Genomic DNA, 144,179 nt, shown 5'->3' on the forward strand with positions numbered 1-144,179 from the left:
TACCTAGTACTCTTTTTAGCTCTGTGTTTAACATTCCCTAGGAAAAATTTAAAAGCAAGCATATGGCAAATGTCTATAATATTGGGAGGAAGGAATAGAGGCAAAGGCCAAAGCTGCTTTAAAATGAGACAAAAACTTATTAAGCTGAAAAGCCTTCAGAGAATCATATTACAAGATAGAAATACAATCACTGAGATAGTCTCATATTTAGGAATGAGAGATATTGAGACTATTACTAAGCACAAGAGGATGAACAATATAAGAGTTTAAATTCACATCTTCTGTATTATTTAGAAATAATAATGGGAAAGAGAGATGGCCTATTTATTGACAACAAACAAAAGAAAAATTTGGATTAAAATAGTTGAATATTGTCTGGAACATGCCTCTAGCAAAAATAAAGCCAAATGGAACCTTTTCTCCAGATGGAGTTTTTCTCCCTGAATGACATAGTGTCATTTTGTCTTTTGGGGTTACATTTTCTCCCTGAATGACAATAGCAATAACAACAACAAAAAACATAGATATCTTTTAAGGTACCTTGCAACTTTCTCATGGAAAAATAAACTCAAAAGTAAATACTTTTTTGTTATTTTATTGTCTGGAACATGCCTCAAAGAAAAATAGAGCCCAATGGAGCCTCATTTCCAAATGGAGTTTTGCTCCCTCAATGGCATGGGTAGATAATAACAAGGAAGCAGATACCATTTGAGGTGCCTACATCTTTCTTATAGAAAAATAAATTGAAAAGTAAATATTTTTTGTTGTTGTGATGAGCAGTCTTTTCTATTGAACATGAGAAGCTTTCAGTGGATACCATCTGGAAAATATTGTGTTACATGTTATTCAAAATAATATAAGCAAAGATGAGAAGAAACACACAAAAGAGGGTGTTATATAAGGAAAAAGAGATGAAGCCACACCTTGAACTTCCAAACCATACTTCAAAATAAACTAAACCTCAAAGAACTTCTGGCTATTTATCACATATAATACTTAGAAATGCATGTTTTATCTTTCCACTTCTGTTCTCTGGGATCAGTATGAGCCTTTGTAGGAACTGAGCACCTGAAAAACATACTCTAGATGAGTTGCCTTCACAATTAACCTGATTGTATCTTTGGATTTAAAGGGTGTGGTCCAAAGCAACGGAGAAATAAAAGTTCTTTTATTATCTTTACAAGTTTTTACATGGTCCAAGTTGATGTTTAAAGGAATGGAGGATGGGGAAGATAAAATGATATAAATGTTACCATTCATTGGTACTATATCTGCTACAATTTGGTCACCTGTAAGATAGGGAAACTACCTACCACTGTGGATAGAATACTGGAACTGAATTCAGAAAGATTCGTCCTATTTGCCTCAGTTTTCTCATCTGTAAAATGAGTTGGAAAAAGAAATGGAAAAGCACTCCACTGTTTTTGCCAAGAAAACCCCAAATGGGATTCCAAAGAATATAACAGAAATAACTGAACAACAAAAATAGGGATAATAATACTTAACTGTATTTAGCTGAGAAGTTATTGTGAAGCTTCCAGAGGTGTGAAAAGCACCCTTAGGAAAATTAATGCAACAAACACATTTCAGTTATTATTTAATGATTATTTATTCCTCACTATCATTTATACTACTACCCCCACCATCATCATTCTTATCTGGGCATATGAAACCCTTCAAGACACACCAAATTTTAAAAGATACATGGTATTAGACATTGCCAGGTTTAGTAAAAATCAGTAAGTATACTACATTTGTTTTACTACCCTGTTTCCCTACTGTCCCCCACTTCTCTCATGCATCCATGATCTGTCCACAATAGAAAGTTCTCTAAAATTTTCCTTCATATTGTAAAATTATTCCTATCCATATACATTCTACCACATTGCAATTCCCACCTCAATTTCTGTTCAAATACAATTTTCATTTCCTTAGTTCCTTGATTTTGGCTAGCTATTTAATGAAAATCAATCTGTTTATATTATTTTATCTATCCTTGAAATACAGTCATATTTTAAAAGAGCATTCTTGGAGAAGAATTAACACACCTCAAAGGAATGAATTTTTAATAATCAAACTGAAGGAACTGTCAGACAAGTGGTGGTGGTGGTAGTAGTGGTATTTGGGAAGAACTCCTTATAGTGCTTCATAAATTATACATGATAGGCATATGCCACTTAATCTCCTAATTAGTTTTCTGACCTTCAAGTTTTACTCAGCATTCCAACAGCCTCTTCACCCCCAACCAATGCATCCTGATAGATAAAGCTTTTTAAAGCACTGGTTTGATTTATTTCAGGTCCATAATCAATTTTTCTTAGTCCTCTTCACTTATATGACACATTCCTTATAGTGATATTTAAAGTCATTCATCGACTTACCTTAACCTACCTTTCTGATTTTATCTTCTTTTCCCACCCACATGAATCCTCAACTCTAAGCAAACTGCTTTATTAGATATCTCCTGACCACACTAGAGCATGTTTTCTTTTAAGAGCAAAGTTGAGGGGTCGGTCTTTGCATGCTCTCAAGTAGAACAAGTTTAAGAATCATTATATATAATTTCAACTTATTCAAGAAATACACTGCCAAATAGTCACATATAAAAGATAGCTGAGAGCTATGAAAATATAAACTTATTTATAAAAAAGTACTAAAGCAAATAGGATTGTTCTTAAATTAATGAATAATTTCCCAAAGAAAATTTCCCACCTCCACCCATTTCATTCAAAAAAAAGAAACGCCCAAAAGCTCCTTTATGCTTCAAATGAGGTTTAAAAGTCTGCTATATAAACTATACCCATTGAAATGGAAAGACATACTTATTCTACATTTGTAAGAGGGAATACTGTAACTTCAGGAGTGTTGCTTTTATTTTGGTTTATTTTCCAGAGGACATGGATTTCAGAGAGCATGGATGCATCAGTCAACCCAGTAAGTAGAAGTCACATGAAATGCATTGTGCTTGTTCACTTTTCATTTGTAGATTTCAACATTAAAATAGTGGGGTAGGGGTTGAGAGGAGGGGAGGGGTTGGTGTGATAAGGTAAGACATCAGAGTGTGTTTGTATAATGTATTACAATTTCCAACTTCATTCAGACAAAGAAGTAGAGAAAAATAATCATTTTCTACTTTGTGCAATTTGTTATTAATTGAAACCTAAAAAGAAAGTATATTTTTCATTATGATTTAGATGTATTGCTTAACTAGTAATGTGTGTATAAGGTTTTTTTTGTGTGTCTATATATGTGTAGGTGTGTTTGTTTATGTGTGTATGCATATATATAAAACTGAGAGTTTTCTGTATATATGTACATATACATATGCACATATATGCATACATGTGTGTATGTGTATAGATGAATGACAGTATGACAGAATGAATGAAAAATGATTCAGTAAATATCTGAAGCCAGAACATTTCTCACACACACAGATACACACACACATGTGTATGTGTATATGGATATAAGAACTTTTCTCAGCTATCTATCATCTATGTGAGAACTTTTCTCATTCACATATATATGTGTGTGTATATATATATGTATATGTATGTATGTATGTGTGTGTATACAGATGAAAAGTTCTGCCTACAAATATTTCCTGAATAAGTTGTCATTCATTCTATTTTCCCTGTCAAGCAAAATAGTAGCTAAAGAAGAAAAATATCTCCTTAAAGAAAAGAAAACAAAACAAAACTTTTTTCCTAGAATGTTACCATCCACCAATTTAAAAAAATTGCTTACCTTTAAGGATGAGTCATTTTATTCATTTTTTTCTAGTTGTGAAACCCAAGAAAACCAATTTTGTTTCTAAAAGACTTACTGAATGTCACGTAAGCATGAGAAATTTATCAACCAGCTCAAAAGGTAAGGCAAATTTTTTAAAAATACTTTTTACTCTAAATTTGGCCATCTTTGTCATTTTCATTTTTATCAGTTAAACATATTTAATTAAGAATAAAAGCACTTTTAGTTTTTAAAGGTTTTTTTTTTTTTTTGCGGGGCAATGGGGGTTAAGTGACTTGCCTAGGGTCACACAGCTAGTAAGTGTCAAGTGTATGAGGCCGGATTTGAACTCAGGTACTTCTAAATCCAGGGCCAGTACTTTATCCACTGTGCCACCTAGCTGCCCCCACCCCCTCAGTTTTTAAAGATTGTTAAAGACTAATAAAAAAGCACTACTTTTTTTTTATCCTGACTCATAGTATGGGAGTTAAACTCCATAAACGGGATCAAATATTCAATCATTTTGATAGTAGAACAAAATGACTGTTACTGAGAATCAAATAATTATAAATATGACAAAATAAAGAAAGAGAAGACCTTATAGCATTATAATGAAGATATATAAAAATTAGAGCAGATCAAGTTCAGTAAAACAAAAGGCAAATCAAGTATTAATTGCCATGAGAAGTGATTATTTCATTCCATTATTTGACAAATCAATGAACTGTGATTGTAGTAGAACTTTTATATCACTTGACTTTGATAAAATGTTTCAGTTATGGACAAATAATGGATTCCAAAATCAGGAATGATAATTATTGCATATAGTATTACATTATAAAATATTTGATTAACATACATATAACAAATACCCTGCTACTATGTTATATAGTTTAGGTTAATTTAAATCTCTTCATTTAACTGAAAAGGGAGATGTTCATTCAAAATATACTTTATTAACAGAAAAATGAATCTTCCAATTCTTAGTGAACTGGCACCTGAAATGAGTCCCCTATACATGTTAGAATTAAAATGGAAGGATCAGGGTAATTATGGTAATTAATTCTAATGGAAATATTAATAACATGATTATATGATAATTAAAGGACTACAATTTTTTCCTTATAAATCCACAGTGACATAGGCAATGGAAGTCTTGTTAACTATTTTGTATATGAAGAAATGGAGATTTTGAGAAGTTTGATAGTTCTGAGGTCCCACAAATTGTAAGTGTGAACACTGGGGCATATTAAAAAATAACAAGTTTTTCCCTAAATGATAAAAATCATAGAATCATGTCATGCCAGCATTCAGTATTAAAAAGGATTCAGGAAGCTCTTAGTATATTGCTAAAAGGAGTTCCTACTATAGAATATCCAAAAAGTAAGAGAGACCCTCATGGAACAGCTTGCTTCATATTTGGATAGTTCTAAATGTTTGGAAGTTTTCATTTATGCTGCTGAAATCTTGTCCCCTTCAACGTTTACTCTTTACTCCTAGATTTCTATCCAAAGGCAAGCTCAAATAAAATACAACATGGAAAGTGTTTTGCAAACCAGATAGCTTAGGATAAGTGGTAGGAGGAAAGGGAAATTCTCAAGAATCAAATTATGAATGTGCAGGGAGAAACAATTCTGCTCATTTTGAAAGATAGTTACAGAAGATATCCAGATACTTCAAATTCCTTATCACTATTCTATGCTAAACTTCTGATCTGTTTTCCAATTTCCTCATCTATTTTCTTTATTTTTTTCCATAAGGAGTATATTCTGATCATGATTATTTCTGTCTCTGTCTCCAATGCTTATTCTTCAAATGTTTTCCACCATGATTTTCTCACAGAAATATATCTTCTTAATATGTAATTCTATTCTATCTCTTTTTTTGTTTTGCTTGTGAATATGATATGTCCTTCCTCACTGGGATTTCTTTCCAATAATGAAATCACAGTTGTTGGTCAAAACAAGTAAATTAATCAAACAACAAAAAAATAAAACACCTCTTCTAGAACTAGAGTCATATTCAAGTCCCAAGAGTCAGTTCAACAAGTTGTACTTTTTTTGTTGTTGTTGTTGTTTTGTTTTGTTTTGGTGAGGCAATTGGAGTTAAGTGACTTGCCCAGGGTTACACAGCTAGTAAGTGTCAAGTGTCTGAGGCTGGATTTGAACTCAGGTATTCCTGACTGCAGGGCTAGTGCTCTATCCACTGTGCCTTCTAGCTGCCCCTCAAGAAGTTTTAATAATATTTAACAGGTTAAATTCACATCTTTGCATTAGTCACTATAATCCACCTTTGTTGTTACTTGATCTTACATAATCTTGATTGAAATTGAGACTTTGAAATGGAAGGGACCTTGATGGTCATCTAGTACAACTCTTTTATTTTTTAGATTAAGACACTGAGTCCCAGAGAAGTGACTTGTCCATGATTATACAGTTAGCAAATGGTAGAGCCAAGATTGAAACCAGATCCTTTGAAGCCAAATTCAGGACTATTTCCACTGCACATTCTGCTTCAATTCTCTGGCTATAGGTTCTATTACCAGTGCATTTCTAGGTTGTTGTTCCTTAAAATTTTCCATATATATATATATATATATATATATATATATATATATATATATATATATATATATATCCCTCCTCTTCCTACATGCTAGCTGTTGTCTATGGTTATTAGCTTGGTGCTACACATAGACTGTATTCTCCTCCTCCCTTCTTCATCTGTTGATATTTCTCTCTGTTACACTAAGGATAATAATTTTGATACTACAGATATTAGTATTAATAAATTCAACTTAAACATTTTAAGCTCCTGAGAAAAGATTTCTTTTATCATCCTCATATATAATCTCATTGATTCTTTTTAATTAAGAGAAAGTTGATATCACTTGGTCTATATATATATGAAGGTGAACATGATAAAGCAAACTCAGGTCAAAGTACAGGATTTTAAGGATCAATTTAAATTTGTCTTGTAGTTATGAAATTTTAACTAAAAATCCCCACAAACACCTTTTTGTTTAGACAGGAAGCATTGTTACAGTGAAAAGATTGCTAGACCAGCAGTCCAGAATTACCTTAATTCAACCTAACATGTTGGATCGGTGTGATTCAGAATGAGAGATAATAAACACCATTAAGAAGAATGTTAATTTGGGGTATCTAGGTGGCACAGTGGATAAAGCACCGGTCCTGAAGTCAGGAGGACCTGAGTTCAAATCTGGCCTCAGAGACTTTACTCTTACTAGTTGTGTGACCCCGGGGCAAGTCACTTAACCCCAATTGCACTGAGAGGAAGAAGAAGAGGAAGAAGAGGAAGAGGAAGAGGAAGAAGAGGAAGAGGAAGAGGAAGAAGAAGAGGAAGAAAAGGAAGAAGAAGAAAGAAGAAGGAAGAAGAAGAAAGAAGCTTAATTTAAATTCACCATCATATTATAGGAAGTTCCTAGATTATCCCTACAGATGGATAATTCTAAAATTGCACTGGAAATTCATGAGATGAAGAGGCTGCAGAACATTAAATTATAAAAGTATGAAGTGGTATGATTAGTGGCAAGTCTCTGAATCTACTGGAGCCTCAGTTTCATTGTCTCAAAAATACATATGATGATGACGTTGGGTATTATGGTTGTGCTGGAGGTCACTTATAATTACCTAGTGCTTTACATTTTACTCAGCACTTTACCTTTCCAGTATGCTTACTTCTTCCCATTTCTACCACTATACCCAGGTCTGTATGTACTCTTTCATCCAGTAACACTTGCTTCCTTTTTGTTCCTCCCACATGAGACTCCATCTCCCAACTCAGAGCATTTTCAGTGGCTGTCCCCCATGCCTGGAATGTTCTTTCCTCTCATCTCTGCCTCTTGACCTGCCTGGCTTCCTTCAAGTCCCAGCTAAAATTACACATTCTCTAGGGAACCCTTCCCAAGCCCTCTTAGTTCCATTGCATGTGCATTGTTGATTTCCTACTTATTTTTTACATAGATGGTTTGTTACATGTTGTCTACCCCATTAGTTTGTGAACTCCTGGAAGGAATACCTTTTGCCTTTCTGGAGTGCTTAGCATAGTGTCTGGTGCATAGTAAACATATGATGAATGTGTAATGACATTTACAATGGACGTAACATGTCAAATGAGCCAGTTTGCTTTTTAGACTTTAGAGTTAGTGTTTATGATTAAGATTTTTAGTTATCATTTAGTCAGAGATTACAGATTAGTAAGTATAATATATAGAATATAAATGAAATCATCACTGACTTAAGAAATATCCAAGGGAAGTGGAGCTTTGAGTATTTTCTAGGTTGAGGTGACCCAAGCTTCATGTCAGATCTCACTGGCTCTAAAAAAAATCCCATTCACAGATAGATGATCAGCTTTGTACAGATGACGGCAAAATGATTATATCTTTGAGTTAATAGAGCATAAATACTCCACTTGAAGAAGCCCCAATTTCTGAGTCCACACAAATTCCTTAAACTTCACACTTTTGTAATTTAATGTTTTGCAGCCTCTTCATTTCACGAATTTGCAGTGCAATTTTAGAATCATCACTGTGTAGGGATAATCTAGGAGCTTCCTATAATATGGCGGTGAATTTAAATCAAGATTCTTCTTAATGGTACTTATTATCTCTGATTCTGAATCACTTTTCTCATCGTCAAGACTCTTTCCCTGTGTACTTAGATGTTCGTCTGTTATCTCTTTCCCAGGAGAATATAAGCTTCTTAAAGTACAATGGCTCTTTTTCTTTTTTTCTTTTTATAGTTATATTTCAAGTACAGGGCCCTACACATAAATTTTTGCTCCCCGCTCCTTGATTAGTATTGAAAGAGTGGCAGCCTGGTACAGTAGTTAGAGAGCTGGCCTTAAAGCCAGAAGGCCTTGAAGCCAAGTCTTTCTTCTAACACAAACTAGCTCTTCTGCCTTGAGCAAATTGCTTAACTTCTTTTTGCCTTAGGCAACTCTCTAAGGCTGTTAAATTACAGACTGGCTGCTGACCTGCATTGATAGAGGAAGTTTTTTTTCAAAGAATTCCTTATACCAATGAAATGACAAGTCAAACTCCTATCCCTAACCCTTGTAAAACTAAAAGCTAAGATTAAATATGGAATTGAAAGGCATAGAACATTGTAAAGAATTGTTATTTGAGGTTTTTATGCCTCTGCGAGCACTGGCCTGGGGCTCTGCAAACTGCACGGTGCTCCACCCACTGGTTGTAACCGTTGCCATGGAGTTGCCACCTCACATCATCACCACTCCCCGACACCTACATGGGCCTGGCAAAATTATAATGATTGGAAGCCTAGTGAGGGTAGTCATGTGACTTTCAGATCAGCCAGACAATTGGTTCAGGGCTGTGTGGGGTTTCTGGGAACGGGGAGGAGAATTGAGCATTCTAGCTGGAAACTGGAAGGCAACAGGAGTGCTTCTGTGTATTCTCAGCTGATTCCTGGGTGGTGGTGTTTTTTCCGGTTGTATAATTTCCCTTTCCCCATTTTCCTTTCCCTTGATCCTAGTGATCCTGTTTGTGTGTGTGTGTGTTTTTTTTAAGTTCGTTCTTGTTAAAATAAATCCTGTTCTGTTTTGAGGGAGGCTGCCGGTCTCCTTCCTTGCTCCAATATTGCAGCGAGCCGCTTAGCTAACACTCCCCAATTAAAAATTGGTCCCCACAATATAAAACACTGAAAAGTTTCTTATTACTAAAAGGTTTCCATTTTATGTAATACTTGGAAACTTGAATACAATAGGATGGAAAGAAAAACTACATGTGTTTATATTTATATGTGTACTACATAATATTCATATACATAAGTATATTTAAATGTTATATATTAATATAAATTAATTAAAATATTACATACTATTATTTTATATTTTATACATTCATTCTTGGTTTTTGATAAGTAGAACTAATAAGAACAGACATCAAGGTTTGGAAAATACTTTATATTATGTTCTCAAGTGTAAGAATTTGCACCTCATCTCACCCTGAGAAGTAGGTGCTACTATTATTCCCATTTTATAGATAAGGAAACTGAGGCTGAGAGGAGTTAAGGGATTTTCTAGGATTATACAACTAGTAAGCATCTTAGGCAAGATTTGAATTTAGGTCTTCCTGATTCCAAGGCAAACACTCCAATGAACCATCTACTTACCTAGCTCTTTTTTGCTATGGACTTTATGACTTAAGTCCTATGTTCCATATAATTTCAAATTATTTAAAATTCAACTTAGTCAAATCCACAGTATTATGATTTACTTGGCCTTTTATAACAAGGGTAAAACATCTCACACCATATACTAAAATACAGTCAAAATGGGTACCTGATTTACACATAAAAGGTGATACCATAAGCAAATTAAGAGAGCATGGAATAGTTTATCTGTCAGATTTGTGAACATGGGAAGAATATAAGACTAAAGAAGATATAGAGCACACTACAAAATGTAAAATAGATAATTTTGATTATATAACATTAGAAAGCTGTTGCACAAACAAAACCAATGCAACAAAATTTATAAGGAAAGCAAAAAACTGGAAAAGCATTTTTGCAAAAGAGTATCTCTGATAAAGGCTTCATTTCTCAAATATATAGAGAACTGAGTCAAATTTACAAAAATACAAGTCATTTCCCAATTGGTAAATGGTCAAAGGATATGAACAGGCTGTTTTCATACAAAGAAATCAAAGCTATCTATAAATATAAGAAAAAATGCTCTAGAGGCAGCTGCGTGGCACAGTGGATAAAGCACTGGCCCTGGATGCAGGAAGACCTGAGTTCAAATCCAGCCTCAAACACTTGACACTTAATAGCTGTGTGATCCTGGGCAAGTCCCTTAACCCTTATTGCCCCCCACAAAAAAAAATCTCTAAATCACTATTTCTCAGAGAATTGCTAATTAAGACAACTCTGAGGTACCACCTCACACCTGCCAGATGGGCAAATATGACAAAAAAAGGAAAATGTTGGATATTGGAGGGGATGTGGGAAAACTTGGACACCATTCTACTGGTGGAATTGTGAACTGATCCAACCATGCTGGAAAGCAATTTGGAACTATGCCCAAAGGACTACAACTCTGTACATATCCTTTGATACAACAACACCACTGCTAAGTTTATATCCCAAAAACATCCAAAGAAGAGTGTTAATATGAATATATGAGTCACCTGGATTTGATGGAAGAACCTTATTATCCAAAAAGTATTTTTTTATGAAACCCTGGGTTAATAGGAGCAAAATGTCCTTCAACTGAAATCCAAATTGAACACAGATAGCTAGCAGATAAAAGAACCTAATGTCTTCTTTTCCCTTAGGATATTAAGTCCCTATCTTATGGTGACATCTGGGAATCATCTTTCTTGCCAACCCCTCCTTTTTTGAATCCTGTAATCTTATCATGATACTTCAGTATTTCCTCCATACTTGTTATCACTGAAATTGTTAAACTGCCTTTGCTTCTGTATCATAGTATTGAAATTGACACTACCCTGTAATCAGTGGACAAAAAACACACCATATATACCCTCAGAAATGGGGAATCCCTGAGTTCTCTTCTTAGGAGGGGAATTTCCACATAATCATGTTATATATTTCTCCTTGGGACAAAATATTAAATTGATATTATGGTTTTTTTTCCTTCTGTCTGATTTGTTTTGTAGGAGGACAGGTATGGATATCATGTTCTCTGATCTGGTTTATAGGAGATTAATTCTCTGATCTGGCTTTGTAGGAGATATTATAAGATATTATAATTTCTCTGATCTTTTTATTAATTTTGTAGGAGAGATTAAAGATTATTTCTCTGATCTGTTTGTAGGATACAGGCAGATACCAAAACATTACTTAATATTCAACAAGACAAAAGGGCCTATTTGTACAAAAATATCTATAGCAGCTCTTTTTGTGGTGTCTAAGAATTGGAAATCAAAGGGATACCCACTAAATGGGGAATGGATAAATAAGGCATGGCATATGATTGTAATGAAATATTATTGTGCTATAAGAAATGATAAGTAGGATGGTTTCAGAAAAACCTGGAAATACTTACATGAACTGATGTATAGTGAAGTGAACAGAACCAGATGTACATTGTACACAATAACGGCAATAGTGTTTGATGAAGAAGTATGAATGAGTTAGATCTTAGCAATACAATGATCCAAGGCAGTCCCAAAAGACTAATAATGAAGCATACTGTCCACTTCCAGAGAAAGAACTGATATTGATTAAACACGGGCTGAAGCATTCTATTTTTCACTTTATTTTTTTTTCTTTTCTTCACATCTTTTTATACAAAATGTCTACTATGGACATTTTTTACATAATTGTACATGGATAACCTATATCTGATTGTTTACTGCCTTAGGGAGGGAAGTATGGAGTAAGGGATAGAATTTGAACTCAAAACTTTAAATAAAAATAAATACACACATATATAATTTTATTTAAATAAAATTTATTAAAATAAAAAAATTAATTAATAGAAAGTAAAAAGAAACAGGCATAAGCATGGTGAAATGATAGGAAAAATAGTAAGGTATTTTTGGTGTTTCAAATAAAAGAAATGGAAAATTTACTAACAGTTTATTTGTGAGATGAATGAAAAATCCAAGAGAAAGAATTTCTGGGCAATTAATAATCAATTGTTTAATTAGGCTAGCTAATAATGAACAAATTGATGCTCAGCTCTTTCTCTTAGTAACAAATGGAGTAACCTAATGGAGACACTGAATGACTTCAATATTTTTTAAAAGGAATGCCCCTGACAGGAGAAATCAACCCTAAATGGTGAACAATTAATGAGAAGATGGGCATATTAATGAGGAGGTAGACTAAAAGTTTTCAGCTCCTCCTGCTGAGAACTTGGCTTGATCATGAGACTGCCTCTGGCAAACTGGACAAAGGAATCCATCTCTACCTAGACCACTCTGGTTGTTTTTCTCCTTCATGAGCTAGGTTAACCTAAACTCCAATGGAGGGGTACAAGGACATGGGTTTAATGCTGTGAGAAAATAATTATTAATAAAAGGTTTTGAGGAGACACAGGAACCCGGCCCCCAGCCACTTTAGGGTTTAGCTCAGGAACTCTGGCTGGTTTCTCAGAGCCAGCCCCAAACTTACATTAGAGATCAGATTAACTCAGTAGAGACAATAGAAACTACACCTACCTGAAAGCCTTTGCCCTAAGAACAAAGCTCATACCTTGAGCTCAGCCCAGTACTGCTCATTTTGATATGGACCACTGTGAGGAATTAATTGGGATTTGGGATTTTCATAACCCTATATTTGCTTCATTATGGTCAGACTGAAAAAAATGTAAGCTTGGGTGTGTACTTTGGGAGCTAATTGAAGAAACAAGAGGAACTCTGACCACAGGGAACATTTATTGAAACTAACTAGCCTTTCTCTAATAGCTTTCCCATGCCCACCTGGGTCTGGATAGATTATAATGAGGACAGCCCATGTGGATGTGCTGAGCCAATCACAGACTCAGCATGGGTAAGAACTACCCCTCCCCTTCTTATGGGGAAGGCAGTTAAGATACAGTTAGAGGGGCAGCTAGGTGGCACAGTGGATAGAGCACTGGCGCTAGAGTCAGGAGTACCTGAGTTCAAATCCAGCCTCAGACACTTAACACTTACTAGCTGTGTGACCCTAGGCATATTTTGTCCCAATAATTGCCCAGAAACTCGTTCTCTAGGCAAGTTACTTAACCCCAATTGGCTCACAAAAAAAAAAAAGGAAAAAAAGAGATACAGTTAGAGATACAGTTGAGGGTCAGTTGGAGGGAATTAGGGGGAGGGAGAAGAAGTTAAAAGGCAGTTAGAGAGTGTTGGGAGGGAAACAGGGAAGGAAGATAAGGACATTTAGAGGAGCTGTTGGTGTTTGACCTTTGGACAGAAACAGAAGAGACTGCACAGCTGATTCTCCTTAAAGCTACAGATTTTGGGTGTGGTGAGTTTGTTTTTTTTAGGCAAAGCTCTTTGGAGCTAGCTGGGTTGGAGGCAGGTTCAGGGTCCCTGGGACTTTTTTACCTCAGAGATTTATACATTGTTTATATATTGTTTCTGGTTCTATTAATCTCACTTGTGTGATTCAGACAATGTTTTTTTTTTTGTTTTTTTTTTTGGTGAGGCAATTGGGGTTAAGTGACTTGCCCAGGGTCACACAGCTAGGAAGTGTTAAGTGTCTGAGGCCGGATTTGAACTCAGGTACTCCTGACTCCAGGGCTGGTGCTCTATCCACTGCGCCATCTAGCTGCCCCCAGACAGTGTTTTAAACTTGTTACCATTAATAAACTTGTGTTTTGTTTTTGAAAGAGGCTATTTCTTTTCTTACCCAATATTAAAGTGAGCTGCCCAATTAACTCTTTCCATTATTAAATTTGGCCCTTACACCACCCTCAGGTCCTGTCAACCAAAAGAATTGAATGTTGCTAGCCAATTAGCTTTGAGCAGTGTGTAAGAGCCACCTCTCTTCTGGGCTTCAGGAAGCTTACTGTCTCTTGGCCTGGGATGCTGAAGGAGGCAACCATGAGTCCCCTCTCCTCTCTTCTCTCTCTAGCTCTAGGTAATGTAGGACTTCTTAACTCTGGAGCCATGTGCTCTATCTCTATGATGCTGGGGGTTTTCAGCTTGTGTTAAATGTGGTTAACTCTTCATTAACATTTAACATGATTTAAAAAATGCTTGATACCAAAACTGGTGCAAGAGCCTCCAATTTGTAAGTAGCAATATATTAGAAACACCAGCTAAGTTCCCTAATAACTTAGAAAAGAGACAGGCTTCCCCCCAATATTTTCAAGTGACACAATGCTTTGGGGCTTGAATTAATTTAGATTTGATTCTGTTTACACTCTTTTTTTAATTTTTTTTTTTAGTGAAGCAATTGGAGTGAAGTGACTTGCCCAGGGTCACACAGCTAGTAAGTGTTAAGTGTCTGAGGCTGGATTTGAAATCAGGTACTCCTAACTCCAGGGCCAGTGCTCTATCCACTGAGCCACCTAGCTGCCCCTGTTTACACTCTTAACAGTAGTAATATCACCTAGTTGGGCAGGGTAAAAATCAAGATCAAGGACTATGTTCCAGGAGGATTTGGGCAATTTCATCTATCAACCTTCTCCTTCAGAGACTGGCTAACTGATCACAGGGGATATTCCCTGAATGAGGAAATAAAATGTCTGGATCTTAATTAATATAGGGTTATTAATATAATAGAAAATACTTTCTCTTATTTGAAATATTCAAAGGGTATAGATTATTCAAAATACTAAATAAAAGTCAACATACTCAAAATATTCAACAAAGTCCCTGAAATTTGAATGGAAATATAGTGAAACATTAGAAATGTAAGTCTGATTCCAAATTTCATATAGCAAACTCCTGAAAGAATGAATGTATCTCTAAGATAAGCCCTAATGACAACACTTTGAAGGTAGTGGGGACAGCTAGGTGGCTCAGTGGATAAAGCACAGGCCCTGGATACAGGAGGACCTGAGTTCAAATCCGGCCTCAGACACTTGACACTTACTAGCTGTGTGACCCTGGTCAAGTCACTTAACCCTCATTGCCCCCCCCAAAAAAACAAAACCCAAACAATTGGAAAGTAGGATTTGTTTCTTACTCTCCTATCTTAAAGTCAAAGAAGACCTACATTCTACTCTTCTAAAACTTTTCATTTCCTAGCTATATTCATTATTCTTATAGTGGCAGAATGTTAAAGTAGCCCAAATCTTAGAACTCACCTATTTCATCCACGTCCTTTTATAGATGAACGAATTTTGACCCAGTGAGTTCAAGTTACTTAGTATTCAGGAGATCAAGATTTATCTTTCTTTAAACAAAAATAGAAGAGAAAAAAAGTTATCTGTGGCAGTGCTGACAATTTAAATTATAATAAAAGTTTAATTATAACTTTAAGTATGCAATAACAATGCAACACCAAGCTTCTTTATAAGCACAGGAAATCATATCAATTTTTTTCCAAAGTCGGACCTGGTTAGTACTCATTGTACTTAGAAATGAGCACATTCTAGAAAGCTCATCTGCCCATGCCTAGGGCTTATTGTCAGAGAAAGGAGTGGGAAAGAGATTGATTTATTTTTTACCTCATATAACATTCATGAAGTCCCAGACTGAGTCAAGGTAATGTCTCCTTTTTCACAGATAAGGAAACCGAGTCTTCAAGAGGTTAAATTCAAACTGCTAGTCATCATCAGAACCTGAACTCAGGTCCCAGTCTTCTTACTCCAAATGTTCTTTCCACCATATCATGGTGCCCTCTGAAACCATTTATTAATATAGATCACCATATTCTGTCCCTTGTCTGAACACCACAGTTTAGTACTTAATTGTTCTCTAATCACATTACATATATTAATTTAGTCTTCCCACCTGACTTATCAAGAAGGAATCTACACATTTGTTTCTTGGTGAGCAAGAACAACATGGTATACATCTTCCTCACCCTATATAGTACTCAGTACTGCTAGAGAACACTAGGATGGAGAGGGGGTAGAGGAAGAGGCAGAAAGAGGAGGGGAAGAAACTGAAAGACAGAGAAAGACATAGACACATAAAAAGAGATACAGAGACTGAAAGTGACAGAATTTAATAAAGAGACAGAGAGACACACAAAAACACAAGAGTTGTAGAGATACAGAGACAAAAAGAGAAAGGATGGTTTATTGTTTAGGGGGTGCCTTGAGGCCACAAAGATACTGGGTTAAGTGCTGCATTTGAGATAAGCTGGTTGTGTGACCCTAGACAAATCATTTAACCTATGTGTTCTAGGTAAGTAAATTAGAACTGTAAGTTACAGAGAAGGCATCAACTGTCACTGGTAGAGGGAGCCTTCTTAACATGGAAGTTCCCTATCAGAATGATGTAACAGCTCTAGTTTCTAATACTAAGTTCAAATATGTCCACAAATTCTCAATTAAGGTTAATTGACTTGACACCAAAATGTGTTCAGACGTCAGTGATTGTTTATTAGTTGATGCTATTAAAAAAACAGATGGGATTTTTTTCTTTAAATAATGAGGGGTAAATTCACATAAGGTGAACACTTTCATAGTCTTTATTGTTATATTATTGTGTATGTACTGTTTTATGCAGATAGTTCATATGTATTATGCAATACTTTGTCTTTTTGTTACATACCAATTATACAGATAGATGCCATAGGGAGGGGTATGGGTACAGGGCATAATCTTGCCTTAAAGGAGCTTCCAATTTAGTTGGAAGGACAAAAGACAGGCATGGAAAGTTAAATCATAGTGAAGAGCTAAATAATAGGTCAAGATAAACATACATACAACTTCACAAGATACTGTGTAACAAATTGATAGGTGGATTTTACTGAAAATAATGCGATAAGGGTTTAGAGGGATTATGACTATGATTATTTTCATTCAGTTATGAGATTTCAAAAAGAACTACACAGAATTTACACATCTCAAATCTCTTCACAATCATAGAACTATTTTCTCTCAAAATGTTTTTGTCCAGATATGCAGGTGCATGAAGTATGGAGAAGAAAAAAATCAATTTCTGGCATTCAAGGTGGTGAAGACAAAACAAAAGATGATAATATTGAAAGTTTCATGACTGATTTTTCAAATGTTTATGCCTCAGGTAATAATGAAAGGATCAAATACCTTTCCTATTTGTCACTTTTTTGTGGTATAAAAGAATTTCAATGTTTTGATGTATACTGATGTGAAAAAAATATATATTTCAAGTAAAATCACAGGGTGTTCCATCTATTCCTTGCAGAAGGGTGGGAGAACTATGGGTACAGAATATTTCATTATGCAGTTGGATTAAATTGCTATGTTGTTTTTTCCTCTTTTCTCTCTCTCCTTTTTCTTTCTCATTTTCTTTCTCTCTTTCCTACCTTCTTTCTACCCTCCCTCTCTCCTTCCTTCCTTCCTTCCTCTTGTTTGTTTCTTTCTAATAAGAAATGGCTCCCTGGATAGGGATGGAGGTATCAATATATTTGGAAACTGAGGCAATTGAAAAACAAAGTTATCCATAAATATTTTTAAATTTAAAATAATATTGTGTAAATTATTTTAAAAGAAAAGTCAGCAAAAGTTTCTTGGAAAGTGGATGCCGAGATAATCTGGTTCCATCTTGATTTCTTCCCATGTTGATCATGGAGAGCCAATAAGGCATGAATCATATCCAATTAATCAATAAATATCTATTAAGTATCTATCATGTGCTAGGCACTTGGGTGGGGAAGTTTTTGCAACTGCATGGAATAGACAGTGCACAATGGATGGGCGGGCTGCTTGAATGTTGACCTAAGACTAATATGAGAATAGTTCACTGAATTATAGAATAGACCAAAGTGAATCAATGAATGTCAAAGTTCAGAATTTGCCTAAAGTTTTGGTCTTTATTTGATAGTTCATCTGCCACATTATCCTAAATAATGTTTACTGGATCAATTGCAAGGAATAACTGATAGATTTTCTTGGAAACTAGTGTTAATTCTGAAATAAGACCCTGATATTTCTTTGAGTTCTTTCTAGACTTATTACCATCTAAACATGGAGGTGAATTTACAGAACGCTTTTTGCTAGAGGTGGTCGACATTCTCCTGCATTATATCAGAAAAACCTTTGATGAGAAAAGTAAAATACTAGACTTTCATCACCCTCACCAACTTCTTGAAGGTTTGGATGGCTTCAACTTAGAGCTGTCTGAAGAGCCTGAACCACTGGAACAGCTACTTGTTGATTGCAGAGATACCTTAAAATATGGAGTTAAAACAGGTGATATGCAAAACAGGAAGGTACATTTTCATGTCCAGAAGTACTTTTGAGAGTAGAGTATACCTAAAATGGCATACTATCACTATTAAGTATATTTCCAAATGTAAATTTTCAGGAAATGTGAATATTTTAATCTCATTTAGGACTCCCATTTACATATTATTCTCATTTGGGACTCCCTGGGAAGAAGGGATCTTCTTAATACTTTCTAAACCTTGTCAATTGTACAGTGTTATTGTTAAAAGTCTAAATAACCTTATATTATCTGTGAGATAGCACCTTCCAAAAATATATAATTTTTTTCAATTAATGTTTTTACTTTTTCTCCTTCCTGCCTCCTGCCCTCCTATCTTCCTCCCCCTCAATGGGAAAGAAAAATAAACATAAAATCTTTATAACATATGCATAAAACACATAAAATATATTAATAATCAATTAAAAATCACCATGTTATCCACATTTAAAAATGTGTGTTTTATTTTGCATCTTGAGTCCATTACCTCTCTCTTAGTGGGTGCCACACTTTGAATCTTTTATATTTAAATTTAAACTTTTTAAATCTGTTGGTTTAATTTGAATTGTTATATCAATTTTTTCACTGAATTTGTCTACACTCATCCTTGCTTCTTTACCCCTTCTTCATTATATTTAATTTAAAATTTCTCCTCCTGGAGCAGCTAGGTGGCACAGTGGATAAAGCACTGGACTCAGATTCAGGAGGACCTGAGTTCAAATCCGGCCTCAGACACTTGACACTTGCTAGCTGTGTGACTCTGGGCAAGTCACTTAAGCCCCATTGCCCCGCAAAAACAAAAAACAGAACAAAACAAAACAAAAAACAAAACGAAACATATTTATTTACCCTTTGCCCTCTTTGAATCTCTTGTGGAATTGAAGTTCTCTCTTCTAATAACAATATTATCTTTTATATCTTACCCACCTATTTATTCATTTATTCATGCATATTTATTTATTCATCTAGCTATTCATTCATTCATTCATTTATTTGTTTGTTTATTTATTTTTACAAGGAAATGAGGGTTAAGTGACTTGTCCAGGGTCACACAGCTAGTAAGTGTCAAGTGCCTGAGGCCGAATTTGAATTCATGTCCTCCTGAATCTAAGGCAGGTGCTTTATCCACTGTGCCATCTAGCTGGCCCACATTTATTCTTTATTTTCCTTTCTTATCTCAATCTTAGAAATAGCAATAAATGAGAAAGGTATTCAGGATAGAAGCGTTGTCTAATGGTTAAAATCTCCACGTATTCTGAATAGTGAAGTCCAAATCTACTGTCTGACCTCCTCATAATTATTTTCTTTCCCATTTGCCATGCAATTTCCTCTCTTGGATCCATGCCCTCCCATACTTCTGGATGTTAGTTTCTCCCAAAGTGTTCTGATTTCCCATCTTCTGAGGCAGAATGTTATCCATAGAGACCAACACTCTCAGAGAAATTTGTCTTCCTGTTCACCAACTCCCTGAAAATAATACCCAATAAAATCCCCCTCTATTATTACAAATTATGTATTTCCTAACTGGGATGTTTTTCAGTGGAAACCCCTTTGTGCAATGGTTTATGATTTCCACTGTTCTTTCCCCTTTTAATATTATTTATAATATATTATACAATAATATATTATATAATATATTATACAATAATATATAATATATCAATATATCAATATTAACAATGTATTAATGTATTATATTAATATTATTTATAATATATTATTAATATTTAATAGTACCTCCCTTTTTTACCTCACCCATTTTCTTCTTACCTGTCTTCTTACCAAGAGACTGCAGGAATTATCTTCCCTTCATTGTTTACCATGGACTTGATTAGATTAGGGAGGTAGATATCAGTGGATAGACCTGTGGGCCTTAAGTCAGGAAAACCAGTGGTCAAACTAAAACTAATTTATTAGCTGTGTGACCATGTGCAAGCAATTTTATTTCTATTTGCCTCAGTTTCCTCAACTGTAATATGGAGGTAAAAATTATATCTCCTTCCCAAGGAGTTCCCTTTTAATTGGGCTCTGTCTGATTTATTTCTATGGAATATTGTACTTTCTTTGTTGTCTGGATATTCTGTAATTATACTATCCTGCAAAGCACTTCATGTCCTGGCTCCTTGCTACTTTTCTAATCTCACACTTGACTCACTTTCATATTGTGCAATCCAACTGCAGTGGCCTGTTTACTACTGATACTACAGGAGTTTTAGATTTCTTGGAGGGTTTTTTTTTTTTGGTTTTATTTTTTTGGTTTTGGTTTTGGTTTTGGTTTGTGTCAGACCCTTTGGTCATAGTCTGGTCAGAATAATCTTTTTAAATGCATAAAATAAGATGCATAGAATTAGAAAGGAAATACATATTTTGAAGCACAATTAAAATACCTTAACCTCCACCCCCCCCAAAACAAAGTTCATTAGGTGAAGATAAAGGTTAAGAACCCCTGATCTAAAACCACATTCTAACCTCTATCTTCATGTCTTTTCACTGGCTGTCCTTCAATAGTCTCCCATTTTGCCTTTACCTCTTAGTTTCCCAGGCTTCATTCAAGGCTCAGATCAAATCCCAACTTCTACAGGAGGGATTTTTTTCTACAGGGAGGATAGTTCCCATATCCCCAGATGCTGTACTCTTCTTACTCAGATTACCTTCCAACTGCTCTGTTTATATCTTGTATGTGTCTAATTTTAACATGTCTTCTTAGTTAGAATGGAAAATCCTTACGTTCAGGGAGTATCTTTGTCTTTCTTTGTATACCTAGCACTTATCCTAGCATATATTGAAAATTTAATAAATTCTTTGGTCTGACTGACTTTTTTGTTGTTGTTTTGTTTTGTTTTGTTTTGTTTTGTTTTCAGGGCAATGAGGGTTAAGTGACTTGCCCAGGGTCACACAACTAGTAAGTGTCAAGTGTCTGAGCCAGGATTTGAACTCAGGTCCTCCTGAATCCAGGGCTAGTGCTCTATCCACTGCACCACCTAGCTGCCCCCTGACTGACTGAGTTTTTAAGCCTTGTCACCTGATAACATGTGTGATTTCTTTGTTCTGTTTCTTCCTAGGGCACCCTCGCTTTTTTAACCAGCTCTCCAGTGGGCTTGATATGATTGGACTAGCTGCTGAGTGGTTGACAGCTACTGCAAATACTAACATGTAAGTGGGTTTTCCCTACCCTCAGATACCTTAGTGATGACATCATCAGGTAAACTTATTTCTTTTGAGGCAATACTTTGCTTTGCCCAAACTAGCTGCAAATTCTGAGAGCCCCATCCTTTAGTGTTCTTGAGGATATCTTGTATCACTGTTTGGATACTTGAGACACTGAAGCCCAGGAAACAGGCCTCACTCTGTTTTTTATTGTGGTATCATTAGAGCCACCCTATAGCCTACAAATTCTCATCATCTATGAGCCCACTGATATCCTAATATGCCTTTTCCAAAGTTTGTACAATCTATCCAGATACCTGAAAAATTCATATGAAGTCACTGAGCCATCTCTGATCACAGAGTACATCTCGAGAATCATTTAACTTGAACTTCAGTACACAACCCCAGTGCAAGGTAGTAAATCAATTTATCTTCTGTTACCCAACAATGCATAATGTCTAGAAGACAGGCAGTCAGTGTATGCTTGTCTAATGAAGACTTGCTGAGAGAGTGAATGCATGACTGACTATATAGGATCATACCAAAGAATATGAATACCTTGTAATTTTGTCATTTTACACAATCAACAGTGATTATAAATCTCATTTGGCTCTGAAAACCATCATTGCTGTGATTCTCCAAAAAGTTCAGGCTAATTTTCTGCCTAAGGGGGAAAGAGTGAATAAGTAATTCTTTGTGAATAAAACCATTTCTAAACATTGATAGTTGGACGAGCTACCTGAAGAGCAAATTCATCCCTATGTACATATGAAAAATACTACACATGGACAGGGACATGGGTACAGGACTGAGCAGAAGGAATAAAGTAAAATGGATTGCCTCTCTCTCTTCCTTTCTTCCTTCTCTCTTTCCTCCTCCCCTTTTATAATATATTGATTTAATCATCTTGCTAGTATTTTCTTCATATTATGTAACCAAATTTGAGAGTTCTCAGGTCAGGAAGAAAGTTTTTATTTTATTTTATTTTAATCGTTTCTCACTTCTCCCTGAAATAAAGACCAATTTTCTTAACATAATTGGAGATGGTGTATTTCTTCAAGTCATAAAAGTCATAAAATACAACAGTCTCCAAAAATTTAATGTTGAGATTTAGCCAAAAGACAATGGCGAGTTATAAATATACTAGGAGTGAGTATAATGCTATAGAATTACCAAGGAAGAAATGTATAAGAAAAGCAGTATAGGGGCAGCTAGGTGGTGCAGTGGATAAATCAGTGTGGCCCTGGATTGAGGAGGACCTGAGTTCAAATCTGGACTAAGAAACTTGACATGGACTAGCTGTGTGACCCTGGGCAAGTCACTTAACCCTCATTACTCTGCCCCCCCCCCAAAAAAAAAACGCAGTGTAAAGAGTATCAACGGAGAGATATATGTCTAGAAAAAAAATTAGGCTAGTCATGTAGCAAGAGCAAATTAAAATCAATTGAAAAAACTGAAAGCTCCATTGGTATTAAATATTAAGAGGCCTAGAAGAAGTTCCCTATAATAATGAATAGACTTCTTCTGGAATGTAAGAGAGAATTGACAAAAATCACATGGAATGCGAAAGAAGGGATGGGTTGTGACTTGCATTGCTGGAGAGAATGTCCTCAGAGACTTCTTTTTTTCCCCACACTCTAACAGAGCTTCCTTTTGTACCTCTTTTATGTGAAATAATTTCCCCCATTCTTCTTTCCCCTTCCCCCTTCTCCCATTTCATCCCTCTTTATCACTCTTTTCTTTTCTTTTATTTTGGAAATAATCCTATCATAGTCAACTCATATCCATGTGAGTCTATGCAGACTCCTTCTAACTTCCCAAATAATGAGAAGGAATACATCCAATTTAACTTTATTTAATCCCTTATGACTAATCTTTTCTGTCTACTGCCTTATATTTCACTTTAATCTTTTATTTGAAGGTCAAGTTTTCTAATCAGCTTTGGTCTTTTCGTCATGAATGCTTGAAAGCCCTCTATTTCATTAAATGATTGTTTTTCCCCTGAAGGATTATACTCAGTTTTGCCGGGTACATCATTCTTGGTTGTACTCCTATCTTCTTTGACTTCCATCATATCATATTCCAAACCCCCTGATTAATATAGAAGCTGCCAAATTGTTTATGATCCTGACTGTGGCTCCACAGTATTTGAATTGTTTCTTTCTGGCTGCTTGAAATATTTTCTCTTTGACATGGGAGCTCTGGAATTTGGCTATAATATTCATGGGAGTTTTCATTTTAGTATTTTTTCAAGGAACTGATCATTGGATTCTTTGAATTTCTACTTTGCTCTTTGGTTTTAGGATATCCGAGCATTTTTCCTTGATAATTTTTTGGAATATTATGTCCAGGATTTTATTGTACCCTTCAGGTAATCCAACAATTTTTCTCTCTGCTCAAACTATTTTCCAACTCAGTTTTTCAAGTGAAATATATGCCTCCACTGATACATTGCCTGCAGAGCCTGCTCTTGGTTTGCTGGTCTGGTCTGTGATTCATTATACTCTAGGCCTAACCACCATTCCAGTAAAGCAGACTTTTTCTGCTGATATCCTAAGTTGTCTTAGGTTGGATAATTATTTCACCCGGACCTTTTGTTTGGTCCTGCCATTCCACAAATTAAATTGGGGGGTTATTTTAAAGTTGTTTGGAGATGAATTTGTGAGAGTTCAGGTGGATTCCTGCCTTTACTCCACCATCTTGGCTTTGCTTCTGTTCAGCAACTTCTGAGTAAAGAAAGGCACCCCTGGGGTAGAGTACATTTGGGGCTACTAAGACTGCTCTCTAGAGGTTTCTTCTATCTTTGTTTTAATGTTGTATCTTGTGAATACCATAATGGGATCTCCTGTGATATTATAATGTGGCACTTTTCAATTAGGTGGTCATCATTCTGAGGCAGCCTATTATGGCTAATGGTTATCATCCATAGTTGAAGTAAAATTTATATATTGCTGAGACCAGGGAAAGACCTTAGCTTAAAAAGACCAAGGAATCTCACTGGATCTGGGGCCCTGTCCAGTCATCTTGATGAATATCTTGTCACTGGACCCAGATGGTTCTGGAGGATAGAGTGAGTCTGTTTACTTTGCATAGCCCTCCCTCACTTAAATACATTTCACTCTAAGTCATGACATTACTTTCTGATGTCATGTTCTTCTTCAAGAGTTAAGGAAAAATCACCAACACCCTGTGAGTAAGACATACCCACTGGCAACTGGAAAACTCTAGTTAACAATAGAGATTCCTTTCCCTCTCCCTCTACATCTTCTACTCTCTCTCCTTCCTCTGTCCATATAGGGAATCATAACCTTAATTGTGGGTGCTCTGCCCAAAGGAATATAAGCTCTGCTGAAACTTTGCAGGATGACTTGGGTGTCACAACCTCAATTATTTTTATTGTTAATGTATTTATTTATTTAGAAATTTTCCCCACCTTACATGTAAAAACAAATTGTAGCATTGCTTTTTAAAACTTTGTGTTCCAAATTTTCTTATTCCCTCTCTACCTCATTAAGAACTCAAGCAATTCAATATAAGTTATACATGTGCAGTCATGCAAAAAATCTTTAGAAAAAGGAACAACAAAATATACTTCCATCTGTATTCAGATACCATCAGTTCTTTCTCTGTAGATGGATTGTATTTTTCATAGGTACTTCAGAGTTCTCTTGGATCATTGTATTACTGAAAATAACTAAGTCATTTGCAGCACATCTTCTTACAATATTCCTGTTATTTTGTATATAGTACATTTCACTTTGCATTGGCTCATGTAAGTCTTTCCAGCCACCTCAATTTTTTTGAGGACCCCAAGTCACTCTGACTCTCATAGATTAGCTAACAATTGGGCCCAGCCCAAGCCTGATTGGCTGTTTGGCTTCTTAATGAGTGGTCTTAATGAGTGATTACAAATAGCAACTGTTTCTTTTTCAGCCAGAAATTGAGGGCCTTCCCCTCCCAGACTTCCTTCCTTCTCTCCTTCCTTTTTTCCTTTCCTCCCTTCCTCCCTCCTTCCTTCCTTCTTTCTCTGTCTCTCTCTTCCATGTATTTATTTGCTCATTCATTCATTCATTCTTTATTCACTCATTTAATATATCATTCATTCATTCATTTATTCATCCATTTATTTTATTTGTTTGTTTGCTTATCTGCTTCCTTATTTATTTATTGCTAAGACCTGGAAAAGACCTTCGCTTAAAAAGGCCAAGGTCTCCCACTGGACCAGGGCCATCTCCAGTCATCCTAAAGAATATCTTGCCGTTGGACCCAGAGGGCTCTGTAGGAATGAGTGAGATTGGTGACTTTGTACAGGCTTCCCTCACTTAAATCCAATTCACTGAATGTTATAACATCACCTCCTGATGTCATGGTCCTCTTTGAGAATTAAGGACAAACAACAACAACAATAATGAGACACTTCTCAATTAGGTGGTCATCATTCTGAGATAGCCTGTCATGACTAATGGTTATCCTCCATAGCTGAAATGCAAAAAAGGACTTGAAATAAATCTATTCATTTCCTTCCTCTGCCAAGAATTTTATATTTTGCTTGATCTTTACATATTTAGTGATAAAGACCACTCACTTCTTTGATTTGTTTCTTTTTGTTGTTATTTAGTCATTTTAGCCATGACTTCTTGACCCCATTTGGAATTTTCTTTGCAAAGATACTAGATGGGGCCACTTCTTTCTCAAGCTCATTTTACAGCTAAAGATACTGAGGCAAACAGGCTTAAATGACTTGCCTAGGGTCATACAACTAGTAATTGTTTAAGGGCATATTGAAACAAAGGAAGATGAGTCTTCCTGGCTCCAGGCCCAGAGCAATCTATGAACTGTACCACCTAATTGCCTGCTATATAGTCTGGGTTACAACTTGAGGAATTTCTTCTTCCTTATTTGCTAATATAATGAGAAGAAGGAGCATATTAAGGGCAGTTGGTGCAGTTGATAGAATTCTGCAGTTGGATTTAGGAATATTGAGTTCAATTCTTGCTTCAGGCAGGTATTAGTTTTGAACATGGTATTAAAACCTAGCCTCAGTGGTCTTATCTGTAAAATGGTGGCAATCATAGCATCTACTTCTTAGGCTTGTTCTGAGGACCAAATAAGGTAGCCTATATATAAAAAACGCTTTGTAAAACATAAATGTTATAGTGCTATCTTTTTTAAATGCTGAATTCATCTTCATTGTGAATTTCTTTCACTATGTCCCTTTGTCAAAACAAAACTTTTGATAATCAGAAAATTGATCTTCTGACTTATGGGCTCTGCTGCCAAGTTGTTTTGAAGCAAATCATATTTTTAGAACAGTGCCCTTGGCAATTAGAGAACAGGAGATGAAGAGTTAGACAAAAATGAAGGTAATATCCTCTGTCAGAGGTCAGGAATATATGTGTAGCAATCAAAAGTAATATCTCATAGAAACGAATCCTAAAAATTAAACTGAAACAAGTAATCTAGATACTCATTTAAAAAAAAATCCTGGGCAGCTGGGTGGTGCAGTAGATAAAGCACTGGCCTTGGATTCAGGAGGACCTGAGTTCAAATCCAGCCTCAGACACTTGACACTATCTGTGTCACCCTGGGCAAGTCACTTAACCCTCATTGCCCCACAAAATAAATAAATAAATAAAACAATTCTCCAGAGGAAAACAAAATATGTTTCTCTTTTTCTTTTGAATATTATTAATACCTTTAGTAAGCAAGCTTATTTTTCTACTTGGTATTCCATAAGCAATTAGCTAACAAGTAGTACTAAAGCTTTCATAAATTAAAAAAAAATGACTACAAATCAACTAGACTTATGACTGCTCCTTATTTTTTTTTTCCTCTTGAGGGGGTAGTGTGGTATTGTGGAAATAACAGTGAATTTAGCATCAGGAGATCTATTGTGAATTTTCCTTCTACTACTCCCTTTGTGAGAATCAGCAATTATAAAAAAAAAAAAGATAACAACAACAACAACAACAACAACAACAACAATTTAAATCTTTACTTCCTTATCTATAAAAGGGGAGTGTGATAATGCCTATAGAGATTACCTCACATAGCTGCCATGAGCTTCAAGTGGGGTGATGTATTTAAAATACTTTGTAAAACTTAAAGTACCCTATAAACAAGGCATTATTACTACTTAGTCATTGCTAATTTTGTTGTGTTTCTTCTTTGTTTATTTTAAAGCCTCTTTTAAGAAAGTAGGAAGCATTTTTTTTTTTGCAGGGCAATGGGGGTTAAGTGACTTGCCCAGGGTCACACAGCTAGTAAGTGTCAAGTGCCTGAGGCCAGATTTGAACTCAGGTACTCCTGAATCCAGGGCCGGTGCTTATCCACTGCGCCACCTAGCCGCCCCAAGTAGGAAGCATTTTAAGATCAAGACAAAAGAAATTCGTCAGGGCTAATTCTGTAATTATACTCATAAATCTGGTTTATGAAGCATATTTGGTAATTTACAGAATTACTGTTCTTAAAACCAGCAATTTTGCTTACACATATAGTGGAAAATGAGAAGTGACTTCATTGGCTGATGCAGTAGTGATATAACTTTTACATTTAAAGAAGCTTCATAGCCTTTTAAATATAAGAAAGATACAATGTAATATTATTATTTTATTGTTATTGATTGTCATCATCATCATTGTCATCGTCATTGTCATCATCATGTATGTCAGACCTAGCATTGTGCAATCCTGCACAGCCAATATAGGAGGCCACGTGGTATAGTGTAAAGAATATTGGAGTCAGGGAGACTAGGTTCAAATCTTTTCTCAGACACTCATTAGATGTCTGACCCTAGGCAAATCACTTCACCTCTTTCTGCCTCAGTTTCTTCATCTGTAAAATCAGCTTAATAATAAGACCAGTTATACACATTATTGTCAGTTGATTAAGATGATTTATGTAAAATACTTTGCCAGTGTTTAAGTATTATATAAACATTAGCCATTAGTACAGATGATGTTCATTTTATGCATGCATACCTTTTAATGAAATCAGCAATTCAATTTATATTACATACAGGTTTACGTATGAAATATCCCCAGTGTTTATTGTAATGGAAATAATGCTCCTCAAGAAAATGTATGAAATAATTGGCTGGGGAGAAATAGAAGCTGATGGAATATTTTCTCCTGGTAAGCAGAATTTTTAAGGTTCCGATTAGATGTGTAATGGGATATAAAAGAACAATGATTTTTATTTTTAAAGAGAGAAATTTAGTCATGTCTGTCTTTTAATGTTAGTGGTTGTTATATTTTGATTTATTTCACTTGCTTGTTTTTTCTCCTTACTTTTCTCTCTTTTCCTTAAACTGGAAAAATAGGAAAACCACAATTAAGTTGTATTGATTCCAATATATTAACTGATTTTTATCTTTTTATTTAAAAAATAAATCATCACCAAAATAATGGTTCTCTGGGAAAGGAGAAAGGCAAACATGCAGGTGAAATTTTAGGCAATAGAAAGGCATAAGGTATAAATAAAAATTACTTTCAAAAAGAGTAAAGTAAATACTTAGCTGTTCTAAAAAGTTCAAATCTCTAGATTTGGACAATTATGTTCCACAATACCAACTCTAAATCTACGATCCTACTTAGAAACCTATGAACTTTGGTAGAGGAGATTTTTGAGCTTCTTGATAATCTCTGGTATTATGGTTAGTAGCTGGGAAACTGGAGTTAGGAAAATGTGTTGATTCCCCCCGCCAAAAAAAAATGAGGAAAGAATAGATTTTGAGAATTGTTACCCAGAAAATTTTTCATGAATCTTTTGAAATATTCTAGAGTTGGTTATTATACTGATGGCTCGTGGGCATTCTTATTCAGGTACCATTTAGCAGATATGGACTCTGAGATCTTTTCTGATAAATTAAATAATTCCATGAAAGTAGATAGCATTGTAATAAATTTATATTTCCCCTACAGAACCTTGCTTATATTTCATATAATTTTTTGTTTCATTCTAGAAAGAGAATTAAAAACAACAACAACAAAAAGTAACATGTTATGAAGGCTTTATCTTAATACTATCTATGAGAATACTTTCAAAATAATATCAATGACAATTATTGACTTTAATTTCAGCTGGGTGGGTTTCTCAATTTAACATTATTTCTTTGTTTCAATTTTTTTGGAAATTGGATTATTAGTGTGCTCTTTCTCTCTGTTGCATAGGTGGGAGCATATCAAATCTTTACAGCATATTGGTAGCTCGTTACAAAACATTTCCAGAGATTAAAACCAAAGGCATGGCTGTACTTCCAAAGATTGTATTATTTGTTTCTGAACATGTAAGTTAAATTTCAAATAAATAAACTGTCCTAAACCATATAAATTTAAAAGAACAAGAACCCCTTATGATACCTAAAAAGAATGAAGTGCTACTCATTGTAGTAGACAGATTCACTTTTTTTTTTTTCTGGAGCACTATCTATGTGGCTATATCATAAAGTGCCATATATTTGTGGGAACATAAAAGTTTCTAGTGACTTTGGACAGTGAAGATAGCCAATACAAATAATTCAGTATACAAAATACCCATTTTAGGGACAACTAGGTAGCTCAGTGGATAAAGCACCGGCCCTGGATTCAGGAGGCCCTGAGTTCAAATCCGGCCTCAAACACTTGATACTTATTAGCTGTGCGACCCTCATTGCCCCACCAAAAAGAAAAGAAAAGAAAAGAAAAGAAAAGAAAAGAAAAGAAAAGAAAAGAAAAGAAAATACCCATTTTAGTAGATTGGATAGAAAGATATAGTATTCCCTTAAAAAAAAAAAAAGAAAAAGAGGGGCCAGCCAGGTGGCGCAGTGAATAAAACACTAGCCTTGGATTCAGGAAGATATGAGTTCTAATCCAGCCTCAGACACTTGACACTTAGTAGCTGTGTGATCCTGGGCAAGTCACTTAACCCTCATTGCCCTGCCCTCCCAAAAAAAAAGAAAAGAAAAGAAAAAGAAAATGGAGATGTGGCATTATTATGGCTAGAAAAAAATCCCTTAAAAGGATACTATAATTTGGGGGACATTGTGTATGTGTCCGCATAAAGATATGAGATGATAACATGATAAGACATGACAAGACATGACATGACATGATATGTTATGATATGACATGATTAATTTTGTTGTTGTTCAGTCATTTCATTCATGTCTGAATCTTTGTGACCCTATATGGGGTTTTCTTGGCAAAGATACTGGAACAGTTTACCATTTCCTCTCCAGATCATTTTATAGATGAAGAAACTGAGGCAAACAGGGTGAAGGGATTTGCACAGGGTCATATAAGTTGTAAATGTCCAGATCAGATTTAAACTCTTCCTGACTCTACATCCTGCATTCTATCTACTGCACCACCAAGGTGCCAATGTGATTAATATAATTTATATGTATGCATGTTCACATGCATGGATGTATATATGTATGTAAAAGAACCATATCTATAGGTATATGATATATATGTATGTATGCATATATACATACATATATACACACATAAATAAAAATGTCTTACTTTCCTGAATACATGATATTACTTTCACTTTCTACTTTTGTTATCTTTCTTTCATTTAAAGAAATAAATGTAATCTTCTAATTGGCTTGGTATTTCCACGCCTTTTTTTTTTTTTTTTGCATGGCAATGAGGGTTAAATGACTTGCCCAGGGTCACACAGCTAGTGTCAAGTGTCCAAGGCTGGATTTGAATTCAGGTCCTCATGAATCCAGGGCCTGTGCTTTATCCACTGTGCCACCTAGCTGCCCCTCCTCCATTTCTACTGCTATATTATTTAAAGTCAAGTACCCTCCTATTGCTGACTTTCAAAGTATGTTTTCTTTGGGAGACCCAGTTTGTGGAATGGCTGATATTCAGTGAAGCTGGAGAGCTCAATTGAATGGGTTAGAGTTTGTTGATTTAAATGGACATTTTACTATAATACTTTAACTGGCGTATGTTGTATGCAATTATTCTATTTAATTTACTTTCCCCAAATGCTTAATATTCCATGTTATCCTTCCATCTAGATGCAATTTTATCACCAAATGTGTAATGTAAAAATGTTAAATAAATGATAATTCTATTACTCTTATTGACTAGACATCCCTTGCCATTTAATCTCATTATAAGAATGAATTTTATTTTATTCTTTCTCTTTCTAGCATGGGAAGGGAAGTTCCCCAACCTTTGGGAAATACCATGTTGGTGGAATAAAGCCTGTGCTAACAGTTAAAATAGAACTTAGGCTAGTAGGTTTTCAATATTGCCTGTTGCTGTAAGCTTGGTGATATGTAGGATGGGAATTTTGGACATCTGTATTCTAGTCATGACTCTCTTCTGATTTATTTTACTTTAAATCAATCACTTATTCTCATTCTCTCATGTATAACATGATGAGAGGTTGAGAACAATCTTAGTAAGGGTATGAGTTTCATAGCATGGGCATATCAGGACCACCATCTTACCATTATAACCAGTGTTGGAGAAATGAAAATGGAGGGCACCAATGTAAATACAGAGCGTTATCCATAGTCCTAGAAAAACAGCTATGTAGGTAATACATATAATATTTTAATATGTTATATGTTATATATAAACATAACTAGAAACATGTATTATCAATGCATCCTATGTATATACATATACACATGTGGCTGTGTATATGTATGCCTATTTCTTTTTTTTCCCTTTTATTCAAACCACTGAAATCATCAGTACAGGGAAGACCCCTTCACTGCTGATGATCTGAAATTACTCTATAATTAACAGTGTTAAGGAAATTCCAGGAGGACAGAGAAGTTATGTGGATTTTCTAGGGTCACGTATAGCCAGTTATGTCTGAGTCAAGACTTGAACACAGAACTTCATGGCTTCTCTAATCACTGCACCATTCTCTCTCTCTCTCTGTTTCTTTATTACCACACTAACCATGACCACCATTCTCTCTGTCTCTCTGTGTCTGTGTCTCCCTCTTCTCTCCTCACAAAGTTTTCAAGCAGTGTGGAGCAGTATACAGATCACTAAAAGAGTAAAAGACAGCATTCTTGTTCTAAAGGAAACAATTGTGTAAATCCCTTCCTGACACTCTATTAAGCTGCACTACATCTTATATAGCAATATTTTTATCTTTTTTTCCAAGAGTCATTATTCCATAAAGAAAACAGCAGCTGTACTTGGCATTGGAACTGATAATGTGATTGAGGTAAAATGTGATGAAAGGTAAGATATAAGTATCTTCTTATAAATATATAATAAACATGATTTCTAAAACTCCATTGTGACTTAGTTTCACTCAGGGTTCTTATGAAGACTTCTGATTCAAATCAGCTTATCAATTTCTTTCTTTTTTATGAATTGTTTATGAACAATGAAAGACTTAGGAACTCTGATCAATACAGTGACCAACCACAATTCCTTTTTTTTTTTTTTTTTTTTTGCATGGCAATGAGGGTTAAGTAACTTGTTCAAAGTTACACAGCTAGTAAGTGTAAAAGTATCTGAGGCCAGATTTGAATTCAGGTCCTCCTGAATCCAGAGCTAGTGCTTTATGCACTGTGCCACCTAGCTGCCCCCATCAATTTCTTTCCCCATTGTCTCCCATATCCTTAAAAAAAAAATCCTTCGCTAGAACCTACCATTCATTGTCCTACTATTGTCCTATATTCCGCCTTCCTTTCCCAGCTCTTTACAAAGTCACTCATTGTCTCTGTTTCTTTTCACTCTTCACCTATTTGCAAACTGCTTACTCCTTATTCATCTGTGCCTTCTATTAAAACTTAGATGACATAGTCACTATGGTAGTGACTTTTTTTTTTTTGGGAGGGGGGGTTTGGTGAGGCAATTGGGGTTAAGTGACTTGCCCAGGGTCACACAACTAATAAGTGTTAAGTGTCTGAGGCCAGATTTGAACTCAGGGCCTCCTGAATCCAGGGCTGGTGCTCTATCCACTGCACCACCTAGCTGCCCCACTATGTTAGTGACTTAATATACTAATGGTTCGAATCCATAAGGAGTTTATATTTTCCAGAGGAAAAAGTGACAAAATTACTGCACGAAAAAGTATTTCAAAGAAAACTGTTCTCAACTTTTCTCAAAGCATTCTATGTTATGGAGCTATAGATTTGTGACACTGGGTATGTCATGGACCCTCTATTGGCCTCAGTTTCCTCAACTGTAAAATAAGGGAATTTGAATAGATGTCTTCTGAGATCCCATTCAGCACAGTATCTATTATTCTATAGTCACAGACTAGAAAATTGGGTTGTTTACACTTCAAGGGAATGCAAAATTACATTTGTTTGCCCTAATTTTCCTTTGCCTTCACTGTTTTTTTGTTTGGGGTTTTTTTGAGGCAATTGGGGTTAAGTGACTTGCCCAGAGTCACACAGCTAATAAGTGTCAATTGTCTGAGACCAGATTTGAACTCAGGTCCTTCTGAATCCAGGGCCGGTGCTCTATCCACTGTGCCACCTAGCTGCCCCCCTGTTTTCACTGTTGTAGCAATTCTGGTATATCTGATTGTGTAAAAAGGCAGCATCTGAATAGTTAAAGAGGCATGTAATGTGTAAGACTGGGAGTGAGGAAGACATTGGGTTTAAATCCTGCCTCATATGTTTCCTAACTGAGTGACTGAATAAGTAACTGAAAACTCCCTGGAGCCTCATATTTCTTATCTGTGAAAGGGGATAATGATAATACCAATGCCATGAGGTTTTCCCAAGGATGAAATGAGATAATTTATGTAAAGTACTTTATAAACATCAAAACACTATTTGAATGTAAGATGTTAGAATGATTATGAAAGAAAAGCAATGCCATTAACTAAGAAATGCTAAATATTTCCAAATATGTGTATGCGTAATGCAGTTGATTAAAAAGACCAACTGATAATCAGAAAAACAATTTTGAGCACCTATTGCACATAGGTCAATTTGATAGTTACTTAAGATATTGTTATTAAAGTAGATGTCCTTTGCAAAAGGCCATACAACGAATCTGACCTTCAAAACTTATATGAAATTTGTATCCTTCATATGTTCCCAAAACTGAAAAGCTAAGAAAGTATGCATGTGCATTTTGTCTGACAATCTGCATTTTTAAGGGGGAAGATGATTCCATTAGAATTAGAGGAAAATATACTACGAGCCAAGAGAATGGTATGTTTTAAAATTTCTTTGTATGGACTAGTAAGTGATAAAAGGGTATGGAACTGTCACCACTGTATAATTGAAAACAAAACTTATAAGAAGTAAAAATATCCCCAAAAGACCACCGTAAAGAGAGCCGCACGAGTTCTACTACAATAAGATAAGTTGTGTAACTTCTCTAGTGGTTTTGCTTCTGGCAAAGGTGAAAAGGACAATCAGAGAACCATCAACCTATATGCTATCCTCTGGTAATCTTTGGTCATATGGTAGCAGTTATTTTCTACCATGTGGATGGAATGTAATAATAATTTTTAAAATCTTGACATCTTAAGGGACACATATGACACTATGGGAGATTATTTTCCAATAAGACAAGTTTATCTAAATATTTAATAATTATATGAAAATCTTGAGGGTTAAAGAACTGATTGGGAAGGATTGTCAATAAAGTTAATGCTTGACTTTGGAACATGTAAGAATCTTGCCTCCTCACAAATGCACCAGTGACCTTATGTTCTTGACAGGGACTTACTCCCTTCTACGTCAGTGCCACAGCAGGGACAACAGTGTATGGTGCCTTCGATCCTCTGGACAACATTGCTGATGTTTGTGAGCGGCACAGCCTCTGGATGCATGTGGATGTAAGGCATGCACTTCAGTCTGACTTATAAATTTCCTTGAAGAAAAGAAAATTGAATATGAGAAAGAAGCATCAATGATTCTTTGTATGCCTTGAAGGCAAGACAAACAATTTTCTTCAAACCTCATTTACTCAAATGAATGGATGTGTGCATAGTATTAAATTGCCCTACACTACACAAAAACAGATGAAACTGCAATTTTGAAAAATAGTTTCAAAATGATAATGTATATAGCTTCTATTTTATTGATCAATAGATGTCACTTTGAATTCTTCTAAGTCCAAATTCAAATCCAAAGTATTCATGATATGTGTATCTGTCTGCTTGGTTGACCATATCATTAATAATATCAAGAAATAGCTTACTCCTTTAATTCAAAATAGTGAAGTAATCAAGAGTTATTTATGAGGATATAAACACTTGGAAACTAATAATTCAGAAAGTTGTTCTTTGGCAGTGTTCCTCCAGTCTTTCAATGAGAATCTTGCTGAAGCAAAAAACTAATAGACTGGAATTTGGGTTGTTGGGTATTATTGCCAAATTTGATGGCAAAATAATTATTTCATCTATCTCTATTCATTGTCCTTGAGAATTTTTCTCACATTAAAAAATAATGAATTTAATTGGTCATACAATAGAAGAATATTTAGAGAGCTATATAGTAGGAATTAGGGTTATGCTTTTGAAAAAGGGGATTATTATAGCCCAATTGAAAATTGACATACTAGATAAAGATAATGAATAAGATACAGGATTTAAAAAACTAATGAAATATACTTTCCCACCTTTGTCTTAGGCAGCATGGGGAGGTGGATTGTTGATGTCCAAAAAGCATTCTTATAAGCTTCATGGCATTGAAAGGTGAATAAATTCTATTACTTTATTTTAAAGAGATTTTGGCCCTGGAAGAGGAGTGGGTATCAAACAACAACAAAGTAATTGCTTTTATTATATATAAGGCATGGTATTAAACCTTGGATATATAATAAAACATAAAAATGTAAGATAAATTAAACAACATATACATCTATAGAGATATAAAAGATATATACACAGTTGAATGAAGGTAATCAGGGGAAGGTGAAGAATATAGTATCTAGTTCAACTGGTAGAAAAACTTGCTGAAGGAAGTAGTATTTGGGCTGGATCTAGCAGGAAGATAGGGCTTTTAAGAGATGATGGTGGGGCAGCTAGGTGGAGCAGTGGATAGAACACTGGCCCTGGAGTCAGGAGGACCTGAGTTCAAATCCGGCCTTAGACGCTTGATACTTACTAGCCGTGTGACCTTGGGCAACTCACTTAACCCCAATTGCCTCACTAAAAGAGAGAGAGAAAGAGAGAGAGAGAGAGAGAGAGAGAGAGAGAGAGAGAGGGGGGGGGGGATGGTGAGGAAGGAAAGTGATCCAGACATGGTGTATATCAACTGCAAAAGCATGTTGATGGGAGACAATGCTTAATATGTGATAATCAGCAAGCAAGCCACTATTTTCATTGCTACCATCATCATCAACAAGCAATTATTAATTTAGTTACTATGTGTCAGGCATTGTGTTAAGTTCTGGTAATACAAAGAAAAGCAAAAATTGATCCTTCTTTCAAGGATCTTACATTCTGTTGGATGAAATGACCTAGAGATACATTGGTACACAAAAGATACATATAGATATAAGATAATTTTAAAGGAGAAAGTATTAGCAACTTTGGTGGTGGGATGAGAAAGGCCTCCTACAGAAACTAGCACTAGAGCGGAAATCTTGAAATAAACCAAAGTTTCTACAAGGTAGCAGTGAGAAAGAACAATATTCCAGATATGAGAAATAGCTAGTGGAAAGGTATAGAGATAAGAGATGTAGCATCATATGTTTGGTACAAGTCATGCATTATGACTAGACATGTAAGGAAGAAAAGTGAAGGAAGACTGAAATGTCAAGAAGGAGTTTCATATTATGAAGAACTATAAATGCTAAAGAGGAGGGAGAGTTTATATTTTAATCTAAAGGTAATAATGGGCTACTGGAGCTTACCAAGTAACGGGTATGGGGTGTGTGAGACATGGTCACATATGTGCTAATGTTTTTTTTTCCTGGCTTAATGTGAGTTCTATCTAATTAATAAATGATTTGTCATGTAGGGCCAACTCTGTGACCTGGAATCCACACAAATTGATGGGAGTCCCTCTTCAGTGTTCTGTTATCCTGATCCGAGAAAAGGTAAGTCGTAAACATTCCTACATCATAAACTTCTTTACATCATGGCACAAGGTTCTCTTAATGTGTAGTAAATTTCATGGATATGAAAGTATAGATACAAAATCAGAATCTTTATTTACCTTGTTTTGATTATCTACAACAAAATGATGAAAAAAGACACAAAATTAGCTCCTTATAAGTGAATGATTCCCATACATGCACTTAGCCTAGTTGCTAACCAAGGAAGAGTAGTGCTATAGCTCTAAAGGGAGGTACTATTTTAGGTACAGATTACTGACAATGCTAGAAATATAAACAATCTGCTTATTCAAAATACCAAGAATTATTCTTACTTGCATTGGTAAGGGAATTTCAGAAATCATGGATTTTTATATCAATGTAACCACCAGACTTATCCTAATTCCTATAAAATTATTACTTATATTATTTATATGATTTAATATTTGTGATATATCATATCATATATCATTTATTATACATAGTTTGATGCTTTCTTCATTCTTCCACCTTAATTCCTTCCTTCTTATTCTGTGAAAATGAAATATACAGCGCAATTTTACTTCCTCTTGTTGTTTCTCAAAGAAATTGAGACAACTTTCTCTCAAGATAATTATTCTAAAAGACAAGAATAGAGAGATCATGTGTTCCATAAGTGTTTAAGAGGAGTGAACAAAGACTCTGGAAAGTATGAGATAGATACCCATTGATAGAAGTCATTGGGATTTTTAAGCTATTTGTATTGGCTATCTCTGATAGCCTTTAACTTCTGAAACTAGAAGGAGGCTTAGAAAAGCCTTATGGATCCATTGTTCAGTTCCCTTAGTCCTCAAAGTACTGAGATTTTCCGTATGGTTTTAAGGTCATCTATCAAAAATATGTATACATTGATAATATAAGGTCATCTATCAAAAATATGTATACATTGATAATATATCGATAACATTATGTGATATATAATAATATATAAGGTCCTTTACAAATCTTAAGGTACTATATGAATATTACCCATTATTACCATTAATATCATTATAGACCATTATTAAGGAGATATTATGTCTCTATTATCTTAGTGTGGGTGACATATAACTGGAATATTGTAACTATGTAGATAATTTATAAGATATTATAGTCATATTATGAGCATAGTCATTAAAGAGCAAATATATACACTTTGCCCTCTTGGTTTTGAAGATGAATTTTTCAATGATCCTTTTTATTTTTATTCTAGAAAATAGTGGAAGATCCAATTCAGAAAATAGTTACATTTAAGAGTACGTTTTTATCATATCTTTCAAATGGTTTTAGATAATTATCAGACCATAGGTTATGATTCAACCATTTAATACTAGATGTATTTGTAAATTTTGGGGAAAAAACATGGATGATGATTATTCAGCACTAAGGGAAAACAGCTTATAAGGCTGAACACCAGAGCAAAAATTTCTCCTATGTCAAAAAGCAAATAGAAGATAAGGATAAAAAGGAGGAAAGGTAAAAGGGAAGGAAGTGATTCTTCATTTCTCATGACTCCTTCCCATATGATTGTCTTCTGAGATCTTTCCTGTCACAGAACTTAAAGTTGCCATTGGAAGTGGTGGTCCTCACTAGAGAATATAGTCTTTCTTTGTATATGTTTCCTTGCCATTTTATGAAGATAGAACTCAGTAGATGGGCCTTGGGTAAAAGTCTCTCCACTCTGTTGATGGGGGAATATGCAAGATACCGTTTAAAAATATTTGCCTGAGCCATCATGAGCTGACTCACTCATTGACCTTTCAGTGTGGATAGGAATGTTCTCAGTAATCTTTTAGATGGGAAGCATAAGTTTGAATTTTTATGAAATGGCTGGGCAAGAAAGAAATAGAGAACCAAAATGTTTTATCAGTGGAGGAGGTCTTATTGACCTTGTCTATGTGTACCAGTTTATATGATTGGTATTTATACTGATTCATTTTTGTTTTCATAAATCACAGGAACAAATATTGAAAATGCCATTAAATATATTCTAAATATATATTTCTTTCTATATTCTCAACTAATTTTAAAGAAATAATCATTTTCTGGTGCTTTTAAATTTGAAGTAGCTAATTTTTTAAAAAAAATCATTAGTATTTTCTCAGCAAAACCATCTGCTAAATTCTTCAAGTTCCATCTACTTATTTCACATTTTTCTTAATGAATTAGATTTCCTTGAATTCCAAAGTCAAAATTATTTAAATTACATATTTACTGCAATTGTTTAAGTATACAAAATAAATGACATTAATGATAGGGACCAGGAATAGGACTGGACCTGTGATTTCATTGGTACGTCCTGGTGAGCAAATTCTATACCAATGCAAGTTGTCACCTTCTGTACATCTAATAGTGTTAAAGAGTTGTCTAGAACAGTGAAGTGAAGTGGGTTGTCCAGAGTTCTATAGGCTTTAGGGATGACAGTAAGATACTTTATGATCTAAAAAGGAAGAGGGTCTGTCAGTTATCAAGAGCAAATGATAACACACAGACAATTTAAATGCTTCCTGAATACTTATGAAAAGGTAAACAATATAGAGGAACATTAGTTTTGTCCTCCATGGAGGATTTTGAGAAAATGACATCACCCACCCCATGCTTTAGCTTTGGATGATGCTCTCCTGATTTCTTTTAAGTACCTCCTCATCTTAAAAAGACTTGAAGTATATCTCAGATACTACTTTCTACAGTCACTCCAATTACTCCAGTTATTAACACTCACTACTTTCTGAAATTTCTATGGATATAGAGTTGATTCTTATAATTTACAGTAGTTATGTTCTATAAAGTCACCATATACACTGAATTAATGAATCATGAACCATTGATCCTAGTGGAAATGCTGGGTTAGTTTCATGGGAGCCTCTGGTCACAGCATTTACTATATGCAGATCAGCAAATTTTCTCTCCCTTTTTCTAGATGCATGGTATTATTCCTTCATTCACAATGAATTCAGAGCCAACAGCACAATATAACATGTCAGAATGAAACTTATCTACCAGAAAAATTATCTAATGGAACTAATTTTTCCATAAGTTCTTACATTAGAAGCACTAGACAGAATGTTAGCATTACATTTGGAGGATATTTTAAATAGCAAAATCACCCCAAAAAGTACACAAAATTTTTAAAGTGTACCAAATAGAAGGGGAAGTGGACATTTGTTTACAACAGGAGAGCTAAAACTAGGAGGTAGTCCACTACCTTGTTTGACCTCAGCTGAGTCATGTTGAGTGACTCAGATTTCTTGGAACTTTGCATATGTCTGTGAATGACTGCAAAAGTTCCACAAGTATTGATTTTAGTGTTACAAATAAGTTTTGGACAAATTTACAAATATTGACTACATGAATAGTGAAGATAAAATATGTTTTATGTCTCATGTATGTTTTATATTTATCTGTGATGGCATAAATCACTAATGATCTATACTAGTAGACATACTCACACCAGTAAAACAGTTCATTGAAATAGCAAACTATTTAGTGTAAAAGTCAAATCGATAGAAAACAATAGTTACAATTTTAAATTAGATACAGTTTATTCACTAAATATATAATTCTGTTCTAGGGTCTTCTTGAATCATGTAATCAGATGTGTGCTGGGTATCTATTCCAGCCTGATAAACACTATGATATAGTGTATGACACTGGGGACAAGACTATTCAATGTGGCCGACATGTTGATATCTTCAAACTCTGGCTAATGTGGAAAGCAAAGGTAGGATCTCATAAACTACACTGTTTTGGCTTTGATTTATTTGGGAAAAATAGTTATGCAAGCTTATCATAAATTCTTTGGTACCACCCTCACTTGTAGAATCCCAGAAAACCTATTCTCTAAAAGGTGCTCCATGGATCAGCACCCAAAGAAATCAATGCTTATGAGTTATCACTAATGTTTTTACTTTTACTAGCCAACCAAAAGAATCATTCATTTAAATAAATGATACTCCATTAAATAGTATAACACATAAAATGATAACTAAAATTATTCCTTGTACATATTGGATTTATTCTACCATTAGTTAACATATTACCAATAAGAAAGGGAATATAATCAGAGAACAAGTATATCCAAAGAACATGCATGTAAGGGACACATGAATATAAGGAACATGCCAGTAACCCATGTGGCCAGGGAACATATATGGTGAGCACCCATGGTGGGTGGTATAAAGAGGGCACATTCATGGCCAGGGAAGCTTATATCTCTGATGTTGCAGGGAAGCCAATGGTAATTCCACCACACTGTTATTTACTAATATATGGCTGGAATACTGTGTTTGCTGGACATGTCATTTCTGTTCTTGATAGTTCATGGTGCTGTGATATTATCTCTAGTAAACATCCTTTTTTACTCCAAGCAATATCCTGCCATCAAATATTTTAGCTTTAAGGCCCATGTAATGCTATTTTTACTCACATCTTCTATGATGTGGTGAAAAGAAAACCCTTTTTATTTATTTTTTTTTTTTGCGGGACAATGGGGGTTAGGTGACTTGCCCAGGGTCACACAGCTAGTAAGTGTCAAGTGTCTGAGGCTGGATTTGAACTCAGGTACTCCTGAATCCAGGGCCAGTGCTTTATCCACTGTGCCACCTAGAAAACCCTTTTTCAACAAGGGTAGACTGAAATCTTTTTGTGTGCCTAGCCACTAGGACAATTGGACAACACACTTACCAGTTAGCTAACAAAAGTGAACCACCATACTATTAGCTTATAGAATACCTGTTCTTTTTGGCTACCCACAGTTTATAATCTGAGGTAACTATCTGATTTAAACTTTGAAATCCCTTACAGCTCACCACTCCAGTCCATTTTTCCTTCAATTCCCATGTGACACACTCCTCACCTCTTATCCATTCCCCCATAGACTCAAGTAACTCACTATCTTTCCAAAATCAAGTAAAAAGTTATTTTTTGGCATTTAAAGTTTTTCCTATCCTGCCCCCTCCCTATATTTCCAGCCCTCCTACACTTTATTTCCCTTCACTATATAATCCAAGAATAATAGCCTGTTGGGAGTTCCTAGCACACAACTTATATTCAGATTCTATACCTATGGACCGGATAAATCTGTTACCTACAATGCTCTCTATTCTCTCTTCTTCCTTGATTTCCTTCATTTCAGTTCAAATTCTACCTTTTGCTAGGGGCTTTTGCTGATCCTTGGGGATGCTAGACCTTTCCCTCTAAAATAACCTTCCATCTATTTTCTCTGTGTGTGTGTTTATGTGTATGGGTATGTGTATGTGTAAGTGCATGTGTATATGTATAGTCTATGCAATAATTTCAATGTTGTCTTTGCCATTAGAATTTGTACTTCTTGAGAAAATGCTCCTTTTTGGCCCTTCTTTATATCCTCCCATTCAATACAGTGTAAATATTTGGCACATAGTAAATATTTCATAAGTCCTTGTTGATTAATGTACTGTTATTTAATCATTTGTAGGTGTTCTATATGCTAAACTCAATGTGACTGCTGGAAAAAAAGAGTTATGTAGAGGTTGGGGCTATAAAACCAATGACTATTTGGGGGGGGCAATGAGGGTAAAGTGACTTGCCCAGTTTCACACAGCTATGAAAAATGCAATTCATCAACAGAGAAAGAACTGATGGTATATGGATACAGATTGAAGTTTTTTTTTTTGTTCTAATGTGGGGATGTTTTGCATGACTGCACATGTATAACATATTGAATTGCTTGAGTTCTTAAGGAGGGGTGGGGAGGGAGGGAGGAAGAGAGTTTGGAACACAAAGTTTTAAAAAATCAATAATCAATATGAAAATTTGATTTTACATGTAACTTGGGGAGAATTCTAAATAGATAAAAAATTATAATATACTCCTTACTTTTTTACTATTCAAATTCCTTTCCAAGGGGCATTTACCTCCATATATGGCACCCGCCTTAGCTCTAGAGCAATGAACCAAGTCCAATTCAATTTTGCCATTGTTTCTGAATGAGGCATGTCAATTTGCTCTTTTTGACTCCATTCACTATACAAATATGATCCAAAGTTTCCCAGCCTCCCTTCAAATTTTATGTTGTCTTCCCCACTAGAAGATAAGGTTTTTTTGAGGCAGAGGCTGGTTTTACTCTTGTGTTCATAACCCCAGTGCATAATGCATAGTAGATACATAAATGCTTTAAAAGAAGTTCATTCATTTATTTCCAAGTTCTTAACAGCATAAAGTTGATCAAAAACTAAATCAAAGTTGGAAAGGTCCTTAGCCTCTAACCTCCTACTCGGTAGCAGCCTTTATGTTGAATTTTCACATTAGGGAAAAAACAAATAAAAACCTTGGTGTTTTTATAGCATTCTTGGTCAGTGAAAAGCCTCTAGTCTCCTTGTATATGTATTCCAAAGGTGAAAGGAACTACAGAAGTTTGTAAACTAGACAAAATGAACTGGAGAAAAAGAACTGGAAATTCCACTTAAATATAAGCACTAGTTCAATTTTATAGTTCAACCTTTCCTGGTGTTGTTTGAGATGGTCCCAGCTTTTGAAACATTCATATTGGGTGATCCTCTGCATCTTCATAGCACATGATTATTCCATTTACAGCTTGATAATCACATTAATTTACCCTACTTTGTCCCTATGAAGTCAAAATTACATATTCAGATCCTAATGTATGGGGCCATTTAAAGTAGTGGAATAATGTGAAAATTAAAGTAAGTTATATAGAACAAAATTAGAATTTGTGAAGGAAAATATGGACTCTTTCAGATTTCATAAAATAAGTACTATAAAAACCTATGCAATGAAATCTTGGAGCTCTTTAATTAAAGTAAAAATCCCCTATGAAACCCCATATACTTATCTGTTTTACATATGTAAATGTTTCCCTTGGTTTCTATTTTAAGATATCCCATGGATTACATACTTTTATTTTTTAAGGTTACTATGTCATTGCACACAACTATAATCTTTTTGAATAATAGTTTACTTTTCTCTTTAGTGTTAGATTATTTCAAGGATAGATATAGTTACTGAACATATGTTTCAGAAGTATAAAGAACCCTATGGTGAGGAAATTTCCTCCTTCTACCATCTCAGGTTATCACTTTCATCACCTAGATATTTTTGGAGGGGGGAAGGGCCTCTAAAATGTTAAATAATTTGCTGGGGCACAGAGCCATAGTGTATCAGAGGTGAGATTTGAACCTAGTTCTGGATTTGAAACTACCAACTATCCTACTGCTACCTCTCTTATTTCAAATCAAAATGAAATATAATTAGCATGTAGAATTTGAGGAATACTTATATAAAATATGTTTGAAAATAACATCATTTTGTTATAATTTGATGAAACTATCATCTCATTTATGTTTCTATTCCCTGAAGTAATGCAAATTTCAACCATCCATGGCTTCTCCTTCTGTAATACTTGTCTACATTCTTGCATTCAGGGACTACTCAATGTCCTGGTGCTCTTCATCTGAATTTTTTTAGTATTGATAGTACTATTAAATAGTCTTGGAGTGGCCATCTATCATTCCTAACTTTTGCAGCATAATCAGCCCACTGCTTTGTCTGGTCAGACACTTGTATTATGACCATATCTTGTTTACCAATAATAGTTAGTATTTACATAGCACCTTAAGATTTGCAAAATGCTTTACAAATGTTATATTATTTACAACAACCCTGGGCAGAAGATATTATAATTAGACCTACTTTACAGGAAACTGAAGTAGATAGTGGATGTACCTTGTCTAAGGTCACAGAGCTCTAAAATGAGATCAGATTTAAACCGAGAACTTCCTGACTTCATATCCAGAGGTAGCTGCTATGAAAAGTCATCATTTGCAATGTGCTATAGCCTTATACTATCTATGCATATTTCTTTTCCCTTTTGCCAATCCTTGACACCTTGATTTTTTCAAAAGTGAGAACATATGGTGATATAAGAAATTGAGCATGGGCACTTTTAATTCATACTGACATAATTACTTCACAAAGGAATGCTATTCAAAATATTACCACATGATTCTTTACTGTTTTTTTTTTCCTCAATTGTCTAGAATATATTTTTTATTACTACAAAGTGTGGTAAAAATTATTTGTGGTAAAGATTAATATTCCCATTTTTAGCTAACTCATTTGGCAGGGGCCACACCTGGCCTACTCCAAGGTTACATATGTTACTGAGCTCAGAAAGGCTATTTTTGAAGGACCTCCCCTTTTGGGGGAGGAGAGATTGAACGCTTGCTGAAGGGAGGCAGGCTGCTTCCAGAATGCTAGGCATTTTCCGGAACTCAGCCTTTTCCATCTGGGCCCTTGAGCTGGCGCGTGTTCATGCTCTCACTGTGGCGACTGTGGTCTGGGTGGTGTGTGAGCAAACCTAGACTGGCGGGCTGTTCAGGTGTTTGGTGAGTTCAATTACAGAAAACCCTAATAGGCTAAGTTTAGAGTTAAGAGCATTTCTCTGTATTTCTATTTTCCTATTTCCTTATCTTTGATTTTTATTAGTTTCACCTTTGTTGTTAAATTAATTCCCAAGTAATAAAATCTGATCCTTTTGTGAACTAAAGCCTAGAGGCTCCTTTCTTATTGGCCTGGGAGAAATAGCTAAAAAGGGCAGTTCAGAGGGGAGGTTAAGCCTAAAAAGGTCCCTCATATTTCTGGGACCCCAATATTGCGGCGAGTCACCCAAATAATGCTCCATATATCAAATTTTGGCCCTCACAAAAGTCATGAGTTTATGGTAAATTTTCAGTACAGAAAGCTTCTTCCATGGTCACAAACTCTACCCTTAATCTACTTTTTGAAAACCTATTATTAGCCAAAAGAGAACCTAGAAAGAGTAAGAAAGTTTTGTTCTACTTCCAGAAAAAAAAAAATGTATGTAGAAGGAAAAAGTCTAGACAGAGAGCTACTTTTCCTTGTGAGAGTGTAAATTTCAAGAGCTTGAACAGTTAAGAGGTTCTTCATTTGTGTAGAATGAGCTAAAAGAAGAAAATAATTTAAATTGTCTAAGTCTTATAAAACGTGTCCACAGAAAAATTGAATGAAGGATTGGATTTCTGAGTGGAAGAAAAAACCATATCCCAGTGCTCTTCATATAGTACTATCTATTATGGAGCAACATATATCACCACAAATATTGACACCAAAAGGAGGCTAGATAGATGTGTCACTCATCTTTTTGAATTATTCTAGTTCTATCTTGGGCAGAATTCCAGGGTTGACAAGGAAGAATCACAGAGACATTCATACCTTAAAGTGTCCAGTTAATATCACCTTCAATGTGAGCATCTAAAAAAACCTTACAGACATCAAATATTTGACTTCTTTCACTTGTATCAAAAGAAATAAAGAGAGATAAGATTAGGTGGGATAAATTAATTTTTTTTGGTGAGGAAGTTGGGGTTAAATGACTTGCCCAGGGTCACACAGCTAGTAAGTATCAAGTGTCTGAGGATGGATTTGAACTCAGGGTCTCCTGAATCCAGGGATGGTGCTCTATCCACTGCACCACCTAGCTGCCCCTGGATAAATTAAATTTTTAAAAATCAATCAATCAATGTGCATTTATCAAAAGGCACTGAGTTAAGCACTGTAGATACAAAGAAAGACAAAAATCATGTTCTATACCCTTATGGAGTTCTCATTTTAATAGGGGAGACAATATGTAAACAATTTGATATGCAAAATATATACAGACTAGAAGGAAGATAACCTCAGAAGAAAGACAGGTCTATCCCCTGGGGATAGGGACAGGAAAAAAACAAAACAAAACAACTTCCTACAACAGGGGATTTGAATTGAGTTTAGAAGGAAGTGAGGAAAGGCAAGAGGCAAAAGTAAGGAAAGAATATTCCAAGTATGAGAGAGTCAGAGGAATGGTGGTGACAATATTTCATGTGATACATGTGTGGGAAGGCAAATAGACCAGCATATGTACATTGTACAATATGTAGAGGGGAATAAAGTATAAAAGGCTAGAAATAATTGAACAGGCCAAGTTGTGAAGAAATTGGAATGACAAACAACATTTGATATTTTAGCCTAGAGATAATGGCAGGGGGTAACTAGACTTTACTTAGTAACAGAGTTAGATCTGCATTTCAGGAAAAGCTTTAGTAAGTAAGTGGATGGATTGGATTGTCAAGAGATTTGATATAGTGACACCAACTAGAAGGCTATTGTAATAGTTCATGTGAAGAGTTTGTATTAGTTTGGTAGGTGTGTGAGAAGGGGATGTATGAGAGATGTAGTGAATATAGAAATATGATATTTCACAACAAAATGGATATATAGAGTGAATGAGAATGAAGAATCAAGGATGATGCTAAGAGTGAGAGACTGCATGACTGGAAGAATTCTAGTGTCCTTGCTAGTCATAAAACATCTTGGAAGGGAAGTGGATTTGGGGGCAAAGAAAATCAGAGCTCTTTTTGATCTGCAGAATTTGAGATGCCTGCTGGATATCAAGTTCAAGATGTCCAAATGTCATTGGTTGTATGAGATTGCACCTCAGATATTTTCTCAAAGAGGACATAGTGATTAACTTATTAGAGTTTGAAACTACACTGAGATTCTTGGGACACTTTGCATATGTATAACTTGGAATCATGTCCATAGAGATGATCATTGAAGACATGGAAACTGATAAACTCACAAAACGAGATAATTTAGAATAGTGGTGTCAAATTCAAATATATAATGATTCCTGTGGGCCATATATTGAATTAGTTAATCATGTAATGTTTTCTATATTTTATAAATATTTCCCACATTTTAATCCAGTTTAGCACTGCACTCACAAGTGTTAGGTACCACATGAGGCCAGTGAATGATGTATTTGCCATCTCTGGCATACAGAAGTGCTGCTTAACCTTTTATGTGTCATGTATCCCTTTGAAATTTTATAGAAACTATGGATTTCTCAGAATTATTTTTAATAAATTGAGGGAATATTTGTAAAGCCATAGGTATAATATTTGGCACATAGTTATTTGTTCTTCATATTCAAAGTAGACCAATGATGTTATGTGTGATGTACTGACTTGTCCATGAATTAGATTTGAGTGAGGCAAAGCTGCACAAAGTCATCAAACTCACTCTGAGTCTTTGAAGTCAAGTGACATGAGAAAAGTCAAGGAGACTGTGATGGCCTGGGGTGCAATGGATGACCGTGGTGGCTTTGAAACTTAACTAAGCTCTAAGTACCCCACAGGGCCTTTTTCAGCCACCTTCGTGGATGTTGAAACCAATTGTTCTCAGTCACCCACTCTTCTAGGGAAAGTCTTCACATGCTTGGGGTAGAAATCCCATTAATTCACTGATTAGTTTGAGGTTTTTTGATTGCCATAAACCTGGTTTAACCTACCTACCAAGATGTTATGCCAGGGTATGTGTCTATTGCACATACTACAGCTTCTTGGAGCCACCACTGAAACATGGGTGAATCAGATGGACACAAAAGGTTGATGAACAGCCCTGAAAAGGGCTGAGCAAGCTTCCACACTAGAAGTGCCAGTACTCCTGAACACTCCATAAAGTGGAACATAGTAAACACTATATAAATGTTTATTCTTTCTCATACTCTCATAGGCATAAAATAAAATAGGTTTTCCAAAAGGAAGCAATAATGTCAAAATAAAAATATCAAACAACTTAAAGAAACATTTTAATAGAGCTCTGCATAAAGGGAGAATAGAAAATGGTTTAAAAAAGTCTGGGGGTATACCAGGGCTTAGTGGCTGTAGCCTATGTGAAGTGAAAGAAAATTAGAAAAAGCCTCAGATAGGAGAAAGAGGACAGAGCAGTTTTGAAAACCTAGAGATAATGATCAATACTATCAAAGACTATAGAAATTTCAAGAAGGATGAAAATTGAGAAAAGGCTGTTGGATTTGTCAATTAAGAGAAGACTGGCAACTTTGAAGAGGGCAATTGCAGTTGAATGATCAGGTTAGAAGCCAGTCTGCAGGGAATTTAGAAGTTAGAGTATATGAAGTGGAAAGACTCCTTTCTTAAGGAGTTTGTTTGAAAAGAAGAAAAAACAGGATGAGAGATGGGGGAGGATGGTCAAATCAAGTACAGGTTGATTTTTAAGGGTGGGAAGACATAGGATTGTTTGTAGACAGAAGGAAAGCTTCTAGTAGACAGTAAGAGTTTGAAGTTTAGAGAAAGAATGAGGGTAACTTTTGTAGAAGATGCGGGGGGGCAGTGAGAGATAATATGTGAATGCTTAAAGGTGAATTCTCCAAGAGAACTGCCACAGCATCATTAGAGACAGGAGTAGTAGAGATGATAGGAAGAAAGATGCCTGACTTATTGAAGAAGAGAACAGAAAAGGAAGTTGACCTTTTGGTAAAATTCATTCTTTAAAAAATTAAACACCAAATGAAGTGAGTCCTTCAGTTAAGAAGGGATAGAGTGCAAAGGGAGAAAGGGGTAGAGAGAAAAACTTTAAAAGACATTAAAAATATCTTTATTACTATGTAGAACGCAGTGATCTTAGTTTAGATTTTCAGGACTTGAATGAACTCAAGGCAAGACACTGAATAGATTGGAGATGTTCAATTAGGCCTTTCATAACTGACCTTCAGAAAGCCTAGAAACAATAAATGCATTAGAATTTCTCCTGATCTAAATTTCATACCTAAACAAAGCAATTTAATCTTACAAAAGGAATAACTCAGCACAGGAAATATAGAGTTTCCATCTATAGTCTGTTTTTTTTTTCCTACTGATAATTCCATTTATTTATCTTTGCATGGTATTCACTTTTATGTAAGATCATAGGAAGTGACCTAGGAGGACTTCTGATCCACCTCATGCCCTCCCTCCCCATATTGTAACTGAGGAAATAAAGGTTCAGCAACTTAAAAGGGCTTTTGTTCTATTTAATATGTGTGGGCCTTTCTTTGACACACATATAGGCAGTCCCTGTTTTTTGAACTGTTTGTTTCAAGCATTTTAACTCATCATGTTTGCCAGGCAGAGTTCTATAGAACTATAGAAATTAACCACCATGTATTAATAGATGAAATTTCAGAAATGAAAAAATAAACAGAGTCAATATTCTTTACAGGGCACCTCTGGCTTTGAAGTTCAGATAAACACATTTATGGAGTTGGCAGATTATCTTTACAAGATTCTGAAGAAAAAAGAAAATTTTGAGCTTGTATTTGATGCAGAAGTAAGTTCCTAAGTGGTTCTTTCCTTTCCTTTCCTTTCCTTTCCTTTCCTTTCCTTTCCTTTCCTTTCCTTTCCTTTCCTTTCCTTTCCTTTCCTTTCCTTTCCTTTCCTTTCCTTTCCTTTCCTTTCCTTTCCTTTCCTTTCCTTTCCTTTCCTTTCCTTTCCTTTCCTTTCCTTTCCTTTCCTTTCCTTTCCTTTCCTTTCCTTTCCTTTCCTTTCCTTTCCTTTCCTTTCCAACTTAACTTTTCTTTCTTTTTATTTTTTATTTGGCATCATCTTCCCTTCCATATAAACCCCAACCTTTCTCCTCTGTTCTCTCTCTCTCTCTCTCTCTCTCTCTCTCTCTCTCTCTCTCTCTCTCTCTCTCTCTCTCTGATGATCCTATAAAATCAATGTAAAATGTTTTCTTTCCCAATCTATCCCCTTTCCTGTTTGTTCATATAATTAAAATAGATGCTTCTTGTATGACATAGATTTTCAGGTTAACTAAGTTCACTTAAATGAAAAAGTTATGGGAATTGGAATAATGGTTCTTAATGAACTAAGTTTCAAAAACAAGCTAAAGACTGTATTTAATTACTTTTTATTCTATAGTTACTTATATGAAAATATTATATTGAGTTTTCTAGCACCAACTCCAGAGTATTTAATATTTCTGTTTTTTTGTATGTTATATAAAATGTTATCTTTTTTCTGGATAGTATAGAAAATGAACATTGTGGGTAGTAAATGAGGTTATGTAATATTTCTGTAGCAAAGATAAATTAATAAATCAAGAACACTGGAGGAGTTATAATAATCATTCTTCACTATCCATTCTATCATCCTTCTTTGGTTGACAGTAAATTTTATTCATGAAAAATAGTAGTAAAATGAATAATAGTCATCCTGTAAAGAGTTTTATTTTAAAAACTAAAACTGTTGGGTTTCTGAGCAACCATGATTCCAGTTTTTCCCCATTCACCAACAGATTGCAAAGGAAAACTAGAAATGAAGGATTTTATAGACTGAATAAGTTAATTTGTATGAAACATTTTCATTTTTAAAGTGCTATTTGAATGTGAGCAATTGTTATTTTAAGAAATTAGAAGAACTCTGTTGGCTTTTTCTAAAATCAAGATCAACTTTGAAACAATGTATCTAAAAATCTAGAACTTTAACAAATTTTTATTATATTATTTATATTTTGCCCTTGCTTTCAAGCCTGAACTCACTAATGTTTGTTTCTGGTATATCCCACCAAGACTTAAAAGTATTTCAAATGAATATGAGAGGCAACAAGAACTTCAAAAGGTCAGTTTTGTTTTGTTTTTTTTGATGCTGTTATTTTATATTGTATGTCTGGTTTGCTTTTATATTTAGAGGGTAGTGCTAATGAAATCTAAATCCTATGGGTGCAATCTATGGAGGGTACCTACTGAATTCCAAAATGGAGCCAATCATCCTTCTAGGTCCTTTTTCCCTCTAGGATTGGGCAATGTAGCATAGATTGATGAGCAGTTATATCTCCTCTACTGAAAGAAAACTAAAATGGGGGACAGATAGGTGGCGCAGTGGATAAAGCACTGGCCCTGAATTCAGGAGTTCCTGAGTTCAAATCCGGCCTCAGACACTTGACACTTACTAGCTGTGTGACCCTGGGCAAGTCACTTAATCCCCATTGCCCCACCAAAAAAAAAAAAAAAAGAAAACTAAAATTAATACTACAGTGAAGCTTCTATCCTCCATATGGCAGGGAAACTAGGTGGTACCTGAGTTCAAATCTCACCACTGAAACTTACTAGACATGTGACCCTGGGCAAATCACTGAACTTTAATTACCTTAAAAATCCTTGGACATACTTTATGAATGCAATTACAAAACACATTTCACACAAATCAAATCATATGTAAATTATTGGAAAAATATAATTTGCTCAAGGATAGGCCGAGCTAATATAATAAAAACTACAATTGTACCTAAATTAATTTACTTATTCAGTGCCATACTAAACAGACTACCCAAAAATTATTTTATAGAGGTAAAATAAATAATAACACCATTCATCTGGAAAAACAAAAGGTCAAGAATATCAAGGGAACTAATGGAAAAAATGCACAGGAAAGGTGGCTAGCTGTACCAAATATGAAACTTTACGATAAAGCAGCAGTGATCAAAACTATTTTGGACTGGCTAAGAAATATAGTGGCAGATGAGTAGAATAAGTTAGGCACAGGAGACACAGTAGTAAATGACTTTAGTAATGTACTGTTTCATAAACCCAAATACTCCTGCTTCTGGGATAGGAACTCAGTATTTGACAAGACCTGCTGGGAAAAGTGAAAGACAGTATGGCAGAAACTAGGCATAGACCAAAATATTACACCTTATACTAAAATAAGGTGAAATTGGGTACATGATTTAGACATAAATGGTGGTACCATAGGTAAATTAGGAGAAGGAATAGTTTACCTCTCAGATCTTTGGAAAGGAGAACAGTTTATGACCAAACAAGAGAGAGAGAATATTATGAAATTCAAATTGTATGGTTTTGATTACATTAAATTAAAAAGGTTTTGTACAAACAGAAACAATGCACCCAGAATTAGAAGGGAGGCAGAAAGCTGGGAAACAGTACTTTTGATAAAGACCTCATTTCAAAAATGTATTGGAAACTAAATCAAATTTATAAGAATCCAAGTCATTCCCCAATTGAGAAATGGTCAAAGGATATGAACAGGCAGTTTTCTGATGAAGAAATCAAAACTATCAATTCCATATGGAAAAATGCAATAAATCACTATTGATTAGAGAAATGCAAATTAAAACAACTCAAGTACCACCTGACACCTATCAGATTGGCTAATATGACAAAAAAGGAAAATAATAAATGTTGGAGAAGTTGTGGAAAAATTGGAACCCTAATGCATTGTTGGTGGAGCTGTGAACTGATCCAATCATTCTGGAGAGCAATTTGGAAGTATGCCCAAAGGACTACAAAGCTGTGCATACCCTTTGACCCAGCAATACCACTATTTTAGGTCTTTTTCCCAAAGAGATCATAAAAAAGGTAAAAGGACCTACATGTACAAAAATATTTATAGCTGCTCTTTTTGTGGTAGCAAGGAATTGGAAATTGAGGGGATGCCCATCCATTGGGGAATGGCTGAACAAGTCGTGGTATATGAATGTGATGGAATACTATTGTACTATAAGAAACAATGAGCAGGCAGATTTCAGAGAAACCTGGCAGGACTTACATGAACTGATGCTGAGAGAGATGAGCAGAAACAGGAGAACATTGTTCACAGTATCAACAACATTGTGTGTTGATCAACTATGATAGACTTGACTCTTCTCAGCAATACAATGGTCCAAGATAATTCCAAAGGACTCATGATGGAAAATGCTTTCCAAATCCAGAAAAAAGAACTATATGAAATCTAGATGCAGATTGAACCATGCTATTTCAAGTTTTTGTTTTTCTTTTTTGAGGTTTTTCCTTTTTGCTCTGATTCTTCTTTCACAGCATGACTAATGCAGACATATGTTTAATGTGATTATACATACATAACCTATATGAGATTGCTTGCTGTCTTGAGGAGTGGGGAGGGACAGGAGGGAGGGAGAAAAATTTGAAACTAGAAATCTTATAAAAACAAATGTTGAAAACTATCTCTACATGTAACTGGAAAATAATAAAATACTTTTATGAAAAACATTCTTGGCCATCTCCAGTCATCCTGATGTATATCTTGCCATTGGACCCAGATGCCTCTGGAGGAGAGAGTAAGGTTGGGGACCTTACACAGCCCTCTTGCCCTTAAATACAATTCAGTAAAAGTCATAATATCACCCTGATGCCCTTTGAGAGCAAACAACAACAATAACATCATCATAATCACCAACAACAAAAACAACAATCCTTCCATATAGGAATGATGACATTTACGTTTGGTGAATTGTAATTGGCAAATTTTGTTTATTAGGTGACCACATCAATTTTGGATTCATTGTGTTATAGGGATCAAAGGCATATTTCACTTGTCTTTAAGATTCCAAGGAATTACATCTCCACAATAGATATTTCTACTGTTAGAAATCAGAAAGAATATTGCTTGATGTTTTGATCACCTATAATACTGTTTCACAGTATACTTGAGGTTCCTTTTAACAAATTTCAATAAGACTTTTAAATTATTCTTTGAAGTTGAACTTTGTCACATTTCAGTTTATTGTGATCAAATGAGGAACATTATTTGTAATGCTGCTTTAGTCTGGCTCTTCAGGCAGGTAGAAATAAATGGATGGTGTCTGGTTATTAACACAAAATAGTAATGGCCTTTAATTTTAACAGTTTTACCAGGCACTGAGCCAAATACTGGGAATACAAATAAAAATAGAAAGTAGTCACTGGCCTCAAGAAATTTTCATTCGTAGAGGAATAGGACAAATGCAGAGGACACATCTTAAAGCAACTTCTAAGCTCGGGTATTACTGGATCCATCATTTAAACTATGAGTGCCCTTGATCCACTGATGCAGATAAAATCCTCATTTGTGTCTTTTATGTTTGTGATTTTTTCAAGGTTTTCCATAAGTATTTCACGGACTAGTTTTTCAATTAACTGAAAGCCTTTCTATTTTGGGGGGGTAGGGTGGGGATGTATCTTAGAAGTAATAATGTACTACTCTACTTGGCTATCTTCTTTTCTCGCTCATATGTTCATTGTTGTTCACAATGTCTTTCTTGCTGTTTCTTGTGGTAAAAGAACAAATCACTGGTGTCATGTTGTAATCTGCCTACCACTCAATTTTATCTTTCTCTTTCTGTTAAAATTATAGTTCTTCTGAGAACTGACATATATATCTAGAAGGGATTCCATAGGTCATCTGGTCCATTGAGCTTATTTTATGATTGAGGAAACCGAGACTCCTAGAGTTTAAGTGATTTGACATAAGTTATATTGGTAGTCTATATATATGACTGAAGGTTTTGGCCCCTGGTCTTCTGACTCCAATTCCACTGTATGATGCTCTCTTATGTTTTGTAGTCATATTAAATTATGGAAGATTTGGAATAAAAGGTGGTTATTGGCTTTAAAGAAAACTACTACATGGTTAATGTGAGATTTAAAATTGATTGTAATAGCATTAAACTCCCCCTTTAACTTTTTCCCTTATATATTTCCCAGACCAGTAAGAAAAGAAGCCTCTGAGCTTTAATCAGAGAGGGATTAGCTTTTATTGTTTGGGCAATAAACAGGTGATACTGATTAAGGAAATAGGAAAGTAGAAATACACATGAATAGTCTTAGATCTAAGCTTAGACTGTATTCTTTTATAAAACTCACTGAATCCCAAAACTGCCTGCCAGACCAAGAACCAGAGTCGATCACCTGAACGTGCCATCAAGCCAGAGAGTGAGAGTGAGCCTCCACTTCTGTTCTACTCTGCAATTTTAAGGTTGGCATCCCAGAAGTACTGTGTGCTTGGCCACGCTCTCCCGGGCAGCAGCAGGCACACGGCTGTTTGTCACAGTCTCCTCCCCAAAAGGGGCGATCCTTCAAAAGTCACTTTACCACATTCCCCCCTTTGTTTCATTTGAAAAACAAATGAGTTTGCTCAATGAAAGAGCTAAAAATAATATCCTATGCTAGCTAATAATATGTTAATATCAATATAGAAAAAGAGAGAGAAAATTTTTGTCCAGAGGGGCGGTCCTTCATGAACGCAATGCTTTGACATTGGTCTTGTAGAGGGAGGGCCTCTGCAGAAAGTACATGTTACAGATGGTATATAATAACAGAAGGAGATAACAAAAGCTAATGAAACAAAACTGTTCATATAAAGTCTCTGAGTTCTCTCGTCCTCTTGAAGTGGTAAGATGTCATCAGGAGGAAGCGGGATTCTGGTCTGGAAAGCTGGATTCTGGACTCTGGTCTGGAAAGCTGGATTCTCTTCTTTAACTGTTTGAATTGCTGGATTTTTACTAAACTTTAGCATAGCATTGTCAATAATCAAATTAATAAATTCCATTACATTCCCTCCTTTATATGATAGAGGGTTGAGGTAGTTATGCAATCTATAACACTTTTTACCACCATGTGTCTGGATCAAAGCCAAATTTAGTATGTGTTCATGATACCTGAAAAATATTATGGAAAGATTATCATACCATATCTCATGGTTTCGAGACAGCCAGTGATTGTGCTAGGCCACAGGTGAGTTCGACTGAGTGAGACAAAAAGAAAAACAAGTTCAGTTAAGTTAGGTTATATTAGGAGGGAGAGAGGACAAAACTGGACTGTGTCTAGCAATTGTGCTCTACATAGTCACCATCATAAGCAAACCATGGACTTACGTATACCTGTCTCTCCTCTTGTTGCACACATATTTTCTCCAGGGCCTGCATTAAAGTTCACAGCAAGTTAGTCTCTGAAATGATAAGTTTCCATACTTCCTAAATCTCATATTAATTTTGCCAAAGTCAGTATGATGGTAAAAATGCATGCTATGCTGCATAACTGAGGATATACTAGTGATATATACAATAATTCCAAACCATACCCGAGTATAATGACATATAAATGATAAATGAATGTAAATAGCTGATTATATTAGACAGTATTACATAATCTTCTTTTGGCAAGTAAACCACATCATCTTATATATGAATTTTCTAGTATAACAGTAGCAGATACTTAAAGTGGTGATGTAACAATTGAAATGATGCCACCTGCTGGAGACTTACTGTAGAAAAGCTTGGCCTTGAAGTGAAGGTCTTTGAGGGCAAGACCAGGAGTCTTTTCTTTGGTGTCAGGAAGTGACATTTGCTGGTGGGAGGAAGAAGGGAGGAACCTGGCACTCTGACTGGCTCTCTTTCCTGAGGATGCTGGTGGAGAAGGGAGTGAGAAATGTGCTCTCCCTTTAATAGATAGATGAATGTAGGCCTTTGTCTCTCTCTTTACCAAATTCTTATTCTCCTTAATAAATGCTTAAAAGTCTAACTCTTGCTAAAGCTTATAATTTATTGCTGACCACTCATTAGATTTTAGACAGGCTAGCTAGAATTTTAGCCTTAACAATAACTTATCTATTTCTTACATATAAAGGCCCTTGAAGCAAGGCACATATAGTAAATTAAATAACTAAGTGCCCTGCAATGTCTCATGAGTAAGGAAATGGAGAAAAATAACAGGAATTAGGGATTCTTTTATGTCAATTGACATTTTCCTTATTCTGAATTTTCCCTAATGACAGTAACACTTATTGTCCCAATGTTATCTGCCTGAGGCCCGCACTTTAACCTAACTTTACCTTGCATAGTACTGTTCTAAGCAACTATCCAAAGGAAATTTTGGTTCCCTTTTTCTTGATGTGAATAGATAAAATGTTTTACTATCTCAAAAAGTAACTTTGTTAAATAAATCTGCTTATATTGCAGTATACATGAGGTATCCATGTTGCAATAAAATAAACACTAAAATCTCATATTATCATCTCTGCTGGAAAGTCTAATATGTCATACAGTATTTTATTTTAGCCATTTTCCAGGTGTTTCAGTTATTTTATTTGGCAAATACATAAACTCTTTTACAGTGTAAATGTGACACATTTTATTTTGATGCATCCTAGCTGTTTTACACCTTCCTATGAAAGTTCACAACGGTATTTTATGGACATAAAGATGCAAACACTATGAGCTTAGATCATAGCTCTCTCTTCCTCCCTCTGTTGAGTTAAATACATCTTTCTTAAAAATATGTTTCATAACTTGTGGTTGTCATAGTTTAGATCAAACTAAATGCATGATTTTAAAGATCTAAAGTTAAAAAAATGTTCAATTGTAAGGGGAAAATAATTATTTTTCTGTTTATTCTTTTTACACAGATTGCACCCAAGATTAAAGCACTGATGATAGAAGAAGGCACAACCATGGTCAGCTACCAGCCACTTGGAGACAAAGTCAATTTTTTTCGAATGGTCTTCTCCAACCCTGCTACCAAACAAACAGATGTTGATTTTCTTATTGATGAAATAGAAAGGCTTGGAAAGACTTTATGATGTCTGTACTTACACTTGTCAAAATGCCCCACTTTATGAACTAGAAAATATCATTGGAAGCCATTATTTTGAGCCTTTCTCCTGTCTCAATTTTTTTTTCTTTTTTGCTATGCCTGAATGATTTAATGAAAGGAAAATCTTACCAGTAGGCATACTGTCACTAGTAATAGATAAGATGGAGATCAAGTTCTATTGTGCCTTTCCATGCTTTTGTAATCGTTAAAGATATTTCCTTGCTGCTAGTACCTATTCTAAATTTGTTCTGTCAAAAACAAGCTTCATAAAATATTTCTCTTCTCTCCTATGATGAAACATTAAAGATTTATAAAATACTTTCAATTTTTGAAGAAGAGTACAAGGACTGGAATAGGGAAAATTTGATGCATTTTTAATAGCTAGCTAATATTTACATAGCAACTAAAAGTTTGCAAAGTACTTCAGAATTATTGTCTCATCTTATCCTCTCAACAACCTGGGGAGGCAGGTGTTATTCCTAATCCATTTTACAGATAAGGAAACTGAATGTGAGAGAGGTTAAGAACATTACCCAGAGTCACAGAGCTAGCAAGTGTCAGAGGCAAGATTAGAACTCAGGTCTTCCTCACTCTAAGTCCAATGTCCTATTCTCTTTACCCTGAACTGCCTATTTTCCCATATCCTTTAGTTTTTGAAAATTACTTTAACATCATCTTTCTGTATATCCACATTTGCCATTTTGAATTTCTCATCATTATGTCATTATGCTTCCACATTTTCCTCTCCCCTTTCTCACTACAATATTATACAGAATGAAATACTATGGAGGACTATATTTTTATGACTGTTTAGTAACTCAAAAGTTATTATCATCCTTACAAAAACATATTTTTGAAATATAACTAATGTTTTACATGTTAAATGTTAATACTTAACATTAACAATATGAACCATTTATCAATTTTGTCATTTTGCTTTATGCTTATTTTGATTAATATTATTTTATTTGTATTAAGCAGTTTAAATGGGGCCATATTGACATAAGTGCTACTAGCAATTAAAGCCCAAAGGAATAAAAATAAATTTTAATTTTGAATATTGGATTATATGACAATCTTGCTATATTACCACATAAAAAGAAGTCTCATTGAATGCAGTAATACTGTTTTAAAATATCTTGCCCACCACATTCATTATATAAGAAAAACTTTTCTTAAGCTCATTAAGCTTTAGATAAACTTATTAAGTTGTCTGCTCTTTGAGGACAGGAGCTATTTTTGCCTTTTTTATTTTCCTGGCACTTAGCCCGGCACATAGTAGGTGCTAATAAATATTTATTTATTATTATTAACTACATAGACTTTGAGCTGAGGATAGTTTTATATTTTGTGGCATTCCATGCCTCTATAACAGATAGAAAAAATAAAATGAATAGCCGTTTTTATTGTCTTAGACAACTGGATCATTCATCATATTCTTCTATTTTTCTCTAATAATTCCATAAAATTCCATATGATATCAATTTGGAATGAATTTGGAATGATTGTGGGAAAGTACCCTACAGCCATACTAACCTCTAAGGTTTTGTAGAGTATAGTGGGAAGCCCAAAAAGCACAACTTAGCATTAATGGATTTTCATATTGTATGACTCCAATGGTCCTTGCAGCATTATCTGGGGAAAACGGTGAAAGAGGTGGCAAGGAAAGAGGAACTCTGAATCACTTCTGGAATCTCCATGCATACAATTCTTTTCCTTAAAGAACCTATATCATAGAATCTGAGGGTAATTAATCAAGTGTTCCAATTCCATCCCAAGGTGGAAATCTTCTCAGCAAAATCTCTTGCAGATGATCAGTCAGTCTCTGCCTGAGATCTCCTGGTGACAAGAAACTTTCCCTTTTGCAAAGAAGCCATTCCCATTTCTTAAAGATAACTCATTGAAACAAAGTTGTTCCTTTTATTGAAGTGAAATCCTTTTACTAAAATTTGTACACATTTCTCTTAGGTTTTCCCTTTGGCACTAAAATAGATAAGCCTATTTCATTCAATTCAACAAATATTCAATTAAGGGCCAATTATGTAAAGTATTGTCCTAGGTACTTTTAATATAAAGGCAAAACCAAAACATACTCTGTATTCTCAGGCTTAGAATAGTAACTGGTAAATAGTAAATAACTAATACATGCTTGATGATAGAGTAACTACCTAACTCAAGGAATATACATTCTACTGAGTAGTATTTAACATGTGAATGAATGAATGAATAAGAGATGACATGCAGAGAGTATTAAGAAATTGGGAGGAGAGATCAGGAAAGAGCCTATGTAGAAGGTCGCACTTGAGGTGAGCCTTCAAAGAAGCTAAGGATTATGAATTAGAGATAAAGAAGTTAAAGCCAGGCTTGGAGGCAGGATATACAAAGACATGGATGCAGAAAAGTGCTGAATTTGGGTATGAGCTAGTAAGTCAATTGATTGGAATATAAAGAGAGTAAGGCAGGCAATCAAGGGGACAAGCATTTTTTTTAGCATTTAGTATGGCTCCTTACTAAGCTCTGAACATGCAAAAATAAGTAAAACAAAAGACAATGTCTGCCCTTAAGGAGCTTGTATTGTAATAGGAGAAGACAATTCAGAAAGGGAACTGAAAAAGGAATGCCAGTGAGGGGACTTGTGTGGGAAAGTCCAGAGAAACACAAGCAGATCAAAGAAGGGATTGAAGGAGGGTCAGCCTGGACCTCTCTTCAGAATTGAAGCCCTGGGGAAAACTAACCATAAATTTCATCAGACTTCCAAAAGGGTCTGTGATTTGAAAATGATTATGAATCCCTGATTTAGAGGAAAGAAGCAGCAAATCTCAGGAGACGGTTTTGCAAGTGAGTTTGTGCAAATGACTCCCAAATTAATATGTAAGTAAAATTAAATTGGAAAACTACATGGAATATACATTGTAGTAGGTGTTAAATACCAAGATGAGAGTTTTGTATTTGAATTTAGACTCAGATAATAGGATGACAGATCTAGAGCTTTATTATGGGAATCCTAAGCAATTCTTCTGGGATATAGTTTGCAGATGACTTGCCTTTCTGCATTGGTAGAGGGAGTTTCCATACCAGGATGCTGAGACACCAGAATTTTAGAATCATAAATTCAGCCGGGAATAGATAACCGAAATTAGCTGTTGCCTGTGTGAGTCATATGGCATGGTTTTCTAGCAGTGTTCAGCAGTCCACAAATACAAAGCAAAAAAGTAGATAGTGGAACTGACCCACTGGTGGAGTTTGCCAAGATGGGAACAGTAAGAAAACAAAGTGAGGAATCACTCAAGAGTAACATATAATACAACTGGTCAACCATTGAGGCTGTTCAGGGTATAACAAAGGCCAGATCCTGGGTGTTGGAATTAGAAGTAGGTAGGATTAGAGGCACTAGTAAGTATGGCAAAGACTATTTAGGAAGAACAAAAGAACACAGCAGATAAAGATGGGAGGGTGAATTATAATCAGAGAGAATTTCAAAGTTAAAGATTGTGGAGGTAGGATAGATGTGGATGATACAGATTTCTATAATGTGATCATTCCAGTGGACAAATCAATGGAGAAGCTAGATGACATGTGTGACTGGGGTGTTCAAGGGCACAAAATGTATGTGCATTTTATGGGAAGGGGAACGAACCAAGCATTTATTAAACACCTTCTATATGACAGACAATGCAAATGGCTTTTCAAATATAATCTTGATTATTCATCTATAATCCTGGGAAGTAAGTGCTATTATTATTATTTTTTTTTTGGTGAGGCAAGGAGGGTTAAGTGACTTGCCCAGGGTCACACAGCTAGTAAGTGTCAAGTGTCTGAGGCCGGATTTCAACTCAGGTCCTCCTAAATCTAAAGCTGGTGCTATATCCACTGTGCCACCTAGCTGTCCCCATGTAAGTGCTATTATTATCACCATTTTGCATTTCAGCAAATTAAGCCAGACTGATTTTAAGTGACTTGCCCAGGGTCACACATATCTTAAGTTTCTGAGGCCAGGATCCAGGGTGACCTGAATTTAGTACCAGCCCTCTAGCTGTTGCACCAACTAGAATGACACGGAAATCCTTTAGTGGTTTAAAATAGATTGGTTTTGAAAATAAAATTTTGATCCAGATAAAGAGATCTGGAAAAGCAGAGTGAACAATATTGGGACAAGAAGATTACAGTAACAAGGATATATGAACTCTATGCAATAGAAACATGGAGTGAATTTCAAAGAAATGGTGAGGAAAGATGGCCAGGAAAGTAAGTGAAGAGTTATAAGTATGCTCCTTCCTTATCCTGGCTCAGTGTGTTAGGAGGCATGGGCAATGTATTAGGAGTGCTGCAGAGGGTGGCCAGGCATGCATTGTCTTCTAGAGATAATCAGGAATCCATGAGCATCAGAAAATGTCCAGAGTGTGGAATAACTATTTGAAGTCAGTTACAATGTTACACCTAATCTACCTCTTTTCTAGGCTAACTATCCTGAGCTTCTTGATACATTCCCCCGTATGACATCTTTTCCAAACCTACATTTCCATGACTGCCTTTCTTTGTTGGGTCTAAATTTTGCCAATTGCCTTTTTTATAACCTAACATGTAGTACTTCAGATATAGTCTGACATAGATACCCTTACTATTTACATAGCCTAAGACTGTGTAAACATTAAAAAAAAAAAAACCTTTTGTTCTATTCATTCCTTTTATGTTTTTAATACAGGAGAGTGTGCCTCTGGCATTAGGAGGAAATGTTTGTACTTCTCTTCTTTCTATAACTTCTCAGTAAATACTTCTTCCTACAAGCTTACTGATGTGAGTTGGAAGAATCATACTGGATCACTAATCCCTGGAAGATACTGGGGAGACACTGTTATTGGTGATTAACATTAGGTGAATCACACTTAAATAGATGTTTGAATAACATTAGGTATAGTGCAAGGGAACAGAGGAGAGATACAGATGAATCATATTAAGACACATTTTGGGAGGGCAAGAACACTTTCAGCAGAAAGGATCAGACAATAGAAATAAGACTTGAAGGAAGAAAGGAATTTGGTAGGCAGAGATGAAGCATTTATTCCAAATATGGAGAGAAGCCTATTAGAATTTACAGAGGCAAAAAAATGGTATATCAAATTTGGGGATTAAACAGTAATTAAATTCATCTAGAATAAAGGGTATGTAAAGGGGACCACTATGAAATGGGGCTAGAAAAGAAGGTAAGAGATACCCTGTGAAGAGCTTCAAATAGCAAGTTATAGGTATTTTTTGTCTCTCAAGCAATAGGGGGCAAAAGATAGTTTTTGAATGGGGGAAGGTCACCCCAATATAATAGGAAAAGTTTCCTCATCTGTAAAATTAAAGCGATCACCCACATGATCTCCAAAGTCCCAGCGAAATCTCAATCCTAGGGCAAATATTTTAAGAATGGATTATAAAAAAGATATATGAAGCAAGGAGGCCAATTGAGGAGTATTACAATAGTCCAGGAGAGAGGTGATAAGGGCACAAAATGTCAAATTCATTATTCTACATTGTTAATATGAATCTCCTTGAAATATAGATCAAATCTATTTAATTATCTAAATGCATTGAATTCCTCAATATAAATCATTGCTTCAGAATCGAGGGTATATGATGCATATGGTCTGTCTTTGGAAATGGAGGCTTAAATCATTGCCTTGCCTATGCATTATCATTAATCTTTATTATTGCACAAAGGTTATCAAATAAAAGTAGCACATTTATAAAATAATGAATCTATCTAAGTTGTCTGTACTTTTCCCAGTATTTGTTTCTTTGGGTTTAACCATTAAAGCATGAAATTAGCAAATATCACAAAAGTATTGTATTACCTGGATAATGCATATATGAGATATACTTTGGTAAGTGATAGAACACAACCATAATGTGACTCAAAAATTTAACTTTTTGTAAGCACATGTGTAGTAAAATAGTATATCATATAGAGGCCTTCTAAAAAGTTTAGGAATCTTTGGAAATTGTCTGGGAATATAACCTCTACTATACTGTTATTTGTGGTATATGACAGTTTTTATTCTTGTAGAAAAAAGTTACTGATATCTATAATCTGAAAATTCTCACAGGCACTTCAATTCTAAGAAAATAAAGTATTTATCTTAAGGGAAAATGTTTCAAGATATTTTTTCTTGAAATGATACTTAAAACTAGTGTTTAGAATCTTAGAATTATTAATAAAAAGAAATCACATACTGTAAAAATGAGGGTCTTTTAGAACCCTCAACAAATACATTAGGTTTTTGGGACCCACCCAATATACTTTACAGATACAGTTAATCTGAAAATATACTACAGAAAGCAGAAGCCTCCCCCTCCTCCCCACCTGAAAAGCCTATTAAAAAATTACCACTCTGAAAATGTGCTTAACAAATATGAATTTGCACTTATTTCCTTCAATTAATTATTTATTATTTACCATGTGTGAGACAAATTCTAGTATTTTATAATAAGCAAGATGGAAGAAAATTAAATCTCCTAAATCCACTACAAGTGATTTCTCCACTAAGTAGTGATTAGACAATAGAAAATATTTTATAACAGGACACATTTTTCTACTAAATGAATTCTTTCTTGGTCATAACATATTTGATTTTGATTTTGATTTTTTTCTCCCTACATTTCCCCACCATTTAAAAAGAAAGAAAGAAAAAAAACCTCCTGTAACAAACATGTGTAGTATAGCAAAACAAATTCCCACATTGGCCATGTCCAAAAAATTGTCTTATTCTACATCATGAGTTTTATAATCTCTGTAGAGAAGTGAGTAGCATGCTTCATGATCATTTCTTTGACTAAAATTCTTAAGGCTTCCAAAATTGTTTTTATGTTGAAGTAATTATATACATTGTTCTGCTAGTTCTGCTAACTTCATTCTGTATCACTTCATATAAATATCCCCAAAGGACACTAATGTACTATTGGTGAAATTGTAAAGTAGTCCAACTGTGTATACCCTTTTACCCAGAAATACCACTACTAGATCTGTATCACAAAAAGATTAAAGCAAAAGGAGAAGAACTCATGTGCATAAAAATATTTATAGCAGCTCTTTTTACAGTGGAAGAGAAACAGGAATCTAGGCAATGCCCATCAATATGAGAATGGATGAACAAGTTATGGTATATGATTGAAATAAAATACAATTATGCTGTAGAAAATGATGAAAGGGATGGTTTCGGGGGAAAAATTGAGAATACTTATATGAATGGATGCAAAATTAAGTGAGAAGAACCAAGAAAACATTGTACACAATAACAGCAATGTCATATGACGCTAGGGCATTGCAGGAGCCCAGGAGCTAAGTACAAATAAAGATAGCATCATCCCTTCTAAACATAAAAGTGTTGATATAAGGTGTGATCGGTAAATAAGGACCCCTAGTAGGGCTAGTGAGAAGGCTATAATTAGGTTTAAATTGATTGGTATTATAAGGTAGTCATGGGGTTAAACCATGATTTATTGAGTCGAAATCAATTATCTTAGATTAAAAACCTATTCGGTTCATTCTAGACCTTTTTGGAATCATTCATAAGCTAGGCCTGCTGTCAGTAGTAAAATTAAACCATATGAAAAGATTAGTGTGATTCCTGGATTGGGTAAATGGATAGCCCAAGGTAAAGGCAAGAATAGGGCAATTTCAAGGTCAAACAGGAGAAATGTAATAGCGACTAGAAAGAATTTTATTGAGAATGGCAGGCAGGCAGGCGGATCCCAGGGGATCAAATCCACACTCCACACTCGTATGGGCTCGATTTTTTTAAGTATAAATATAATTGAGGCAGTCAGAAGGCGATTAAAACTACAATTGAGGCTAATAAAGTATTAACTAATAAGATAATAATGAGGTTAATTATTTTTCTCTAGTTTTACCCAGAACTTAATGATTGAAAATCAGTAGTATTAATTATACTAGAAAAATGTGAACCTCATCAGCAGATAGAAACATAAAGGAATAATCATACTACGTCTACGAAGTGTCAGTACCAGGCTGCTGCTTCAAAGCCAAAGTGATGAGTAGATGTGAAGTGATAGTAAAATTGTTGGATTAAACAGACAATTAGGAAGGTGGGGCCAATGATGACGTGTAGTCCATGGAATCCTGTGGCTATGAAGAAGGTCGAACCATATACTCCATCTGAAATAGTGAAGGAGGCTTCATAATATTCTATGGCTTGCAGGGCAGTAAAATATACACCTAAAAGAATAGTAATACTTAGTGCTTGAATTATTTGTTTGCGGTTTCCTTCTATGAGGCTGTGGTGGGCTCATGTAATTGACACTCCAGAAGCAAGGAGAATTGATGTGTTGAGTAGAGGAACTTCTAGTGGCTTCAGAGGGTGAATGCCAGTTGGAGGTCAGCAGCCTCCTAGTTCGTGGGTGGGGGCTAGAGTTGAATGATGAAAGGATCAGAAGAATCCTAGAAAGAAGAAAACTTCTGATAAAATGAACAGGATTATGCCATATCGTAAGCCTTTTTGTACGACAGGAGTATGATGTCCTTGATATGTTCCTTCTCGGACAATATCTCGTCATCATTGATATATTGTTAGCACTATGGTAATGAGGCCAATAGTTAGTAAGGAGAAAGAGTTAAAATGGAATCATATAATAAGTCCTGATGTAATTAGGAGGGCTGAAAGGGCCCCTGTTAGGGGTCATGGACTAGGATTAACTATATGGTAGGCATGGGTCTGGTGGGTCATTATGAATTATCATGCAGGTATAAGCTTAGTAAAGACATAGGCTTGGATTATGGCTACTGAGGCAGTCAGAAGGCTCTAGAATTGTCAGGAGGAATAGAATAGTAAATGTGATGGTCGATACTGTTATGCTAATGGATAATAGGGCTAATGTTGCAGAGCCAATGAGATGAATAAGTAGGTGTCCAGCAGTAATATTGGCTGTCAGTCAAACTGCTAGGGCTAGTGGTTGAATAAATAGGCTAATTGTCTCAATAATAATTAATATAGGGATTACTGGAGTAGGAGTTCCTTGAGGGAGAAAGTGGGCTAAAGAGACTTTTGGCTTATTTCGGAAGCCTATTACTACTCTTCCTATTCAAAGTAGGATAGCTATACCAATATGTATTGATAGTTGTGTTGTGGGAGTGAAAGAATATGGGAGAAGGCCTAGTAAATTTGTTGATGCAATAAATAGAATAAGTGATATAAGTATTTGGGTCCATGATCGGCCTCGTTGATTGTGTATTGTTATTGTTTGTTTAGTAATAAGATGAATTAATCAAATTTGTAGAGTTTGGATTGGGTTAGGTAGTCAACGTTTTGGGGTAGTTAGGATTAGGCATGGAAAAAATATAATGATTGGTAATGTTGTAATACCTAGGATAGCAGGGGTGATGAATGGGGCAAATAGATTTTCGTTCATTTTTTCTCTCAGGGTAAGGTGGTTTTTACAGGTTTAATTTTCTCATCTTGGGCTGTAATGGAGATTATGTTCTGATTCATTATTTTTAGTTCGTAGATGCAGAAAAGGGATATAATTATAAGGATAATAGTTAAAAATCATGTTGAAGTATCTACTTGTGGCATGTGTTTTGAGGGGTTTTTAATTCCTTAAAATACTAGCAGTATTTTAGTTCTACTCAAAAATGATTGCATCATAGAAGACCATTTTTCGAAATATTTTAGTGTAGATATCTCTAGTACAATTGGTATAAAACTATGGTTAGAGCCACAAATTTCTGAGCATTGACCATAATAAACACCTGGCTGGGTAGATGTTAGGGTTACTTGATTTAGTCGTCCTGGAATAGCATCAGCTTTGAACCCTACGGATGGTACAGCTCATGCATGGAGGACATCTTCTGATGACATTAATATACGGATTGGGAGTTCTATTGGTAGGACCATTCGATTATCAACTTCAAGTAGTCGAAATTGGCCTGGGCTTAAATCATGGGTAGGAATTATATATGAGTCAAATATTAGATGCTCACAGTCAGTATATTCATAGCTTCAGTATCATTGATGGCCTATAGCTTTTACTGTTATATAGGGATTATAAATTTCGTCCATCATGTAGAGAATTCGAAGGGATGGAAGGGCAATTAGGATTAAGATAACAGCAGGCAGGATAGTTCAGATTGTTTCTACTTCTTGGGCATCTATTGTACTGGTATGGGTTAGTTTTGTTGTAAGTATTAGGAGAAGAATATATAGAACCAATGAGCTAATTAGGAAGACGATTATTAGGGTGTGATCTTGAAAGTACGTTAACTCCTCTATAATAGAGGATGTGGCATCTTGAAAGCCTAGTTCTACTGGGTAAGGCATGTAAGATATATAGGGTTTAAACCTATAATTTAACTATGGCAAAGTTATGTAATGATTATTACTAATATCTTATGAGAAAGTCATAGAGGTTATGGAGTTGACTTGAAATCAATTTTAGCGGGTTCAATTCCTCCCTTTCTTGTACTCAATTTAAGATTTTACGAAGACTGGTTGTTCAAATGTATGATAAGGAGGTGGACAACTGTATAGTCATTCAATCTTGGTTGTGGTTAGTTCAACGGAAGAGACTTCTCGTTTGGATGCAAATGCCTCTCAGATAATAAATACTATAAGAATTACGGCAGTTAGAGAGATGAAAGAGCCAACTGATGATATGATGTTTCACGTTGTATAGGCATCTGGATAGTCTGAGTAGCGTTGTGGTATACCTGATAATCCTAAAAAGTGTTGGGGGGAAAATGTTATATTTACTCCTACAAACATAATAAAAAAAATGGAGTTTTGCTCACATATCACTAAGTATATTGCCTGTAAACAGAGGGAATCAGTGCACAAAACCTCCTATAATTGCGAATACGGCGCCTATTGAAAGAACATAGTGGAAATGAGCTACTACGTAGTAGGTATCGTGAAGAACAATATCTAAAGATGAATTGGCTAGAACGATTTCGGTTAATCCTCCAATTGTAAATAGAAAAATAAATCCTAGAGCTCATAATATTGCTGGAGATCATTTAATGCTACCTCCGTGGAGAGTGGCTAACCAGCTAAATACTTTTAGTCTTGTGGGAATCGCAATAATTATTGCGGCTGAGGTGAAGTAAGCTCGAGTATCAACGTCTCGTCCAACTGTAAACATATGGTGGGCTCATACAATAAAGCCTAGGAATCCAATGGATATTATTGCCCACACCATTCCTATATAACCGAATGGTTCTTTTTTACCAGAGTAGTAAGTTACAATATGTGAGATAATACCAAAGCCTGGGAGAATTAAAATATATACTTCAGGATGGCCAAAAAATCAGAAGAGATGCTGGTACAAGATAGGATCTCCTCCACCTGCTGGGTCAAAGAATGTCCTATTTAAGTTACGATCTGTTAATAACAGTAATTCCTGCAGCTAAAACTGGGAGGGATAGAAGGAGAAGAACTGCTGTAATTATTACTGATCAAACAAATAGTGGTGTTTGGTATTGAGATATAGCTGGCGGTTTCATGTTGATAATGGTTGTAAATGAAATTGATAGCTCTTAGAATAGATGAAATTCCTGCAAGGTGTAGTGAAAAAATGGCAAGGTCTACGGAGGCACCTGCATGGGCTAGATTGCCAGCTAGAGGGGGATAAACTGTCCATCCAGTCCGGCTCCAGCTTCAACAGTTGATGATGCGAGTAATAGGAGAAATGAAGGGGGTAATAATCAGAAGCTTATATTATTTATACAAGGGAAAGCTATGTCAGGTGCTCCAGTTATTAGAGGAACAAGTCAGTTGCCAAACCCTCCAATTATAATGGGTATCACTATAAAGAAAATTATAACAAATGCGTGAGCGGTAGCAATTATATTATAAATCTGGTCGTCTCCAATGAGGGTGCCAGACTGGCCAATATCAATAAGCTTAAAGCTGTACCAACTATTCCTGCTCAAGTACCAAATAGTAAGTAAAGGGTGCCAATATCTTTGTGGTTTGTTGAGAATAGTCAACGATTAATGAACATAGGTAAAATGGCTGAGGTAAGCATTGAACTGTAAATTCAAAGAGAGAGACTAAATATCTCTTTTTACCAATAAATTGAAGCCAAATGTTTAGGTGCTTAGCTGTTAACTAAGATTTAGTGGGATAAATACCCTCCAATTTAGAGGCAAAGATTTGGGTAGATACCCAGGGCCCCTCCACCTTTTTTTTTCCTTACAAGGAGGGGAAATGAATGAGGCAAAGACTAGGTGAGTTAAACACCCACTTAAGGCTTTGAAGGCCTTTGGTCTAGATTAGCCTAAATCTTTATGAGGCCTTGAAGTATTTGTTACATTGAATTGCAAATTCGGAGGAGTAGCTGATTGCTGCCAGGGGCTTGAAGGAATGGGGAGAATTTAGCTTAAGTTAAAGTGTTAGATTTGCTTTTGGAAGGATGCAAGATAAAGGCTTGTAGTTCTTAGTATGTTAAATTAATTAGTAGGGCGGATAAAGGAAGTAGAAGTGATGAAATAATTGTAAGTGTAGGGATTATTGAGGTTATATTTGTTGATATTTGGAGTCAATGTAGTTTTGAATTATTGGTTGTAGGAAATATAGTAAGGGCAGCTGCATAAATAATGCGTATGTAGAAGAAGAGATTTAGTAGGGCTGATAAAGCTATTGAGGTTGCCATTGTGATATTGTTGTTGGCAACTAGTTCTTGGAGAATAAGTCATTTTGGAATAAAACCTGTTAGGGGTGGTAATCCTCCTAGGGAAAGTAGTGTAAGAAGAAGAATAATAGTCATAGGGGCTGATTTATTTCATAAATTTGCGAGTGACTTGATTTTGGTGACTGAGGCATGGTTGAGGGTCAGAAATATTGTAAGTGTTGTAAAAATATAGATAATGAGGTTAAGCAGAGTTATTGTTGGGTTGATTAGGATAATGATTGTTATTCATCCTATGTGTGCAATGGATGAGTAGGCTAAGATTTTTAGAATGGGAGTTTGGTTTACTCCTCCTCCTCATCCGCCTAGGATAGTTGATATAATAGCTAGTAAGGTTAAAATTTTTATGTCAAGTGAGGGGGAAATTTGATATATAATTGACATAGGGGCGATTTTTTGTCAAGTTAGTAAAATTATTCCGGATAGAAAGGGGATCCCTTGTGTTACTTCGGGCACTCAGAAGTGAAAGGGTACTAGCCCTATAGCTAGGGCTAGGGTCATAATAATTGAGGCTCATTGATTAGAAATTTGAAATAGGTTCCATTGATTTCTTATTTGTTATTCAAGCGTTATAGATAATGGCAAATATAATTATTATTGAGGCAGTTGCTTTCGTAAGGAAATATTTGATAGCAGATTCTGAGGCTCGTATATGGTTAGGATATGTTATTATGGGGATAATTGCTAGGGTATTAATTTCTAGACCTATTCAGGCTGTCATTAGGTTACTTCCAAATAAAGTAAGGGATGTGCCGATGAATAGACTAAGTGATATAATTATTAATACATAAGGGGACATTAGAATGGGAAGGGTGCAAACCAACATTTTCCGGGTATGGGCCTGATAGCTTATTTAGCTGACCTTACTAGAATGTGGTGTAAAGGAAACACAGAGGATTTTGAGTTCTTGGATATAGGTTCAAGTCCTATTGTTCTAGAAATAAGGGGGTTATAACCCCTATAATTTATCCTATCAAGATAACTCTTTTGTCAGACATATTTCTTAGATTTGGGGAGGAATGCATGCTAATCAATTGGAATAGAGATGAATCAGAGGCATAGAGCTAATGTAATGAATATTAGCATATTCTAGCTAGAAAGAATATGGCAAAAGGACCTGCAGCATATTCTATGTTAAAGCCTGATACTAGTTCTGATTCACCTTCAGTCAGGTCAAATGGGGCTCGGTTAGTTTCAGCTAGAGTGGAGATATATCATATTATGGCCAGTGGTCATGAGACGATAATTATTCATATGTTTTCTTGAGTGATGATAAGTGTTTTTAGAGTGAAGGAGCCGTTAATGAGCATGATAGATAGGAGGATAATAGCTAAGGTTACTTCATATGAGATGGTTTGAGCGACAGCTCAGAGGGCTCCAATTAGGGCATATTTTGAGTTGGATGCTCAGTCTGATCATAGAATTGAGTATACGGAAAGTCCTGTTAATGGTAAAATGAATAGTAAGCCTAAATTTATGTCTACTAAGGTATTGGGTATAGGGAGGGGTGTTCAGATGGTTAATGCTAGGGTTAGGGCTAGGATTGGGGCAATAATGAATATTGAGATTGAGGATGTTAATGGTCGTAGGGGTTCTTTTGTAAATAGTTTTACCGCGAATGGTTGGAGAAGGCCAAAGGGTCCTACAATGTTTGGGCCTTTTCGGAATTGCATGTAGCCTAAGACTTTTCGTTCAATTAGTGTGAGGAAGGCTACTGCTAGTAGGATGGGGATAATATACAAGAGTAGGTTAATAATGAACATATATTAAGGAGAGCATTTGAGCCTCTGGGTGTAAAGGTTTAAGGTTTACGCAATTACCAACTTTGCCACCTTAATAGCCATTTTCTATGGGATAAAAATGTTGAATTAAGATATTAAGATAATTTCATATATTATTTCTAAGGCTCATTAGTAATGTTGGCCTTATTTCTCTTGTCCTTTCATACTGGGAGAAATAAATATACAGATAGAAACCGACCTGGATTTCTCCGGTCTGAACTCAGATCACGTAGGACTTTACTCGTTGAACAAACGAACCATTAATAGCGGTTACACCATTGGGATGTCCTCATCCAACAACGAGGTCGTAAACCCTAATTGTCGATAGGGGCTCTTAAATAGGATTGCGCTGTTATCCCTGGGGTAACTTGTTCCGTTGATCAATATATGGGTCAATTACTGGTATTATTACACTTAGACTGGTAGGATCTGGGTTATATCATTCGGAGGTTATTTTATGCTCCAAGGTCATCCCAACCAAAGATTATGACACAGAGTCTGTGGTTTTAGACCCTTAGGTTAGTTATGTGGGTAGGATTATGTCATGAATCTTAAGCTCCACAGGGTCTTCTCGTCTTGTATTTGCACCCCCACCTCTGCACAGGGAGGTCAATTTCACTGATAGAGAATAAGAGACAGTCAAACCCTCGTCTTGCCATTCATACGAGTCCCTAATTAAGAGACAAGTGATTATGCTACCTTTGCATGGTCAGGATACCGCGGCAGTTAACGTTTAACTCACTGGGCAGGCAATGCCTCTAATATTTGTTATGCTAGAGGTGATGTTTTTGGTAAACAGGCGGGGTTTTAGTTTGCCGAGTTCCTTTTATTTTTTTTTTCATCTTCCCTTTAGGTGCACAACTGTGTTGGATTAATAATAAGTATAATAATTTGCTAGTTTTTGTTTATAATTATTGGTTTGTTAATTGTTAGTGGGTATTCCGTTACTAATATAAGCTTGTGCAAGGAGAAGGGGTTCTTGTTACTAATTTTAGCATTATGTCTTCTATAAAAATATAGGATCGTCCAATATTTATATTAGGTATTTTGTTTAATTAATGGGATTAAGGAATAATAGTGTTTGAGCTTTAACGTTTTCTTAATTGGTGGCTGCTTTTAGGCCCACAATGTGTATAGGTATTTCATTACCCTCTAATAAAGTTTGTTTACATGATCAAAAGAGTTGTCCCTCTTTTGATTAGCATTTAAATTTAAGGTGTGGTTTATTTTCACTAAATATATAAATTTAAAGTTGAACTAAAATTCGTGTTTTGGACAACCAGGAGATTGGTCGGAATATTAGGCTACGTTGTTTGGATGTATGGAGAAGGGGAATAATGAGCAGAACTAGGATAGATGCAAGTAGAGCTAGAACGCCTCTTAGTTTGTTGGGGATAGATCGTAGGATTGCTTGGCGAAGAGGAAGTATCATTCTGGCTTAATATGAGGGGGTGTATTAAGGGGGTTAGCAGGGGAGAAGTTGTCTGGGTCTCCTAGTAGGTCTTGGGAAAATAGGGCTAAGAGTATAAGGATAAGAAGCATTAAGATAAATCCTAACGCGTCTTTAATTTGTATAGTAGGGGTGAAATGGGATTTTGTCTGAGTCTGGATTTACTCCTGAGGGGTTGTTTGAGCCAGTTTCGTGAAGGAATAGGAGATGCACAATGGTTAGGGCTATAATGACGAATGGTAGAATGAAATGGAAGGCGAAGAACCGTGTTAGGGCTGCTTTATCAACTGAGAATCCTCCTCAGATTCATTCTACGAGGGTAGTTCCGATGTATGGGATAGCGGAGAGGAGGTTAGTAATGACTGTGGCCCCTCAAAAGGATATTTGTCCTCATGGGAGAACATGTCCTACGAAAGCGGTAGCTATAACGGTCAGTAGGAGAATAACGCTGATGTTTCATGTTTCTTTAAATAGGAATGAACCATAATAGATACCTCGCCCTACGTGGAGAAATAGGCATATGAAGAATATTGAGGCCCCGTTAGCATGAAGATTTCAGATTAGTCAGTCATAGTTTACGTCTCGTCTCGACAGATGTGAGCTACTGATGAGAAGGCGGTTAAGGTGTCCGAGGTGTAGTGTATAGCTAGGAATAGACCTGTTAAGATTTGGATTACAAGGCAGGTGCCTAGTAATGAGCTGAAATTTCATCAGGCAGAAATGTTGGAGGGTGCTGGCAAGTCAATGAAGGAGTCGTTAACAATTTTTATTAGTGGGTGAGTTTTACGTAGGTTGGTCATTAGTTTTTGTAGTTGAAGAACAACGGTGGTTTTTCATGCCATAGGTTATGGTTAGAGTCCATACTAAAATTAGTGAAAATAATACTTATTTTTTTGTTTTCTCTCCTGTTTATTTTTGGGTTTGTAGCTTTTGCTTCTAAACCTTCACCGGTATAAGGTGGTTTAAGTTTAGGGTGTGCGATTGTAGTTAGTTTAGAAGATATCTTTTGAGGTCTAGTAGTTTTTTTAGTTTATCTTGGTGGTATACTTGTAGTGTTTGGTTATACTGCTGCAATGGTTACTAAGGAGTACCCTGAGAGTTGGATTGGCAATTCGGTGGCATTGAGTATATTGTTGTTTGTGCTGGTAATAGAATTATTATGATACTTTATGTCCAGTGAAGTTGAGTTAGTAACTGCGATTGAGTTGTTTGATTCTATTGGTAATTATTGTGTTGGGCAAGATTATAGTGGGATTTCTTTATTATATGGGTGTGGAGGATGAACGTTAGTCCTGTTAGGTTGAATTCTTTTTATTACAATTTATATTGTCTTAGAGGTCGTTCGTGGTCATAATTAAATAACTGTCGTGATGACTAGAATGGAGATGATGAATGATATGAAGTATATTTTAATTAGTCCTTTATGGGCGGAAGCTCTAGATGAAGATGGGATGGTATGAAGATTTGCTTGGCCTTTTGGACCTGTTTTTTCATATCAGTTAAGATCAATTAATATGGTAGCGATATGTTGACCTAATTTTAAGTTTGTTAAGGGATAAATACGGTGGAATAAGTGTGTAAAGTACCCGAACATATTTGAGAAGTTGTGCGTATGGATAATATTGAGTATAGGCGAAGAGTTAGTTAATTTATTTAATTCTATGGCAATGAATAGGCCTGTGATAGTGACGATTAAGGCTGACAGTTTAGTGATAGTAGGTATATTGAGTGGAATCATGGATGTGGGTGGGATATTTATAGTTAAGAGAAAGCCAGCTACAGGGAGCACTTTCCTTCATTCCTACCAGAAGCTGATTGAGTATTATAAGAATGGGGACCTCTCCTACAAGTACGTGAAGACATTTAACATTGACAAGTATGTGGGCCTCCCATGTAACCACCCTGAAAGCTACCATTCCTTCTTCAAGCACATTGACATTTGCCCTACAAACTCCCATATCCTGGATGGGAATGCAGCTGATCTGCAGGTGGAATGTGATGCTTTTGAAAAGAATATTAAGGAAGCTAGAGAAATTGAGCTTTTTATTGGAGGTATTTGCCCTGATGGGCACATTGCTTTCAGTGAGCCTGGCTCAAGCCTGGTGTCTAGGACTGAAGCAAAGACTCGAGCTATGGCTACCATCCTGGTCAATTCCCAGTTCTTCACCAGAGAACTCTCAAAAGTCTCCACAAGGGCTCTGACTGTGGGTGTGGGTACAGTCATGGATACCAGAGAGGTCACAATCTTAATTACAGGGGTCCACAAGGCATTTGCACTGCCTAAAGCCATTAAGGAGGGGATGAGTCACATGTGGACTGTGTCTGCCTTCCAGCAGCACTCCTGTGCAATATTTTTGTTTGATGAAGATGCAACACTAGAGCTTAAAGTGAAACCTGTTAAGTATTTCAAAGGACTGATCTTTGTTCATAACAAGCTAGCGGAACTACTGTGCAGTATGAAGGAAACAGAGGAAAGCCAGTCTTCCAAGAAACCAAATAGTGATTAACTTGACCTTAGAACCAGCTGTCCAATTCCCCAAAGAGATACAGACTTTGAGGGAACAGGTCTTTAGGACAAAATTATTTCATTGATCAAAAAAATAATGCCCACTCCAAACAATGTTTTTGCCTTTGATGAAAATGTGCGTGAATATTTTGTACTCAGTTATAAGGGCTGAAGCTTACAGAAATGGATGTTTTGTGTTGTAATTTGATTTTCTCTGAAGGATGTATGTTATTTCCTGTATTCTACTGCCATATTCTACCTTCTTGATAAATGTGATAAAATAATGGAATTTGGTAGACTCCAGGGGTCCCACCTGATTGATCTAGTATTGTTTGAAAAAACAGCTAAGTACCTACTTGGGATGATTAGATATGGGTCACACCTGGCCTACCCTGAGTGCTGTATACTGCTGATGTCATCAGAGGAACCACTCTCCAACATTCAGCTTGAAGGACCTCCCTTTTGGGGGAGGGTAAGTAAAAGTAGAAAAGGGAACACTTGATGAGGGGAGCACTCTTTCCTGTTGGTGAGCTTCCAAGAGCAGACTGGAGAGGGGCTGCACTGCTGTCTCCCTATTGAAACTACAGACCCCAGGTGGTAAGTTAATAGAATGGAAGCCAGCTCTTTGAATTAGCTGAGCTGGAAGCAAGTTTGGGGATTGTGTCAGTCTTTGCTAGAGTCAGGGAGCTTATCCATTTTTCTCTTGCCCTTGACTTTATTAATTTCACCTTTGTTATATATTTCATTCCCATTAATAAAACCCGATTTGTTTGTAGAAAAGAGGCTGTTAATCTCCTTTCTTATTTGCCTGGGAGAAATAACTAAAAAAGGCAGTTTGGAAAGGAGGAAACTTTGGACCTAGAGGTCCCTCATTATTTTCTGAACCCCAGTATTATGTAGAGCCACCCAATTAACTCCACATATTAAATTTGGCCCCAACATAAGGGAAAGTGGACATAGAAATGCCCAACATGAATATTTTTTTAAAAGTGCACCCAAGTCACAGGGAGAGAGTAAAAGTGTAAACACACACACACACACACACACACACACACACACACACACACACTCTTTGTTTAGAACAGTTCTCTCTGATAGTCCATGGAAGAGTAGACTTGGGGAAAGTGGTCACTTTGACATGAATAGGATTAGTAACATATATAGGTGGGGCGGGGAGGAATATCTCATTTTCTCTTTTTCCTTGTCTTGCTTCTGTTTCTTTCACAAAAGACCCCTTATTTCTTAGGATTAGGTTTAGTTGTGGAATGTGAATAATGTTTCACGTTTGAGATTTGTGAGTACAAGGCTATGCATGTTGAAAGGTCTACTAAGTAAAGTGTACCCACCCTTATTTAAAATTCCTATGCATTTTGCCTTTATGTAATACTCAATAAACATTTATCATCATTCACTATGGACAATGTACTAGGCACTGAGGGAGATACAAAGATAAATCAGGTATATTGTCTCCTGTTCTCTAGGACTTTTCTCCATTAGGGACAACTAGTTACATACCCCCCCATATATTTTGCTGAAGGTAGGACATTTCGTGCTGTTGTCCTTCTTCTAGACAATGGGAACTTCCATCTTTGCTCCTTCCACTGCTGTTAGTATGGCCATATTCATTTCACTCACTCTGTAGCCTTCTTACATGTGCCTAGGTGGGAGGGAGGTAGGGGGTGGGGAACTTGTGAGTCTGAGTCATGTGCCTCTGACAAAACTTTTGAATACTGTGTTTTCTTCTTGTATTTCAATTTTAGCTTTTGTGTGATTAGTAAAGTTCTGTTTTAAGCCGATGGATAAATGGACTTTTTTACAATGTGATATTTTCTATTAAATTCAATATTTTCAAATGGAAAAAAATATCATATGATGTTCAATTTTGAAAGAAAGCTACTCTGATTGTGACAATGATCTATTAATTACAAAGGACACTTTCTGAAAAATGCTATCCATCCCCAGAGAAAGTAGTGATGAATTCTGGATGTAGATTGAAGCATACTTTTAAAACCTTATTGTCTTGCTTTTTTGAGTTTTCTTTTGCAATATGGCTAATGAGAAAATGTTTTGTATGACTTTACATGTATAATATTATTTGCCTTCTCAAAGGATGGGGCAGGGGTGGGAGAGAGGGAGAGAATTTGGAACTCAATTTTTTAAGTGTTAAAATTGTTTACATATAATTAGGAAATATTTAATGAAATAAACAAATAAGTATTTTTTTTTAAAAGAGAAAAATTCTCAAAAGGGTTGGTTGCTTTTTGCTCTTTCATCACATCCTCTGGGACTCATTATGTTCTAATTTGTCATATAGATATTTTTGTATGTGTCTTTTCTCCCTAACCAGTTTCCCAAGTTTTGAAGAATGGGGACCATTGCTTAACTCATACATGAATCTTTCAGCCATATACAGAGTGGAAAATTAATAAATGTTGACTACTTGGCTTTGAATCCTGCTTGCTACCTGTTAACCAAGTGACTGTGAGCAAGTCATATACAATCTCTGAATTTTTGTTTCTATATCTATAAAATGGTGATAATCTACTTGTAGGAATTACTTCAATCAATCATTTAATCAATAAGAATTTATTAAGTGCTTACTATGTTTCAGGTACTATGTTAAACACAGGGAATGTAAAAAAGACAAAAGACAGTCACTGCTGTCAAGGAACTCACTACCTAATGGGAAAGACAACAAGAAAATAAATAGATGATAGATGATAGATGATAGAGAGGGAGAGAAAGATAAAGAGAGGAAGAGAGAGAGACAGACAGACAGACAGACAGACAGACAGACAAAGATAGGGATGTATATTGTAGGTATAGATATACATACAAAGCAAGGTATTATACAGGATAAATAATAATTAACCAAAGGAATACATTAGAATTAAGAGGAGTTGAGGAAGGCTTCATGTAAAAGGTGGGATTTTAGTAGGAACTGAAAACAATCTAGAGGTCAGGAGATGCAAGGGAGGAAAGAGAACATTCCAAACACAAGGGACAGCCAGAGAAAATGCCTGAAATTGAGAGATGGAATGTCTTACTCCTGGAACAGCCAGTTGGCTAGTTTCATTGGAGTATGTGTTGGGGAGTAAGATATATGAAGACTTACTAGAAAGGTAGGAGGGAATCGGGTTATGATTGACTTTTAATACCAAATGTAAGATTTTGCATTTGATCCTAGAAGCAATAGGAAATCATTGAAATTTGTTGAGTGTGTGTGTTTGTATGACATGATCTGTCCTAGCATCAGGAAAATTACTTTAACAACTACATTCAGAATGGATTGGAGTGGGGAAACTTGAAGAATGCTCCAGCAGGCTATTATAATAGTCTAGGTGTGAAGTAAACAGGGCCTTCACTAGAGTGTTGTCAGTATCAGAGGAAAGAAGAGGACATATTTAAGAAATACTGCGAAGTTTCAATCAACAGGCTTTTGTAACAGTTGGATATGTAGAATGAGAGATAATCAGGATGACTCCTAGGCAGTAATCCTGAGGGACTAGGAAGATGGTGTTGCCTTGAGGAAAGGTAGAAAGGGAGAGTTTAGGGGCAAAGATGATGAGTTTCATTTTGAACATATTGCGTTTAAGATGTCTACCGAACATTCAGTTTGAAAGGTCTAAAAGGCAGTCAGAGAGGTAGTCAGGGTTGGTGGAAGAAAATAACTCATGTTAAAAAGGAAAAAGATAAAGTCTATTTGGGAGAGTTACATGAATTGAAAGAGGTCTTTGTGCTACACTTATCCCTCCTGGGACCCTTTGATTGGAATAATATAGAGACTCGCTAGATTTGGGGATGTCCATATTGAAGTCCTTATCACTGCTTTCACACCTCCATGGGAAGTATCTGTGTGCAGTAGAAATACTTATTCATTATTTTTTCTTCATTTGTTGTGAATTTTCCTTTTTTGCTTTTAATATTAACAATCTGTTTTTCCTCTTTCTTCTTTTTTCATGAAGTTAGCTAATCATTTGTCAATTATTAGAAAAAAACTTCTCGTTTTTATTAATTAAATGTTCTTTTTGATCATTGGATTGAAAATGTAACTAAAAGACTACAAAAACAACAAATTTTAAAATTTCAATTAAATACCAAAAGAAATCCGTGAAAAAATAAGAAGAAATTAATAAAATTGAAAACAAGTTTTTGTGAAGGTATCATGCACAATTGAGATATGTATACTATTTACTATTTTGATTCAATAACTGTCAGAAGTCTATTATATCTAAATGTCTTTAAATTCTATTCAGGTCCTTAACTTCTTTCTTCACTTTTGGCTAGATTTGTTTAAGTTTTATGATGGTACATTGAGGTCCCTCAGAGTTACTAGGGCACTTGCACTTGTCAGCCACTTTGTAGGAGTTGATTAGTGGATGGTGGGGTGGGATGATAGCTATCTCTTTCCACAAGAGTGGCTCCCTTTTATGAGGCTTCAAAGGTAAAGTTTAAAGCAAAGTCTGTTGTCTCTGGGACATTGCCATTCCTAGGGTCCTTGAGCGCAAGGTCCCAGGCCATTCCCTCCATATACTCTGAGCAGGTGATAGGCAAGGTGATTTCACCTACTTGCTATATGCCTCCATCTTTCTCTTCCTCATTTAGACTGGATTGCTTACCTTGTAGTTTGTAGCTTATTGACAAATTGGATTAATGATACTTGGGATGGTGCCTTCTCTTTGCAATTGCTGCTTCTTCCATGATGTTAATGTTCACTGTTAATCTGGTAATGACTTTTGTTTGTTTGTTTTTGGTGAGGCAATTGGGGTTAAGTGACTTGCCCAGGGTCACACAGCTAGTAAGTGTCATATGTCTGAGGCTGAATTTGAACTCAGGTCCTCCTGACTCCAGGGCCAGAGTTCTATCCACTGTACCGCCTAGCTTCCCCGGTAATTACTTTTTAAAAAAGAAATTTAACCCTTTGAGGAAAGTAGAGCTGATTAAAGATACATATAAAAGGTACATATAAAGATACATACAAAAAAGATCCTGAATGGACACAATTGAGTAGGGTTTAGAGTGTACACATCCCTGGAAGAGCTGTTCACTTTCTAATATTGTAGGAGATGCTCATCTTGAAGTATTCAAGTTGCTGTTCTAGGGAGCTATCCACAGAGGTCTGAATGTGGGTAGAGTCATTGACTACTAGGCAGGTTTGTGCTATTAGTATGTATAGCTAAGCAGTCAGACTTTCTTTTAATGTGTATGAAATAGAATTTTAAAATAAATTACTATGCAATCTCTTCCTATGAAGATTAAACCATTATCTGAGTTATACATGTATGATTCTACAATAGCAGTCTACAAACAAGACAAAAAATAAGGGGCAATGTATAGCAAAAACCTTTAACTCTCATATACAGGCTACACTAGCTCTGATATTTTTCTTTCAACTGGTCAATTTCTGTTCATATCAGTCTAATAGTGCCTGTGTTCTAAGTTGAAGTTGGAATGGGAAATCCCCTCCTTTCTGAACCATAGATGTCTGGATTTTGCAATATAACTTATTTTTAACCATTCTACTACTTTGTTTGGGGGTTTGATGTACTTAATGACAGGACTTTATCAGATCTTTGTGCTAGGCTTTGCCCCTAGATAATGGAGGCCCCCTTCCTTCTGCCAATAATTTCTATAATTTGATCATTGTTGAACCCTTCCTGATATGAGATGCAGGTCTTCCATTCAAAAAGATTCTTGTGGGCAGAGCCAACATGGTGGAAGAAAGGCAGAAACTTTCTTAAGCTCTCCCCAAGACTCCTCCAAATACCTTCAAATAATGCCATAAGACAATTGCTGGAGAAGCAGAACCCACAAAAGGACAAGGTAAAATCATTTTCCAGCCAAAGACAACTTAGAAAGTCAGCAGGAAAGGCCTGTTGTACCAGGGTGAGAGTGGTGTGCAGCCCAGCACAGGCTACACCAGTGCAGATCCAGCCCTAGGTCAGATCCAGCCACAGTACAGACCCAGCCACAGCCACAGCAAATCAGGAGTAGGCCTCTGAAACCTTTGACTCAGTGGTAGAACTCAGCCCACAGATGAATAGGGCGTTGAACAACTCCAGAATGAGATTAGAAGGTTATTTTTCCTAGCACCAAGGCAGAACTCTGTTGTTTTGCCCATAGTCAGATGCAAGTCACAGTCTTAAGTGGTAGTGCCAGGCAGGGGAGGAGCACAAGCACACCAGACCTTACAGTCATAGTAGAACAGGCTTCATAATTCCAGGGCAGAAATGCAGGCCTGTGGTTGCTTGTAGACCAGAGCACAGGCCAAGAGAGTAGTAAACACACCTATCCTTAAATCATACCACCTTCGAAGGACTAAGAACTTAAAAATTCCTAGAAGTATCTCTGAAAACAGCTGCGCAAACATCCTGAAGCATGGGACAGTATGCCGTCCACCCTGGAAACTGTACCCTACTTTAACAGAGTTAAAAGTCAAGAAGTAGGCTCAGAAAATGAACAAACAGAAAAAAATGATGACCCCAGAAAGTTTCAATGGTGACAAGGAAGATAAAAATACATACTCAGAAGATGATAACAAAGTCAAAGCTCTTAAATCTAAAGCGTCCAAGAAAAATATGAATTGGTCTCAGGCCATAGAAGTGCTCAAAAAGGACTTTGAAAATAAAGGAAGAGAGGTAGAAGGAAAAATGGAAAGATAAATGAGAGAGTTGCAAGAAAATCATGAAAAAAAGGTGAACAGCTTGGTAAAGGAAGCACACACACAAAATACTGAAGAATATAACACCTTAAAAAACAGACTAGGCCAAATCATAAAAGATGTACAAAAAGCCAATGAGGAAAAGAAGGCCTTGAAAACATGTATAACTTATAATGAATTGCTTATATTCTTAAGTGGGGCATGGGAAGGGAGGGAGGAAGAGAATTTGGAACACAAAGTTTTAAAAATCAACATTAAAATTGTTTTTACATGTAATTTGGGAAAAATAAAATACAATTCTAAACTAAAAGAAAAAAGCTTTCTTCCTGGGAATAATAAGCCTTCAGTTTAAAGAGATTATTCTTCTCATCTCCACACTGCCATTTTAGGCCCTACTTTTCCTTGTTTATAATATTCTCGCTTCCAATTCTCATTACCTCTCACCTCAACTATTCTAATAGCTTCCTCCTAACAGTTCTTTCCTGTATATAGTTTCTTCTCCTGCCAATGAATTTTCTATATAGATGCCGTGGTAATTATCTGAAAGCATCCTGATCCTATCACTCTCATATATGCAGAATATTCAGTGTTTCCCCATTGCCTACTGAATGAACACCAGACTTATCAGCCTGTTTTTGAAGGTATTTCATACTTTGGCTCCAGAATTCCTTTTAGGACTTCATCTCCCATTACTAACCTTCACGAAGTCTACATCCTATCATAAACCTCTGATTCCCTATCCTGGTTGTTTAACTTCATTGTTGTCTTTGAATCTCCGTTTGTTTGCATACACACATTTCTTTGATTCTTAAGAAATTGAGTTCTTTATCTGTTTCTTTAAAAAAATCATATAAACACAATACCATTCTATATAATTCACAAAAATGATTGGTGTCTTTATATATATATATATACCACAGTTCATTTTCCATTTAAAACTTTTAATATTTCATCTGAAAACTGTCACTTTAAGCACATATTTTAACATTAGAATATTTCAAAATTTACTTTTCCCTCCTTTGACCTATGATGCAAAACTCCCATTTTGTTGGATTTTTCTAATCACCTTTATGAAAATCAACCTTGTTTTTTTCATTATTTTTTTCAAATCATCATTCCCTCAACTGTAAGAAATTTAAGGTCAGAATTTTATGTTATTCATCTTTCTATCTCCCACAGACCCTTGTGTGGTTTAAAAATCTAAGTGTTGGTTCTAATCTGTTCCCCCAGTTTGGGGGGAAACTGAGTAAAATCATTGATAAGTTCACCAAGAGTTTAGGCTTTTGAGGGTTTATTAAAAGATATAAGATAGTAAAGAGAGTGAAAGATTGAAGACATATTCCTTATAGCATGGAAATCCTAGCCTTCCTAACCACCCACATGAAGTCCTGCCACCAAGCTGATGTCTCAAACCAAAGAGGAAGAAGACCTCTGCCAGCGTTTGCTTCCTACTCCGTGTCCTCCTCCCAGAAATGGGAGGCTCTTCAAGTTGATTGGCTGAGAGCAGTCTACTAAATCAATCAAACCCCTGGGTATCTACTAAACTCCATTATTTTAAAACATTTCCCCCTTTGTTTCTTCGAGGAACATGGAGTGTTTCCTTTATGAAACACCCTCATCCAGTGCCTTGTATATAGTTACTAATTATTTATATACATGAAAGAAGTACATCAACTGGTTTGACATATAAAAACAAGAATAATTTCTTTATGAAAATGTAGACAGAAATGTCACAGGATCATCATTGTAGAGCTAAAGGGGATCTTAAAAATTATTATCAACATTCAATGAATTAATATATTACCTCTTTTTAAAAATATAACTGACTCAGATGATACAAGTATTAAATATTGTCTTGAACTCTACTTATTGAACTACTTTTTTTGTTGGTATTCCTATGGGATTATCTTACATTAATTATACTATTCAGATTAAGTCCTTTGTCCTGGAGTCTGGGGTGGGAAGGTTAGATAGAAATGGCTAGATGGCTGATAGTTCCACAAGTATTACCATATAGAGGGGGCAGCTAGGTGGCTCAGTGAATAAAGCACTGTCCTTGGATTCAGGAGGACCTGAGTTCAAATCCGGCCTCAGACACTTGACACTTATTAGCTGTGTGACCCTGGGCAAGTCACTTAACCCTCAGTGACCTGCTAACAACAACAACAACAACAACAACAACAACAACAACAATAATAAAGTATTACCATATAGTAACAAAAAAGTTTTTGGAGACCTCTCTGAGAATTTTTATCCAGCTTGCTCTTGATTAGTGAAGTCAATGGTGACTAAGGGTTTATTTCCTTGAATAGATGATGTACTATAAAGTGCAGGAGTCCCCTTTGTTTATTCTTGAATATAAAGCATTTTAGTCCTTGAAGTTCAGGGGCTAATTTAAACCAGTTTGATGTCCTGGCAGGGATACATAGTTACTAGTTGCCCATGTGATATAACATATATAGAGATATAACCAAAGTAACCTGGGATCTATCAGATTGGCATGCATTCTAAGTGTATCCTTTGTTTTGATATCAATACATTAAAATGAGGTAAATTTCCTATGAGGTATAGGTGCATTATTTTATAGAAATATGCTTAATACATAAAATTTTTTGTGCATTTTTAACAATACAAGGTTTTTCCCTTTTCACATATTTTAAGCATTATGGTATCATCAAAAAATAATAAAGAGTTATCTGATAAAATATTCATGTTGGCATTATTTATAATGTTCCCTATGAAAGGTATGGAGAATCAGGGGTGGAAACAAGATGGTAGAGGAAAGACAGTAACTTGCCTGAGCTTTCTCCAAGATGCCTCCAAATACCTTCAAATAATGGCAAAAGACAATTCCTGGAGGAGAAGAATGCTCAAAAAGACGGTGAAATAATTTTCCAGCCAAAGACAGCTTAGAAGTCCAAACCAGGAAAGGTACTTTGGAGTCATTGAATCAACAGCAGCAGCAACTGCTTCTAGAATTCATCCCACAAAGGGTAAGGAGATTACAGGGGCCTCTGTGCTATTGCTGGGGGCAGGACTCTGTTGCTTTGCACATACCCATATCCATGTCTCAGTACCAGGTGGTAGCCACAGGGTGAGGAAGAGAACTATAGCACCAGAGCTTGCAATCACAGTGGAGCTGGATACTATTCATTGTTTCAGAGTAGAAAAGCAGGCTTGTGGTCACTTGGATACCAGACCACAAGCCAGGAGAGTAGTAAAAATATCTCTCCTTAAATCATAATACTTTGGAATATCTAAGGACTTATAAATCTCTAGAAGTATTTGTGAAAATAGCTGCAAAAACCTCCTGGGAAAGTGCACCCTCCAACCTGGAAGCAATGCCCCACTTTAACAAAAAGGTAAAATTCAGGAAAAAAGGTTGGAAAAATGAGCAAAAAAGCAAAAAAATGTCTAACCATAGAAAGTTACTATATTGACAAGAAAGTTCAAAATCACTCTCATAAGAAGATAACAGAGTCAAAGCTCCTACACTCAAAGCTTCCAAGAAAAATATGAATTGACCTCAGGCGACAGAAATTCTCAGAAAGGATTTGTAATGATTGTTTATAGGTACCTATAAGTCAGATAGTTTGATAGACAGATCTTTATACACATACATGTATACATACATATATATACACACATGCACAAATACTATGCATTCATATATGTATGTGTGTGCACGCACACACACACACACACACACACACATATACATATATTCCATAGCCTGGGAAAAAAATCTTCTTATACTCTATATGCATTTTAACTTCAGTGATTGAATAGGAGCAAATGTGCAATTTATCCATATTTGCAGAGATCTAAAAATGAGTTTTAGTCTAATGTTCAAGGAGAACACTATTGGATCAAATTCTATTTTTGCTAAGCAAAACTCTGTGGAAAGGAAAGAGAATTGAAGGACACCTCAAATAGTCAAACAATCATCAAACATGCATTAGTTAGCATCCAAACAGTGATTTGTACCTACTGAAAGTGGTTAATGTCATACCAGAGCTTGTGGTTCTAAGGCAGGATTTACATACACACTTGAACCTACCAGATAAAAATAAATTATTCAGCTAAGAGGTACAGTGGATAAAGCACTGGCCCTGGATTCAGGAGGACCTGAGTTCAAATCCTGGCTCAGACACTTGACACTTACTAGTTATGTGACCCTGGGAAAGTCACTTAATTCTCATTGTCCTGCAAAAAAAAAAAAAGGGAAAAAAAGAATCTAGCACATAAATATAAAAAGGAAAAATGAATAGAATTGAATATACAGATAAAGAAAGCTAGTGGATCACATGAAATAATGGATACAAAAGCAAGTTGGAAAATATTTTTCCAGTGCAACATGTTATTTTGATCTCCCTATAGCTTTTACTTACCTTCCCACCTAAGAACAAAAAAAAAATATATATTTTTAAAGCTTTTATTAAACCTATCTTCTTCTGGGAAGCATTTTGATATTAAATGAGGTCAGGAAATGTGCTGCTGTTCCTATTATCCTTATTACTACCTTAAAATAGAACACCATTAAACAGCATTAAAGCTATCTAATATCACTTGAAAATAATTTTGATTTGTATGCATCTTGCCTTCAATATTTCAGCTCATCACAGAGCTAGTTGTCTACAATGCCACAAAGACCCAATATTCTTCCCATTTTTGCTTTTCAAACTTTATGTATACTTCTTTTAAATTCTTCATAAGGAAGTTTCTATCTGCTTTTTACCATTTTACTTGTGAATTGTATCCCCTTTGTGGTTACCTTCAATCTCTTTACAATTGTATGATTGCTAAATTAGTTTTGGTCTTTGAATTCTAACAACCCACTCTGGGCAGACCAAGACCATTAATGGCTATGAAATTCTTTTCTGATTTCACTGTGATGAGGAGGAACTATTCAGCTGTGTTTTATATCCTTCCTGGTTTTGAATTCACTGAAGAATTATATCAAAGAAGCTGATATGTCTTTCAGTATTTTCAAAGAAGAAGAATAAGATTTTCCTAGTTTTTCAGAAAATTAAAAGAACACATCAAGAAATGTAACTTATTCATGAACAAAATATGTATTTAGCACTCTTCTAAACATAGCTGTGCTGTATAAAATTAATTGTAAAGTTAGCTCTTTTCTCCTTAAAAGTTTAATTTAAAACCATGTACATATGTAATATATGTAAGTGTTATACATATACATATATATATATTATATATAGACACACATTGATATATCTATGTGTGTCTGTATGTATATAAGTGTGTGTGTATATATCCCTGGCTTTGAATTCTGGCTCTGCTACTCATTGATTATACAATTTTGGACAATTTAATATGGGAAATTTGGACATTTAATCTCTGACTGTTTCTTCTTTTGTAAAAATCAAAATAGTAGATTATGTTAGACGTTCTTAACATGAAGTCCACATACTTAGAAGGGATCACTGGATAGATTTAAAAGAGTCCATGAACTTCTCTGTAAAAAATTACATCTTTATTTTCACTAATCTTTGTTTCTTTTGTAATCCTATGTATTTAACTTTGTTCATTTAAAACATTATTCTGCAGGGGCAGCTCGGTGGTGCAGTAGATAAAACACTGGCCCTGGATTCAGGAGGACATGAGTCCAAATCTGACCTCAGATTTGACTTGACACTTACTAGCTATGTGATCCTGGGCAAGTCACTTAACCCTCATTGTTCCACAAACAAACAAACAAGAAACAAAAAACAAAACATTATTCTGCAAAGGGATCTATAGGCTTCACTAGATTGCCAAAGGACTACAAGACACTAATGGATGAACTTTAGAATAACTTCAAGATTGAAACCTTATCATCCTTTTAACAAAAAATAACTATGATAGGAAGAAATGTAAAACATATAGAAATAAACAAAGAATTAATCAGTATGTACCACCATTATTTCTCCTCCAACTTATTTTTGGTTTTTTTTTTTTTTTTTTTTTTTTTTTTTTTTAGTGACGCAATTGGGGTTAAGTGACTTGCCCAGGGTCACACAGCTAGTGTTAAGTGTCTGAGGCCGGATTTGAACTCAGGTACTCCTGACTCCAAGGCCGGTGCTCTATCCACTGCGCGACCTAGCTGCCCCCTCCAACTTATTTTTAAAATAACATTGTTAATGTTTTAGTAAAACTTTTCTGGGGGCAGCTAGGGGGTGCAGTGGATAAAGTGGGAATATATAATTTGAGATCTCTCTTCCCCCTAAAATGACAAAGCAATCAGAAGATAGATGGAACCCAATCATATTGAATGACAATGTTTAAAGGAGCAGATTTCTAGCCTTGTGGCCCCTCTCTCTGAGGAGAGTAGAATGGCCTCTGGCTTCAGTATAAATGAACCTCACTTTACATGTGGGGGTCACTATCTTTCTTTATTTACATTAAAGAGAATGGCTAGGTAGTTATTGGTAGGTCAGTAGTTTTATTGTCATGAACAAAAGAGGGTCACACTTAAGCTACCTGATTCTTCTGTGGCAAGTCTTTATGGTAAAATTTAATACATATGTTCTTTAGCTTGTATTTGGATTCCATAAACCTGAGGAGTTAAGTCCCTAACTCCCATACAAGCTATCTAGCTAACAAATAGCATTGTGTATGAGATAGGTTTTTGATTCTTCCTGTGAAATGCAGAAGATGCAGAAGAGAAGAAAAGAGTTCATAGCCAAATATAGGGGGAAAATATACAAAAGGATTTTAAAAGTCTGTAAACAGTTGTCACCATTTCCCATTTTTTCTAATGAGTATCACTATTTTAGAGTCTGAAAATGCTCCAAATTCAACATTATATCATGGTTTGACCCCCTTTGAAAGCTAAACATACATGAATTATTTTTTGTGTGTGGGGGGCAATGAGAGTTAAATGACTTGCCCAGGGTCACACAACTAGTGTCAAGTGTCTGAGGCCGGATTTGAACTCAGGTCCTCCTGAATCCAGGTCCGATGCTTTATCCACTGTGCCACCTAGCTGTTCCCCACCTCCCACCATACATGAATTATTTAAGAGTGACAATTCCTCTTCTTTCACACCCAGTCACCATCCCTGGTTGGAGGAATACATTGAGGGGAGAATCATAGGAATAATGAAGAGAAAGGTAAAGCCTTTTCTCTATGATGTTGTACTCACTGTTCTCTATGATTAGTCTTCTAGTTATAGAGGCCAAATAGATGAGATCTTTTCTCTTCAGATAACGTGTGGAAATTTATTTTGATTTGGGGACCCTACCTTTAGGCTGAGATTAGAAAGCCTTAGGCCCTCAGGGTCTCTTCTGTGTGGGAGGTGCTGGTGTCCCTACCCCTCTGCTTCAGCTGAGCCAAAAAGCCCAGTGGGCTGTACAAGACGCCAGGGCAAACAGCTGGAGGGAAAAAGCCCCCAGCTCCCTCCAACCTGAGCAGAGGAATCTGAGAGATCCCAGGCTTGTCCAGGCCCGGGCTCTGGCATAGCCTGTGCTGAGGCACATGATGCTCGAGCATCACCCCAGCCCCAGCTGCAACTCTGACTGGCAGATTAGTTTGGTGGGTGTGGGGGCACAAAAAGCCCTGAGATTTGAGTGGAAAAAAGAAAGATATATATAGACCCGGGGGGTTAGACTCAGGTGGCCAGCTGACGAAATTAGAAAGGTTGGAGAAAGAGAGACAGGAGGACTGGGGGACGGCAGTTGAGAGACAGGAGCTACAAGGACACAGGAGAAGGACTAGGAGCTAGGAGGAAAGGCCAGTGGATAAGATTAGAGGGGTGGCAAAAGAGAGGCCAAAGGGCAGACTGACGGAGCAGACAGACATAAGGTCGGTAAGAGAGAAACAGAGGGGTTCAGTGGTGGCAGTAAGGAGAGAAAAGTTAGAAGCAAGGGGATTTACAAAGTGAAAGGGGCTCAGAGTTAGAATAAAGGACCTGAGTGCCCTAAGGCAAGAGGTAACTAAGGCCCTTATTGTATTAAAAAAGTTGCAGGGGCAGCAAGTGGAAGCACCAACCAGAACGGGAACACAGTCAGGTTGTACATTTTATTTCCCTGCATTCTTAATTTTAAATAGTATCTCATAAATAAACATTGCTTTGATTATTTAGTTAAGGGGCGTCTTAATATTTTGCTTATCGATTTGGGAGTGGAGCAGTGTGGTGGAACTTTATAAATGACCCATGCTAAGTTAATAGCAGTCAGCCAAATAGTCAAAAGTCCCCAAAATTAGTCCTCCAGTCAGCTTTAGCCCCCAAATTAGGCCCAGTCAATTTAAAATATTTCTTTATTTAAATGGCAACCACAGCAGAACTTACGGCCTAATTATAATTTTCCTAAACTTATCATTTTTCATATACTTATAATTTTTCATGTAAGTACAGTTATCATAATTTTTCCAGGTTAGTTAATAATTAATTTTTTTACACATGGTTCTCAAGAAAATTCCACTTAACAAAAAATATAAAGGACTAAAGATTTTTTTTCCCAATGCTCATGACTTCTTAAATATCTGAAGAATAGTAATTAGGTACACAAAGTAATCAAATTGAAGTTGTCTCCCCAAATGAAGAAACAAAGAATCCAAATAAAGCAGTGATATGGCAAATAGAAGATTAGGCTAAACCTGAATCCCTTATTTCTCACTCAGTACCTCCTCCCTCAGCAGCTGCCACACTCTTTCATAATGGTACTGTACAATGGGATTTATGAGTTTCTGCCCTTTGATTTACTCTACAATTTCATTGTTGTTACTATAGTCTCGTCTTTCACACTCTCCCTCTCTTCAACTCTTCAGAGGCAACAAAAAAATAAAAGTCAAGGCTCCTCTCACCTTTAACACTCTTGCCCTGTGTGGGCATATGTGTACACACACACACTCTTTGTGCAGAGGAAGTAGAGGTGAAAGAAAGTAGTGATCTTACTCTGCTTGAGGCAAAGACTACTTGTGCTGCAGTAGTGCTCAGCCAGAAAAAAAAAAAATCAGGAACAGGAGTAACTAAGGGGCCAGAATATGGTGGTGTTGGGGTTTTGACTAGGCAGAGAGCAAAAGAGACCTGAGTATATGTAAGATGTGTTTTATCTTCCTAACATACAAATTCTCTTGAGGCAGAGGCTGAGGCCATGAAAAATGCATTAACCATACCTAGAATGGGTGGAGGCCGAAATAACTTTCATATCTGGTCCTTGGGGGATAAACTTCTAATGTGGAAGGAGATAGAGTATGTTATAAGAGAATATGAGGTGGGAAGAAAAACACATTGAAATTACCAAAGATCTCAGGAAGCAGAACATTTAGTTAAAAACCTTGAGCACAAGCAGTTAAAGCAAGAGGGAAGATGTAATTAATAGATAGGAACATGGCCCCCAGGATACCTAAAGAAGTCCAACTATCTCTGAGTAATTATTGTAAGTTAAAAGAACCTGAATTAATACACAGTGAGGCAAAAGGTCCTATGAATTTCCCGAGAAATCATGTAATGAGAATAGGAAGTTCCTAAAAGTCTCAGAGAAAAAAATAATAACTATAAAGTTTGGATTTATGGCTTTCAAAGAAAAAAAATATTATTGGGATTGAAAATTTTGAATCCAGCACGGGAAGTCTCACTAGAGAAATGAGAGAACCTACTGGGACTTGACACTGCAAATACAGTTTTGAAGAACAATATTGAAGGACCATATGGAAGAAGGGAAGCAAAAAGCAGAAATATTCAAATAGAATATGATTTATATACAAGTAAATATATTCATATAAAAGACAGAATTATAGATCTCCCATAATAACATTACAAGTAAAAAAAAATGCGCTGAACATCATAATGCACAAAATAAGTGAAAAAAATTTCCCAGAACTTTGGATGAAAAGAAATGTACCATTCAAAAAAATCCACAGAATGCTCCAGGAAAACAAACAAAACCTATGCTGCAAACACCAAGACCAAGTTATTAAATTGAATAATGCCTATGACAAAGAACAAATTCTCCAAGTTACCAAGAGAAATATCTTCAAATATAAAAGAAAGCAAATTCAAATGGTACCATTTGGAACCCACAAGAAATAACAGAAGGAGACACCATGTTTTAAATCAAAAGAGCTCAAGATGCAACAAAGATGACACACCTTATCTTAGTCTAAAGAGATGAATCTTATTCTCTTTGTAAACACACACACACACACACACACACACACACACACACACAAGAAACAAAGGGAAAGTAAACCAATACAGCAACTAAGGAAGGCATGATAATGAAATAAATTACTCCCAGAAAAGGGGAAAAATATGTCTTTAATAATAGTAACAACAACAACAGCAGCAGAGGGTCTATTAGTAGATTTCTTTCACAGAATACTAAGATAAGTGGAACTTAAATAGCAGAACTAACGGAGGAAGAATAGTTCTATAATATAATGGACTATATCTCACCACACCCTATGTCCAGGAGTCAGTGTTTGTGTGTGTGCTAAATTCTAGAATAAGATAGCACATGTAAAGATAAAAAGTGAAATAATCAGAAGCAAACACACACAATGACTACACCAATGTGGAAAACCACAAACCAATCAAAAGTGAATGTTGTAAAATTATAAAAAAAGAGGAATGTTTCCACTGCTTTGCAGAATTTAGAGGACAGTGGTTATAATGTATTCCATACATTTTCAGAATTTTTCAATATTTTGATTGGTTTTCCTAATTTTTCTCTTTTTTCTTTAAAAATATTGCTTGTCATATTGGATGACCTTCAGTGGGGAGGAGGAAGAAGAGTGAGGTGTGTTCTAAAAATTATTTTAAAAAGGAATTCATATTCTCTGGAGTGGGCATATCTCCAAATTCTTATCACCTTTTTGCCTGAACTATTACAATAGATTCCTAATTTTTTTTATTGCTGCAAGTCTCTCCCATTTTCAATATATCATCCATACAGCTGCCAAAGTGATTATTCAAAAGCATAGATCTGACCATGCAAGTCCAATACTAAGTAATCTCTAATGGCTCCCTATCACCTCTGGAGACAAATGAAAATTTCTATTTAACATTAAAGGGCCTTTGCTAACTGATTCCAAATTACCTTTCCAGCCTGTTTATACATTATTCCTATCTACAAACTCTATGGTCCAAACAAAGTAGTGTCTTACTGTTCCTAACATATGAGATACTCCATTTCCTTATTCCATGATTTTGTAATTCAGAGCTAAACTCAAATGATATTTTTCTATGAAGTCTTTCCTGATTCCCTCACCTGCTAGTCTCATTCCTGGAATTTACAAAGTATTTTTGTAAATATTTTCATAGTTTTTATAGAACTGTGTGTCTCCTATAATAGAAAGTAAGCTCCTTGAGGTCAGGGTCTATATTATTTTTTCTTTTCATTGCATCTCCATTTGTTTAATGCCTTGTACATAGCAAATGCTTAATAATTATTGTTTGATTTCCTGAAAGCTGGACTGCTCCTATTTATATAGCATTTGTGTTTTACAAAGCACTTTCCTATTAGTAACTAACTCATAAAGTAAATCCAGGTACCCCTTGCATCACAACACTAAGAACCTCAGCTGTATCCACAGCCAAGTTCCATAATATGGGAGGATGAACTACATACTTCTAGACAGGTAAATCTGCAGAAGGATTTATTTATAAATGAAAATTTGTAGAAATTTCAACATATATGTTACATGTAATAACACTTCTGATAGATGTAGAAAGAATCACAAAATGTCCAGTTTGGAAGGTACATCAGATACCATATTGTTAAACTACTACCTAAATAGGCAAAAAAAAAAAATGCTTTCTTCCATGTACCTGACAAGCTGTCATCTAGGTTCTAATTAATGACCTTTAATGATGGAGAACCTACCTTTCCGTGAAGCAGCCCATTCCACTTAGGGACATCCCAAAGAACTAGAAAGATTTACATTATATTGAGGCAAAAGCCATCTTTCTGCAGCTTTCACCCATAACTTTTATTTCATCCTCCTAAGGACCTCCAGTATAATTGACTGTCTCTGAAATGCAATAGTCCTTCATATATTTAAAGCTATTATATTGTGTGTGTCTCGCTTGAAGGCAATTTAACTTTTTTTTTTTTTCTTCAGCATTGATCTTATGTATGCTCTTGAGGCATCTTAGAATTTTGATCACTGTCCCCTGGATGTGCTCCAGGTTCTAAACGTCCTTAAAAAAGTCACCATCCAGATTTCAATACTCTAAATATGGTCTTATCAGAATAGAATACAATTATTTTGTTGTATACTCCATTAGAATGTAAGCTTCTTGAAGATAGAGACCATATTTTTTGCCTTTCTTTATATGCCCAGTACTTTTTTTTTTTTGGCCTGGCCCATTGTGTACTTAATAAATACTAAATAAAGTGCCAGGCATATAATGGACACTTAATCAAAGCTTATTGACCAAATGACAGACTGACTTATTTGACCTACTTATTCCCTTACTGATTATGACTCTTAATACAACCTATTTTCGAGTGGGAGGCAGCATAGTATAGTGTTTAGGGGAGGTAGCTCTGGATCTAGGAAATCCTATTTTCAAAGTCTACCTCTAACCAAACTAGCTGTGGGACATTAGACAAATAATTTAATCTCTCAATTTCCCATGCCACTCCCTGAGACTGTATATCATAGCACAGTGCTGAGATGCACTTTGGGAGGAGTTTCCTTTCTTGATATTCCCTCCACAGTTGCCAAACTGTTTCTAGTGGGCTAACCTATGGTCTGTTTCTGTACAGCGTAACAGCTAAATTTAGAAAAAAAAATATTTCCCATATTTAAAAAATATAATAAAGCTTTACTTTAAAATGTTAAAACAATTTAGCTTGCATAAAACAAATAATAGGCAGGATTTGGCCCTTGGACTGTATAGCCTGCCAAACCCTACCCTCTATCAATGAAATCACAGTTTCAAAAATAGAGATAAAAACTTCTGAAGATCTCAAACTAAAGAATGATAAGTTTAAAATTCAAGTATGTGGTAATGCTCTATCCTATTCTACATCTAGACCTACCTAATTCCCACTGCTTTTGCAGAAGTAAATAAAAGAAAATAAAGGAAACAATCTATCTAAATAACCTGTGAAGAACTCTGACCCAGGAAAATACCATCTTAAGATTTTAGGCAGTGATACACTGAAGCCAGACCCAAGGGTGAGTCTTCAATTTTCAGTATGAGCAGAAATTGGCAAACTACAAGTTGAGATTCGATTTATTATTTTGTTGATTGTCCAGACTTAAGAAAGTGAAGGATCAAATATTACTAATGTAGATTACACTTAGAAGTGTTTCATTTATACACTTATTTTTAGAAGAGCAGGCTGTTAAATAACCAAATTTTATAGAATAGTTATATTTACTCATATTTGTCTTAATCTTCCTTGCTTTCAAGTTTTCCTCTCAGCAAAATTGTTCAAGTTTGTATAAGTGGTTCATGTTTGGGTTCCTTTTTCTAAATGTTATATAATGTAAACCTTTCAGAACCTGGACAAGAGGCAGCCACACCTCCTTTCTGACTTCCTCTCCTTTGAGAAACCACATAGTAAATTTATTTCTAAAACTTTCAGATTTTTGTGGTTTGTTCTTGTGACCAACAATACAGGGTCAGAAGTAGGATTCCCTGATTATCACTCTGAGTTAAATTCAAAGGCTCTCTGGAACCATAGAAGATGAATAAATTCCTATGATTTTTGGACTGAGTTAAGGCAGGACTGACCAAGATGAGATGGTATCAAAAACAGAAAGAACAGAAAGAACCTGGTGAGTCCCCTCTGGTTCAAGTTGGACACTGAAGGGCCTTAGCCCAGGGAAAGACACTGGTTGCATGAGAATTAGGCCAGGCCACCCTAATTGACATCATCATCATCACCATCACCATCAACACCTCCTTGTCTTGATCACTCGAGGACTTGGTAAGCAGATTTGAAAAACTAAGAATTTAGTTAACATTAGGTTGGAGGTCCTTTGTTCCAGCTTTTTCCTTTGCTTTTTTCTCCTTTTCTTTCTTTTCTTGTCTTTCTTCTTAACTTGATTGATACCTGGTCTATGAAAGTCTAGTAGTCACCCAGGTATCTTGGTGAACATCAGCATTAGTTCTATATTCATTTACTTAGGACGATCTTGGTTAGTGAGGGAAATTTGTATTTGGCAGAGAAGGAGATGGAGTTTGATTGGGGCTTCTACAACTGAAATTCTTTAATTTACAAGGTCTAGTTTACTTTGGAGAACTTTAAAAGGGAACACCCAGTCTCCAATAAAGACTATGGTAAGAAAGCACAGAAATGGGTAGGGAAGACAAGTGAAGTCTCATACCTAAAACTTCTCTCTCAGCTATCTGTAATATTAAACAGGAACTTAACTGCCACTGATGTTTTTAATTAGACTTTCAGTGAGAGAAAAGGAGAAAAACTACAAGACTCTCTCTCTCTCTGTCTTCACAAATCCAGCCCAGGTTGGAGATTGCAGAGAAAAATGCAGACACAAAAAGAAAGGAAATAATTTTTCTTGGTTTGTGTATATTTCTGGAATTATAAACTGATCAGAAACTAACATCATAACTAAATAAAATATTTTTACTAAAAATTTCCAAATAATAGTTTAAAGGTTTATATAACTGCCAAAATACTTTAATAGCAAAAATAAAATAAAAAATAAAAAAATATTTTAATAGGTTTTTGGAAGTTTGCAGCTAGGATTGAGATTAAGTCAAAATAGCACAGACTCTCCCTTTTTCTGAAGGCTGATACAGATATTGTTCTTATAGAAGGTGATTTTACCTGCTAAAGAATAAATAGCACTGAAGGTAGTTTTAAATGATTCAACAGAATTTAATTCTCTAGATAAACTATTAGATAAAGTACTTAAAATGGAATAGACTGCAACTTGAGAAGTAACAATTTAGCAGTTAATTGGTATTATATAAGGAAAACTATACAGGAGAGATTTAGTGGGATGTTAGACTAGAATATGACTGGGAATAAGATGAAATGGATTTAAGAAAAGTAGCAAAGGTAAAATTAAATGTAAAATCAGAGTTTTAAAAGAAAGATCCATTTTGAAGTTAGTAGACTTTAATCAAGTACACCATAAGGTAAAGAAAAAATATAACTGCAAAACAAGGTTTATGCTAATTAAGATAAATGGAGAGGGGGAGGAACCTTCAAGTAAGTTGGAGTCCCTTTATTCTTTTTTCTTTTTTTTTTTTTTTAGTAAGGCATTTGGGGTTAAGTGACTTGCCCAAGGTCACACAGCTAGTAAGTGTCAAGTGTCTGAGGCCGGATTTGAACTCAGGTACTCCTGAATCCAGGGCTGGTGCTCTATCCACTGCACCATCTAGCTGCCCCTAGTTGGAATCCCTTGGTGCTAACAATGTGAATGGAACATAATAGAAGGTAATGAGTTTGGAGTTTTGGAAACAGGTTTGAAGACTTTTTTTTATCTGATTAAGAAGGATATGAAAAACTTTTTAGAGAAGTGCTTATTGAAAATTTCAGATAGACAATATTCTATCAATGTATAGCATTTATCAAATGCAAAATATAAAAATATATCTTCTGCATGGAATTATTTAAATATAGCATATTAAAATACTGTCCTTGAAAGATGATTAAAAGGACTCCCTCACAGGGGTATGTAAATATGAGATTACCACCATGAATCTATGGGAATGAGGTAACTCAAAGCAGTGGGCTCCATAATTTGAGGTTTTGGCAGCTAATGGCTCTTGGAAAAATTGAGGTTTTTAGTTTCACCATTTGTAACTGTAAATTTAGATTTGATTTAGTTGAAGTTTGTACTGAAACTAAATTATAATTGCAACATGAGAAAAAAACCCAATAATAATCTAGTCCTAAACTGTGATTAGTAAAATATTCCTATTAGGATTTTTTTCTATTTTAGTGAAGATCTCTTGAGTTTTTATTTCAGTTATGATTTTCTGAATTATTATTAAGCTAATAGTCCACCATTTAAGGTAAATGCCATGTGTTGCCCAAAAAGAATGTGGTCTGAGAACTGTTCCAGATAGATATCTCTTCTTGGAAATTTTGAGAGAATGAACTGGCATAGGTGGAGGTAAGAACTTCTTGATTTGGTTTCCTTACTGTACTATTTCCTTTCTGAACAGGACATTTGCCCATCTGGTTAACTCTGAGTCTGGCTGTAATACCCTGTGAATAATGTGGAGCTTTGCTTTTTGGTTGACTGTTAGCTAAAACTGTTAGCTGGAATAAAAAAGATCTAAGGAGATGTGTATGTTTGTGTGTTTGTATGTGTGTGTGTGTGTGTGCACGTGTGTGTGTATCAGAAGAAGAAAACAACATATAAACATGGAAATTTTAGGTGATTTATGGGTTCCTAATTTGATATTCTTTTTATAGCTCTGTCATTAATAGGATTAGTTCCATAAAGTTTGAGCTAGTGTTCACCACATGAATTAGTTACTAGAAAACCAAATTTATGAGATTGTGCTTACTTTTAGTGAGTCTTATTTAATGGCATATTAAATATTAATATCAATATTAAATAACAAATCTTTGCAAGTGGGAACCAGAGAAGTGAATCTCCTAGAAGGAATCACCTCAGGAATTGCCCTGATAATGAGGCTTATTCCAGAATTTCCAAAGGAAGATATTTCTAGGGATAAGACAAATTCATGTGTTATCTAGTATTCTATATGTAATTTCTGGTTAAATGGATGTAGGGAGTGGGTTAAGAGGAATAAAGAGACAATGTTATTTCATATTGATGATCATTATTGGATTACTTTAGTTGCTGTTGTTGTTATTGTTGTTGCTGTTTCATGGTGTTTATGTTTGCCCATAAGAAGGGTATATCCAAATTCCTTTTATTTATTGTGTCATTCAGAGTCATTCCTTCTGCAGCTTTTTGATTAACTAAAAGCCTGTTTTCTGTTTTTTTTTTAATTTACCTCACCTGATCAAAACAAGTTATGGAATAATAATGTTAACTGTGGCATTCCTTACGTAGAATCCAAAGGAACATTTGAGCTTCTTAAAGTGATTTAGTTATTTGTCAGCTACCCTAACTGTGTAAAAGAGGAATTCCCTGACACTGAATTTTCTTGGTTACATTGGAGATATGTAAATCTCCCCTCTCAACTAATTCATTGTAAACTCTCTAAATGAAGATTAATCTGTACTCTGACTTTGTTTTCTTATAGTCTATTTAGCAAGGTTTGTCTCCTTAAGGGATATATGAGACTATTATTTTATTATATTTGTTCAACTTTTATGACATTGAGGGAAGAATGGGATTATTACTTTTTGTTATATTTGTGTCCACAGTGCACTAGTTTCTTGGTGTAAATTCAAGTCCTCTTCATTTGAAATTCCTGAGATTTACTCAAATTGATCCCTATGACTATGAGACATTGGGGAAAATTTGTCACCAATTCCTGCTTATAGGAACTTTATCAAGCTCTAGGTACGATAGGCAGTGAGAAAGATTACACTGTCAGGTTATTTTAATGAAGTCCCTCTGAAATAATAATTTAAGTCTCTGGTTCTGTAATTTTTCTTCCAATACTATGAAAGTGTTGGGGTTTAATGATTTTGACTTCCCCCAAGTCTTGGATCCACTCCAAAAATTTTTGTTTGGTGTCTCCATACCTAGGTGTTATTTGGGTCTACCCAAGCTTGTATTTTGGGTTTCTCTTGTCTTCACCCAGATTTTTTTCAAATGTTTATGTTTACTTATATCCATCTCAATCTACCTTGATTTCAAGTTGCCTTCTTGGCAAAATCCCTTCACTGTGTATGTATGGTTCATGCACAGATTCCACTGTCTAAATCCTATGTGTTGTAAAACTTCCATAGCCTGAACTAGAGGCAGCTACACCTCCTTTCTTGCCCACTCACCTCTACCAAATGACAATATATTTTTCCCAAACTATTTCAGAATTGGGGATTTATTCTTATGAACAACACTAACAATACTGGCCTCTTCTCTATTGACTGCTGGTCCTGAAGCTATGTAAAAGAGGAATTCCCTGACACTGAGTTTTCTTGGTTATATTGGAAATATGTAAATCTTCCCTCTCAATCAATCCATTTTAAACTCTCTAAATGAAGCTTAATCTGTACCCTGAAGCTTCAAGCCTAGAGTCAAGAAGACTTGAAATCAAATCTGGATTGGGAGACTAGCTGTGTTGTATTAAAGAAGCCATTTAACTTCTATTTGCCTTGATTTAATAACCCTTAAAATGGAAATAACAATAACATCTACCTTCCAGAATTTTGTTGTGTGGATCAAATGAAATAATAATTGTGAAGAACCCTGAACATAGTATTATATAAATATTAGTTATTATTATTAATATTCCTCCTCTATGACATGCTGTCTCCTATTTCCAAGTCTTTGCATAGGTTACCCATCATCACTTGAACATATTACCTTTCCTGCTCTAATTCACAGCCATTCTGGATTCCTTCAAAATTCAACTTAAATGCTAAGTTCAGGAAGCCTAACCTAAAACTCCCTAGGTACCAGGGTTTTTCTTCAAGAAATTACTTTGTTATGTTTTACATTTAATTTTCTATTTCATGTTCTTTTCTGTCAATAGAAAGTAAGCTCATTGAGAAAAGCAATTTCTATATTTAAGTTCTTATGCTCCCAGTTCTTAGCACAATGCCTCAAAGTATGTACTTAAGTGATTAATGAATTCAAATAAATTGAATCAAATCTTTGGGACTCATAGGCTCAGTTCTTGGGAGTAAATTCTGGTATTCTTACTAAGCAAAAAACAAAATCTTTTGGACTGCATTGTTCTGTAATACATACCTAGAGAAGTGTCTGGAGAAGCACTGCCGAACTCTTCTAAATTGGCTTACAGAGGCCAGCTGAGGCAGGTGACAGTGGAAGACATTGAAATGCATCATGCATATGTGGAACCTGAAGTGAGAATGAGCAAATGATGGTTGGAAAAGGCACTTTTCAAAAGGTGCCTTGTTTTCAGGGATTCCAGTAAATAAACTTGTCTTCCAATTCTTCCTTTGATCATTGGGGTGTAGTTTGCTCTCAGAAAACTTTTGGCCCAAGAGAGAATCTGTCAGATCTATATAAACTAAATTTTCATACAAACAGAATTCCTTGAAAAGCAGGATGGACATCTTCATGCTCATGAAGCTTTAGTCACCTCCTGCTGGAGCTTGTGTTTCATTAATTTTTTTGATATTACATGGAAAGAAAGATTCCTTAGAGGAAATGCTCATGCTGCTTGCTGGTGGTGGCATAAAGATTTTGTTTCCCAGTTAGAGAGACTTAAAAATAGTTTCATTCCATGCTTCCTTCCCCTCACCAACTCCTTCATGGAATGTTGCATGTGGTTCTTCAGCTGAGGAGAAAAGTAGAGTCCTTCTGCAGCCTATGGTTTCCCTTTTCTATCTGGAAATCAGCCTGTGAACATTTTTTTTTTTTTAAAGAATGGAGGACTGGGGTCAGATAGGTGGAGCAATGGATAAAGCACTGGCTCTGGATTCAGGAGGACCTGGGTTCAAATACAGTCTCAGACACTTGACACTTACTAGCTGTGTGACCCTAGGCAAGTCACTTAATCCTCATTGCCCCACAAAAAACAAATAAATGAATGAATAAATGAATCAATCAATCAATAGATAAATAAATAAATGTATAAATGTATAAATAAATAAGTAAATAAGTAAATAAATAAATAAATAAATAAATAAATGAATGAATGAATGAATAAATAAATAAATAGATGAAAGAAAGAGGAAGGAAGGAAGGAAGGAAGGAAGGAAGGAAGGAAGGAAGGAAGGAAGGAAGGAAGGAAGGAAGGAAGGAAGGAAGGAAAATATGGAAGACTGTTTCTCTGGACAGACCTCCACCCTATGACCTTTATGAAGTTTCTAGCCTCTTTTAGAATAAAGTTTAGATCTGTCCTACTGGTACATAGTCAGAGGAGCACAGCTTTAGAGTCACTAGGGAACTGAGAAGCCTTTTTGTCAAACTTCCCCTCCATTTTGTAGATTAGGAAATTGATGCACAGACATTAAATTATTTTTCAGGGTCATACAACTAATAAGTATGATGTAGGATTCAGCTGTTGCTTTAATATTTAAATTAGTTGCTGTATTGTTTTTCTCTATGAATTTAAACAATCAAACCTTCTATAATCATATTGTTTCCTTTTAAGATAAAAATTTAACTGGGAGAAACTTCTCATATTTACTCTAATTGACCACTAGATGGCAAACTTAGCTCACAAGAGAAGATCACTTTAACTGGCACACAAAGTCACTGGCAAAATTTAACAAAAAATACTTAATGACATAAAATAAGATTAAATAAATCACACACTGTAGTCAACCATTTATTGATGTTAGGTCAAGGGGGTGGTTAATCCTTCTCCTCATCCTATCTGAACCCCTAACATTAGTATAATTCTAATAGCTTACCAATTTTTAACTTATGACAGTGTTGAAAGTGGAAGGTGGAAAGGACCTTAGATGTTATCTCATCCAACCACTTCATTTTACACATTTGCAAACTAAGAAGTAAAGAGGTGGAATGTCATATCAAAATGTGCATAGTATGTGGTAAAGATGAATTTAGGATTGAGGACTTGACTCCAGTTCTTTTTCCATTGCATTCTTTGTTCTCTGTGTGTTTGTCTCTGTGATTCTGTCTCTCTATCTCTCTCTGTCTCTGTCTCTCTGTCTGTCTCTGTCTCTGTCTGTCTATTGAAGCTATTTTATACATATATACATATATATATGTGTGTATATATATAAGTGGTAAAAAGTTTTTAACAGTTGGTTAGTGAATACGAAAAGACGCCAGTTTTTTTAAAGGGCCACCTTTTCGGGGAGGAGACCATGCTGTGTACTCCACCTCCACCTGCTAGGCACTCCACTTCCAGGGTGTGAGCTTAAAAGGCAAGGAGAGAACAGAAGTGGGGTCTTTTTTCGGCTCTCCTTGTTCGCTGGCTGTGCTGCACACACAGATGCTGATTGAGGTTGGACTTGGCCCGGCTCGCCATAACAGCACGTGCTTGACGCAGCTTTCCCCCTCAAAGGTGGCCTTGGGTTTTTGGTGAATTTTATACGGAATATAGACTAAGCTTAGACTTAAGACTATTCGTTTTGTATTTCTACTTTCCTATCCCTCTAATCAACATCACCTTGTAATTTCCAAACAATAAAAGCTCTAACTAGAGATCAGAAGCTTCTTCCATTTTACTAATCTGGGAGATAAATAAGGGAAAGGCTAAAAAGGGGAGGTTAATGCTCTAGTATCCAATTTTAAATCTCACAATACACACACACACACACACACACACACACACACACACTTATAAAAACTTATGGAGCAGCTAGGTAGTGCTGTGGAGAAAGCACTAGCTCTGGATTCAGGAGGACCTGAATTCAAATGCAGCTTCAGACATTTGACACTTACTAGCTGTTTGATCCTGGGCAAGTCACTTAAGCCTCATTGCCCTGCTAAAAAACAAAGTAACAAACAAACCAACCTTATTAAATACCTTACATTTTTATAAATGGTAGCTTAACCCAAACATTTCCACCTGGTTTCCTCAAACATTTTTATCTATTCTTTGAGTTCTAAAGTCCTTCATGTTTCAAAGGGAATCATTAATTTGATTAAATTCAACAAGCAAATATGAATGGTTAACTATGGGCAAGGTATTGTTCCCTGAAATGGACAAAAAAAAAATGAAAAAAAAATTACAACGTTCTAGACTGTAAAAGTCTTAAAACCCGAGAGGAAGTGAGATCATAAATTCAGAAATCACCTAATGAATAAGATCCTTAATTTTTCCATAGAGAGAAAGTTAAAACCCAGAGAGATTAATTTGCCCATTGTCACACGAGCATTCAATAATACAGATGAGAATTGAACCCAAGTTCTCTGCCTCCCAAACCTGCAATGTTCCTACTGTCATGTTCTTGCTATAATGTGTACATAAAAACAATGATATATCATATACATGATCATGATATAATGCTACATGTGATGAGGGAAAGAAGAGATTCAAAGTGGAAAATATTCAGGAATTTAGGAAAATACATGGAAAGAAGCATTTTCAGATGTAATTGAGGAAAGTTGACACACAGGTTGTCTTTCCTCTTGAAAGTAAAGTCAGACTGAGAGCTAGCAGATGTGGAAGATCCAAGGTCAGTAGACAAGTTCTTCATCCTTCTCTGATCTGGTTTGTTTGTTTTTGGTTTTGTTTTGTTTTGTTTTTTTGGTAGGGGGGATAGGTATGGAAACAAATTGTAGAAGATAGTATAAGATTAATTTCTCTGATCTGTTTATTAATTTTTTGTGGGCAACAGGCAGATTAAACCATATTTAATTTTCAGTAACAACAATTTTATGACCTGTAGTTGGGCTCCATGGATGTAATTCACAAGTGGGCAGAGAAAATCCCAGGGTTTTTTTGGAGCTTCCTCCTAGTTTACCAGGAACTACTTCTAGAGTATATATTCTTAAAACTTTTCATCCTCTAACAAGCCAACATGTCTAAGCCAGAGTAAAGGAAGCTGATGCATGGTTCTGCTACTGCATCAGCTCCAGTGTCTCTGGGGACACAGTCTTGGGGACTAGATGAACAGCATCCTGGTCTTCTCTCAATCCCTTCACGGGATGGTCACTGATGTCTCATTCTTCTTCTGTCTTACTGCCCTAGTCATCATCACTGAACACCTCAGTTTTTCAGGGACCTAGGAGCGTAGAATTGTTAGAGAACTGAATAGAAGGCTGCCTGAAGAAGCAAGTGTCCTAATCCACATCAGAGAAAAGCCAGCAACCATCCCCACCCCAGCTGTCTGGCTCACCTCATGGGCAAGCTGCTTAAACTATACACCTTATGTACCTAAGGGCAGCAGCAAATCTTCTACCTCAAACAGGAAGATGCCACCCCCTGCCATCATCACACACACACACACACACACACACACACACACACACACACACACACATACACACACACACCCAAAGTGCCTTCAGGCTATACCTGCAATACTCTCTCCAAAATTATTCCCCTCCCCCTCCAACCCTCAGCTCCTAATCTCTGCTTTGGGTTGATGGTTCTTACTCCAAGAAAGTGGGGAAAACTCTCATTAGGTATTAATGGAAGAGTTGGGGGGAGATTTCTGCCTCTATCTTTTCTCCCCACCTAAGACCTCTCTCCAAAAAATAAGAAAAAGAAAAAAAAACTGTTAATAGTCTCTGGCTTTAACTATTTTTTTTTTTGTATAATGAATCATTTTAACAAGCAAAAAGAGGGGTGTGGTTGGTGGAACAGTTGATAGAGTGCTGGATAATGCAGTGGATAGAACATGGACTAGCCATTTCTGAGTCCATCATAATAATTGTCACCTTTACAAGGAAGCTATAGTTGGGAGACTGTGCCAGGAAAGTCTGAACATGGGTTTCTGTCTTTGAAACTTTGTATTTTCTTTCCTGAGATTTTCAAATGTCAGCCTCAAAGGATATATATTCAGGCTTAAAGATGACTTCAGGTATTTGGATGGATGAATAAATGTATAGATGATATATGGATAGTTGATTACATGGATAGAATAAATATTTTTTGAGCACCTACTATGTGGCAGGCATTCTGCTAAGCACTTTTCAAATATTACCCTATTTGATCCTGATTGATCTGAGAAGTCTTAAGTCCAATGAGTGGAGCTGGCTGGAGGTAAGGGAAACCTGCATCAGAGAAAACAGCTACCACCCAGAAGATTGCCCAGCCTGGGCCATCTTGACAGACATATCAGGAATTGTTTGGACAATGCCAACAAGAGATGAAATGCGTGATGCATAATCAGCAGTGCCACAAAGTACTCTATATTCTGAAGGAGTTAATGCATCATCCTCCCAAGAGAGTGTAACTTTATATTAAGATATTGAATTTTGCCTTAAAGCAGTCAATGCACACTTGTGAGGGTGTTTTGTTTGTTTTGTTTCATTTTGTGTGTGTGTGTGTGTGTGTGTGTACATTTCTTTATTGGAATTTTAAAATGACCTGTCTCACAGTGCATACATAGTATATTTCCTAATCTTCCTGGAGAGGCACCCAAACTTTAGTTAAATCATGCTCAAAGTTCTAGAATGAAGGTTTAATGAGCCTGAATGAATATGAGAAAAGGTAGTCTACTTCTACCCTCATTAGAGGCCAGTTCTCCCAAAAGAACCTGCTTGGATCACATTCCTGAGTTCAGAGTAATGGGATGCTTTAGTGGTTTGATGGGATGCCTAGTAGTTCCTCAAGTTTAGACTGACATTTTTGAAGTCATAGAAGTAACTTATATGTGACCTTGGTATTCTGACAGGGGGAAGCCCATAGAATAAGAAGGGGATATATTTATATAAGACCTACTTTGTGTGTGTGTGTGTGTGTGTGTGTGTGTGTGTGTGTGTATGTGTCTGTGTAGTCAATGGAAAGGTTTCTTAAAGTGTGGGTAACTAAGTCTGGGGGTCATGAAAAATTTGGCAACAGTAAAAGGTTATATATACCCCCTTTATACATCTATATATCTGGGGTTGCATAAACATTTCTCAATTAAAAAGGGTCACAAGTGGACAAAATGTAACAAGTCCTGGTCTATGGCAATATTGATGAGGGTATGAATAAAGATTGAGCCAGTGTTAATGAAAGGGATAGATATTGGACATGATTTTTATAGTTTTTCTGTTGTGTCTAACTTTTTATTACCCCATTTGGGGTTTTCTTGCAAAGATACTGGAGTCGTTTTCCATTTCCTTCTCCAGCTGATTTTATAGATGAGGAAATTGAGGGAAACAGGGTTAAGGTACTTACCCAGGATCACAAAGATAGTGTCTAATTCCAGATTTGGAGTCAAGAAGACTTTTCCCAGAGGTCAAATCTGGCTTTAAGTATTTGCTAGCTTACTTCCTGTTTACAGGAAATCTTGGAGTTACATGATAACAATAGAAGACTGAGAGGAAGAAAGTCTGTTGGAAGCTGTATCTCATTTTAATTAACATCGTATTGTCCTTTCCATCCCCCAGTAATTGACTTTGGGCTGGGAGGGGATAAATTCTTTCAGTAATGGACTACCATGTGGCCAGAAGTATCTAGGAAGTTTGCCATCTCTAATTCACTAAGTCCCTTGAGTCCCAGTAAGTTTCCAGGAGGGTTCTAGTGCCACGCTTCCTGGAACGACCCCAATACACCAGTTCAACCTTTACTACATCATGCTTAAGCAGTGTCTCATATAATCAATAGGTACAGAGATAGACAACAAAATCCACAATAACAAGATTTTATTATCAACTGCCAGTGAGCCAGGAACAGTGCTATGGTTTGTGGATGCATAAACAAAGAAGAAACAGTCTAAAGCAAATGAATACTATAGAACCCAGTGGAGAGAAAACCTCTGGAGTACAACCAAGTAGTCCCCAATGACTCTTGTTACTTACCTACTGTACTCCAACTGTGGCTTAAAAAACAAACAAAAAAAACAAAAGAACCTCTGGCAGCGATTGAATCAAAAAAACCCCGAAGAATCAGTTCAACCATAAAGGGAATATTATTGAACAGTTTTATTCTGAGAGAGAAAAAAATATACATAGGTATGCTTAGTGGAATTTATTAGGAAGCTGTATATCATCCTATCTCACCTCACTTGCATATGCATTTATCTAGTAAAATTTTCACATTTTGGGTATTGGGTTGTATGTCACAGATTTCTTCATCACTGCCACTAAACTCCAAATTCACCTCATATTCCTTCAAAGTTTTAGATTCAGGAATTAAGTTATGGCACAGGGTTAACATAGAATGGTATATTCAGGGGTAGCTAGGTGGCACAGTGGATAAAGCACTGGCCCTGGATTCAGGAGTACTTGAGTTCAAATCTGGCCTCAGACACTTGACACTCACTAGCTGTATGACCCTGGGCAAGTCACTTAACCCCCATTGCCCCGAAAAAAAAATAACACAAATATGGCATATTCAAGGAAATGAAACAAAATGAGTAGCCATTTGTAACCATTTGTAGTTCTAATTATGGTACTATCACAACTTCAAAACAACTGGGTTCATTGTTTCTTCTATCTTCTATTCACCTACCACCTCCATGAAGCTGAATGATCAAGAATAATGAGCTAAGATAGTGGAGTAAATATTAGGTAGCAATAAATATCAGAGAGATAAATCTTCCTTCTACTTAGTTTCCTAATATTTAAAAGCAGTGACCCGATATAGAAGTAAACTTTTTTTCAATTGTGACTTATAAAATAGCCAAAAAGAACCCTTCTTGGTGATCCCAAGGTTGTGATGGGAGAAATGAGAGAAACAAGTTTCAAATCAAGTAAAAAAGTCAAAGAAAACCATCTCTCAGTAATGAACAAAATTTTAATATCTACATTATTTTTTCCAGAATTCACTATTCTTTCATTTCTTCCTATTTGAATCATTTGTCAAATAATATATTGACTTATTTGAATTCTGAATTTGATAAAATTATTCTATTATGCTTATATTTAAAGGTCATGGATTTGTCTTGGGCTCATTTTCCATTAATTGATTTTTTAAAATAATTTTCGGAGCAGCTAGGTGATGTAGTGGATAAAGCACTGGCCCTGGATTCAGGAATACATGAGTTCAAATCTGGCCTCAGACACTTGACACTTACTAGCTGTGTGACCCTGGGCAAGTCACTTAACCCCCATAGCCCCACAAATAATAATAATAATAATAATTTTTTAAAATTCAGTTAGCAAAAATCTGTCTTTTCCTCCATCTAAAGAAGAATGTACGGAAAAAAATGTTACAAACACATGTAGTAAACTAACATATATTTCTACATTTGCCATTTAAAATGAACATATATACATATGTGTATGCATGTTCATTTCATCATTTTAGGCATACATGCATATATGCATGTTTGTGCATGTACATGCATATGCCTATGTATGCCTACATGTACACTTATATGTGTGTATGTACACACATATATGTGTGCATTTATTTATACACATATATTCAATCATATACACATATACACATTATATATGTATGTGCATATGTGTGTATATACATATATTTGTATACATATGCATATACTGTGTATTTGTAAATGTGCATATGTGTATATATAGACAATGCATTTATTTATTTGCATATATGTGCATATACATATAGGATATGTGTGTATGTGTGTATATATATATTCTCAGAAACTATAGCTATATCTGTATTTATCCATATATAGGCATATATATGGATTTTCAATGCATATAAAAGTTATGTTTATAGTATGCTGTGGTGTATGAAGTGTGCAATAACATTATGTCTAAAACCCCTCACAATGTACATACCTTAATTAAAAAATATTTTATTGGTAAAAATGCTAACCATCATTTGAGTCTCCAGTGATTTATAATCTTTTTGCTGATGGTGGGTATTACCTTATGTTTATGACTGCTGACTGAGAAAATTAGACAATTAAGTCTGATGCATCAATCGATCTTCCTTTCACAAAAGATTTCTCTGTAGCATATGGATACAGTTTGATAGCATTTTACCCACAGTCAGACTTCTTTCAAAATTAGAGTCAATCCTCTCAAATCCTGCTGTTTCTTGATGGACTAAGTTCATGTAACATTCTTCAATATTGTTGCCTCTCAAAGAATAGGGAGTTCCAAAGAGAGATAGAGAGTTGGAGGAATGGCTGGTTAGTGGAGCAGTCAGAACATATACAACATCTATCAATTAACTTCACTGTCTTTCTTTGGCATAATTCATGGGGCCCCAAAACAAATACTTTGGTAACATCAAAGATCACAGATCACCACAACAAATATAATCTTTATCATCATGATGATAATAATGATAATCATCATCATCATCATCAAAATATTGTGAGAATTACCAAAATATGACACAGACACACAATTTGAGCACAGTGCTGTTGGGAAAATGGTGCCAGTAGATTCACTTGATGCAGGGTTGCTACAAACCTCAATTTGTTTTAAAATATCAATATCTGAGGGTAGCTAGGTGACACAGTGGATAAAGCACCAGCCCTCTATTCAGGAGTACCTGAGCTCAAATCTGTCCTCAGACACATGACATTTACTGTGTGACCTTGGTCAAGTCACTTAAACCTCATTGTCCTGAAAATAAAAAGCAGTATCAGCAAAGCACAATAAAGTGAAATACAATAAAATCAAGTATCCCTGTAAATATAGATATAGTCTCATTCTTCACTCTACTTTTCATTTCATAAGCCTTCCAGAATCATAATTGGTCATTGTACTCATCAAAGTTTTTGTTGTTGTATCTACAATATTATTGTCATTGTATAAATTATTCTCCTTGTCCTATTCATCAGACTTAATATTAGTTTATATGTCTTCTCAGGTTTCTCTGAAACCATCACCTTCATAATTTCTTATAGTACAATAGTATTCAATCACATTTATGTGCTATAACTTTTTCAGCCATAAATCAGTTACTATGAGCCCCTTCATGTTCCCTTTCTTTGCCACCTCAAAAGGAATAGTACATGACTTTGTCCAGCCTTACTTTGAGTTTGTTGTGCTTAGGACAATCATTCTCTTAATCTATCCTTTCCCTAATTCTCCCCTTTCCCTTACTTCCCTATTGAGTAAAATAATTTTCTGTACTCAATTATATGCATTTGTTTATTGTTCTCTCCTTTAACCAGTTCATATGAGAATGTTTTAATTATTAATTGCTAAACCCACTTTTCATTCATATAGACTTCCTTTTCTGCAACTCTATTTCATGAGATATCACCAAAACCTTCTTTTGTCATCCCCTACCCCCTTTTATTCCTCCTCCCCTATTAGTTCTAAGATCCTTAAGACTCCCAAGCACTTTGTCTAATTAAACCCATAATGATAATAAGATTAAGAGGAAACAAGTTACCTTCCTCCCATTTTTGAAGGTAAGCACTTTATTCTTATTTATTTTTCTATGAATTTTAATCAGTGTTTACCTTTTTTATGTTTCTCTTGACTCCTTTTTTTTTTCACTTCCAAGTTTCTACATAGCTCTGGTCTTTTCAATAAGAATGCTTTTGAGTCCTCTACTTCATTGAAGATACATTTCCCTCTTCTTCTCTTGGAGAAGTCCTGTCAATCAGGATGATGAAAAAAGGATAGGTTAAAATAAAAAAGAAAAGAAAAGAAAAGAGCATTTTGACAGTCAGTATGCCAATAGTTTGATAAGCTAACTGAAGTCAATAATAAGGGATTAGTCAAAAATAATTAACTCAGTTAAAGTTGGTAGAGAGAAGACAAAGAAGACAAATATAAAGACCAAATTAATCAACTAGGAGAATTGACATAATAGGTGGAGAATTTAGCCAGGATGGTTTCTCTGATGAATAAAAAGGTGGAACTGGTGGAGGTTAAAAAGCAGATGTTGGGATTTGGAGAATAATTGTCCTATGACAGTATAAACGTTAAGGCAAACTAAGACAAATGATAATGGGAGAAAGGTCGTATAAGAGTATGGTTTTTAATGCTTGATTGTTCTTAAGTATCATTGAATCATGTATCTATATTAAAATCAAACTCAATTTAAGTATGTTATTATTATTATCATTTCCATTCCAGTATAACAAATACCTAATATGCACAATTTTATGTGACCTTCTCAACAACTCTGGGAGGTACACATTATTATCCCTATTTTGCAGATGAGGAATCTGAACCTCAGAGAGATTAGTCAACCTGGTCAATTAAGTAAGGGATACAGATGGGACTTTAAGCCAACTTATTATTGTTGTTTTTGTTTTTACTTATTACTAATACAGCAAACTAGAGAAGAATTGAGCTGATCAAGGGGGGAAATTCACTGTGAGGATATTGAGCAGGAAGGATGAATGAATGAATTTATCGTTGAATATATACTAATTATTAGGTTAAGCTTGAATGAGGTTAAGAGAACAGATATAGAAAACGAATGACTGAAATGGATGGTCTGAGATTAAGGCTTAGAAAATAAAATCATGTAAAGTAGTGACACAAATTCCATTCTTTACATTATCCTTGCTTTCTTTTTTCCTTCCCTCCCTCCCTTCCTTCCTTCTTTTCCCTTCCCTTTCTTCTCTTTTCTTTATTTCCCTCTTCTAGCCATCTTAAACCCATTTACATATATACCTTCCATATTTAGCAGCAATGAGCATTTTCTTAATTACTTCATTGATTTTCTCCATGACTATGAACAAATTTTACATGTGATTTTATGAGACTGCAATTCTGCAGCTGTTGAGTACTTTTTCCAATGACTACACTATATATTAAAAAAAAAGAAAAGAAAACTACAGTGTGAAATTGAGTATACATCTAATGGAGTTCAGTATATTATTTTCCCCCTTAAAATACTTTTAAAAATCCATGTGAAAACTGTATGAGTTTTATATTGTTTTCTACAATAATTTATTTATGCATCTTCCTATGAATATAAAAGTTTATCTCTCTTCCCACATTGTTCTCTCTCTCTCCTCCTCTTCCTCTTATCCCTTCTCTCCCTCCCTCTTCCCACCACTCCTATAGATAATAGAAATTATATTTCTTGACAACTACTTTGGTATGATGTTGCTTGGCACTTACTTGTGCAATAAAATTGTTGGTAGCTCCATATCTTCTGTCATCATTTAAAACACAATCTTAACTATACAGAAAATGTTGCCATTTAAATCAGCTTTTAATTAGCCTGTACCAGGAATAGAATTTAATCTGAGCAAGGACATAGGAATATTGATTCCCTTTCTTCTACTAGACTGGGTCAGGTATCACTTGGGTGTTGTTTTTATTAATACACAAGGCATAGAAGGCATTGAAGTCTGTCACCGTTATCGACCCATATTTCCCAACAGTCAATACTCATTGACTTGAGTAGAAGGATTATTGGACTGAATTTTCCTCTTTCTTGCTAATATTTAATGTCAATATTTGACCTATGGAATGGGTATTCATATTACAGGACCCTGGGCATTTGCATCAAAGCGCAAACTTTGCAAAAAGGTATTCCAGATGGGTTTCATGAAAGTGCCTTGCAAAAGCTTTGTCCCTGCCAGTTTCTTTTGGAAAGATTTCTGAGGGGAATGTTAGTCCCTTGGCAAATATTCCCCAAGAAAAGAGCAGTGTTTCAGCATGAACAAATTTGCATATGTTAGTAAGTGAAAATCAACCACAGCCACAACAACCTACACAGTTCTCTAGCAGTCCTGCTTTGGATCTTTATCCCTGCTTGTTAATAGCAATAGAGTATCCAAGGAGACAGAACAAACAGCAAATGCTTTGTTTTCACTTCCTTGGAGGGATTTCAAATAGTCATGTGTCATGTTGAACCAAAAAACAATGTTTCTGAGTTCTGGTTGATCTAGGATTTGGGCATTACTGGATAATGACTAAAGTGTTTCAGTCTAGTTGTTATTTTGCCACTAATACATACATGACCAAAATCAGAGAAGCAAACTTTTTTTTTCAGTGCAGAATGGGAAATAGAGTAAATGTGTTACCATGTTGTTCAAATACTACTTCTTAAAAATACAAACAAACCATATATTACACATGTTCACAGTTTCTTTTACAATTTTTAAATCTTGATTTTCTTTGTGCACTCTCTAGGAAACCCAAACTGTGAGTGAGGCTTGCAGATATGCCCCAGAGTATGTCCTGCATATATATGCTTCATCTGGGCCATATCTGTGTAGCCATTGAATTGTTCGGAACCTTCTAGGGAGGGAAGCTTCATCTGGAACTCTTGTTGAATATCCTATTCCCTGCCCCCCCAGAAATCTACTCAAGAAAAATAACATTTTTTCTCTTTTATTTTGACTGTTTTCAGATATTCTACATTCCAATGTTTTTTTCTTTTGAAATTAATGCAATTTACGTGAAACAATTTTGCTTAATTGCTTATTTCCTTTATCTATTTAATTATTATATCCATTTATTCATGATCTTCCAACTTCTTGTTGTATTGTATTCTATGTATTGTAGTTAATCTGAGTAAGATGTATTTTATAATCTCTAAAATTCAGTTGCGTAGTAGTTTACCTATATAACATTATGATAATAGAATAGCTCAGAAACTTTTTTTTTTAATTTCCTTTTGATTTTAGCCAGCCCAGATCTGCTTGTTGTACTGCAAGATCCTTATCAACATACTTTCATAAGGTAAGATTTACCTCACAGACTAAAGAACCTGGTTAAGCCAAGAGTTTAATCTCTTTTGAGAGTTCCTTCCCTTTTTTGGGGGGAGTGGAGGGTGGGGGGTGTTCTGAGTTGTTTTGCTTTAATATTATTCTACTTGTCCTGGTAAGGGATGACTTCAGACCTACTGTTGGAAATCCCTAACTCTTCAAAACATCCCTGGAGAAACATTGGGAGCCCTATTTGGATCCATAGACTCAGAAGATTTGGTGTTGGAATGCTGCAAATGAAGTGACACACCTGGAAATGTGACTGATTATAACTCAGCAAATAAAGAAAAAAATAACAACAACAACAACAACAAAACACCATTAAATACACAGAAAAGACATTCCAGGCCATAAGCAAGCAGATAATAACCAGTTCTTACTGCCATTTCAAAATTATTAGGCACAGTTTTTTTTTGTTTGTTTGTTTTGGGTTTCCTTTTATATTCTGTAAATAATATCATTCATTTACTTTTCAGATAGTTTCTAATTATTTCTATTTTTCTTTTAGTTTGTTCTTTTTGTATATTTGAAAATATATATTCATAACATTAAAATAAATTTTAATTAAATAGTATCCTCAAAACAAACAAATCAAAAAGATTTTGTATTTGTCTCCCTCCTTCCCAAGCACAGAACATTAGGGCCAAAAGGTGCTTAACTAATATTTGTTGAAATTTGATGGTTAAAGGACAAAATTTTTACTTCAAATAGCAAACATTTTATTTATTACTTACATGTCTGTGGCTATACAAGTACATTATGACAGGAAAAATATATTTCTTTGCACTACAATTTTAAAATAGCCACAAACCTCAAGATTCAATTTTATTTCATAATGTTTTATTTTCAAATGTAGAATAGATAGAAGCTTAGTGTTTGACAGAAACAGAATGTTCTTCTTTTGATCCTAAATGCTGGGCCAAAAATCACAAAGCAAAGAGATTTTATGTTTTAATAACTTTTTGGAAATTATTTTTCTTTATATTTTTGCCATTCATGAGGTTTGATTTTTGACACATAATGTAAATTAGCTTCCTATAATATACTGTATATGATGCTATGGTATTGTAAATTAAAAACCAAAAAAAGGCATTATTAAATATTCATGACTTTTGGCCCACCCTGTATTTGAGCCTTTTAAACATTTCATAAACTTATCCAAAATGCAGCAGCTAGGTGGCTCAGTGGGTATGATGTGGGATGGAATTTGGGGTCAAATTGATCGTGAGTCATCCCAAAAGAATTACAAAACTCAGTTACTCAGTTTCCCAAGTTTTATTGCAATATTGTGGGTGACCACAGGGAGAGAACCAGAACAGTGGAAAGGTATCTCTGGAATAGTGAAAGAAAAGACAGTTTTATTCATAGTATAGATAAATTGATTATCAGTCTCATTATAATAATCTCCACCTTAGGGAGGTACAGGAAAGGGCCTGTCCTTCTCATTATAATATTCTCCACCTTGGGGTGTTTCAGGAGAGGGCTTGTCCTAATTTGGAGTTCCTGGGGTCCTAAGCCAACCCCTGAGGCAGGTACCTTTTTCAGTGGAGGTGTGTTTTGGGGGTTTATGGGTCATAAGGTGAATCTGGGGACAAATTTGGCCTTTTCTATGCATATTTCTTTCTGATTCCCATGGCTAGTTTCAAAATATCTCCATTTTTCATTAGAATTTCTATACCCTTATCATTTCCTTTATTGTACTCAGGTCTCCATGGCCTAGGTCCCTCTGTTCCTGTTATGGGTACTGATTTATGTGTGTATGAAAACCCAGCATCCTACTTGTAAGTTTTCCATGAACTGGGGTCTTACCCCCTTTTGGAGCTAATATCTGAATTAGAGCTGGGGTCTTAGGTTTTTCTGTTAATCTTTTTTACACCTCCTACATCAGATAGAATACTCAACCTGGTCATCAAGAAGATTGAGTTTAAATGTGATCTCAGACACTTACAAGTTATGTGATCCTGTGTAAGTCACTTAACCATGTTTGCCTCGGTTTCCTCAACTGCATAATGAACTGGAGAAGGAAATGGAAAACTACTCCAGTATCTTGGCCAAGAAAACCCCATATGGGGTCATGAAGAGTCAGACATGACTGAAAAACAACAAACTCATCCAAGATTTATTGTGAGTAGGAACCTAGTCACTGGACTTGAACTATTGAATGCAGATAAAATATAGATAGGTATATTCTTCCCTTGAAAAAATGGTGACATAGCTACTTGGAAGTGAAGAAACTTGAAGTCATCATCAGAAGTAAAATATTCTATAGGTTCATGTCATACAGAATAATATGGGAGCATTCAGTTCTCTTCTATAGCATATATAAGTAGTACTTAGGTACTACTTCATTAGCTAAAACCTTCAGAATACTGACTGGGGATTTACTTGCCTTTAAGAAATGATAAATTATTCACTTCCTTAAGTTTTATCTGAAATAAAGTAACTTATTAACTGTAGCAATTTTCTGTGTCTCCTAAAAATAGTGAGGTATGAAGGTTCATGTAAGGAACCAAACTTGAGATAGATTTATAGTAAATTTGAATTCCAGCTAATGTATGTAGAAACAGTGAGGCTGTGGAACCACTGAAGATATAAACTTTATTAGATAGCCAATAGAAATATTAAATGAAACATGTATGAAACCCAACTCATTCTCTTTTTTTATAACTACCCCTGCCCATACAAGTTCCCTATTATAATTAAACCCAAAGAGCATCTTCCCAGTTCCTCAGGCATACCACCTTGGGTATCATCCTCAATTCCTCATGATCTCTCACATCTCCCTACCCCACCACTACATAACTAATCTATAGACAAGGATTGCTGATTTTACCTTTGCAAAATCTCTTAAACATACCCTGTCCTATCTTCTGATATTGCCACCAATCTTTTGAAGGCTTCTACCATCTCATGCCTGGCCTATTGCAATGTCTTGTTAGTGTGTCTACCTACCTCAAATCTCTCCCTACTTCAACCCATCCTGCATCTAGCCACAGAAGTGATGATTTTCCTAAAGCACAGATCTGACCATACCACACTCCTGCTCAATAAACTCCAGTGGATCCCTATCTGAAGGTCTCTAATATCAAATACAAAATTCAGTGTATGGCATTTAAAGCCCATTCCTACCTTTCCAGTTTTTTTAGCCCTTACTTCCTGATGTATTTGTTTTTTCAGTCCAGTGACACTGGTCTTGTTGTTTCATGAACAAAATAATCCAAATTTCAGCTCTGAGCATTTTTTCTAGCTTCCAACCCTCTCCTCTGTCTGGAATGCTCACCATGCTAACACCACCTGCTAGCTTCCCTAGCTTCCTTTAAGTCTTAACTAAAATCTCATCTTCTACGGGAAGCTTTTCCCAATCCTATTTAATTCTGCCTTCCCTCTTTAAGTTATTTCCCATTCATCCTGCATATACCTTTTTTTTTTTTTTGGTATATCTTTGTTTAATCTATGTCTCACCCATTAGATTATAAGCTTCTGGAGGGCACAGACTGCCTTTTGCCTCTTTTTGTATCCCCAATGTTTAGCACCATGCCTAGACAAGTAAGTGCTTAATAAATGTTTATTGACTGACTGACTTAGGAACTGCCAGTATGCCTTCCTGGTCCTGGCAATTCCTAAGTCAATAAACATTTCTAGTGTTGATAATTTCAACTAGCTACTGGAATTCTAAGACAAATTCAGAGAACAGACTTCCTTTGTTCTTTAATTGGGATGGGGTGGGCTGTAGACCAGGATTAAAATTTTTGACTATATCTCACAGTGGTATATCCCATGTCCCTCAGCCTTATTGTGATTTTTATCTGTGTGACTGGAATCTGAGCCAATGAGTTGTTTGTGTTTGTATTTTGTAGGGAGTAGAGCTCCTAGGAAAACTCATTAGTCTTTATCTGTTTATGGGTGGCAGAGAATGGACTGAAAAACAGACCAGAGTCAATTATTGTCACTCAGGAGCCATCTGTGATGATGAGATTTGACTACCCACACTTCTTACTGTAAACCTAGTCAAAAGCTCTCTTGATGGAATTTAAATTTCTCTTTCCCCAAAGGGGAAGATCAAAGAATGTTAAGGTCAGTTCTCAAGATTTAAATTGCCTACTTCCAAAAAGGTAAGGATACCAGAGAAAGACATTGCTTGTACAATTAAAGAAACATTTTTTATTAAGAAGGGAAGAAGATTTAAAAAAAATACCATGCTACATGGGTACTATCCAGCCTATCCCGAATAGGAAACCATGAAATAGATTCCAAGTGTTTATATATAGTGTAAGCAAAGGCAGGTAAAGAATTTGTAGGAAAGACTCACTCTCTAAGGGAGGGGTGTGTGTGTGTGTGTGTGTGTGTGTAATTTCAAGTGTGGATGATGTGATCTTTGATAAGGAGGCAGTTCAGTTCAAGGTTTGATTAGGAGATTTTTTTATAATATCTTTTCAAAAAGAAAAAAAGTATTATTCCAAAGTTAGAGAATGGCTAAAGATAAGGTGCATATCCATAGTTGCATATCTTACAGTCAGATAAAACTTTGGATTCAGGGTTACTGATTCCCTGCACTTTCAGCTAGGTTTACTCTGGGCCACACAAAGGATTGTGGGTATGTTAGCCAATGAAGCCAGTCCTCATACAGTTGTTCTGGTTAACTGGATATTTGGGTCTCAAGTGAATTAAGGTATTCATTTCCATAGTGCATATGTGATTGGTCTTCCTGAAGTGTTTTCTCTCTCATAATGGAGGTACTATAGAAAAGAGATATAATGTCTCACAAACCTTTTAGCTTGTTTTTCTTTTTCCTCTTCCTCCTATTTTATAAGAATAAGACAGGCATTTGTTTCCTTGGACAAACAAGTACTACTTATATGAAATAAAGGGCATCAATACCCACACAGAAGAATATCCATGAAAGAATAAATGAAAAAAGTATTATCTGCTTAGCAATAACTGAGACCTGAAGCCTGAAGTCATTGTGTTATCTAGAAAAAAAGTTCATAGAAATATAGATATTTGGAGTATAGCTCCCTGGTATTGCAGTGTCCTCCATCAATAAAGATAGACCAGGGGCAGCTAGGTGGTACAGTGGATAGAGCACCGGACTTGGAGTCAGGAGGACCTGAGTTCAAATCTGGCTTCAGACACTTGACACTTACTGGCTGAATGACCCTGGGCAAGTCACTTAACCCCAATTGCCTCACCCCCCCCAAATACAAATAGACCAGCAACTCAACTGTAATTTATATTCTTAGGAAGTTGACAGGGGTCACTTAGGCATTATGTGATTTGTCCAGTTATGTAGCTAATGTGTGTCATAGATAGGGCTTGAACCTAGGTCTTTCTCACAAATTAAAACTAGCCTTTTATTGACTATGAGAATAATGTCTCTCTTGATTGAGATAATATTCTATTAAATCTTTGTCCTCCTTTTAATAAGGATTGATGAGGCCCAAAGTGGCCAACTCATTGAGTTATATTGTTCATTACATTGACCCTTATTTATAGGATTTTTTTCCTTGTGTGTTTAAAAGGATATGGAGCTCCAAGGGTTATCTAATTTCTTACTCTATGTTGAAATATGAGGCACTCAACTAATGGCCAAATTATGAGTGACTATCTCATTAATATCTCTACAAAAGGACATTACAGATATATGGTTGTAAATAGCCTCTACTACCAGAAAAAGAAGGGTAAGTCAGATTTCATCAAAACATTGATAATCCAATGCCTTTAAGATCTGTCCAAGTGGGAAATATGACTATTGATTTACTTGTCAACCTAGAGAAATAGAGAAATATAGATGAGTCCCAGGGTGAATTAATATCACAGAGGAGCCAGTATTAGGTTTAATCCCACAACAGTTGTGCATCAGCCTAATTCATTTTCACATCTTTCGTCATCTAGTTGTCAATGTAATATGATAATTGAGTTTCTAGTCATTTCCTAGTGCCAGGTGAAGGTAAGCACTTGAAAAATGCCTTTGGATGATGATCATTTCACATATTAGAATTGTGGGGCTGTTGGGCAAGCCTCTAGAGAGTAGTAGCCTTCTGTTTATTAGGAATATGACTTTATAAACTTCTAGCGTTGGGCTATTAGATATTCAGTTTCAAATAAAACATCAAAGTGCAAATATTGGTTTTCATACTGAGGATGATTTACCTTTTCAAAATCATTTCTAAAATGAAAGGCTACCACAAAGCAGCATTTTAAAGAGAAAACTTGGGTATAATAAAAAGGGTGTTTCATCAGGAAAAAGAAAATAATCATTAAAGAATGCTAATCATCAGGAAAAAATAAATAATTACCCATGATTTGACAGTTCTTCGATGGAAAGAATCCAGATACTGTTAGCAATTATTAAATGCTTTAACATTTGGCATAATACAAATTCCATTTTTATTTTGGTAAATTTTAAGTTCCCATAAATGATTTGAAAAATCAAAATAAATTATGGACAATTAAACTTGAAAAAGATTTTTAAAATATGTCATTCTCATAATGATAGAGGACAAATAATTGCATAGATTTAACATACAATACTTTGTGTTCTATTCTAAAAGTCCAACATATAATTACTGTAGTCTAAGTGATGTTAAGAATTTATCCAATAGTTACCAACATTGGTTTTGATTTTCTATTTCTTTGGTTTCTTCTAAACAAGTAAGTAGGAGTAGTTTTAAAATGTCCCTTTAATCTACCTACTCTGTAATATGTTCAGGCATCTGTGAGCACCCTTGTATTTTAAATACATGTATATGTATATATTATATACATTTATAATATAATACACACAGGTATACACACATATACATATAGGTAGATAGATATGGATATCATTATCTACATATATACACATACATATTAGGATTGAATAAACTTTGTAACTCGGTTAAAAATTGCCCATAAATCTAGATGGTTCTGCACTTAGTCTCAAACTTTACCAAAATGAATGGATTCTTTAACTTGAAAAACAGTCTTTAATTTGGTCTCATGATGTTTGATTCTCACTATCCACACCATTCTGCTATTTGGCTTTTTCTAAAATACATGGACAATATAACATTTTTAAAAACTGCATTTTAGATAAATACAATCTTCAAATGTAGTGGATATTATATATATATATATATATATATATATATATATATTTTTTTTTTTTTTTTTTAGGCATTTTCTTTTCTTTATCAACCTTGTTAATCACAAGCCTTTATTGGACTTCAGTGTCCTTAATGAAAACACACTTAGGAGAAAGAAACCAAGGGAAAAATTTCCCTAGAGGAGAGTTCTAGATAGTTCTAACACTGAGATGTTTTATGTAGAATCATTGTTTTTGCCGGGGAATTTAGAGTTAATAAAAGAATAAAGAGGATTTCAGATTCTTTGATATTACTTTCTAAGTGGAGAATGAATGTTTATTGGAAACTCTTCTTGTCAATGAGTAAGTTGAGGGAAAAACAGCAGTGATCAAACATTTCAGCTCAGTACCCCCTCTCTAATGACTATCTAGCTTTGTTACTTTGTACAAGTTAACAAATTTCTCTAAGTCCTGGTGTCTTCATCTCTAAAATTATGGGTCTTGCTAACTACCTTGATGTAGGTTTTCCCAGCTATAAAAGGATTATCTGTTAAGCCTATAAATAAGGCATATAAACTGGAGGTATAATACTACAGATATGAATACTTGCTGAAGGGTACATCATTTCTTCTAATATATGGCTTATCATCATCCATTTTAGGTTAGCCCTAACTGTTATGTAATTTTCCTACATCAAGTCCATAGCTATCTCTTTGCAACTTCTATTCATAGCTTCTACTTTTGCACTTTGTGGACAAACAGAATAAGTTTAATCCATCGTCTATTTAAAACATCCTCATACACTTGTGGAAAAATCATAATCCTGCTGAACTTCATCCATCACGTCTTCACTTCTTCAAGCTAAACTTCTCCATTTCCTTCAGCAGATAATCATATGGCATGGTCTCACCATGCTAGTCACCCTATTCTGTATATTCTCCAAATTGTCAATGCCAACAGCTGGGCATGGTATTCTCAATATGGCCCACCCTGAAGCAAAAGAATAGAGCTATCACTTCCAGTATTAGTATTACTTTCCCTTACAATCCAGTCTAAGATCACATTCTCATTTCACATATTGACTCAAACTAAACTCCCGCATCTTTTCTAAATGAACCCCATCTAGTTATATTATGAAGTTGAGATTTTCAACTTAATGTAAGAGTTCTCATTTGTGACCATTAAATTTCATCTCATTTGATTAATAACTGTTTTAGGCTTTTGTTATTTAATAGAAATTTGTTAAATATTTATCCTAGGCGGGACAACTATGTGGCATAGTGGATAAAGTACCATCCCTGGATTCAGGAGGACCTGAGTTCAAATTTGACCTCAGACACTTGATACTTACTAGTTGTGTGGCCCTGGGCAAGTCACTTATCCCTCATTGCCCCCTCCCACACACACACACATGAAAAAAATATTTATCCCAGGTACTGTGCTCAAACATTTTAGCTATTCTTCCTACATTTGTTTGTCATCTGCAATTTTGGTAAGCATGACATTTTTACATTGATTTAAATGTTGTAAAGTGCTCTAGACAGATGTCCTTTTTTCTTTTTCTTTTTTTTTTCATTTGTAGGAATAGCATCAACCTCTACTATCATTGACAAAGAATCAGTCTATAACAGTTTAATAACCAAGCTTCAAATGATTCATTAACTTCTCTATTCAGAAAGGATTGGCCTTATTTCTTTTCCTTCTCTGGATACACCGCAACGATAAACATTGGTTTCTTTTTTAGGTCACTATCAGAACTCCACTCCCTATAAAGTTTAGTTCTGTATGCTTTATTTTCTTGTACTTTATATGACTTGTACAAGTGTATGGTTACTGCATATTTGTTGTATAAATCACAGAGGATTCATAATATAGTTTTGCTAAATCCCATGAAAAAGAAGACTTTTTTCAGAGCAACTATTTTATTTGTGATTATTGATAATGATGTAGCCTATATATTTACCTCTAAAATTATACTATACTAAAATTATGACTATACTCACACAGGAGAGCTCTGATGATATTTAGGGAGGTGTTTCTAACCTGGCAGCTGTTGTTTAAATGAAAAATTGCCTGAATTATAAACTTCAACCTGTTTTATGAAGAGTATTTAGGCAAACATGCCTGCTCCCCATCTGAACTGGACTGACCTCTGAGGAGGCTGATTTTATGATTAATTGTAAAAATGCACAATACAGAGCTCTTGTGGTGTTCAAAAATATTCAATATAATTAGTTGAGTAAATCAAAGTTTCTATTCAATAGAGTGACAAAATAACTTGTTAAATAGCATGCTTAATTTACATATCCAAGAGCTAACAAAAGATTTATCTACTATTTATTTGATTATATTTTTTTAGGGGAAAAAATCAAAATTGCAATTCATTGGATTGCTGCCACTCTAGAAAAGATAGCAGGTAATTAGAAACATATAGTTATCAGGCATTTATAGCAAAATATAATCTTCCTTTGGAGCAAATATAACATTATCTTATATAGTAATCTTTTATATATAATTATGATGATACTTATGCTTACATATGAACATAACTAAAATATACATAAACTGAAAATAGAAATTTTGCTTCTTCATGATATACTAAATAAATAATTTTGTGATTATATGAAAAATATTTTTTAAAACTAGTTATTTTTAATTTGCAGCTGTATTCTATTACTTTTTAATATAACATAATACAGTAGCAAAAATTAACCCTCCTTTAAAAAATTGTAATCTATTAAAATATATCAGAAGATTTTCTGAGTAGTATATCATCATACTTTTTCTTAGATCTTATTGATTTATGTAAAAATTTCACAAAAATATAATGTTGTTTGAAGAGCTCACAGTGTATACAATGTAAAGTGAACTTGATAACAAAATATAATGAGCTAGAGGATCCCATCTCTCCCTCCACCTACTTTGAGGTGCTTAAAGGATATAATCATACCCAATAAGGTCTTAATGTCTTAAATAGGTAAGAAAATTGTGTTATTCCTTTAGGAAATATATACAGTTCTCTTTGATTGAGTCAGACTAGAGAAGTTTCAGTCAATGAAAAATGATTACTATATATTAGGTAATCCAAAAAATAACACAGTCATATGTGATAAAATAATGGGATTTAGCAGATACTCAAAGGCCCACCTGAAGATTAATCTAAACTGATAGAATTAAGTGAGAGTGATTGACTGCTGATTAGCCTACTTCCAGTTAACTAGATTGTAAGCACACCTGGCTAGCTCTTAAGAAGGTATTGTTCTCAGAAGCTAAGGACTTTGAACTTAACTTGAGACCACCTTCAAGTCCAGTGGACCAATGGATTTGGATGATGCTAACCAATCAGCTTGAAGCAGTGTGTAAGGACCGCCTCTGCTCCAGACCTATAAAAAGCTTCCACATTCAGTTTGAGAGAGAGTTAATGACTGAAGCAGGCTCATAGAGGAGGACTTGAGGAAGAACCTGATCAGGCTGGAACTCTAGGCTAGATAGGCCTTTTCTTAACTTTCTGAACTACACGTGAATACCTGGTATGCTTTAATAAATGCTTAATGCCCAAAGACTAGTGCTAAAGCTTCTAATTTAAGGTGACCACAAAATTTAGATTTTAAACATCATACCTATCAGCAGGAGTCAGTTTAGGAAGTAGCAAACAGATTTATAGAAGAGCCTATCTTATGAGAGAATTTCTGGAGGAGAAGATTTTTCGATTCTTTTTCCATTGACTATGATGTCTAAAAAAGTAAAGCTACTCACCTAAAATGGGATTCTCCATTCAGCTGTTGGAGAGACAGTTTAAGAGAGTTAAGGCCCAGGTGAGGCATCAGAGATATAGATTATCAACAGTCAAAACTACAGAGAAACAATCACTAGAGAATTAAAGCAGATTCAAGGAACTTACCCTTTTAAAGCAAAGGAGAGAGGTGGCTATGGATTCAAGAGAGCTAGTAAATAGAATGGTCAGTTTTGATTTCCTAGAATTGAAACATTTTTTGCATAAACAAAATCTTTGCAATTAAAATCACAAGAAAATAGAAGTGGTTAACTGGGATAATGTTTTTATTATTTCTGTGATACTCAAAATATATAAGGAATTGATTGAAATATTTAAAACCAGGAACCATTCCCCAATAGCTAAATGATTGCAGCAGAGTTTTCCCCTTTTTAACTATGTAATTTCTAATTTTTAACTTTCAGCTTTAGTTTCAAATTCTCTCTCTTCCTAGACCTTCTACCCACCCATAAAGAAAGCAATAAATGATACCAACTGTACATATGAAGTATGCAAAATGTATTTCCACATTAGTCATATTGCAAAAAAAAGAGCAAGAAGATTAAAGTGAAAAAACAAGATGCTTCAATCTGTACTCAGAGTTCATCAGTTTTCTCTTTAGAGGTGGATAGTACTTTTCATCATGAATGCTTTTCAGTTGTCATGGAAAATATTGTTTATTGTTTCCTGATGTCTCATAGTTTCGTTAGTCTCCACTTGTCTAATTCCAGCTTTTAAGTAGTTGTTGTCTTCACTTAGCTTTTGTATTTCCTTTTCTATTTGGTCAATTCGATTTTTTAAAAAGTTGTTTTCTTTTTCCAGGCTGCTGTCTCTTTTTTCATAATTCTTTTGCATCACTCATTTATTTTCCCAATTTTTCTTGTGTCTTTTTTATATGATTTCTAAGCTCCTTGAATTCTTCTATGAGTTCTTTCTGGGCTTGAGAATACTTCCCATTTTTCATTGTAGTTTTGTCCATAGGTGTTTTGACATTGTTGTCCTCTTCTGAGTTTGTATCTTCATATTTCCTGTCACCATAATAACTTTCTATTGTAAGAAATTTTTTTGCTCATCTTTTTGACCTTTTTCCTTTTTTTTAAAGTTTGAGCTCTGCAGATAGGATGGAAGGATCACTGTCTCAGGTTTCTTGTGTCAGGCACTGTAGGTCCTGTTTAATTGGTGCTACACTGATGTTGCTCTCAGGCCCACAGGGCACCCTCATGTCTAGCACTGTGCTAAGGGAGTGCAGTGAGGATTGGCTGGCACTGCTGGAAGTGAAAGGAGTCTGGCAGTTTACATGTTAGTGAACTGAGGTCCTAGTGTTGGTGTCTGCCATGCACTGAGGTCAGTCTGGTCTTCCTGCATTTCCCCAGAGCTACACTGAAGCACATGAGAGGTCTGGCCACTGGAGGTTGCTTTTTTTTTTTTTTTTTTGAGCTGGGGGCTACACTGAAGCACATAGTGATTCTTAGAGATGGTTTAACCTTTCCCTGGCTATGCTGAGGCACATAGGGGATCTTGGTTTTGGCATTTGCCTGCTATACTGCGTGGGGGTTCAGAATACCCTGCTGATTTGTTGAGGTGGAGCTTGATTCTGGCTTGCTGGGTTGCTTCCTGTCCTAGACTACATTCCTCTTTTACCTCAGTGAGACAGACCTTTCCTGCCAATCTTCCAAGTTTTGGGAGATCAAAGATTGCTTCACCACATCTTTTTGCTGGTTTTGCTATTCCAGGATTTGTTTTGGGGTTTTATTTTTGTGGTTATTTTGAGGTGAATATGGGAGAGTTATATCAACTTACTCTATCATGACTCCATAAAGACTATTTTTAACATTCATTAAAAAATGAGTTCCAATTTTTTTCTCTCCCTCCCTCTCCCCTGTTCCTAAAATGGAAAATTTGATGGGTTATATATATGCAATCATGTAAAACATATTTACCTATTAGCAATGTTGCAAAAGAAGAAATGGGGCAAAAGAAAAAAAAACACTAAAAATATAGAGAACATGAAAATAGAATTGGTCTATCTGCATTGAGACTACATCACTTATTTCTGTGGATATAGATAGCATTTTTCCTTTGCAGCTCCTTTGGCATCATCTTGGATAATTGTATTGCTGAGAAGATTAAAGTCGCTCTTAATTGATCATTGAATAATGCTGCTGTTACTATGTGCAATGTTCTTCTGGTTCTGCTCATTTCACTTTGCATCAGCTCATGTAAGTCTTTCCAGATTTTCTGAAATCAGCCTGATAATCTTTTCCTATAGCACAATCATATTTCATTATATTCATATACCGTAACTTGTCCAGCTATTGCTTAATTAATAGACATTCCCTCAATTTCCAATTTTTGACACTAAACATATGCTATAAATATTTTGTTTTGTTCATGCAGGTCCTTTTCCATTTTTTTTTTTTTTTAGTGAGGCAATTGGGGTTAAGTGACTTGCCCAGGGTCACACAGCTAGTAAGTGTTAAGTGTCTGAGGCCGGATTTGAACTCAGGTACTCCTGACTCCGGGGCCGGTGCTCTATCCACTGTGCCACCTAGCTGCCCCCCTTTTCCATTTTTTAATGATTATTTTGTGATACGGAACTTGTAGTGGTATTGCTGGATCAAAGGCTATGTAAAGTTTGATTGCCTTTTAGCCATAATTCCAAATTGCTCTCCAGAATGGTAGGATAATTTTACAACTCCATCAACAGTGCATAAGTGCTTCAATTTTCCCACATCACCTCCATTATTTATCATTTTCCTTTTCTGTCATATTAGCCAATCTGAGGGGTATGGTGTAGTATTACAGTATTGTTTCAATTCGCATTTCTCTAATTAATAGGGATTTAGAGCATTTTTATATGACTATAGATAGGTTTGTTCATAGCCTTTGAACATTTATCAATTAGAGAAATGACTTGTATCCCTCTAAATTTGACTTGGTTCTCTATATATTTGAGAAATCAGGCATTTATCAGGGATACATGTTGTAAAAATGTTTCTCAGCTTTCCTTCTAATAGTTTTTTAATTTAATATAATCAAAACTATCCATTTTATATCTCATAATGCTCACTATTATATGTTTGGTCATGAATTCTTCCCTTCTCCCTAGATCTGACAGATAAACTATTCCGTGTTCTCCTAATTTCCTTATAGTACCACTCTCCATGTTTAAATGCTGCACCTATTTTGATCTTATCTTGGTATGTGGTGTTAGATGTTGGTCTATGGCTATTTTATGCCACAATTACCCAATTTTCCCAGCAGTTTTTGTTAGTGAGTTCTTATCCCAGGAGCTGGAATCTTTGGGTTTATTGAATATTAGATTACTAGAGTTATTTACTATGGTGTCCTCTGTACCTAATCTATTCCACTGATCCACCACTTTATTTAATGATTACCACTTTATAATACAGTTTGACATCTGGCCACCTTCTTTCCCATTCTTTTCATTAATTTCCTTGTTTTTTGAGTATTTGTTCTTCCAGATGAATTTTTTTATTATTTTTTCTAGCTCTATAAAAATAGTTGTTTGTTTGATATTATACTGAATAGGCAAATTAACCTAGGGAGAATTGTCATTTTTACTCTATTGGCTTGGCCTATCCATGAGAATTGATATTTTTTCCAATTGTCCTGATCTGACTTTATTTGTGTGAAAAGTGTTTCGTAATTGTGTTCACGTAGTTCCTGGGTTTGTTGAATTAAGTAGACTTCTGTAAGGGCCAAAATTCTAGCTATACTGTCTAAAATATCTAATGAGAGGTTGCCAATAAATTATAAGCTTTAGCAAGAGTTAGACTTTTAAGCATTTATTAAGGAGAATAAGAATTTGGTAAAGAGAGAGAGAAGGGCCTAGATTCATATATCTATTAAAGGGAGAAAACATTCCTAGCTCCTCTCTCCTCCAGAGTCCCCACAAAAGAAAGTGAGCCAGCGCACCAGCCTCCCCCTTCCTCCTCCCACAAGCCTATGTTACTTCCTGATGCCAAAGAAAGCCACATGGTCCTGCACTCAGAGGCCCTCTCCTCATGTTGGAGCTTTCCTACAGTAAGTCTCCAGCAGGTGGCATCATTCCAATCATTACACTCCCAAGTAGTTAATATTGTTTAATTATTTTAAGGGGTATTTCTATTGCTTCCTTTTCCTGCTGTGCTTTGTTGATAGTATATAGAAATATATATATATATATATATATATATATATATATATATATATATATATATATATATATAATTTATGTGGGCTTATTTTATATCCTTCAACTTTGTTAAAGTTAATTATTTCAAGTAGTTTTTTAGTTGATTCTCTAGGATTATCTAAATATGCCATCATATCACCTGCAAAGTGATAGTTTTGTTTTCTCATTGCTTATTTGAATTCCTTCAATTCTGTTTTCTTTTCTTTTTGCTAAAGCTAATACTTCTAGTACATTGATGAAAAATAGTGGTGATAATAAATATTCATGTTGCACCCCTGATCTTATTGAGGTTTCTAGCTAATTCACATTACATATAATACATTCTGATGGTTTTAGATAGATTGTATTTATCATTTTAAGGAAATCTCCATTTATTCCTAAACTCTATAGTGTTTTTTTATTTAAGAATGGGTGCTGTATTTTGTCAAAACCCTTTTCTGTATCTATTCAGATAATCATTGATTTCTGTGTGTGTTTTTTTTAATTGATATGGCCATATTTGTCCTAATATTAAACCAGCCTTGCTTTTTTGGTATAAATCCTAGTTGGTCATGTGAGATTTAAAATTGGATATTAGATCATAAATCTCCCCTACTTAACCCTTCCCTTAATTCATCTCCCAGACTAGTAAATGGAAGAAGCTTCTGGTTTTCTAGATAGAGCCTTTATTGTATATAAGGTGTTGTTGATTAGAAGGATAGGAAAACAGAAATACAGTACAAATCGTCTTAAATCTAGGCTTAGTCTATATTCCTTATAAAAACTCACCAAACCGATTTAGGCCACCTTTGGAGTGAGTCAGACCGTCTGTGCCGCGCCGCCCGGAGTCCCGCCAAGCCGGCAAAAAAAAGGCTACTCCCGTTCTCTCCACCCCGGAAGTCAAAAAACCCGGCAGGCAGTCTGACATGCGCAGCAGGCGGACTGTACCCGGCAGGCAGTCTGACATGCGCAGCAGGCGGACTGTACCCGGCAGGCAGTCTGACATGCGCAGCAGGCGGACTGTTCATCTCCTCCCCAAAAGGGTGGTCCTTGAAAAACTGGCGTCTTTCAGTTATCCTAACCGACTGTTAAAAACTTTCATATTTTACCACATTTCCCCCCTTTGCTTCCTCAAGAAATGGAATGTTTCCTTGATGGAACAGTAAAAAGAATATAATAACTTCTGCTGACTAATAATATGCGAACAACAATACAGAAAAGGAAGAGAGGAAAGTTTTGTCCAGAGGGGCGATTTTTTTTCTTTCCTCATGAACCGACGCTTTGACATTAGTCTTGCAAAGGGAGAGCCTCTGCAGAGAGTACATGTTACAGATAGTATATAACAGAAAGGAGATAGTAAAAGCTAATAAAGCAAAACAGTTCATATAAAGTCTCTGAGTTCTCTTGTCTTCTTGAAGTGGTAAGATGTTATCAGGAGGAAACTGGATTCTGGTCTGGAAAACTGGATTCTGGACTCTGGTCTGGATTCTGGATTCTGGACTCTGGTCTGGAAAGCTGGATTTCTTCTTTAACTGTTTGAATTGCTGTATTTTTTTTTTTTTTACTAAACCTTAGCATAGCATTTTGCAATCAGTAACACTTTTTACCACCATGTGTCTGGATCAAAGTCAAATTTAGTATGTGTTCATGACACCTGAAAATGTTATGGAAAGGTTATCATACCATATCTCATGGTTCCGAGACAGCCAGTGATTGTGCTAGGCCACAGGTGAATTCAACTGAGTGAGATAAAAAGATAAGTAAGTTCAGTTAAATTAGGTTAAATTAGGAGGGAGAGAGGATGAATACTGGACTGTGCCTAGTAATTGTGCTCTACATAGTCACCATCATAAGCAAACCATGGACTTATGTATACCTGTCTCTCCTTTTGTTGCACATATATTCTCTCCAGGGCCTGCATCAGAGTTCACAGCAAGTTAGTCTCTGAAATGATAAGTTTCCATATTTCTGAAATCTCATTAATTTCACCAAAGACAATATGATGGTAAAAATGTGTGCTATGCTGCATAACTGAGAATATATTAGTGATATATACAATAATTCCAAACCATACCCAGAGTATAATGACACATAAATAATAAACGAATGTAAATAGCTGATTATATTAGACATTGTTACATAATCTTCTTTTAGACATTATTACATAACCTTCTTTTAGCAAGTAGACCACATCATCTTATACATGAATTCTCTAGTATAACAGTAGCAGATACTTAAAGTGGTGATTAATTCATCAAAAAGAAATAAGACTTCAATAAGCAAGATTCAATATTCAATAGCATATACTTAAAATGCCTTTGAAAAGTCACTTAGTTTACAAAATCGGGTTTTTAAAGAAAAGCAAAAGAAACAAAAGTAAAAAAAAAAAACAAAGCAAAACCAAAAACCAAAAATAAAAGGCAAAAGATTCGCTAAGCACCCTTTTGTGCTCTTAAAGAATTTAAAGGTGTGGTGAATTCCAGGTCTTTTCAGTGCCTTTCAAAAGTCAAAACAAAACAAAAAGCAAAAAGGATTAAAAAAAAAATAGGTATAGGGTAGGGAAAAGGGTGGGAGAAATTGAGGTGGGCCAGAACACTAGGCCATGTGCTTCAGTGCTTTTGCCTGTGGAAGGAAATGCTTGTTAAATTTTAAGGTATTTAAGCTGCTAGAGTTTGGGGTATGCCACATTGTTTTAACTGGTTCCCCAATTCTCTGCATGCCAAAGTGGCAGGGGTTTCTGAATTGTCATTGATCTTTCTAATGCTGTCATAATGTTCTTTATGGTAGAAAATGTGGAGTTCTCTAGCATCAGTTTTGTCTGTGCCACTGATTTTCAATAAAGGCTGATTTAATTGATGAACCACAACATTCAGCTGATGCTGCTTAGCAAATGCTACAATTGTATCATTTCCTCCCCACTTTCCAAATTTCTTTAATTCATCAACATATTCTTCAAAAGGGGAGTCATTTACTATAAAAGACTCAAACTCTTGTCTATGGTTAATCATATAAGAAGCAGCTTCTTGTCTGTGTCTGAGATGATTTCTACAGTGACCTTCTAGCTGGTCTGCTAAAGCCCTAAAAAGGCAATTTCCGTCTCCTGATACTTTACGAAGACTGAGTCCCAAAGCATTTAACTGATCAGTGGGATTATTAAATGGGAACTGCCTTTTTCCTCTGAACTCCCTTTGCTCTTTAACAGTTGCTATCTTTAGGGTTTTTACCTCTTTAGCGTCTACCTCAGGTCTATCTGAAATCTCTTCACCTATGAATGGTGCAGGCTTTATATGAGAGCAATGAATCCATGAGTCTTTTTCACCAATTTTAATGGCAGTAGGAGTTGTCAATAATACCTGAAAAGGTCCTTCCCAGGCAGGTTGAGTTCCACTGGTTTTCTGAAAATTCTTTACATATATTTTATCTCCTGGGTTGAAGTTATGCAATGAAAAGTCTAATGGTCCTGCCTGGACCACAGCTCCTGCCTCATGGAGTTCACGTAGCCTGGTCTGTAATTCCTGTATATAGGAAGCAACAGAAGTATCACCTCCCACCAGTGATGTATAAACTGGGGAAAAAGTTTTAGCTTGGATAGGAGGGTGACCAAAAAGCATTTCATAAGGAGATATATGAAGTTCTCCTCTTGGTCTACTTCGTAGATAGAATAATGCCAATGGTAGAACATCAGGCCATTTCAAATGGGTTTCAGTACATAATTTGCCAATCATACTCTTAAGCTCTTTATTCATACGTTCGACTTGGCCTGAACTTTGTGGATGGTAGGGCGTGTGGAATTTTGGAGTCACTCCCAAGAAAGAGTAGATTTGGGATAAAATCGAATCAGTGAAATGTGTGCCTTTGTCAGAATCGATGCGGGCTGGTGGGCCAAAACGAGGTACTATCTCTTTAAGAAGAATTTTGGCAACAAAGGCAGCTGTGGCTCGGGGGCTGGGAAAGGCCTCCACCCACCGAGTGAGCTGATCAACTATAACAAGGCAAAATTTATAATGTCCTGCTTTTGGCATAGTAATATAATCAATTTGTAAGTGCTCAAAAGGTGTATATGCTAGAGGACGCCCTCCATAAGCTTTGGCCTTAAAAGCATACTGATTATAAGACTGACATGTGGAGCAGCCCGAGCAGATTCGAGATGCTGTATTAGTCACACCTGGTGCTATCCAGGTTCTCTTAATAGAGTCTACAATGCCTTGTGTACCAAAATGGCCTTTTCTGTGAACAGAGAGGCATACCTGGTGGTAGAATTTCCGGGGAAGAAATGGCTTACCTTCCGGAGACACCCAGATGCCATTGATCTGTTTTGCCTTAAATTTCTTTTTCCACTTTTCTACTTCAGAATTGTCATAGGTTAGGTTGGAAGGAATATCCTCAGAAGGTGAAAGGTTAAATACATGTTCAGGAGCTTCTAATGCAGCTAGCTTGGCTGCAGAATCGGCTCGTGCATTTCCCTTTGAAACAGGATCACTATTCCCTGTGTGGGCAGGGCAATGTACAACGGCTAGGGAAGAAGGCAGTTTTAGGGCATCTAAGAGGTCCTTGATAAGGTCCCCATTGGCAATAGCCTTGCCCGAGGATGTTAGAAAGCCTCGTTGACGCCAAATCATACCAATAAAGTGGCATATGCCAAAGCCATATTTCGAGTCAGTAAAAATGGTGGCACTCTTATCTTTAGCTATATTACAGGCCTGTGTAAGAGCCACAAGTTCAGCAGCCTGTGCACTAAAATGGGAAGGCAGAGAAGCTGCCCAGAGGGTGTCATAATCAGAAACTACAGCAGCTCCAGTAAAACGGGTTCCCTCTCTCATAAATGAGGAACCATCTGTATAGAGGACAAGATCAGGATTTTCTAAAGGTGTATCAAAAAGATCGTCACGGGGTTTTTCAGCCATAGCAACTAAAGAAGCACAGTCGTGCAATGGTTCCCCCGAGAATGGTAAGTTAGGGAGTAGTGTTGCTGGATTAAGAACTGTGCAGCGTTTTAAAGTGATATTCTCATTACCTAACAGGGTTATTTCATACTTAGCCAGCCTTTGATCTGAAAAGGCTTGTGTCCTGTGACGTAGTAAGAGAGCCTCCACTTCGTGAGGGCATTGCACAGTTAGAGGGTTACCTAGGACCAAATCAGAGGCTTTTTCTACCAAAAGCGCTGTGGCCGCCACTGCTCTAAGGCAAGGTGGCGCTCCAGCCGCTACAGGGTCCAGCTGAATTGAATAGTAGGCTATAGGACGTTGGTTAGGCCCCAGTGACTGAGTCAGGACTCCAGAAGCCACCCCCCTTTGTTCATGCACAAAGAGAGTGAAAGGCTTACTATAATCTGGCAGTCCTAGGGCAGGTGCTGATAACAAGGCCCGTTTTAATTCTTTTATGGCTGAGAGATGCTGGGGATCCAACTGTAAACTGTCTGGAACAGAACTTTTTGTAAGAGCTATGAGGGGTTTAGTAATTTCACCAAAAGAGGGTATCCATTGTCTACAGTACCCAGCTGCTCCCAGAATGGCTCTCAACTGCCTCTTAGTAGTGGGGGCAGAGAGTTGTTGAATGGCCTGGACTCTCTTAGAAGAGACAGAGCGAGTTCCAGCAGCCAAAATAAATCCTAAATATTCTACCTGGGGCAAACACCATTGTACCTTTGTCTTGGAAACCTTGTGTCCTCTCTTGTGCAGCTCCAGCAGTAAGTGACGGCTATCTTCCTGACAAATTTCAGCATTAGGAGAGGCCAAAAGTAAGTCATCAACATATTGTACTAGTATGGAGCCCTTAAAGGTAATAGAGGCCAGATCCTGCTGTAAAATTTGGGAAAATAATGTGGGACTGTCTACAAATCCCTGTGGGAGTCTAGTCCAGGTCCACTGTCTATTTTTCCAGGTAAAAGCAAATAAATATTGGAAGTCCTCATGTACTGGTATGGAGAAAAAGGCAGAGCAAAGGTCTACCACTGTGAAACATGTAGATTCATAGGGAATCGATGAAATTATCGTAGCCGGGTTTGGAACTATGGAATGTCTAGGAATAACATAATTATTAATCGCTCTAAGATCTTGCACAAAACGATAAACAGGTTTACCATCTGGCCCAGGCTTGGGTTTTTTAACTGGCAAAATGGGAGTATTGCATGGAGAGTGATGACATGGAATAATAATACCCTGGCTTTTCAAAGCCTCAATTATAGGGGTGATCCCTTCTATTGCTTCCCTAGACAATGGATACTGTGGAATGGAGGGGGGTGGTCCCCCCTTAACTTTAAAGGTAACAGGCATGGCAGACTTAAGGAGCCCCACCTCATTAGGGGATGAGGCCCATAAAGACTCAGGAATGTCAGAGGGGATTTTGGATACCTCCCCTGCTGTTCCTTGAGCTTCTGTAAGTAAAATTGGTAATAAATGAACAGTATCCTCTGGCAATTGTAAGGAGACAGCCCCATCTGGAGCACAAGATATGGTTGCTCTAAGCTTGCAAAGGAGATCACGACCTAATAAATTTACAGGGGCATCAGGCATGAGTAAAAATGAATGTTCCACTGTTAAGGGCCCCATAGATACCATGCGAGGATTCAATTTTGCCACTCTCTGGCTCTTTCCTGAGACTCCCACTACATTCAAAAATCCTACAGGTCTACACCCAGCATCTGGTTTGCTTACTAATACTGATTTAGAGGCTCCTGTGTCTAGCAGACAATCATAATAAGTCTCCCCCACTTTTAAGGTGACATGTGGTTCATTACTCTGGGGAGGTGAATGGACTGGCACAAGTGCATTCAAAAAATCCGGATCTGGGAATATATGGCTTTCATTATCTATGTTCCATTCCTCCCCAAGACACCATCATTCCTGTGTCCTCTTCTGAGGGGGGTCTTGGTTACCATTATTCTGGTACTGCCTTTCTGTATTCCTCCAAAAAGATCTATTTCTATTTTGATTTCGCCTGTAATTAGAATTAGAATTTCTTCTCCAAGTCCTACATTCTCTCAATTCATGCCCCTCCTTACGACAGTAACAACACACCTTAGTGTCCTTGTTCCGGTGTCCACATGGCTGACTAGGAATCGCTGGTGCCAGAATGCTCTGTTTAGGGTGATCTGGATCTTCCTCACGTGAGTCAAAGACATAATTTGCAAGTTCCTTAATTCTATCTACTGAGAGATTTCTCCAGTCTGGACATTGTTTCAGAAAGTATCTGCGTATTTCTGGCAGTGAATTATAAACAAATGTGTTGAGAATGATACAGGAATCTCTTAAATCTACTGGATCCAATCTGGTGTACTGTCTAGCGGCCTCACAAAGTCTATCATAAAATCTGTTTGGTCTTTCATTAGCCTCCTGAGGTAGGCTTAAAAATTTCTGCCAGTTTTCCGGTTTTCTAGAGCAAGATTCCATTCCCTTCAGAAGTGTTTCTCTAGCATCTTTTAATCTTTGGAAATCCCTATCATCATTATAATTCCACTCTGGATCCTTTAGAGGCCATTCCACATCGGCCTTACCTTTCGCAACAAGGGCATTTCCTGCTGAGATAATATCTGTAATCTCAGTTGGGGACAGTAAAGTTTCCAAAAGGCAAGTAACATCAGCCCAACTGGGTTGATATGCATTAAATATAGTCCTTAACTGTGAAATTACAGTGTTTGGATTTTTCTCAAAACTAGGGATGATTGATTTCCATGCGCTCAAGTCACTTGGTCTAAAGGGGCTATATTTTCTGACTTGAATTGGCACTCCCTTCTTACTATGTTCTATAGCTTCCTGCAGAGGGAGTAGTTTCTGCTGATCTGATTCTGAACTTGGATCATCTCTAGTAGAAACAGCCATTTTGAGGTCTCTCTCCATATGTGAGAGTTTCCCCCACATCATAACAATGATAATAACAAAAACAATGATAATAACAAAAACAAAAAAACAACAACAAAAAAAAATAAAATCCTTAGTCGTATGAACTATGGATGTGGTATTAAAAGGTATTTCAATTGCAGGCATAAAATTTCTACTTATATTAAACGTATTTTCCCAAAGATTCTCACGTATACTATTATACAAAAAACTTTTTGCTGCCTGAATGAGGAAAAAACCAATAATGTTATGAAGGACCATTGAGTAAACTATTCCTCTAAGTCGGGATGTTATGCTGTCCCAATACATTCCGATGAGAAAAATCAAAGGGATGGTAGAATATTCGAGCATCTTGCCCTTTAAACTGGGCTGGCTTTTCTGTTTAAAGCAAGACTTTTAGAGGCTTAAAGTCTTTAAGGGAGATTAGACAAAGGGAAAGTCCGCGGGGGGGGGGGGGTATTTGGAAAATCCACCGAATTAGCCGGCTTATGGCCAAACTAGGGAGGGTGGGAGGGTCCTTAAGGTCCCTTCGGGGTCGCCAAACTGTGAGATTTAAAATTGGATATTAGATCATAAATCTCCCCTACTTAACCCTTCCCTTAATTCATCTCCCAGACTAGTAAATGGAAGAAGCTTCTGGTTTTCTAGATAGAGCCTTTATTGTATATAAGGTGTTGTTGATTAGAAGGATAGGAAAACAGAAATACAGTACAAATCGTCTTAAATCTAGGCTTAGTCTATATTCCTTATAAAAACTCACCAAACCGATTTAGGCCACCTTTGGAGTGAGTCAGACCGTCTGTGCCGCGCCGCCCGGAGTCCCGCCAAGCCGGCAAAAAAAAGGCTACTCCCGTTCTCTCCACCCCGGAAGTCAAAAAACCCGGCAGGCAGTCTGACATGCGCAGCAGGCGGACTGTACCCGGCAGGCAGTCTGACATGCGCAGCAGGCGGACTGTACCCGGCAGGCAGTCTGACATGCGCAGCAGGCGGACTGTTCATCTCCTCCCCAAAAGGGTGGTCCTTGAAAAACTGGCGTCTTTCAGTTATCCTAACCGACTGTTAAAAACTTTCATATTTTACCACAGTCACAATATATTATCCTGTTGATATATTGCTATAATCTCCTTTATAATATTTTATTGATAATTTTTGCATCAATTCTCTTTAGGGAAATCTGTAATTTTCTTCTCTGGCTCTTCCTGGTTTAGGTATCAGTACCATACATATGTCACAAAAGGAATTTAGTAATATTCCTTCTTTGTCTATTTTCCAAGATAGTTTATATAGTATTGGGATCAATTGTAAATGTTTGCTAGAATTCAATTAAAAATCTATCTGGCCCTGGGGAATTTTTCTTAGGGAGTTTTTTGATGGTTTGTTCAATTTCTTTTTTTCTAAAATGGGAGCATTTAATTTCTTCTTCTGTTAATCTGGGTAATATGTATTTTTATAAATATCCATATATTTCACTTAGATTGACAGATTTATTGGCATTTAGTTGGGCAAAATAGTTCCTCATGCTTTTTTATTCCTCATTGGTGGTGAATTCACCCTTTTCATTTTGATACTCATAATTTATTTTTGTTCTTTCTTTTTTAAAAATCAAATTAACCAAAGGTTTATTTAATTTTTTTTCATAAAACTAGCTTAGTTTTATATATTAGTTCAATAGTTTACTTACTTTCAATTTTATTACTCTCACCTTTGATTTTCAGGATTTCCAATTTGGTATTGAATTTCATTTGTCCTTTTCATAGCTTTTTCAGTTGTATGTCCAATTCATTGATCTGCTCTTATACTATTTTATTTATGTAAGCATTTAGACAAATAAACATTTCCCCTAAGTACTGCTTTGTATGCATCTCATAAATTTTAGTATATTGTCTCAGTATTGTCATTCTCTTTAATGCAATTTTTGATTGTTTCTATTATTTGCTTTTTGGCCCACTCATTCTTTAGGATTAGAATAATTTTTATCTTTGTTTCCACAGCACTTAATTGAATGTAATTTTTATTGAAATATGATCTGAAATTAATGCAATGAATATTTCTGCCTTTCTTAATTTGATTGTGAGTTTTTTATACACTAATACATGGTTGATTTTTGTGTAAGTGATGTGTAACTGTGAAAAAGGTATATTCCTTTCTATCCCCATTGAGTTTTCTCCAGAGGTCTATCATAACTAAGTTTTCTAAAATTATATTCACCCCCTTAACTTCTTTCTTGATTATTTCATTATTAGTTTATCTAGTTCTGAGAGAGGCTATCTCAGGTCCCTCACTAGTAAAATTTCATTATTTCCTCCTGTAACACATTTGACTTCTGGATGCGACACTATTTGGTGCATATATGTTTAGTATTGATAATATTTTGTTGTCTATAGTACCTTTTAGCAAGATGTAGTTTCCTTCTTTGTCTCTTTTAATTAGATCTATTTTTGTTTTGCTTTTTCTAATGATGCTGATTACTAGTCCTGGTTTATTTTACTTCACCTAAAGGAAAATGGACTCTGCTCCAGCCCCTTACATTTACTCTGAGATTGTCTCTCTGCTTCAAATGTATTTCTTGTAAACAACCTAATGTAGTATTCTCGTTTTTATCCACCTTGCTATCCACTTCTGTTTTATGGATGAGTTCATCCCATTCATGCTTGCAGTTAGGATTACTAACAGTATATTTAACTTCATCCTATTTTCCTTCTCTTTATACTTTTTTTTCTCTCTCTCCTTTAACCAGTCTCTCCTTATCAGTGTTTGGATTTTGACTATTCTGCTTTCCTACTTACTATTCCTCTCTGCACTACCTCCAGTCACACCCTATCCCTTTCTTTCCCACCTCCTCTCCTACTTCCCTCTAGGGAAAGATAGATTGTTATACACAACTGTATGCATACATTACTCTTTATCCCAGCTATATCTGTATCCCCTCCCTTGTTTCCTCTACAAAAGTTATTTGTGCCTATTCATGTGATAGAATTAATCTCAATGTGCTTCTGTCTTCTGTCTTCTTTCAGTTTCCATCCTTTAATCTTTTTTATATAATTACATGAAATCACTACCTCTATGTAACCTCCTTTCAACTGCCCTAATAGAGATTAAGTTTGTAAGAGTTACAAGTATTATCTTCTCAGGTAGGGATATAAACAGTTAACCTTATTGAATAAAATGTTTTGTTTTGTTTTTTTTCCTATTTACCTTTTTGTGCTTCTCTTGAGTCTTGTATTTGAAAATTAAATTTTCTGGTCAGTTCTGTCTTTGTTTGTTTGTTTGTTTCCCCAATCAGGAAAGTTTGCAAGTCCCCTATTTCATTGAATATCCATTCCCACTCCTACCTCCTGAAAGATTACGCTCAATTTTGCTGGGTAGTTAATCCTTGGTTGTAATCTAAGATCCTTTACCTTCTGAAATATCATATCCCAAGGCATCAGATCCTTTAATTGAGAAGATGCTAAATCCTTTGTAATCATGACTGTGATATTTTTCTTTCTTTGATATTTCAGTTGTTTCTTTCTGACTGCTTATAGTATTTTCTTCTTGACCCAAGAGTTCTGGAATTTACCTATAATATACTTTGGAGTTTTCAATTTCAGATCTCTCTTAGGAGGTGATAGGTGAATTCTATCAATTACTATTTTACCCTCTGGTTCTATGATATTGGAACAGTTTTCCTTGTTAATTTCTTAAAGGAGGCTGTCTAGGATATTTTTTTAATCATGACTTTTGGTAGTCCAATATATCTTGAATTGTCTCTCCATGATCTATTTTCCAGGTCAGTATTTTATTATTGTTTTTCTCAGTGAAGTATTTTATATTTTCTTCTATTTTTCATACTTTTGATTTTGTTTGAATGATTCTTGATGTCTCACAGTGATGTGGGAGAGAATTTGGGGTCAAATTGATCATGAGTCATCCCAAAGGAATTACAAGGCTCAGTGACTCAGTTTCCCAAGTTTTATTGCAATGCTGTGAGTGACCACAGGGAGAGAACCAGAATAGTGGAAAGTTATCCCTCAAATAAGAAAAGGAAAGACAGTTGTAGTATGGATAAATTGATTATCAGTCTCATTATAATAATCTCCACCTTGGGGAGGTACAGGGGAGGGCCTATCCTAAGTTGGAGTACCTGGGATCCCAAGCCAACCCCTGAGGCAGGTACCTTTTTCAGTGGAGGTATGTTTTGGGGGTTTACGGGTCATAAGGTGAATATGGGGACAGATTTGGCCTTTTCTGCATATGTCTCTTTCTGATTCCCATGGCTAGTTTCAAAATATCTCCATTTTTCATTAGAAGTTCTATACTCTTGTCATTTCCTTTATTGTCTTCAGGTCTCCATGGCCTAGGTCCCTCTGTTCCTGTTATGGGTACTGATTTATGTAGGTACGAGAACCTAGCATAAGTTATCCATTAACTGGGGTCTGATTCCCTTTTAGAGCTAATATCTGAGTTAGAACTTGGATCTTAGGTTTTTCTGTTAACCCTTTTTTTTTACCTCCTACATCAATAGAAGCATTAATTTCCACTTGCCCAGTTCTAATTTTTAAGGATTTATTTTTCTTTAATGAACTTTTGTTTCTCTTTTTCCATTTGGCCAATTCTACTTTTTAAAGAGTTGTTTTCTTTAGTGGATTTTTGTTTCTCCTTTTGTATTTGGCCAATTCTACTTTTTTAGGAATTTTTTTCTCCCTTGCTTGCTGATCCTTTTTTCATGATTCTCTTGCATCATTATTTCTTTTCCCAAATTTTCTATCTCCTTCCTTCCTTCTTTCCTTCTATCTTTCTATCTTTCCTTCTTTCCTTCCTTCTTTCCTTCCTTCCTTCTTTCTTTCTTTCTTTCTTTCTTTCTTTCTTTCTTTCTTTCTTTCTTTCTTTCTTTCTTTCTTTCTTTCTTTCTTTCTTTCTTTCTTTCTTTCTTTCTTTCTTTCTTTCTTTCTTTCTTCTATCCTTTTTTTCCTTTTGAGGTCTTCTAAGAGGACTTTTTGGGCTTGAGACCAATTCATATTCCTCTTTAAGGCATTTCATGTAGTCATTTTGACATTTTTCTCCTCTTCAGAGTCCCCCACCCCCACCCCAGGCAATAAGGGTTAAGTGACTTGCCCAGGGTTACACAGCTAGTAAGTGTCAAGTGTCTGAAGCTAGATTTGAA

General features: G+C 35.7%; 2 protein-coding genes and 1 pseudogene across 2 annotated transcripts; 2 read left to right on the forward strand and 1 right to left on the reverse strand.

Moving 5' to 3' along the window:
* Positions 1-17,250: 17,250 nt before the first annotated feature.
* LOC122734935 (glutamate decarboxylase 1-like) lies at positions 17,251-59,085 on the forward strand. Its single transcript, XM_043976122.1, has 14 exons — positions 17,251-17,374; positions 18,280-18,522; positions 21,598-21,688; positions 28,703-28,815; positions 29,854-29,969; positions 32,810-32,889; positions 34,772-34,826; positions 35,342-35,458; positions 36,255-36,319; positions 37,590-37,668; positions 41,255-41,404; positions 50,740-50,847; positions 52,050-52,139; positions 58,719-59,085. Exons 1-14 carry the CDS (start codon positions 17,251-17,253, stop codon positions 58,890-58,892), a joined length of 1,605 nt encoding a protein of 534 aa, XP_043832057.1. The 3' UTR covers positions 58,893-59,085.
* Positions 59,086-74,799: 15,714 nt separating this feature from the next.
* On the reverse strand, positions 74,800-75,735 carry LOC122735892 (annotated as a pseudogene).
* Positions 75,736-76,488: 753 nt separating this feature from the next.
* Positions 76,489-77,328, forward strand: LOC122749518 (glucosamine-6-phosphate isomerase 1-like). The gene has a single exon (XM_043995928.1). The coding sequence runs from the start codon at positions 76,489-76,491 to the stop codon at positions 77,326-77,328; it is 840 nt and encodes a 279-aa protein (XP_043851863.1).
* Positions 77,329-144,179: the final 66,851 nt, after the last annotated feature.

The sequence above is a fragment of the Dromiciops gliroides genome, chromosome 1, assembly GCF_019393635.1.
Source record: "Dromiciops gliroides isolate mDroGli1 chromosome 1, mDroGli1.pri, whole genome shotgun sequence".
Lineage (NCBI taxonomy): Eukaryota > Metazoa > Chordata > Mammalia > Microbiotheria > Microbiotheriidae > Dromiciops > Dromiciops gliroides.

Bases quoted from the DNA above. Each gene is read 5' to 3' on its own strand.
- LOC122734935 (XM_043976122.1), top strand. From the start codon at position 17,251: ATGCAGGTGCATGAAGTATGGAGAAGAAAAAAATCAATTTCTGGCATT. The intron at 29,970-32,809 runs GTAAGTTAAATT...TTTTTTTCCAAG, and splicing joins TATTATTTGTTTCTGAACAT to AGTCATTATTCCATAAAGAA. The intron at 37,669-41,254 runs GTAAGTCGTAAA...ATTCTGTTCTAG, and splicing joins TTATCCTGATCCGAGAAAAG to GGTCTTCTTGAATCATGTAA.
- LOC122749518 (XM_043995928.1), top strand. From the start codon at position 76,489: ATGAATAGGCCTGTGATAGTGACGATTAAGGCTGACAGTTTAGTGATA.